The following is a 143,048-nucleotide window of genomic DNA, read 5'->3' on the forward strand; positions in this document are numbered from 1 at the left end:
GATAGAGAGAGAGAGAGACTGGGATAGAGAGAGAGACAGAGACTGGGATAGAGAGAGAGACAGAGGCTGGGATAGAGAGAGATAAACAGAGAGGCACAGACGCGGTGAGGGGGGGTGGTTAGAGAGAGAGAGGGATATAGAGAGAGAGATAGAGAGAGACACACAGATAGAGAGAAAAAGAGAGCGAGAGAGAGATATAGAGTCAGAGAGAGAGAGATTGGAATAGATAGAGACAGAGAGACAGGGATAGAGAGAGAGAAAAACAGAGAGAGAGACTGGGATAGAGAGAGAGACTGGGATAGAGAAAGAGAGAGACTGGTAGGGAGAGATAGAGAGAGACAGAGAGAGGGAGAGACTGGAATAGAGAGAGAGACTGGGACAGAGAGAGGCAGAGAGAGGGGGGATCGAGAGAGAGAGGGATAGAGAGAGACAGAGAGAGAGGGATAGAGAGAGACAGAGAGAGAGAGGGATAGAGAGAGACAGAGAGAGAGGGATAGAGAGAGAGAGAGAGAGAGACTGGGATAGATAGAGAGAGACAGGAATTGAGACAGGGGGATAAAGAGAGAGAGAGAGAGATATAGAGAGAGAGATATAGAGAGAGAGATATAGAGAGAGAGAAAGACAGAGGGATAGATAGAGAGAGACAAATCCAGATAGAGAGACAGATACAATTGCTGTGGAACTCAGCCTCTCCGTACACACTATCTGAGTCGCTGATTCATCTGACCAGCAAATCACTGACCCCCCCCCCCCCCATGCAACAAAGAAACAGGAGGCTATTCACCTCCTCTACCCCGTTCCAACAATTAGATTGTGGCAGACCCACAGTTTAACTCCATCTATCTGGACTAGTTCCAGAAAGTTAAACTCTGGGTAAAGTGATGGGCGGTTTAGTGGAATGGGCTGACAAATAGCAGCTGAAATTTAATCCATTGAAGCGTAAAGTTAACTAGGTCAACCCCGGGTATGGAAGGATTTTCTTATGAGGGGAGGTTGAGTAGATTAGGCCTGTATTCATTGGAGTTTAGAATAATGAGAGGTGACCTGATTGAGACATATCGGATTCTCATGGGGCTTGACAGGGTAGATGCTAAGAGGTTGTTTCCCCTTGTGAGAGAGTCTAGGACCAGAGGGCATAAGATGAAGGTACGGTGGCACAGTGGTTAGCACTGCTGCCTCACAGCGCCAGGGACCCGGGTTCGATTCCCGGCTTGGGTGACTATATGTGTGGAGTTTGCACGTTCTCACCGTGTCTGCGTGGGTTTCCTCCGGGTGCTCCGGATTTATGGTTAATGCATGGGGTTATAGGGATAGGGCCTGGTTGGGATTGTGGTCGGTGCAGACTCGATGGGCCGAAAGGCCTCTTTCTGCACTGTAGGGATTCTATGATCAGAAATAGATCGTAACCTAGGGGCTGAAAAGAGTGAGGAAACTGGGGAAATTAATATCAGCAGCGATAAAATATTGGAGAAACTCAAAATCTAACAAATCCCCCGAGACTAATGGCCTGCACCCTGGAGTTCTGAAAGAGAAAGCTGTGGAGACAGTGGATGTACTGATTTTTCTAAAGTTTCTTCAATTCAGGAACAATCTCACTAAATTGGAATTTGGTAAATGTTACACCACTTTTCAAGAAAGGAGGGAGAGAGAAAACAGGGAACGACAGGCCAGTTAGCCTGAGATCAGTTAGAGTCATAGAGTTGTCAGGAAAATGCTGGAATCTATTATTTAAAAAGTCTTAACAATGCACCGAGAAAAGCATAGTGTGACTAGAACAAGTCAGCATGGTCCTACTAAAGGGAAACCCTGTTTGATAAATTTATTAGAATTTTTTGACAATGTAGCTGGTAGGGTAGATACCAGGTAGGTACCATAGCCAAATTTACAGATGACACTGAAATAATTTACAGGTGACAATGAAATAAGAAATTTACAACTGGATATGGGTAGGTCAAGTGAATGGGGCAAAATCTGACAGATGGAGTTTAACATGAATGAGGGTGAGATTATTCATTTTGTAGGAAAAATACAAAGGCAAATAATTATCTAAATGGAGAGAAACTTCAGAGAGCTTCGATGCAGAGGGATCTGGGTGTCCTTGTGCATGAATCACAGAAAGCTAGTGTGCAGGTACAGCGGGTAATAAGGAAGGCAAATGGAATCTTGGCATTTATTGCTAAAGGAATGGAATATAAAAGCAGTGAAGTGTTTGCGGCTACCATACAAAGCACTAATGAGACCGCACTTAGAATATTGTGGACAGTTTTGGTCTCCTTACTTGAGGAGGGATGGAGTTGCATCGGAGGCGGTTCAGAGGAGGTTCACTAGATTGATTCCAGAGATGAGAGGTTTGTTTTACGAAGAGAGATCGGGCAGTTTAGGCCGATTCTCGCTGGAGTTTAGACGAATGAGCGGAGATCTAATTGAGGTGTACAAAATGATAAGGGGGGTTGACAAAGTAGACGTGGAGAGGATGTTTCCTCTTGTGGGACAATCTAGAACAAGAGGTCATTGTTTTAGGATAAGGGGGGCAGATTTAAAACAGAGATGCGGAGAAATTACTTCTTACAAAATATTAATAGGTAAGATAGGGGCAGTATATTAGCATAGATAGAGGATTGGTTAATGAATAGAAAGCAGAGAGTGGGCATAAATATGGTTTTTCAGGTTGGCAGATAGTGAATCGTGGAGTGCCACAGGGTCAGTGCTGGGGCCTCAGCTATTTACAACCTATATTAATAACTTAGATGAAGAGACAGAGGGTAATGTATGGTACATTTGGAAGTAATGTATCATAGGTTTGTTGATGATGCTAAGCTAGGTGGGAATGTAAGCTGTGGGGAGGACACAGAGAGGCTGCAAAGGTTAGGTCAGTGGGCAACAAGATGACAGATGGAGTATAATGTGGAAAATGTGAAGTTATTCACTTTGATTGCAAGAATAGAAAAGCAGAATATTTTTACAAGGTGAGAAACTTGTAAGTGTTGAAAGAGACTTGGGCTTATACAAGGAATGCAGAAAGTTAGCGTGCAGGTACAGCAAACAATTGGGAAGGTAAATGGCATATTGGCCTTTATTGCGAGGGTAAAGAGTAAAGAATAAAGAAATCTTGTTACAAATGTACGGGGTTTTAGTGAGACCACATCTGGAATATTGTCTGCAGTTTGGTCTCCCCATTTAAGGAAGGATAGACTTGTATTGGAAGCAGTACAGTGAGGGTTCACTGGATTGGTCCCTGGGATTGAGGGGGTTGTCCTATGGTGAGAGGATGAGTAAGTTGTTTCAATATTCTCTGGAAGAATGAGAGGCAATCTCATTGACACATCCAGGATTCTGAAGGGGATTGACAGGGAGGAGGCTGAGAGAGTGTTTCCATTGGTCGAAGAATCTAAAACATGGGGCACAGTGTCAGGATAAGGGGCTGATCATTTAGGACTGAGATGAGGAGAAATGTCTTCACTCAGAGGGAGTGAATCTTTGGAATTCTCTCCCCAGAGGATTATGGATGCTCCATTGTTGAATAGATTTAAGATTTTTGGTCTGTTGGGGAACTATGGGATGTGGGGAATTGGCAGGAAAATGGACATGGAGCCCAAGATCAGCCATGATGGTGTTAAATGGTGCAGCAGGCTCGACGGGCCGAATGGTCTACTCCTGCTCTGATTTCTTAAGTACTCATATGAGGAAGTTTTAGAGGAGATTTGATTAAGATTCAAATCGTGAGGGGTTTGGATATTGTGGATCGGGAGAAACTGTTCCCATTGGTGGAAGGATGGAGAACCAGAGGGCAGAGATTTAAGATAATTCACAAAAGAACCAATGGTGACAAGAGGAAAAACTTTTTCACAAATCAAGTGGTTAGGATTTGGAATGCGCCACCTGAGTGTGATGGAGGCAGATTCAGTCGAGGCATTCCAGAGGGAATTGGATAATTATCTGAAAAGGGAGAATGTTCAGGACTCCAGGGAGAAGGTGGTGAAGAGATTCAGGTTGATGGGTTGAATGGCCTCCTCCGGTATTGTAATCATTCTATGATTCTTACCTAAGATAGTCTATCAATCTCAGTCTGGATGTACTCACCTGACCTACAGGCTCAACAGCAAATGTGATGTGAGTGGTTGGGGTCTGAGATGCGTTGCCCGGCAGTGAGGTGGAGGCAGGTTCAATCGAGGCATTCAAGAGGGCGTTAGTTGATTATTTCAAGAGAAACTATGTGCAGGGGTATATGTGCAAAAGACAGGGGAATAGCACTAAATCATAATGCTTCTTTCAAGAGCCAGTGCAGATACGATGGGCCAAATGGCCTCCCTCTGCTCCGTAGTGATTCTGAGAGAGTTCCAGGTTTCCACTATCCCTTATGTGCTCCCGGACAACACCTGTAAACAGCCTGGCTCAACTGGTAAGAGTTATTTCCCCTTGTTCTGGACTCCCCCACCACAGGATACAGTGATCTACCCGATCAGCATACTTCACCTTAAACTTGCTCCTTGATACAGTTGATGGGATGGCACAGTGGTTAGTACAGCTGCCTCACAGCGCCAGGGACCCGGGTTCAATTCTGGCCTCAGGTGACTGTCTATGCGGACTCTGCACGTTCTCCCCGTGTCTGCGTGGGTTTCCCTCGGGTGCACCGGTTTCCTCCCTCAGTCCAAAAGATGTGCGGGTTAGGTTGATTGGCTATGCTAAATTGCCCCTGGTGTCAGGGGGATTAGCAGGATAAGTACATGAAGTTCCGGGGATAGGGCCTCTGTCGAAGAGTAGACGCGGGCTCGATGGGCCGAATGGCCTCCTTCTGCGTTGTTGGGATTCTATGAGGGTGCGAACTCTCTGCTTCCTTGCGCTCAGCCTCAGAAGCAGTTTAGAAACATTTTCTCATTGTTGTTGCTCACCGTTCTGCAGCTCTCTGCACGGCTGCACCCTCAGTGCCTTCTTGCTGCAGCTCTCTGCACGGCTGCACCCCTGTGTCGCCTTGCTGCAGCTCTCTGCATGCCTGCACCTCCTGTGTCGCCTTGCTGCAGCTCTCTGCACGGCTGCACCCCCGTGATTCCTTGCTGCAGCTCTCTGCATGGCTGCACCCTCAGTGCCTTCTTGCTGCAGCTCTCTGCACGGCTGCACCCCTGTGTCTCCTTGCTGCAGCTCTCTGCACAGCTGCACCCTGTGAATCCTTGCTGCAGCTCTCTGCATGGCTGCACCCTCAGTGCCTCCTTGCTGCAGCTCTCTGCATGAATGCACCCCGTGTCGCCTTGCTGCAGCTCTCTGCACGGCTGCATCCTCAGTGCCTCCTTGCTGCAGCTCTCTGCACAGCTGCACCTTGTGTCTCCTTGCTGCTGCTCTCTGCATGGCTGCACCCTCAGTGCCTCCTTGCTGCAGCTCTCTGCATGAATGCACCCCCTGTGTCGCCTTGCTGCAGCTCTCTGCACAGCTGCACCCCCTGTGTCGCCTTGCTGCAGCTCTCTGCACGGCTGCATCCTCAGTGCCTCCTTGCTGCAGCTCTCTGCACAGCTGCAACCTGTGTCTCCTTGCTGCAGCTCTCTGCATGGCTGCACCCCCTGTGTCACCTTGCTGCAGCTCTCTGTATGGCTGCACCTTCAGTGTCTCCTTGCTGCAGCTCTCTGCATGGCTGCACCCTGTGTCTCCTTGCTGCAGCACATGCATGGATGCACCCCCTGTGTTGCCTTGCTGCAGCTCTCTGCATGGCTGCACCTTCAGTGTCCCCCTTGCTGCAGCTCTCTGCATGGCTGCACCCCCTGTGTTGCCTTGCTGCAGCTCTCTGCATGGCTGCACCCCCTGTGTTGCCTTGCTGCAGCTCTCTGCATGGCTGCACCTTCAGTGTCCCCCTTGCTGCAGCTCTCTGCATGGCTGCACCCCCTGTGTCACCTTGCTGCAGCTCTCTGTATGGCTGCACCTTCAGTGTCTCCTTGCTGCAGCTCTCTGCATGGCTGCACCCTGTGTCTCCTTGCTGCAGCACATGCATGGATGCACCCCCTGTGTTGCCTTGCTGCAGCTCTCTGCATGGCTGCACCTTCAGTGTCCCCCTTGCTGCAGCTCTCTGCATGGCTGCACCCTGTGTCTCCTTGCTGTTCTTTCAAACTGCCCAGTCCACAATGCACAGCTCCTGCCAAGGCTTCACTGAAAAACATTCAGCAAGAACCTTCACTCTCTGACCCACTGTCACTGCTTCAGCCGCTGCAGATTGATCGAGACGGTGCAAATAGTTTAAATGGAATATTTTGTGCCAATTGAGAAATGTTTGTGTGTGAAGTTGCCTCTCCCAACTGCTGGTCCTGAATGGCACTGCAGCAGTTGATAATAACAGTGCATCGAGCTGCAGCTTCTGTAACTATCAGTACAGCTGCCTGGGTGATGCGCGATTAAATCACTCGGGAGGCTGGATCGTACCCGGGAAATAAAATTACTAACAAGAATGGAGCACACTTTATACAATACAATCCCAGACTAAAGGGTCACCAGGCAGTGCAGTGACCTTTATACTTCCCCAGGTAGGCGGAGCCAACCGGAGTGTACCACAGAACAATATCAACAGGTAGAACAGCCCAACCCTAACCCCAGTTCACACCATTCCTCGGATGGGAAAAGGGAGATAGTGGATAGTGGCTGCGGCCTTGTCTGCAGTGTCCATTTTGGACTCTGAAGTCCTAACGACAGGTGATAGAGAGCCGGGGCTGCCGGTCGGGGAGGACGCTTCTGGATTCTCGGCCTGCTGGGCGGTGTCGGCTCCGAGATAAACAGTGATTTCAAGGCCTGCAGCAGGTCCAGATGTCTCTTCTGATGGCTTCATCCACGTGTACTCGGATCCAGGCGCTGTCAGAACAAAGAACAAAGAAAATTACAGCACAGGAACAGGCCCTTCGGCCCTCCAAGCCTGCACCGACCCATGCTGCCCGACTGAACTAAAACCCCCTACCCTTCCGGGGACCATATCCCTCTATTCCCATCTCATTCATGCACTTGTCAAGATGCCCCTTAAAAGTCACTACCGTCTCCGCTTCCACTGCCTCCCCCGACAGCGAGTTCCAGGCACCCACTACTCTCTGTGTAAAAAAATCTGCCTCGTACATCTCCTTTAAACCTTGCCCCTCACATCTTAAACCTGTGCCCCCCGAGTAATTGACTCTTCCACCCTGGGGAAAAGCTTCTGACTATCCACTCTGTCCATGCCTCTCATAATCTTGTAGACTTCTATCAGGTCGTCCCTCAACCTCCGTCGCTCCAGTGAGAACAAACCAAGTTTCTCCAACCTCTCCTCATAGCTAATGCCCTCCATACCAGGCAACATCCTGGTAAATCTTTTTTGTACCCTCTCCAAAGCTTCCACATCCTTCTGGTAGTGTGGTGACCAGAATTGAACACTATATTCCAAGTGTAGCTTAACTAAGGTTCTATGAAGCTGCAACATGACTTGCCAATTTTTAAACTCAATACCCCGGCCAATAAAGGCAAGCATGCCGTATGCCTCCTTGACTACCTTCTCCACCTGCATTGCCACTTTCAGTGACCTGTGTACCTGTACACCCAGATCCCTTTGTCTATCAAACTCTTAAGGGTTCTGCCATTAACTGTATATTTCCTATCTGTATTAGACCTTCCAAAATGCATTCCTTCACATTTGTCTGGATTAAACTCCATCTGCCATCTCTCCGCCCAAGTTTCCAACTGATCTATATCCTGCTGTATCCTCTGATGGTCCTCATCGCTATCCGCAAACCTACTAATCAATCCAGTTACATTTTCCTCCAAATCATTTAAATATATTACAAACAGCAAAAGTCCCAGCACTGATCCCTGAGGAACACCACTTGTCACAGCCCTCCATTCAGAAACACACCCTTCCACTGCTACCCTCTGTCTTCTTTGACCGAGCCAGTTTTGTATCCACCTTGCCAGCTCACCTCTGATCCCATGCGATTTCACCTTCTACACCAGTCTGCCATGAGGGACCTTGTCAAAGGCCTTACTGAAGTCCATGTAGACAACATCCACTACCCTACCCTCATCAATCATCTTCATCACTTCCTCGAAAAACTCGATCAAGTTTAGAAATCATAGAAACCCTACAGTGCAGAAGGAGGCCATTCGGCCCATCGAGTCTGCACCGACCACAATCCCACCCAGGCCCTACCCCCACATATTTACCCACTAATCCCTCGAACCTACGCACCTCAGGACTCTAAGGGGCAATTTTTAACCTGGCCAATCAACCTAACCCGCACATCTTTGGACTGTGGGAGGAAACCGGAGCACCCGGAGGAAACCCACGCAGACACGAGGAGAATGTGCAAACTCCGCACAGACAGTGACCCGAGCTGTGAGACACGACCCCCCCTTCACAAAACCATGTTGCCTCTCGCTAATACGTCCACTTATTTCCAAGTGGGAATAAATCCTGTCTCGAAGAATCCTCTCCAATAATTTTCCTACCACTCAGTATCGGATTTAGACTTGGTGAGGCCCTAAGCTATCTAAAGCTTGGAAACCCCTTGTTAAAAAGTTACACCAAAAGGTCTCACAAAGGTGCGTACCAAAACAGGACCTTGGGTCGCCACAAAAAAATTGAAAACATAATTATGCCTTTTAATTATTTAATAGCAAGGTATTTAAAGTGAAAAATACAAATTATTTTCAAATGAATGCATTTACTGATTACATATTTATCATTTGGCTGGCTTGATCTCCCTCATAGATTTTGGTAATTTTGGTAATTTTTTGAGTTGCTCTTCAAGCTGGTGCTTTCTTTTTCTTTTCTGGTATCCGCTCTAAAATGTTCTCTTCATTGTCAACCTTCTGAAATTTTGTAAGGCCCTAAGCTGCAGCTTGTTTAGCTTATGCCTAAATCCGGCACTGCTACCACTGATGTAAGGCTCACTGGCCTATAATTACCTGGATTAATCTTGTTGTCGTTGGATCAACTGTTCCTGGGAGCCATGCGGGAGCACTCCCTCAGTATTGACCCTCTGACAGTGCGGCACTCCCTCAGTATTGACCCTCTGACAGTGCAGCACTCCCTCAATACTGACCCTCTGACAGTGCGGCACTCCCTCAGTATTGACCCTCTGACAGTGCAGCACTCCCTCAGTACTGACCCTCTGACAGTGCGGCACTCCCTCAGTATTGACCCTCTGACAGTGCAGCACTCCCTCAGTACTGACCCTCTGACAGTGCGGCACTCCCTCAGTACTGACCCTGTGACAGTGCGGCACTCCCTCAGTACTGACCCTCTGACAGTGCGGCACTCCCTCAGTATTGACCCTCTGACAGTGCAGCACTCCCTCAGTACTGACCCTCCGACAGTGCGCCACTCCATCAGTACTGACCCTCTGACAGTGCAGCACTCCCACAGTACTGACCCTCTGACAGTGCGGCACTCCCTCAGTACTGACCCTCTGACAGTGCGGCACTCCCTCAGTACTGACCCTCCGACAGTGCAGCACTCCCTCAATACTGACACTCTGACAGTGCAGCACTCCCTCAGCACTGACCCTCTGACAGTGCAGCACTCCCTCAGCACTGACCCTCCGACAACAAGGCGTGCTCTCAGTACTCCCAGGGCTTTGACAACTGAAGTCATGGCCACCAGTGGTCGCGAGATTGAAAGCATGGTTGCACAAGAGAGCAGAATTAGAGCCACAAAGAGGTTTTTGTTGGGGGGCTAAGATAGATTACTGAAATTGGGAACAGAGGAACAAGCCCAATGGTGGGATTCGGACACAAGAATGAGAAGCTTAAAATCAAAGGGTGCATAACCGGGAGCCAATATAACTCAGCCAGCACAGAGGTGATGAGTGAACAGGTCTTGGTGTGAGTAGGATACAGGCAGCAGCGTTTTGGACGAGCTGTGGTTTATGCAGGGTATAAACAAGAGATTGATCAGGGCAATGTGTCACCGTGAAGTCTGGAGATAGTGAAGTTTCAGCAGTCACAAAACCATGTTGCCTTTCACTAATACGTCAACTTATTTCCAAGTGGGAATAAATCCTGTCTCGAAGAATCCTCTCCAATAATTTCCCTACCACTGATGTAAGGCTCACCGGCCTGTAATTACCTGGATTATTCTTGCTGTCCTTTGATCAACTGTTCCTGGTAGCCATGCGGGAGCACTCCCTCAGTACTGACCCTCTGACAGTGCGGCACTCCCTCAGTACTGACCCTCTGACAGTGCAGCACTCCCTCAGTACTGACCCTCTGACAGTGCGGCACTCCCTCAGTACTGACCCTCTGACAGTGCGGCACTCCCTCAGTACTGACCCTCTGACAGTGCGGCACTCCCTCAGTACTGACCCTCTGACAGTGCGGCACTCCCTCAGTACTGACCCTCCGACAACAAGGCGTGCTGAGGCAGGGTTGGAGTGGGGGATCTAACTGAGGTGGAAGTCAGGGATTTCACTAAGTTAATTTCAGAGTCACAGACAGTCAGCTGGTGGCTGAGTGAACCTCATTCATACTGCAGGAGTGGTGATCGCTGAGGCCAGAATCCTTTCAGTGAGTTTTCCTGAGTATATAGATAGCAAATAAATTTTACACTGTGACATCACACAGCACTAAAACAAATGTCAGTCTTTGATCTGATTTGATTTATTATTGTCACATTGGGATACAGTGAAAAGTATTGTTTCTTGCGCATGATACAGACAAAGCAAACCATACACGGAAAAGGAAAGGAGAGGGTGCAGAATGTAGTGTTACAGTCAATAGCTAGGGTGCAGAGAAAGATCAACTTAATGCAAGGTAGATCCATTCAAAAGTCTGATGGCAGCAGGGAAGTCATTTTTGAGTCGGTTGGGACGCGTTCTTCGACTTTTGTATCTTTTTCCCGACGGAAGAATGTGGAAGAGAGAATGTTTGGAGTGTGTGGGGTCCTTGATGATGCTGGCTGCTTTTCCAAGGCAGCAGGAAGTGTAGACGGAGTCAATGGATGGGAGGCTGGTTTGCGTGATGGACTGGGCTTCATTCACGACCCTTTGTAGTTTCTTGCGGCCTTGGGCAGAGCAGGAGCCATACCAAGCTGTGATACAACCAGAAAGAATGCTTTCTATGGTGCATCTGTAAAAGTTGGTGAGAGTCGTAGTGGACATGCCAAATTTCCTTAGTAAGAAGTGTCACAACACCAGGTTAAAGTCCAACAGGTTTATTTGGCAGCAAAATTTCCTTAGCCCAGACTTGGAATGTTGTCAGCTTTGAGACGACCGGCAGACACAGCTAGAGCATCGAGCTTGCTCACAGTTTGAGGCTCCGATACCTGCTGAGTTGCTGCTAAAACCTGATTCTCAGTGTTTCTGTGTCACGTCGAATACGGAAATGGTTGCAGGGACAGTGAACTCTAGTGGGGCGGTAATTACAGTAAACAGGGCTGCGAGCACACTGCAAATACTGGGAATTTCTGTTCAACTGCCGACTATCAAACCATAGAATAATACAGTATAGAAAGAGGCCATTCAGCCCATTGTGCCTGTGTTCTTTCTTTGGTGGGTTAATCCCACTCTCCCATTCTTTCCTCATAGCCCTGAATATTATCCCTTTCACATATTTATCCAGTTCCTTTTTGAAAGTTATTATTGAATCTGCTTCCACCGCTCCATCAGACAGTGCATTCCAGATCATAATAACTCATTGTGTAAAATCTCTCTCCTCTCCCCACCCCCACTCCGGTTCTTTCACCAATTCCCTTCAACCTGTGTTCCTTTGGTCACCCACCCTCCTGCTGCCGGAAACACTTTCTAATTATTTCTGTTAAAACTCCTGATAATTTTGCACACTCAATCAGATTTCCTCTCAACCTCTCTGCTCCAAAATGAGCCATCCCAGCTTCGACTATAACAGAAGTACTCCAGCCCCAGCAATGTTCTGTAATCTTCCGCACCCTCTCCAACACAAAGAACAAAGAACAAAGAAAATTACAGCACAGGAACAGGCCCTTCGGCCCTCCAAGCCTGCACCGACCATGCTGCCCAACTGAACTACAACCTCCTAACCTTCTGGGGACCATATCCCTCTATTCCCATCCTATTCATGTATTTGTCCAGACACCCCTTAAAAGCCACTATCGTATCTGCTTCCACTACCTCCCCTGGCAACGGGTTCCAGGCACCCACCGCCCTCTGTGTAAAAAATCTGCCTCGTACATCTCCTTTAAACCTTGCCCCTCGCATCTTAAACCTGTGCCCCCTAGTAATTGACTCATCCACCCTGGGAAAAAGCTTCTGACTATCCACTCTGTCCATGCCCCTCATAATCTTGCAGACTTCTTTCAGGTCGTCCCTCAACCTCCGTCGCTCCAGTGAGAACAAACCAAGTTTCTCCAACCTCTCCTCATAGCTAATGCCCTCCATTCCAGGCAACATCCTGGTAGATCTTTTCTGTACCCTCTCCAAAGCCTCCACATCCTTCTGGTAGTGTGGTGACCAGAATTGAACACTATATTCCAAGTGCGACCGAACTAAAGTTCTATGAAGCTGCAACATGACTTGCCAATTTTTAAACTCAATACCCCGGCCAACAAAGGCAAGCATGCCGTATGCCTCCTTGACTACCTTCTCCACCAGCGTTGCCACTTACCCCTTGACATTCTTCCCAAAGTGAAGTTTCCGGAATCAGCCACGACCACCAATCAGCAATCTGATGGTTTTTCAGAGAGGGTGAGGTCAGTGTGTGTTACCTCCCCTCCGTTAGAAGCGACACTCACTGGTATTTGACTCCGCTCCCTCGCTGTTGTGTTTGTGTGTTGGCCTCTCTGTTCAATTTCTCTAATCCAACCAGTCTGAGGGAGACTGGCACAGATCAGCAAAGTCCACCTGTCCACCACAGGTTGCCAACACTCCAGAAATGCAGCTTAAACACCAGGACTACCCAGGAGGAAAAGGTCAGAGGGATATGGAGTCATGATAGCACAAAAGGAGATCATTTGGCCCATCAAGCCTAATGCTGGCTCACTATAGAAGAATCCAGTCAGCCCCAATTCTCATTCTAACCTCAAAAACACTGAAAAGAAACTGTCAACGCATTGATATTAATTATAAACAGGCTGATATCCGGAATTATCCAATCTGGAAGGAAGGAGGTTTGTTCCATTTCCAATTGACCAATGGAAGGTAGGGCATGGGTGTGTAGGGTGACCAATGGTGGATGGGATGAGGGGAGGTGCAGGGCACCATCAGGGCGGATGGGTCTGTGATCAATGGCGGCTGTGCAGGGGTCGGGAAATTGTCTGAAGTCCTGAAACATCTGAAAATACCACCAGCCTGATTTGGCAACTCTCCCAATACCAGGCATGGTGCGGGTTCCCAGGAGGGCTTGCTGCCTTGGCGGGGTAGGGGATGAGGGGGGCGGTGGGGGGAGCGACACCAGTACCTCTGTTTCGAGTCATCCCTCTCCACTAGCTCATAAGGAACTGAGCTTTGAGCAATGGTGGGCTCGTATCCAATTGCTCCATTAGTCGGGGACATGAAGCATAAACCAAGCCTGGTTTCCCTGAATGTTTTACTAAATAACCAAACACGCCAATCGCTGGTCTGGGAAACGATTTCTGTCCTTCATTCATTAAATTGAATTAAATTTTCACAGTGAGGATTACAAAAGAATAGAGTTACACAGAGAGTGATTCTTACCCTGAATAAACAGTGACTCTGCACAGTTATGATGTGGAGATGCCGGCGCTGGACTGGGATAAGCACAGTAAGAAGTCTCACAACACCAGGTTAAAGTCCAACAGGTTTATTTGGTAGCACAAGCCACAAGCTTTCGGAGCGCTGCCCCTTCATCGGGTGAGCGGGAGTTCTGTTCACAAACAGGGCATATAAAGACACAAACTCAATTTACAAAATAATGGTTAGAATGTGAGTCTTTACAGGTAATCAAGTCTTAAAGGTACAGACAATGTGAGTGGAGAGAGGGTTAAGCACAGGTTAAAGAGATGTGTATTGTCTCCAGCCAGGACAGTTAGTGAGATTTTGCAAGCCCAGGCAAGTCATGGGGGTTACAGATAGTGTGACATGAACCAAGATCCCGGTTGAGGCCGTCCTCATGCGTGCGGAACTTGGCTATCAGTCTCTGCTCAGCGACTCTGCATTGTCATGTGTTGTGAAGGCCGCCTTGGAGAACGCTTACCTGAGGATCAGAGGCCGAATGCCCGTGACCGCTGAAGTGTTCCCCAACAGGAAGAGAACACTCTTGCCTGGTGATTGTCGAGCGGTGTTCATTCATCCGTTGTCATAGTGTCTGCATGGTCTCCCCAATGTACCATGCCTCGGGACATCCTTTCCTGCAGCGTATCAGGTAGACAACATTGGCCGAGTTGCAAGTGTATGTATCGTGTACCTGGTGGATGGTGTTCTCACGTGACATGATGGCATCCATGTCGATGAATGAACACCGCTCGACAATCACCAGGCAAGAATGTTCTCTTCCTGTTGGGGAACACTTCAGCGGTCATGGGCATTCGGTCTCTGATCCTCTGGTAAGCGTTCTCCAAGGCTGCCTTCACAACACAGTGAGTGATCCTTACCCTGAATAAAGTGACTCTGTACAGTTACACAGTGAGTGATCCTTACCCTGAATAAAGAATGACTCTGTGCAGATACACAGTGAGTGATCCTTACGCTGCTGAATAAACAGTGACTCTGTGCAGTTACAGTAAGAGTTTTAACAACACCAGGTTAAAGTCCAACAGGTTTATTTGGTAGCAAATACCATTAGCTTTCGGAGCGCTGCTCCTTCGTCAGATGGAGTGGAAATGTGCTCTCAAACAGGGCACAGAGACACAAAATCAAGTTACAGAATACTGATTAGAATGCGAATCCCAAAGCCAGCCAGGTCTTAAAGATACAGACAATTTGGGTGGAGGGAGCGTTAAGCACAGGTTAAAGAGCTGTGTATTGTCTCCAGACAGAACAGCCTGCAAGTCCAGGAGGTAAGCTGTGGGGGTTACTGATAATGTGACATAAATCCAACATCCTGGTTTAGGCCGTCCTCATGTGTGTGGAACTTGGCTATCAGTTTCTGCTCAGCGACTCTGCGCTGTCGTGTGTCGTGAAGGCCGCCTTGGAGAACGCTTACCTGAAGATCAGCCCTGGTGCACAGGTTCGAACAAGACTTCTTCACTGCACAGGACCTTCAACCGATACTATACACTAGATACATCGATGACATTTTCTTCCTTTGGAGTCATGGTGAACAATCACTGAAACAACTATATGATGACATCAACAAGTTCCATCCCACCATCAGACTCACCATGGACTACTCTCCGGAATCGGTTGCATTCTTGGACACACGCATCTCCATTAAGGACGGTCACCTCAGCACCTCACTGTACCGCAAGCCCACGGATAACCTCACGATGCTCCACTTCTCCAGCTTCCACCCTAAACACGTTAAAGAAGCCATGCCCTACAGACAAACCCTCCGTATACACAGGATCTGCTCAGATGAGGAGGATCGCAACAGACACCTCCAGATGCTGAAAGATGCCCTCATAAGAACAGGATATGGCGCTCGACTCATCGATCGACAGTTCCGACGCGCCACAGCGAAAAACCGACCTCCTCAGAAGACAGACACGGGACACAGTGGACAGAGTACCCTTTGTCGTCCAGTACTTCCCCGGAGCGGAGAAGCTACAGTTCTGGTCGCCGTATTATAGGAAAGATGTGGAAGTGTTGGAAAGGGTGCAGAGGAGATTTACCAGGATGTTGCCTAGTATGGTGGGAAAATCGTATGAGGAAAGGCTGAGGGGCTTGAGGTTGTTTTCGTTCGAGAGAAGAAGGTTAAGAGGTGACTTAATAGAGGCATACAAGATGATCAGAGGATTAGAGAGGGTGGATAGTGAGAGCCTTTTTCCTCGGATGATGTTGGCTAGCACGAGGGGACATAGCTTTAAATTGAGGGGTGAGAGATATAGGACAGATGTTAGAGGTAGGTTCTTTACTCAGAGAGTAGTAAGGGCGTGGAATGCCCTGCCTGCAGCAGTGGTGGACTCACCAACGTTGAGAGCGTTCAAGTGGTTATTGGATAAACATATGGATGATATTGGAATAGTGTAGATTAGAGGGGCTTTAGATTGGTACCACTGGTCAGCGCAACATCGAGGGCCGAAGGGCCTGTACTGCGCTGTAATATTCAATGTTCTATGTTCTATGTTCTTCTCTGGAGCCTTCAACATGTCATTGATGAAGACGAACATCTCGCCAAGGCCATTCCCACACCCCCACTTCTTGCTTTCAAACATCCGCACAACCTCAAACAGACTATTGTCTGCAGCAAACTACCCAGCCTTCAGGAGAACAGTGACCATGACACCACACAACTCTGCCACAGCAACCTCTGCAAGACGTGCCGGATCATCGACACGGATGCCATCATCTCACGTGAGAACACCATCTACCAGGTATACGGTACCTACTCTTGCAACTCGGCCAACATTGTCTACCTGATACGCTGCAGGAAAGGATGTCCCGAGGCATGGTATATTGGGGAGACTATGCAGATGCTACGACAACGGATGAATGAACACCGCTCGACAATCACCAGGCAAGACTGTTCTCTTCCTGTGGGGGAGCACTTCAGCAGTCACGGGCATTCAGCCTCTGATCTTCACGTAAGCGTTCTCCAAGGCGGCCTTCACGACACATGACAGCGCAGAGTCGCTGAGCAGAAACTGATAGCCAAGTTCCGCACACATGAGGACGGCCTAAACCGGGATGTTGGATTTATGTCACATTATCAGTAACCCCCACAGCTTGTCTCCTGGACTTGCGGGCCTCCTGTCTGGAGACAATACACATCTCTTTAACCTGTGCTGAATGCTCCCTCCACCCAAATTGTCTGTATCTTTAAGATCTGGTTGGTTGTAGGGATTTGCATTCTAATCAGTATTCTGTAACTTGATTTTGTGTCTCTGTACCCTGTTTGAGAGCACATTTCCACTCCATCTGACGAAGGAGCAGTGCTCCGAAAGCTAATGGTATTTGCTACCAAATAAACCTGTTGGACTTTAACCTGGTGTTGTTAAAACTCTTACTGTGTTCACCCCAGTCAAACGCTGGCATCTCCACATCTGTGCAGTTACACAGTGAGTGATCCTTACCCTGAATAAAGTGACTCTGTACAGTTACACAGTGAGTGATCCTTACCCTGAATAAACAGTGACTCTGTACAGTTACACAGTGAGTGATCCTTACCCTGAATAAAGTGACTCTGTACGGTTAGAAGTCTCACAACACCAGGTTAAAGTCCAACAGGTTTATTTGGTAGCTACCAAATAAACCTGTTGGACTTTAACCTGGTGTTGTGAGACTTCTTACTGTGTTCACCCCAGTCCAACGCCGGCATCTCCACATCTGTACAGTTACACAGTGAGTGATCCTTACCCTGAATAAACAGTGACTCTGTACAGTTACACAGTGAGTGATCCTTACCCTGAATAAACAGTGACTCTGTACAGGTACACAGTGAGTGATCCTTACCCTGAATAAACAGTGACTCTGTGCAGTTACAGTCAGAAGTCTCAACACCAGGTTAAAGTCCAACAGGTTTATTTGGTAGCACAAGCCACAAGCTTTTGGAGAACTGCCCCTTCATCAGGTGACGACACCACTGACGACACCACCGTAGTGGTGATCCTTGAGGTGAGTGATCCTTACCCTACTGAATAAATAGTGACTCTGTACAGTTACACAGTGAGTGATCCTTACCCTGAATAAACAGTGACTCTGTACAGACAAAGCATACTGTACATAGAGATTTGATTTGATTTATTATTGTCACATGTATTAACATAGAGTAAAAAGTATTGTTTCTTGAGCGTTATACAAAGCATACCATTCATAGAGAATGAAATGAGAGAGTGCAGAATGTAATGTTACAGTCATAGCAGTTCAGGTGTAGCAAACGATCAACTTAATGCAAGGTAGGTCCATTCAAAAGTCTGACAGCAGCAGGGAAGAAACCATTCTTGAGTCGGTTGGTACTTTTGTATCGTTTTCCCGATGGAAGAAAGTGGAAGAGAGAATGTCCGGGGTGCGTGGGATCCTTAATTATGCTGGCTGCTGTGCCGAGGCAGTGGGAAGTGTAGACAGAGTCAATGGATGGGAGCTGGTTTGCGTGATGGATTGGGCTACATTCACAACCTTTTGTAGTTCCTTGCGGTCTTGGGCAGAGCAGGAGCCATACCAAGCTGTGATACAACCAGAAAGAATGCTTTCTATGGTGCATCTGTAAAAGTTGGTGAGAGTCGTAGCTGACATGCCAAATTTCCTTTGTCTTCTGAGATAGTAGAGGCGTTGATGGGCTTTCTTAACTGTAGTGTCGGCATGGGGGGACCAAAACAGGTTGTTGGTGATCTGGACACTTAAAAACTTGAAATTCTCGACCCTTTCTACTTGGTCCCCGTTGATGTAGACAGGGGCATGTTCTCCTTTACGCTTCCTGAAGTCGATGACTATCTCCTTTGTTTTGTTGACATTGAGGGAGAGATTATTGTTGCCACACCAGTTCACCAGATTCTCTATCTCATTCCTGTACTCTGTCTCGTCATTGTTTGAGATCCGACCCACTACGGTGGTGTCGTCAGCAATCTTGAAAATCGAGTTGGAGGGGAATTTGGCCACACAGTCAGAGGTGTATAAGGAGTATAGTAGTGGGCTGAGGCCACAGCCTTGTGGGGCACCGTGTTGAGGATGAACGTGGAGAAAGTGTTTTTGCCTCTCCTTACTGATTGTGGTCTGTGAGTTAGGAAGTTCAGGATCCAGTCGCAGAGGGAAGTGCCGAGGCCCAGGCCATGGAGCTTGGAGATGAATTTTGTGGGAGGTCCGCTATTGTCTTTTGACATCTTTGAGGAATCTCCTTAGATCATATCTGGCTTTCTTGTATAGGTCAGTGTCGCCTGACTTGAACACCTCAGACCTGGACTTCAGCAAGCAGTGGATATCCCTGTTCATCCATGGTTTCCAGTTGGGGAACACACGGATTTGCTTATTTGGCACACAGTCTTCTACACACTTACTGATGAAGTCAGTTACTGTTGTGGTGTACTCGTTCAGGCTGGTCACAGAGTTTTTAAATACTGACCAGTCCACTGACTCCAAGCAGCCCCGTAGGAGATCATCCGATTCCTCAGACCAACATTGCACGACTTTCTTTGATGGATTCTCCCGCTTCAGTTTTTGTTTGTGAGCCGGGAGCAGGAGCACAGCCTTGTGGTCTGATTTACCAGAGTGTGGGCGGGCGATAGAGTGATAGGCATGTTTGCTATTTGTGTAGCAGTGGTCTAGGATGTTTGGGATTCTGGTGGAACAGAGAAGGAGAGAGTGCAGAATGTAGTATTAGTCATAGCTAGGATGTAGAGAAAGATCAACTTAATATGAGGTGGGTCCATTCAAAAGTCTGATGACAGCAGAGAAGAAGCTGTTCTTGAGTTGCTTGGTACATGTCCCTCAGACTTCTGTATCTTTTTCCCAACGGAAGGCGGCAGAAGAGAGTATGTCCAGGGGGAGGCGGGGTGGGGGCGTGGAGGGGGGTGATTAGGCTGGCTGCTTTTCCAAGGCAGCGGGAAGTGTAGACAGAGTCAATGGATAGGAGGCTGGTTTGCGTGATGGACTGAGCTTCGTAGATCCCCAGCATCATGGATACCAGACTCCAGCCAATTTGATTCACTCCACATGATATCAACAAACAGTTCATGTTGTAAAGGCGAAGGTCCCTGACAACATCCCATAGTACCGCGAAAATACTGGCATCTACCCGGCAATGTAGGAAATTGCCCAGGTATGTCCTGTACACAAGAAACAGGACAAATCCAACCCGCCTAATTACCATACCATCCATAAAGTGATGGAGGGAGTCATCAACAGCACTATCAAGTGTCACTTACTCAGCAATAACCTGCTCACTGATGCTCAGTTTGGGTTCCGCCAGGTCACTCAGCTCCTGACTTCATTACAGCCTTGGTTCAAACATGGACAAAAGAGCTGAACTCCAGAGGTAGGTGAGAGTAACTGCACAATGCAGCATTTTATCAATTGTGGCATCAAAGGAGCACTGGAAAAATTGAAGTCAATGGGAATTAGGGAAAAGTCTCCACTGGTTGGAGTCATACCTGGCACAAAGGAAGATGGTTGTGGTTGTTAAAAGCCAATCATCAGTCCGAGGCCAACCATCTTCAGCTGCTTCATCAATGACCTTCCTTTCATCATAAGGTCAGAATTGGAAATGTTCACCGATGATTGCACAATGTTCAGCACCATTCGCAACTCCTCAGATACCGAAGCAGCCCATGTCCAAATGTAGCAAGACTTGGACAACATTCAGGCTTGGGCTGATAAGTGGCAAGTAACATGTGTTCCACACAAACACCAGGCAGTGACCATGTTCAACAAGAGAGAATTTAACCATTTCCCTTGATAAATCCCCAATAAATCCTGAGGATCTGAGATCTACATCCCAGAGCACTAAAGGTGGTGGCCGTGGAAAGAAAGGACGCGTTGGTTGTCAAGTCCCAAAATTCTGTAGATTCTGGAACAATCCCGGCAGATTGGAGGATGGAGAATGTAAATTGGGGGTGGTGAATGTAACTCCACTACTCAAAAAAGAAGGGAGGGAGGAAACAGGGAACTACAGACCAGTTAGTCTAACATCAGTCGTATGGAAAATGCTAGAATCTATTATAAAGGGTGTGATAACAGAACACTATCGCAGGAAAATATCAATGGGATTAGACAAAGTCAGCATGGACTTATGAACAACCCTCCAAGATATCAGTGATCCTCGAATTCTAGCCTCTTGAGCATTCTTGATTTTAATCACCCCACCATTGGCAGCTTTACCTTCACCTGTCTGAGCCTAAAGCTCCTGTAATTTCCTCCCTACACCTCTCCACCTTGCTTTCTTCCATTAAGACACAACTTAAAACCCAACGCTTTGACCAAACTTTTGATGATCTGACAAAATAGCTCCAGAGGGCGGGTAACCAGAGGGAAAGCGATTTAATCAGTAAGGGAGAGGTGAAGAGAATTTGTTTTACACAGTGAGTTGTGATCTGGAAGGTGCTGCCTGAGAGGACATTCGAGGCAGATTCAATAATCATTTTCAAAAGAGAACTGGATTAATATTTGAAAAGGAGAAATTTACAGTGCTATGGGAAAAAGAAAAGATATTGAAACTATGGGACAGTTCTTTCAAGGAGTTGGTAAGCCGACCAGAAGAGAGGCTGTACTTGATTTGGTATTAGGGAATGAACCTGGGCAGGTGGCAGATCTCTCAGTGGGAGAGCATTTTGGGGATAGTGTCATAACTCTATCTCCTTTACATTAACATTGGAGAGAGATAGGATCAGTCAAGCTAGGAAAGTGTTTATTTGGAGTAAGGGCAATTATGAGGCTATCAGACAGGAAATTAGAGGCATAAATTGGAAGGAGGTTTTCTCAGGGAAATGTACAGAAGAAATGTGGCAAATTTTCAAGGAAAATTTGTCTGGAGCTCTGCACAGCAACATTCCAATGAGACAGGGGAGTTATGGTAGGTCACAGGAACCATGGTGCATGAAAGCTGTAACGAATTTAGTCAAGAAGAAAAGAAAAGCCTACAAAAGGTTCAGGGAACTAGATAATGTTAGAACTCTAGAAGACTATACGACTAGTAGGAAGGAACTTAAGAGGGAAATTAGAAGAGCAAGAAGGGGTCATGAGAATGCCTTGGCAGACAGGATAAAGGAAAACCCCAAGGCATTCTACAAGTATGTTAAGAGCAAGAGGATAAGATGTGAAGGAGTAGGACCTATCAAATGTGACAGTGGGAAAGCCTGTATAGAACTGGTAGAAATGGCAGAGGTACTCAATGAATACTTTGCTTCAGTATTCACAGTGGAAAAGGATCTTGGTAGTTGCAGTGCAGACTTGCAGTGGACTGAGAAGATTGAGCATGTGGACATTAGGAAAGAGGATGTGTTGGAGCTTTTGAAAAGCATCAAGTTAGATGGGATGTACCCCAGGTCACTGTGGGAGGCGAGGGAAGAGATTGCTGAGCCTCTGGCGATGATCTTTGCGTCATCAATGGAGACGGGAGAGGTTCCGGAGGATTGGAGGATGGTGGATGTGGTTCCGTTATTCAAGAAAGGGAGAAGAGATAGCCCGGGAAATTATAGACCAGTGAGTCTAACCTCAGTGGTTGGTAAGTTGATGGAGAAGATCCTGAGAGGCAGGATTTATGAACATCTGGAGAGGAATAGTACGATCAGAAATAGCCAGCACGGCTTTGTCCAAGGCAGATCATGCCTTACGAGCCTAATTGAATTTTTTGAAGATGTAACTAGACACATAGACGAGGGAAGAGCGGTAGATGTAGTTTATATGGATTTCAGCAAGGCGTTTGATAAGCTGCCCCGTGCAAGGCTCATTGAGAAAGTGAAGGGGCATGGGATACAAGGGGACATTGCTTTGTGGATTCAGAACTGGCTTGCCCACAGAAGGCAAAGAGTGGTTGTAGATGGGTCTTTTTCTGAATGGAGGTCGGTTACCAGTGGAGTGCCCCAGGGATCTGTTCTGGGACCCGTGCTCTTTGTGATTTTTATAAATGACCTGGATGAGGAAGTGGAGGGATGGGTTGGCAAGTTTGCTGATGACACAAAGGTTGGTGGTGTTGTGGATAGTGTAGAGGGATGTCAGCAGTTGCAACGAGACATAGATAAGATGCAAGACTGGGCGGAGAAGTGGCAGATGGACTTCAACCCAGATAAGTGAGTGGTGGTTCATTTTGGCAGGTCAAATAGGATGAAAGAATATAATATTAAGGGTAAGACGCTTGGCAGTGTGGAAGATCAGAAGGATCTTGGGGTCCAGGTTCATAGGACACTCAAAGCAGCGAAGAAGGTAGAGGCTGTGGTTAAGGAGGCGTATGGAATGCTGGCCTTCATCAATAGAGGAATTGAGTTTAGAAATTGGGAGATAATGCTGCAGCTGTATAGGAACCTGGTCAGACCCCACCTGGAGTATTGTGCCCAGTTCTGGTCGCCTCATTACAGAAAGGATGTGGAAGCCATAGAAAGGGTGCAGAGGAGATTTACAAGGATGTTGCCTGGATTAGGTGACATGCCTTATGAGGATAGGTTGAGAGAGCTAGGTCTTTTCTCCTTGGAGAGGCGAAGGATGAGAGGTGACCTGATAGAGGTGCATAACATGTTGAGAGGTATTGATAGAGTGGATTCTCAGAGGGTTTTACCCAGGGCTGAAATGGTTGCCACAAGAGGTCACAGGTTTAGGGTGCTGGGGAGTAGGTACAGAGGAGATGTTAGGGGTAAGTTTTTCACTCAGAGGGTGGTGGGTGCGTGGAATCGGCTGCTGGCAGTGGTGATGGTGGCGGATTCGATAGGGTCTTTTAAGAGATTTTTGGATAAGTTCATGGAAGTTAGTAAGAGAGGGTTATAGGTAAGCCTAGTAGGTAGGGACATGTTCGGCGCAACTTGTGGGCCGAAGGGCCTGTTTGTGCTGTAGCTTTTCTATGTTCTATATGATGGGCTGAATGGCCTGTTTTTTTGCTGAGATTGTATATTTAGAGTCCAGGTCGTGCTGTGTAAATACAGGTTGTTGTTGTTGGGTGGGATTCAGGAGAGGGAGCTTGAGTCCCATAGCACCCACATCTGAGGAAAAGACCCTGGAGCTATGGTAGCCATTGCCAAGCTAGGGAGGAGTATAGGGGCTGGGGGGGCGGTTACAGAAATAGGGAGGAGTGTAGGGGCTGGAGGAGGTTAGAGATAGGGAGGTGTGTAGGGGCTGGAGGAGGTTACAGAGATAGGGAGGTGTGTAGGGGCTGGAGGAGGTTACAGAAATAGGGAGGTGTGTAGGGGCTGGAGGAGGTTACAGAGATAGGGAGGTGTGTAGGGGCTGGAGGAGGTTACAGAGATAGGGAGGTGTGTAGGGGCTGGAGGAGGTTACAGAGATAGGGAGGTGTGTAGGGGCTGGAGGAGGTTACAGAGATAGGGAGGTGTGTAGGGGGCTGGAGGGGGTTACAGAGATAGGGAGGTGTGTAGGGGCTGGAGGAGGTTAGAGATAGGGAGGTGTGTAGGGGCTGGAGGAGGTTAGAGATAGGGAGGGGTGTAGGGTCTGGAGGAGGTTACAGAGATAGGGAGGGGGTGTAGGGGCTGGAGGAGGTTAGAGATAGGGAGGGGTGTAGGGGGCTGGAGGAGGTTACAGAGATAGGGAGGGGGTGTAGGGACTGGAGGAGGTTACAGAGATAGGGAGGGGGTGTAGGGGGCTGGAGGAGGTTAGAGATAGGGAGGGGTGTAGGGTCTGGAGGAGGTTACAGAGATAGGGAGGGGGTGTAGGGACTGGAGGAGGTTACAGAGATAGGGAGGGGGTGTAGGGACTGGAGGAGGTTACAGAGATAGGGAGGGGTGTAGGGGCTGGAGGAGGTTACAGAGATAGGGAGGGGGTGTAGGGGCTGGCGGAGGTTACAGAGATAGGGAGGGGTGTAGGGGCTGGACTAGGTTACAGAGATAGGGAGGGGTATAGGGGCTGGAGGAGGTTACAGGGTTAGGGAGGGGGTGTAGGGGCTGGAGGAGGTTACAGAGATAGGGAGGGGTGTAGGGTCTGGAGGAGGTTACAGAGATAGGGAGGGGGTGTAGGGTCTGGAGGAGGTTACAGAGATAGGGAGTGGGGAGGTTTGCGGGAGGGACGGAGTGAAATTCCAGTCGGATCTCCCGGGCCGGAGCAGCCGCCTCCTGTGGCCTCAGTCAAGCCCCAGGCTTCTCTGCTCCGACTAGGCCGCACTTCACGACACCGCGACACTTCCCACCGGTCACACTTTACGGCGCAACGCGGTGATTGGCTCCGGCTGGGAGCGCGACCGCTGATTGGACAGTGCGGCTGTCAATTAGCGCGGGGGCGGGGCTGCGGGTCCGGCGGGAAAATGGTGAGAAAATGGCGGCGCCGCGAGCCCCCCCTCCCGGCCCACCCCCATCTCCCACCCCCACATTTCCCACCCCGCCCCCCCCCCCATCTTCGCCCCTCGCCCCCCCCCCCTCGCCCCCCCTGCTCCTCGCCCCCCCCTCGCCCCCTCTGCTCCTCGCCCCCCCCTGCTCCTCCCCCCCCTCACTCCCTCCCCACCCCCTTCCCCTCTCTCCCCCCTTCCCCCCCCCTCACCCCCCTTCCCCCCCTCACCCCCCTTCCCCCCCTCCCCCCCCTCACCCCCCTTCCCCCCCTCACCCCCCTTCCCCCCCCTCACCCCCCTTCCCCCCCCTCACCCCCCTTCCCCCCCCTCACCCCCCTTCCCCCCCCTCACCCCCCTTCCCCCCTTCCCTCACCCCCCTTCCCTCACCCTCCTTCCCCCCCCCTCACCCCCCTTCCCCCCCTCACCCCCCTTCCCCCCCCTCACCCCCCTTCCCCCCCTCACCCCCCTTCCCCCCCCTCACCCCCCTTCCCCCCCCTCATCCCCCTTCCCCCCCCTCATCCCCCTTCCCTCCCCTCACCCCCCTTCCCCCCCCTCACCCCCCTTCCCCCCCCTCACCCCCCTTCCCCCCCTCACCCCCCTTCCCCCCCTCACCCCCCTTCCCCCCCCTCACCCCCCTTCCCCCCTTCCCCCCCCTCACCCCCCTTCCCCCCCTCACCCCCCTTCCCCCCCCTCGCCCCCCTTCCCCCCCTCGCCCCCCTTCCCCCCCCTCGCCCCCCTTCCCCCCCTCACCCCCCTTCCCCCCCTCACCCCCCTTCCCCCCCCTCACCCCCCTTCCCCCCCCTCACCCCCCTTCCCCCCCCCTCACCCCCCTTCCTCCCCCCTTCCCCCCCCCCTCACCCCCCTTCCCCCCCCCCTCACCCCCCTTCCTCCCCTCACCCAAAATTCAAACCCCTCACCCCCCACCCCCTCTTCATCCTCCCTACCCTGATCCTGATCCCCTCCCCAGGGTGGGCGTTAATATATCAATGATCTGTATGTTTGCAGTTTACAAATGGTTCTAGTCTGGTTTGGGATGTAAACTATTCTGTGTTTATTCAGGGTGTGTGGATTTTTTGGGGAGATTGGGAGGGGTATCGTGAGGTGAGACTCATCCCTGGGACTAATCTCCTTCCAGATTAACGCCATCTCTACATTGGGAGTAAATTCAAAAGATTGAAAATCTCTCAAATCCTCCTGAACTCTGCCGAGTGGGTCAGGGAGTCAGGAAATGAAGTTTGAGGGAGAAGGATTTGCTTCAATTCTTGTATTTTGAAATTATTACTGCTAAATAATTGTGTTGCACTCACACAGTCCAAAGATGTGTGGGTTAGGTTGATTGGCCATGATAAATTGCCCCTTGGTGTCAGGGGGATTAGCTAGGGTAAATGCATGAGGTTATGGGAATAGGGCCTGGGTGGGATTGTGGTTGGTTCAGACTTGATGGGCTCCTTCTGCACTGAAGGATTCTATGTTGATGAAATCAGACGGATCGCACAACCTGCAGGGTTCAGAGATATGTCAAATTTGTTTTTAAGCTGAGAGAAATACTGGCGTTTCTACTGAGGTGAAAAATACTAAAGCAATGGTAGGGGGTAGAAACTCAACTTTAGGAGCTATTGCTGGAGCTGAGGAGGAAGGAGTGATGGACATGTGTGCAACATCACCCAGGGCTAGGGTCCAGGAACAGTGAGTAATAGTCCTCCATGGTCAGTGCTGTAGTGAGATTGCAGACATTGAAGTTGATCAAAGATCCAAAGATGTGCGGGTTAGGTTGATTGGCCAGGTTAAAAATTGCCCCTTAGAGTCCTGGGATGTGTAGGTTAGAGGGATTAGCGGGTAAATATGTGGGGGTAGGGCCTGGGTAGGATTGTGGTCGGTGTAGACTCGATGGGCCGAATGGCCTCCTTCTGCACTGTAGGGTTTCTATGAAAGAAAAATATCTGTTTGTGCCAAGAAAACGTGGAATTCTCAATCACAGACCATTGAAGCAGAGACCGTAGATGGGCAAAGTTGGAAGAGTAATGAGTGGGAGATTAGACTGGGTGGGTTTGTGCCATCAGGAGAAATCTGTACAGTTTGATGTATTGAATATGTTGTGTGTCGGCCAGAGAGAGATCGTACATCCCCCGCTCCTCAACACCTGAAGCAAAGCCCCTGTGCGTAGTGGAAGATAACATACTGTAATTGTTGAGAAACTAGCAGTAACTGGTCTGCCCGAGTTTCAATTTTAGTCGGCGCAGGAGCCTCAGTCCCTGAACTCTGTCCTTCTACGGCTTTGATTGTTTTGACAAGTGAAACTTTCTTCCCAATTTACTTGTTTCTTTTCCCTTATTTCAGCTTCCCCTCTCATTACTGAAGACAGCGCAGAATCATCCGATGGTGAGTTAGGTTGGAAGAATGTCTGCATGAATGGGTGTTGATCGGTCCGGACAGGGTTCACTCTGGCACCTGTTGTGGTGGGTGTGGCCCGCTCTGGCGCCTGCTGTGGTGGGTACGGCCCGCTCTGGCGCCTGCTGTGGTGGGTACAGCCCGCTCTCGTGCCCGCTGTGGCCAATGGACCACTGCAGCCTATTGGCTATTTAAACCTTCCACACCTTTCACTCCTTTGCCAACAGGCAGATTTTTTCTCCTGCAGTGTTTCACACCCTGCCTGGTACCTTTTGAAGTGTAATGACTGTCGGAATCATGGCAGCTATTTACTGAAATACCCATGGCGACCTGAACTCGAGTGCCGCTCCCCAGAACCCCTGTATTGATCCAGAACCATTCTGAACAAGACGGTTCTGTTCAAAGTAGGTTTGAAGCAGCAGACCATCTCCGTGACCTCATCATCAGCAGCAGCAACAGGCTCTGGGGCTGAGTCCAGTTCAGCGACAGAATTCAGCTGAGTTAAAATCTGTCCCCTCGCAGTTTAAAGGTGGGGTGGTTCCTGTACCTCATTTGGGGTTCTCATGATAGAATCAACAGTACAAGAGCTTTGAGGAACTCTTCTCTTTGTGTTTGGCAGCTTGTGGAGTTGAAGAATGGAGAAACGTACAACGGTCACCTGGTCAGCTGTGACAACTGGATGAATATTAACCTGCGAGAGGTGATTTGTACGTCCAGGGTATGTGGATTATATTTTGGATAACAGTGATTTGAAAAAATAACTTAAGTAAAGAGTTCAACTGTAAAACCACACGAAGTGGAAGGAAGTTGAGTATAAGGCACTTGCTTTTATGGAGATGCTGAGACAGAGTGGGAATCTGGAACTGATTGAAAATTTCATAACTATTGTTGTTGTTGAGAAAATCAAGGTGTGCAAATGGAATTTGGTCGGAGATCAGCCGGGATTTAATAGAATGGTTGAACAAGCTCAAGGGGCTGAATGGCCTCCTCCTGTTCCTAGGTTGCAAAGCGTAGAGAAAACAGATTCTGTGAGAATAGTTCACCTGCATTGAATAAATAATGTTATTTGTAAAGTGCCGTACCCTGTCATTGAAACATCTGGGGTGCGATTAGTTATCTTTGCACTGAAGTGAGTGTTAACGAGGCAGTGAGTCCGTGTCAGCAACGCCTCACAACAACAGTCTCTAATATTGTGATCATCACAATACAACACAAAAGAAGGCCATTCGGCTCATTGAGACTGTGCTGGCTCTCTGTACAGCCGTCAGTCCCAATGCCCCTCAAGGACCCATTTTGTTTTGAAATCATTAATTGTACAAACTTCTACCCTACCCATAGGCAGCACAGTACAGGTCATTACTACTTGTTGCATATCTCAAGTTTCCCTCACATACTCCCTTGTATCTTTTACCCAAAATCTTAAGTCTGTCCACTGTCCTTGTCTTTCTTGGTGGTAGAAATCACGGGATTGGAAGGGGTTGTTGAAGGAGCCTTGGTGAGTTGCTGCAGTGCATCTTGTAAATGGTACACACGGCTGCTACTGTTCATCAGTGATGGAAAGACTGGATGGTGAAAGTAGTGGGTGCAGTGTTAATCAAGCGGGCTGATTTGTCCTGGATGGTGTCGAGCTTCTTGAGTGCTGTCAGAGCTGCACTCACCCAAGCAAGTGGAGAGTATTCCATCATACTCCTGGTTGTAGAGTTTCAAACTGGAGGCCTGTGACCAGCGGTGTGCCTCAGGGGACCAGTGTTGTGCCCACTGTTATTTGTCATTTATATTAATGATTTGGATGAGAATACAGGGGGCATGGTTAGTAAGTTTGCAGATGACACCAAGATTGGTGGCATAGTGGACAGTGAAGAAAGTTGTCTCCAATTGCAACGGGGTCTTGATCAATTGGGCCAGTGGGCTGACGAATGGCAGATGGAGTTTAATTTAGACAAATGCGAGGTGATGCATTTTGGTAGATTGAGCCAGGGCAGGACTTAATCAGTTAATGGTAGGGCGTTGGGGAGAGTTACAGAACAAAGAGATCTAGGGGCACATGTTCATAGCTCCTTGAAAGTGGAGTCACAGGTGGACAGAGTGGTGAAGAAGGCATTCGGCATGTTTGGTTTCATCGGTCAGAACATTGAATACAGGAGTTGGAATGTCTTGTTGAAGTTGAACAAGACATTGGTACGGCCACACTTGGAATACTGTGTGCAATTCTGGTCACCCTATTATAGAAAGGATATTATTAAACTAGAAAGAGTGCAGAAAAGATTTGCTAGGGTGCTACCGGGACTTGATGGATTGAGTTATAAGGAGAGGCTGAATAGACTGGGACTTTTTTTCTCTGGAGCGTAGGAGGCTGAGGGGTGACCTTATAGAGGTCTATAAAATAATGAGGGGTGTAGACAAGGTAGATAGTCAATATCTTTTCCCAAAGGTAGGGGAGTCTAAAACTAGAGGGCATAGGTTTAAGGTGAGAGGGGAGAGATACAAAAGTGTCCAGAGGGGCAATTTTTTCACAGAGGGTGGTGAGTGTCTGGAACAAGCTGCCAGAGGTAGTAGTAAAGGCGGGTACAATTTTATCTTTTAAAAAGCATTTAGATAGTTACATGGGTACGATGGGTATAGCGGGATATGGGCCAAATGCGGGCAATTGGGATGAGCTTAGGGTTTTTAAAAAAAAAAGGGCGGCATGGACAAGTTGAGCTGAAGGGCCTGTTTCCATGCTGTAAACCTCTATGACTCCTGACTTGTGCTTTGTAGGTGGCAAACAGGCTTGGGGGAGTTGGGGGGTGAGTTACTGACCGCACGATTCCCAGCCTCTGACCAGCTGTTGTTGCCACAGTATTTATATGGCTGGGTCCAGTTGAGTTTCTGGTCAATGGTAATCCCCAGGATGTTGATAGTGGGGGAATTCAGTGATGGTAACGCCATCAAATATCATGGAGTAATGGCTTGATCCTCTGATTTTGGAGATGTTCATTGCCTGGCACTTGTGTGGCATCAATGTTACTTGTCACTTGTCAGTCCAAACCTGGATATTGTTCAGGTCTTGCTGTACATGGGCGTGGACTGCCTCAGTATCTGAGGAGTTGTGAATGGTGCTGAACATTGTACAATCATCAGCGAATATCCCTACCCATACCTTTCTGATGGAAGGAAGGTCATTGATGAAGCAGCTGAAGGTGGTTGGGCCTCGGGCACTGATAGCAGAGAGCGATGAGCAGTGGCTGGGGTCCAGCCTTGTGGAACTGGGGTTGGGGAAATGTACATCAGTATACCATTTTGTTAACTCGCACCTGCCGAGTTGAGCCTCGTGGTTATTACATTGGCGACACGGTGTATCGGTGTCTGCCTTTGAATTTTATTTTGTTTTAAAATAAATCTCTGCAACAACAGTAAATAATTTTTTTAAAATGCCACTTTTTGGGGAAATTGATACTTTTGACCCAGGGACTGAACACTGGGTTCAAAGAACAAAGAAAATTACATTATAGGAACAGGCCCTTCGGCCCTCCAAGCCTGCACCGACCATGCTGCCCGACTGAACTAAAACCCCCTACCCTTCCGGGGACCATATCCTTCCATTCCCATCCTATTCATGTATTTGTCAAAGCGCCTCTTAAAAGTCACTACCGTGTCTGCTTCCACTACCTCCCCCAGCAACGAGTTCCAGGCACCCACCATCCTCTGTGTAAAAAAACCTGCCTCGTACATCTCCTTTAGACCTTGCCCCTCGCACCTTAAACCTGTGCCCCCTAGTAATTGACTCTTCCACCCTGGGAAAAAGCTTCTGACTATCCACTCTGTCCGTGCCCCTCATAATTTTGTAGACTTCTATCAGGTCGCCCCTCAACCTCCGTCATTCCAGTGAGAACAAACCAAGTTTCTCCAACCTCTCCTCATAGCTAATGCCCTCCATACCAGGCAACATCCTGGTAAATCTTTTCTGTACCCTCTCCAAAGCCTTCTGGTAGTGTGGCAACCAGAATTGAACACTGTATATTCCAAGTGCGTTCAGTATATTGAAAGACTTTGCTATTACAGGAGAGGATGAGCAAAAAGTCATTCTGCTTACAGTATGTGGACCCCAGACTTCTAATCTCTTTAGAAATTTAACATCTCCAGAAACTCCGGATACTAAGTCTTTAATCAGCTGGTAACATTGGTAAAGGATCATTGTAACCACAGAGAGTCTATCATCATGCAGCGTTATAAGTCTAACTCTGCTGTAAGGGACCCGGGGAGACGATTGTGACATACACAACAAGATGAAGGAAATTGGCACAGCCATGTGAACTTGGATTTTCGCTGAGTCTCATGCTTCGTGATAGATTAGTTTACAGCATTGATAAGATACGTACAGAAAAGGCTGCCAGCAGAGAAAAGCTCAGCATGAAGAAGCAACCTGCAGCATCCATAGAGACAAAACTGGTGTGATCTTTATCCAACAACAAGAATACCCCTCACACACCGACAGGATTCGCCCCAGCGGAATTGTTAATGGGGCGGAGGCTTCAGACAAGATGAAGCTTACTGTTCCCAAACCTGGGTGTACTCCCAACAAAGGTGCCAGAAGATTCTGTAAGGACTTAAAGAATGTTCAAAACTGGCGACCTAGTCCATGTGAGCAACTTTGGGGACAGCCTTCGTTATGTTTTCGGGATTATAACGGAGAAAACGGGACCTGTGTTTTATAAGGCCCAAGTGCAGGGCAAAATTGTCAGGAAACATGTGGATGATCTCGGGAGGACAGAGCCCGTGCCAGTGCAGGCCTCATTACCGGCCATGGAACAACCACTGTCAGTGTCGAGTCTCAAATGGAAGTTAACCCCAGGCCTGCCACTCCGGGGGATGAGGACACAGATTCTGAGATTGAAGTGGAAAAGACCGGCTGAGGCATGACCCCTGGAAGAACCAGAGTCGGTCATTTTACGGCACTCCCTTCGGAAGCGAACCATGGCGATGGTGGGTGGTGGGGGGGGGGGGGGGGGGGGGGGTGGGTGGGGGGGGGGGGGGGGGTGGGGGGGGGTGGGGGGGGGTGGGGGGTGGTGGGGGGTGGGGGGGGGTGGGGGGTGGGGGGGGGGGGGGGGGGGTGGGTGGTGGGGGTGGGGGGGTGGGGGGGGGGGGGGGGGGTGGGGGGGGGGGGGGGTGGAATGTTCTGATGGCCGTGGGGGATTGTCAGTAGATCTCTTCATGGACCTTGTAGAATTCGAGCTCCCCGATGAGGCGACTGGAGGTTCGCCTGATGAGGAAGGATCAGGGAGTGGGGGGGAGGGTTTAAACCAGCTGGCTCCACTCAGGTTGCCACTGAAGTCTCGGGGCATTACGTGCACTCTGTAATCACTGAACGGCATTTAGAACACACTAAGTAAAGGATGATTAGTGACGGCAGACTGGCCTTGGTAAGTTTGTTCCAGCATGGTTAATTATTACAGCTGGTTTATACAACATCTGGCAACATTACATATATTTTTAAAGAAATATCAATGTTGGCATTGGAGTGAATCACAAAAAGAAACCGGGAACATCAAACTTGCTGTACAATCTTCAGGTTTATTAGTCCGTTTTGACCCAAAAAGAGAGGTAATCCCAGTGTGCGATACTTCACCAATTGGCACAAGAGCAGTTTTGTCTCAGAATGGAAGATGGCCGAGACAGTTCATCGCTTTTGTGTCAAGAACCCTGACTGATGCTGAGAGAAAATACTCCCCAATTGAGAGCAGGACCAGCCATCTACAGAGTTAAAAAAATTCCACCAGTATGTTTACCGGCATCACTTTGTGATCGTCACTGATAACACACCACTATTAGGGTTATTTCACAAAGACAAGCTGCTTCCTCCTGGCAGCATACAACTGTGTGTTCCAACATAGACCAGGTGCCAAAATGTCAAACACACATGCTCAGAGTCGCCTTCCACCGCCTCGAACCGAGGTGTTACTGTTGGGGTCTGGAGCAGTGGTTCTTCGCCCAGCAATAGGAACGTTGCTGCAGGAATTACACAATGTTCACCCGACTCAGACTGAAATGAAGGTGTTCGCCAGAAGTTGGCCAGGCATTGATAAAGGTATTGAGAATCTAGTAAAACGTTGTGATCAGTGCCGATCACAGCAATCTGTGGGAGTGGCTGGCCAACCTTGTGCGCCGTTCCGTATGGACTCCGTGGGTCCTTTTATGGGTGCCATGTTCCTAATTATTGTTGATGCCCGTTCCGAGCGGCTCAATATTCATGAAATGAAAAGAACAACTTCATCCTCAACAATCAAAAAAACGACAACAAGCCTTTGCTGTGCATAGCCTGCCAGAAACCTTGGCCTCTGATAATGGCACTGCCTCTACAGGGACAGAGATTCAGTTGGAACAAAGAACAGTACAGCACAGGAAACAGGCCCTTCGGCCCTCCAAGCCTGTGCCGCTCCTTGGTCCAACTAGACCAATCGTTTGTATCCCTCCATTCCCAGGCTGCTCATGTGACTATCCAGGTAAGTCTTAAACGCTGTCAGCGTGCCTGCCTCCACCACCCTACTTGGCAGCGCATTCCAGGCCCCCACCACCCTCTGTGTAAAAAAACATCCCTCTAATATCTGAGTTATACTTTGCCCCTCTCACCTTGAGCCCGTGACCCCTCGTGAACGTCACTTCTGATCTGGGAAAAAGCTTCCCACCGTTCACCCTATCTATCCCCTTCATAATCTTGTACACCTCTATTAGATCTCCCCTCATTCTCCGTCTTTCCAGGGAGAACAACCCCAGTTTACCCAATCTCTCCTCTTAGCTAAGTTGATGAAAAATAGTGGAATAAAATGGCACTCTATCACTCAGCCTCGAATGGCTTAGCAGAAAGAATTGTCCAGCAATGAAGAAACAGCTGGGCAAACTGTTCAGATTGAAGCTTGCTAGATCCCTCCTCACTTCCAGGACAACACCACACATAACCACGGGAGTATTCCCTGCAGAGCTATTAATGGGGAGGCACTCCAGACAAGTCTTTACCTGGTGTTCCCCAATTTAGCTGGGAAGATGGAAATGAAGCAGAGTATACAAAAGGGATATCGTGGTCCTGTTAATGGTGCTTGGTCATTTGAGGTAAATGAATTAGTATTCATTAGGAACTTTAAATTTGGTTCAGCCTGGTCTCCCCGGGAAAATCATAACAAAAGCAGGCCCAGTGTCCCATCTGATTGGTATCATGTGGAGTGAATCGAATTGGCTGAAGACTGACATCTGTGATGTTGAGGCCCTCTGGAGGAGGCCGAGATGGATCATCCACTCGACTCTTCCAGCTGAAGATTGCTGCGAATGTTTCAGCCATATCTTTTGCACTTTGTGCTGGGCTCCTCCATCGTTGAGGATGGGGATATTTGTGGAGCCTCCTCCACCACCGAGTTGTTTAACTGTCCACCACCACCATTCACGGCTGGGTGTGGCAGGGCTGCAGAGATTAGGGCCAGGATTCTCCCAAAAAAACCTAAGTGCCCAACAGGTGGGAAAATGGGAGATTTTCCTGCCCGTTCTTTGGGCATGTTTAATTTTATCAATCTCCAGCACCCTGTTCCATAGAGACCTTAGGGGGATTGTTGGGGTTTTTTTTTTTCAGAGACTTAAGTAATGCCAAAACTTCAGCTAATGCAAAGACAATCAATATCCTGGTTAAAGACGTATCTTTATTTGACCAGTGATCATTGGGAGAGAGAGCATTGGGCAGTCCAACATACCTCGGACGAGAAGTCCCTGAGCATTCTAAAACCCCTCTGAACGTACAATACATCCAACAGGACAATTGTACATTTTCAAGTTCACTTTTCCCATCTTGAAGCACTGTCCTTATCGGTGCAAATTGAACAGCTCTCGGCATGCTATGGCTTTGGGAACACACGTTGCCTGGAACTTACGCTGAAAAGAATACACACATCCTGTAGTTTCATTGTTCCAAAGTTCGTCTCACTAAATCTTCATCCCACCATGCTGTTGGGCAACTCGCTCTCAACTAAAGTGCGCAGACTATTTTAAAAATACATCGGAAATACATTTTAAAATCCAAAATACATGTTTAAATCAGAAATACTTGTTTAAATCTCTTACTGTGATTATAGGTGTCTTTTATGCAGACAATACCTCTGTTAGTCTGTAAGTCTGATCCAGTCATTGTACTCAGCGCTAGTATTATCAGTGTCTTAAATCCCTGATTATTTGAAATTTCTCCAACAGGGATTCACGGTGGTGGGGGAGAGGCTGGCAGCGTAGTGCTGTGCGGGCCACTGAGCATGTGCTAACCTGTCAGTGGGGGGGGTGGGTCTTCTGGCCTACTTTGCTACTCAAGCAGCGCAGCGGGCTGGGAGAATCAGCCCCGAGACCTGATCCGTTAGTTGTAAAATTGCTTAGCCCTGTCACTTGCGTGCTGCTTTTGCTGCTTGGGAAGAAAGTTGTCCTGTATTAAAGAAGTTAAAGTTTATTTATTCGTCACAAGTAAGGCCTACATTAACACTGCAATGAAGTTACTGTGAAATTCCCCCTAGTCGTCACAATCTGGCACCAGTTCGGGTAAATGTACCTAACCAACACGTCTTTCAGAGTGTGGGAGGAAACCGGAGGAAACCCACACAGACACGGGGAGAACGTGCAAACTCCACACAGACAGTGACCCAAGCCGGGAATTGAACCCGGGTCCCTGGTGTTGTGAAGCAGCAGTGCTAACCACTGTGCCACCGTGTTGCCCATTCACGTGGTGTAGCTTCACCAGGTTGACACCTCAATTTTAGGTATGCCTGGTGTTGCTCTTGGCATGCCCTCCTGCACTCTCCATTCAACCAGGGTTGACCTGGCTTGGTAGTAATGGTAAAATGGGGATATGTTCACAAGAATAATCCCTGGAATGAAGAGTTTGTCGTATGAGGAACGGTTGAGGACTCTGGATCTGTACTCGCTGGAGTTTAGAAGGATGATGGGGGAATCTTATTGAAACTTGCAGGATACTGCGAGGCCTGGATAGAGTGGACGTGGAGAGGATGTTTCCACTAGTAGGAAAAACTAGAACCAGAGGGCGCAACCTCAGTCTAAAGGGACGATCCTTTAAAACGGAGATGAGGAGGAATTTCTTCAGCCAGAGAGTGGTGAATCTGTGGAACTCTTGGCCGCAGAAGGCTGTGGAGGCCAGGTCATTGAGTGTCTTTAAGACAGAGATAGATAGGTTCTTGATTAATAAGGGGATCAGGGATTATGGGGAAAAGGCAGGAGAATGGGGATGAGGAAAATATCAGCCATGATTGAATGGCGGAGCAGACTCGATGGGCTGAGTGGCCTAATTCTGCTGCTATGTCTTATGGTCTTATGTCAGGCCATGAGGTCACTGATTGTGGTTGAGTACAATTCTGCTCACGGATGGCCAGTCTTGATTTGCTCGATCTGTTCAAAGTCTATCCCATTTAGCACAGTGACAGTGCCACACAACACGATGGAGGCTGTCCTCAATGTGAAGACAGGACTTTGTCTCCACAAGGACTGTGCAGTGGTCACTCCGACCGATACTGTCATGGACAGATGTATCTGTGACAGGCAGGTTGGTGAGGTTCAGTAGGTTTTTCCCTCTTGGTTCCCTCACCACCTGTCGCAGTCCCAGTCTAGCAGCGATGTCCTTTAGGACCCGGCCAGCTCGGTCTGTGGTGGAACTACTGAGCCGCTCTTGGTGATGGACATTGAAGTCCCCACCCAGAGTACATTCTACACCCACTACCCTCAGTGCTTCCTCCAATCGGAGGAGTACTGACCCATCTCTCTGACCCTCCTTTCCGCAATGCTGGCACAGGGATAGGTGAGCAGGGCTGTTGGTGGCAGCTTGCCAGACCAAAGGCTTAACCCCTGAAAAGCACGCACAGCCACTACCAGTAAAACCGTGTAGCCCAACATCTTCCCGCTGTTTGAACAGCCGATCCCGGAGGATTCTCCTGGTGATTGGGAAACAACTGGACCTGCAGCCCTCCCAACAACTAATCCAGGTGGGAGGCTGTGTGATTTGTATGGATTGTGCAGCAAGGTCGTTTGAGTGACGTGTGTGAGGGCTGTCAATAACGCAAATCCTATCTCACCTGAAACCAGCACCTTCTCCCTGCTCTGAGTCTTGGCTCCTGGTCAGACCAAGATTAACTTGCTGACGTGGAAACATGTTGGCGTTCTGTCACTTGCTGGGTCAAAACCCTGGACTCCCGAGCGGCACTGTGGGTGTGCGTACACCACATAGACTGCAGGGGTTCAGGAAGGTGGCTCACCGGCACTTCCCCAAATGCAATTAGAGATGGAGAATAAACATGTAGGTCGAGCTTGCAATGTCTGTGTTCCTTTAAAGAATCAAAAAGGTCTCCAGCAAATCAGGTTGTAGCCACAGGGTGGCAGCAGAGGCCATGCTTAGTCGGGGGAGAGAGACCTTTAGCTGTTCACTGCATTCACTCCTGGCGACACAGCAATAATATCCTGCAGAGTCACAGCGATCAAACTCTATAACACTGGGGTACAGGACTGGTGGGGATGGGTCTGTCACTCTGTAACACTGGGGTACAATACTGGTGGGACAGATCTGTCACTGTATGACACTGGGGTACAGGACTGGTGGGGACAGGTCTGTCACTGTAACACGGGTACAGGACTGGTGCGGACGGGTCTGTCACTGTAACACTGGGGTACAGGACTGGTGCGGACGGGTCTGTCACTGTGTAACACTGGGGTACAGTACTGGTGGGGACGGGTCTGTCACTGTAACACTGGGATACAGTACTGGTGCGGACGGGTCTGTCACTATAACACTGAGGTACAGTACTGGTGGGGTGGGATCTGTCGCTGTATAACACTGGGGTACAGTACTGGTGGGGACGGGTCTGTCACTGTGTAACACTGGGGTACAGTACTGGTGCAGATGGGTCTGTCACTGTATAACACTGGGGTGCAGTTCTGGTGCGGACGGGTCTGTCACTATAACACGGGTACAGTACTGGTGGGGTGGGATCTGTCGCTGTATAACACTGGGATACAGTACTGGTGGGGACGGGTCTGTCACTGTGTAACACTGGGATACAGTACTGGTGGGGACGGGTCTGTCACTATATAACACGGGTAAAGTACTGGTGGGTTGGGATCTGTCACTATAACACTGGGGAACAGTACTGGTGGGAGCAGGTCTGTCACTGGATAATACTGGTACAGTACTGGCGGAGACGGGTCTGTCGCTGTATAACACTGGGGAACAGTACTGGTGGGGACGGGTCTGTCGCTGTATAACACTGGGGTACAGTACTGATGGGGATGGGTCTGTCACTGTGTAATACTGGGGTACTGTACTGGTGGGAGCCTGGTCTACATAAGAACATAAGAAATAGGAGCAGGCCATCTAGCCCCTCAAGCCTGCTCCGCCATTCAATAAGATCATGGCTGATCTGATAGTGGGTTCAGTTCCACTTACCCGCCCACTCCCCATAACCCTTAATTCCCTTGATCGTTAAAAATCTATCTAGCTGTGACTTAAACACATTTAACGAGGTAGCCTCTACTGCTTCATTGGGCAGAGAATTCCAAAGATTCACTACCCTCTGGGAGAAGAAGTTCCTCCTCAACTCTGTTCTAAATTGACTCCCCCGTATTTTGAAGCTATGCCCCCTAGTTCTTGTTTCCACTGTAAGTGGAAATAACCTCGCTGCTTCTACCCTGTCTAGCCCCTTCATTATCTTGTTTGTCTCTATAAGATCTCCCCTCAACCTTCTAAACTCCAATGAGTACAGGCCCAGTCTACTCAATCTCTCCTCATAAGCTAACCCCCTCATCTCCGGAATCAACCTGGTGAACCTTCTCTGTACCCCCTTCAAAGCTAATATATCCTTTCTTAAATAAGGGGACCAAAATTGCACACAGTACTCTAGGTGCGGCCTCACCAGTACCCTGTACAGTTGCAGCATGACCCCCCCCTGCTTTTATACTCCATCCCTCTCGCAATAAAGGCCAACATTCCATTTGCCTTCTTGATTACCTGCTGCACCTGCAAACTGAGTTTTTGTGATTCATGCACAAGGACCCCCAGATCCCTCTGCACAGTAGCATGTTGTAAGTTTTCACCGTTTAAATAATAGTCCATTTTACTATTATTCCTTCCAAAGTGGATGACCTCACACTTACCAATGTTATACTCCATCTGCCAGATCCTTGCCCACTCACTCAGCCTATCCAAATCTCTCTGCAGACTCTCTGTCCTCCATGCAATTTGCTTTCCCACTCATCTTTGTGTCATCCACAAACCTTGTTACCCTACACTCGGTCCCCTCCTCCAGATCGTCTATGTGTATGATAAATAGTTGAGGCCCCAGCACCAATCCTTGCGGCACGCCACTAGTCACTGATTGCCAACCGGAAAAGCACCCATTTATTCCGACTCTCTGCTTATGAAGGGCATAGATAGGGTGAACAGTGGGAAGCTTTTTCCCAGGTCGGAGGTGACGAACACAAGGGGTCACGAGTTCGAGGTGAGGGGGACAGATGCCAGGGGGACGTATTTTACACAAAGGGTGGTGGGGGCCTGGAATGCACTGTCAAGCAAGGTGATTGAGGCGGACACACTGGGATCGTTTAAGACTTATCTAGATAGCCTCATGAACAGACTGGGAATAGAGGGATACAAACGAATGGTCTAGTTGGGCACATGAGCGGCGCAGGCTTGGAGGGCTGAAGGGCCTGTTCCTGTGCTGTATTGTTCTTTGTTCTTTCTGTTAGATAGCCAATCCTCAATCCACGCAAACACTTTACCCCCAACTCCGTGTACCTTTATCTTATGCAGCAACCTTTTGTGAGGCACCTTATTGAATGACTTCTGGAAATCTAAATACACCACATCCACCGTTTCCCCTCTGTCAACCGCACTCGCTATGTCCTCAAAGAATTCCAGTACATAGAACATAGAACATAGAACAGTACAGCACAGAACAGGCCCTTCGGCCCACGATGTTGTGCCGACCTTCATCTGAAACCAAGATCAAGCTATCCCACTCCCTACCATCCTGGTGTGCTCCATGTGCCTATCCAATAACCGCTTAAATGTTCCTAAAGTGTCTGACTCCACTATCACTGCAGGCAGTCCATTCCACACCCCAACCACTCTCTGCGTGAAGAACCTACCTCTGATATCCTTCCTATATCTCCCACCATGAACCCTATAGTTATGCCCCCTTGTAATAGCTCCATCCACCCGAGGAAATAGTCTTTGAACGTTCACTCTATCTATCCCCTTCATCATTTTATAAACCTCTATTAAGTCTCCCCTCAATCTCCTCCGCTCCAGAGAGAACAGCCCCAGCTCCCTCAACCTTTCCTCATAAGACCGACACTCCAAACCAGGCAGCATTCTGGTAAATCTCCTCTGCACTCTCTCCAGCGCTTCCACATCCTTCTTATAGTGAGGTGACCAGAACTGCACGCAATATTCCAAATGCGGTCTCACCAAGGTCCTGTACAGTTGCAGCATAACCCCACGGCTCTTAAACTCCAACCCCCTGTTAATAAAAGCTAACACACTATATGCCTTCTTCACAGCTCTATCCACTTGAGTGGCAACCTTTAGAGATCTGTGGATATGGACCCCAAGATCTCTCTGTTCCTCCACAGTCTTCAGAACCCTACCTTTGACCCTGTAATCCACATTTAAATTAGTCCGACCAAAATGAATCACCTCACATTTATCAGGGTTAAACTCCATTTGCCATTTTTCAGCCCAGCTTTGCATCCTATCTATGTCTCTTTGCAGCCTACAACACCCCTCCACCTCATCCACTACTCCACCAATCTTGGTGTCATCAGCAAATTTACTGATCCACCCTTCAGCCCCCTCCTCTAAGTCATTAATAAAAATCACAAAGAGCAGAGGACCAAGCACCGATCCCTGCGGCACTCCGCTAGCAACCTGCCTCCAGTCCGAAAATTTTCCATCCACCACCACCCTCTGTCTTCGATCAGATAGCCAGTTACCTATCCAATCGGCCAACTTTCCCTCTATCCCACACCTCCTTACTTTCATCATAAGCCGACCATGGGGGACCTTATCAAACGCCTTACTAAAATCCATGTATATGACATCAACCGCCCTACCTTCATAAACACACCTAGTTACCTCCTCAAAAAATTCTATCAAATTTGTGAGGCACGATTTGCCCTTCACAAATCCGTGCTGACTATCCCGGATTAATCCGCATCTTTCTAAATGGTCGTAAATCCCATCCCTAAGGACCTTTTCCATCAATTTACCAACCACCGAAGTCAGACTAACCGGTCTATAATTACCAGGGTCATTTCTATTCCCTTTCTTAAACAGAGGAACAACATTTGCCACTCTCCAGTCCTCTGGCACCATCCCCGTGGACAACGAGGACCCAAAGATCAAAGCCAAAGGCTCTGCAATCTCATCCCTCGCCTCCCAAAGAATCCTAGGATACATTTCATCAGGCCCAGGGGACTTATCGACCTTCAGTTTATTCAAAACTGCCAATACATCCTCCCTCCGAACATCTATTTCCTCCAGCCTATTAGCCTGTAACACCTTCTCTTCCTGAAAAACATGGCCCCTCTCCTTGGTGAACACTGAAGAAAAGTATTCATTCATCACCTCGCCTATCTCTACTGATTCCATACACAAGTTCCCACTACTGTCCTTGACCGGCCCTAACCTCACCCTGGTCATTCTTTTATTCTAAATTAGTCAAACATGACTTTCCCTTCATGAATCCATGCTGTGTCTGCTTGATTGAACCATTCTTTACCAGGTGTCCTGCTATTTCTTCCTTAATGATAGATTCCAGCATTTTCCCAACTACGAATGTTAAGCTAACCAGCCTGTAGTTACCTGCCTTTTGTCTACCTCCTTTTTTAAACAGTGGCGTTACATTAGCTGTTTTCCAATCAGCTGGCACCTCCCCAGAGTCCAGCGAATTTTGATAAATTACAACTAATGCATCTGCTATTTCTTCTGCAGTTTCTTTTAGTACCCTGGGATGCATTCCATCCGGACCAGGGGACTTGTCTACCTTTAGTCCCATTAGCCTACCCAGCACTACCTCTTTAGTAATAGTGATCGTTTTAAGGTCCTCACCCCCTACAGTCCCATGACCGTCAATTATTGGTAAGCTATTTGTGTCCTCCACTGTGAAGACCGACACAAAAAACTTGTTTAAGGCCTCGGCCATTTCCTCGTTTCCCATTATTAAATCCCCCTTTCTCGTCTTCTAAGGGTCCAACATTTACTTTAGCCACTCTTTTCCGTTTTATATATTTGTAAAAACTTTTACTATCAGTTTTTATATTTTGTGCTCGTTTACTTTCATAATCTATCTTTCCTTTCTTTATTGCTTTCTTAGTAGTTCTTTGTTGTTTTTTAAAGCCTTCCCAATCTTCTAGTTCCTCACTAATTTTGGCCACTCTGTATGCATTGGTTTTTAATTTGATACTCTCCTTTATTTCCTTAGTTATCCATGGCTGGTCTGTCACTGTATAAACTGGGGTACAGTACTGGTGGGGATGGGTCTGTCACTGTATAACACTGGGGTACAGTACTGGTGGGGATGGGTCTGTCACTGTATAATACTGGGGTACAGTACTGGTGGGGACGGGTCTGTCAGTGTATAACACTGGGGTACAGTACTGGTGGGGATGGGTCTGTCACTGTATAACACTGGGGTACAGTACTGGTGGGGACGGGTCTGTCAGTGTATAATACTGGGGTACAGTACTGGTGGGGACGGGTCTGTCAGTGTATAACACTGGGGTACAGTACTGGTGGGGATGGGTCTGTCACTGTATAACACTGGGGTACAGTACTGGTGGGGACGGGTCTGTCACTGTATAACACTGGGGTACAGTACTGGTGGGGATGGGTCTGTCACTGTATAACACTGGGGTACAGTACTGGTGGGGATGGGTCTGTCACTGTATAATACTGGGGTACAGTACTGGTGGGGACGGGTCTGTCAGTGTATAACACTGGGGTACAGTACTGGTGGGGATGGGTCTGTCACTGTATAACACTGGGGTACAGTACTGGTGGGGACGGGTCTGTCAGTGTATAACACTGGGGTACAGTACTGGTGGGGATGGGTCTGTCACTGTATAACACTGGGGTACAGTACTGGTGGGGATGGGTCTGTCACTGTATAACACTGGGGTACAGTACTGGTGGGGATGGGTCTGTCACTGTATAACACTGGGGTACAGTACTGGTGGGGATGGGTCTGTCACTGTATAACACTGGGGTACAGTACTGGTGGGGATGGGTCTGTCACTGTATAATACTGGGGTACAGTACTGGTGGGGATGGGTCTGTCACTATAATACTGGGGTACAGTACTGGTGGGGATGGGTCTGTCACTGTATAATACTGGGGTACAGTACTGATATGTGTGCTGTTTGGAAATAATTTATGGGGATATATTACGAGTTGTGGACAAGTTGTGAATTGTAGTTTGTTAATTATCTCCATGAAGTATTATTATGCCTTAGCAGCAACGCAGAGTGCTGCTGTGTCTTGGCTACTTTGATGTAGGTTCTTGTTGCCGTTGATTATGTTGTGTGCGGGATAGTGAAATGCTGTGCTGCTGTTGGAGGTTGTCTCTCTGACTGCAACTGTTAACTCCCTTTGGTTGGAATATTGTTACCTGAGTTGACTGTGTGTCTTCTGTCTCACTGTTTCACAGGACGGGGATAAATTCTGGAAGATGCCAGAATGTTACATTCGGGGCAGCACCATTAAATATCTCCGTATCCCTGATGAAATCATCGACATGGTGAAAGAGGAGGTGGTGTCAAAGGGCAGAGGTCGCGGCATCCAGCAGCAGAAGCAGCAGCAACAGCAGAAAGGGCGAGGAGCAGGAGGTGGAGCTGGCAGAGGTAAGGTTCCATTCCCGATTGACTGGTCATCTGAGGGCGGCAGCAGGGGGCGCTGTTGGAGTGAGGGCGGCAGCAGGGGGGGGGTGCTGTTGGACTGAGGGCGGCAGCAGGGGGGGGGCGCTGTTGGACTGAGGGCGGCAGCAGGGGGGGGGCGCTGTTGGACTGAGGGCGGCAGCAGGGGGCGCTGTTGGACTGAGGGCGGCAGCAGGGGGCGCTGTCGGACTGCGGGTGACAGCAGGGGGCGCTGTCGGACTGAGGGCGACAGCAGGGGGCGCTGTCGGACTGAGGGCGACAGCAGGGGGCGCTGTCGGACTGAGGGCGACAGCAGGGGGCGCTGTCGGACTGAGGGCGACAGCAGGGGGCGCTGTCGGACTGAGGGCGACAGCAGGGGGCGCTGTCGGACTGAGGGCGACAGCAGGGGGCGCTGTCGGACTGAGGGCGACAGCAGGGGGCGCTGTCGGACTGAGGGCGACAGCAGGGGGCGCTGTCGGACTGAGGGCGACAGCAGGGGGCGCTGTCGGACTGAGGGCGACAGCAGGGGGCGCTGTCGGACTGAGGGCGACAGCAGAGGACGCTCTCGGACTGAGGGCGACAGCAGGGGGCGCTTTGGGACTGAGGGCGGCAGCGGGGGGCGCTCTCGGACTGAGGGCAACAGCAGGGGGCGCTGACGGACTGAGGGCGACAGCAGGGGGCGCTGACGGACTGAGGGCGACAGCAGGGGGCGCTGTCGGACTGAGGGCGACAGCAGGGGCCGCTGTCGGACTGAGGGCGACAGCAGGGGGCGCTGTCGGACTGAGGGCGACAGCAGGGGGCGCTGTCGGGCAGGGTGACAGCAGGGGGCGCTGTCGAACTGAGGGGAACAGCAGGGGGCGCTCTCGGACTGACGGCGACAGCAGAGGACAGACTCGGACTGAGGGGAACAGCAGGGGGCGCTCTCAGAGTGAGGGTGACGGGATGCTGCCAGACTGAGGGTGACAGCAGGGGACACTGTTGGACAGAGGGTGACAGCAGGGGGCGCTCTCGGACTGAGGGTGACAGCGGGGGGCGGCAGCATGGGGCGCTCTCGGACTGAGGGCGACAGCGGGGGGCGGCAGCATGGGGCGCTCTGGGACTGAGGGCGACAGCAGGGGGCGCTCTGGGACTGAGGGCGACAGCGGGGGGCGCTCTGGGACTGAGGGTGACAGCGGGGGGCGGCAGCATGGGGCGCTCTGGGACTGAGGGCGACAGCGGGGGGCGCTCTGGGACTGAGGGCGACAGCGGGGGGCGCTCTGGGACTGAGGGCGACAGCGGGGGGCGCTCTGGGACTGAGGGCGACAGCGGGGGGCGCTCTGGGACTGAGGGCGACAGCGGGGGGCGCTCTGGGACTGAGGGCGGCAGCAGGAGGGCGCTGTCGGACTGACGGCGACAGCAGGGGGCGCTGTCGGACTGAGGGCGGCAGCAGGAGGGCGCTGTCGGACTGACGGCGACAGCAGGGGGCGCTGTCGGACTGAGGGTGGCAGCAGGAGGGCGCTGTCGGACTGACGGCGACAGCAGGGGGCGCTGTCGGACTGAGGGCGGCGGCAGCAGGAGGGCGCTGTCGGACTGACGGCGACAGCAGGAGGGCGCTGTCGGACTGAGGGCGGCAGCAGGAGGGCGCTGTCGGACTGACGGCGACAGCAGGGGGCGCTGTCGGACTGAGGGCGGCAGCAGGAGGGCGCTCTCGGACTGAGGGCGGTCTCTGACTCAGTTTTTTTCTTCCCGCCCAGTTTGCAGACAGTTGTTGAGAGGAATGTTGCTCCATGACTGCTTTGTCCCCTCTCTCCTCCACAAGGATCATGTGTAACTCGGTTAAACGTCAGCCTGTGTCAAGTGGAGCTGATTGACAGGATACACTTCTCGAGCGAGTTTACTGTGTCCCTTCCTGTCCTTGCATCAACTAAAGATGCCTACTTTTATCTGTTGGTGTCAAACCAAGGAATGAATATTGACCAGTGTCCCTCCTGGCTCGTCCCCGAGTCCTGGGCAAGGGAGGGAGGGATGGTCAGCCCGCCTCTCAAATTCCTATCCGGTGTCTGGGGGGGATGCTCAGTCGGGGAGTCGGTACAGACTCAGTGGGTCAGGTGGCCGCCTTCTGCACTGTCGGGATTGTGTGGAAATGCAGCAACTGTATTGCACACAGAAAGATCCCACAAATATCAGTGATAATTGATCAGATCAGCTGCTTTGATGCTGGAGAGAAATTAATATTGGCCGATGAGAACTCCCCTGCTGTTCTTTGAAACTGTGGGTCGTGGGATCTTTCCTAATTCCCTGGGAGACAGCACCGCCCCCCCCCCCCCCCCCTCCCCCTCAGTGCTCCAAACACCATGGCTTTGGGTTTTGAACTGACTAGTTTGAAGGGTCAGTGTAACCCGGCTCTTGTTTCCTATTGGCAGGTGTGTTTGGTGGCCGTGGCCGTGGAGTAGCCGGAGCAAATCGAGGACACGAGAAGAAGTTGGGAAAGTTATCGGGAGTGAAGAAATTGTGACAGCGATCGTGTCCGTGTGTCTGTGCGTGAGATTCCGACAGTCTTTTGTGTAAATGAGTCGCATTCATCTTGGGTTTGGTTCGAGGTTTTGTAAATTATAAACAAATATTGTCGGAAGAGAATTTAACAAAAAAAAATCGTCGTTATAGTAATTGTTGGTGAATGAATAAATTTAGTTGCAAGTTGATGGTCTGAGAGTCATTGTGTGAGCAGCTGCGACAGGAGGACTTGTGTCAACAATTTAAAAGATTGGTTCTGTGGTGAGGGGATTCTCTCCTTCGTGCCCTGGCCAGTGGTGTCCGTGTGCAGTGGGTGAGGCCATGATGTATTGTGGTGCTTGGGTGGGCTACAATAAACCCAATCACTGCTTTGTTATTGCAGCCTCTCCCATGGATCAGGCTGCACCCCTGTCACTGTCTACGTTCTGTTTATTCAGGAGAAGTTTGACGGGTGCAGCTGCCAGACTCTGATTCATCTGGGTGTGTTGTGTTCATCCTCCAGTACGCTGGCTCATGTCTGCACCCAGCTCTCGTGCACTGCTTCAGGCTGGAGTCTGCGCACGCACACACACACACACCAGCTCCGGCAATTCCCACTGAGCCCAGTGTCTTTTCCCTACTTGGTCAGTGCTCCCTTGAGGAGGCTGAACTGCCACGTTCTGGATGTTCAACTGTCATCATTTCCCTGCTTTCTCATTCGCAGTGTTGGGGGTGGTGAGGTTGTGGGGGGGTCTACAGATGGTGGTGGGGGAAGCTTTCCTGATCCGCTGATGGCAGCTCCGAAAGAATTTTGGACCTGGTATGGGAAGATGGGGGACAGTGGGGAGGCTGGGGACAGGGGGAAGGGTGGTCTACTGATTGGACACTTGTGCTGACAGTTTGTCTGCAGCCTGTATCTCGGGCAGTGCAATCACATGATTCCAGGTTGATAATTTTTGTGTCTCTCCCCTGTGAGTTCTGGGCATGTCGGCGATTGTTACAATCCCAGTCCCCAGTATGAATTCTCTGCCGTTACCCCACTGTCTCCCTCACCCTGTAAACACACTTGGTAAATGTCCTGCCTCAAGAGATATTGTAAAGTCACCGTGACCAACACTGGCTCTGTAACAGCTGACTCTTCCTTTCCAATAGCCTGCTCCTCGCCCACATTCTACACAGAGTTCAGCAGAGGAAACTTCCAATGTTAATGTTTAAATATTGTTTCTGCTTTGTGCCATGTAATCTGGGAAAAGTGGGAAAGCCACAATGCTGATCGTTAACCTTCATATCAGCATCAGTCTGTTTTGGATTTGATAGTTTTACGGGTGGATGCCCTCCTCATTGGCACTGGCAGGGGTGGGTGGGTGGATAGCACGGATCCTCACTGGCCCACCTGCCACAGTGTTTGGGTTCTCTCTCCGCCAATAAGTCCTGCGGTGAAGCTTGAATCTGGACCTTTTTGTGCATGGTTCAGAGACAGCAGAGTTACCCACTGAACCACTCCAGCTTTCTATTGCAGTTTAGATATTGTTTTGTAATAGAGAGGTATGCACTCATGGGGCTGTTGCCATCTGAGAGATTTGTAGTCTACTGACTTGTTTTAAATTTGATTCTTTATGTAATTTCAAAACATGATGGCAAATGTTGGAATAAAGCGTAAAACTGTGAGGAACCAGTTCTGCAGATTAGTGTGCGCCCGTACTGTACTGAGCCTGCAGCATACTCTGCAGGTACGGGGCAGATACTGTACAGAGCAGGTATCTGACAGAGTGCAGTGGCTGCAATATACAAGCTGCTGTGATGCTCTGTCACTGTGTGACCAGCTGTTCCCTGTTTCACATTAGTGATTCCAGCCTCTGGATATGAGCAGTTTTCCAGGAATCTTTGTCAGTTAAGTATTTTTTAATCTTGCTTTTCTCATGTTATTTTCTACCAAAACCCATAAACACTCTGCACGTGTCTGTTCTACAAACTTTCCCCATGTATACAAATCCTGTTTTGGTTTTTGTTCTATCTACTCCATCCAATAAAGGAGAAACTGGCACAGGCTGTGTTCCTGGGACCGGTTCACTCAGCACAGCCTCACATCAACAAACCCAACAGGATAGGGTGGGGCAGCCATTAATGAGCATGTGTGTGTTCCATTGTGTGACTGTTTGCACTGGTGTAAGGGAATGTGGGGGAGTTAGCTTCCTGGGGCAGTTTGGACCCTAATGCAGTCTCTCTGATAGATTCCAATTCTCAGGCAGGGAGCTCTGACCTACTGCAGGATAGCCTGAGCTGCCTGATGAACATTTTCCCAGTCCTGGACTCTATCCCATCTCACCCTCAGAACAACACAAAGGGCAGTGCCTCAACTGAAGGGTACAGACCCACAGTAGGAAGTGTACACATTCTGTGATGGTGGGGTGGACAGCTCCTACATGTTAGATGCTAACAGAGGCAGGCTTCCTCGAGCCTGGAACCTGCTGCCCTGCACCCTTCAGTCACCCAGTACTGTATTATACATATATTAGGAACAAGACGGTAGCTAGAGAAAGAGTTGGTCCACTTAAGGACAAAGGAGGGAAATTATGTGCAGAACCAAAGGAAGTGGGTGAGATCCTTAATGAGTACTTTGCATCGGTATTCACAAAGGAGAGGGACATGTTGATTGCTGGTGTCTTGGAGCGGCATGTAAACCCTTTAGAACAAGTCAACATTACGAGGGAGGAAGTGTTACATGAATTAAAAAGCATTAAGGTTGACAAATCCCCAGGGCCAGATGGCATCAATCCCAGATTACTGAGGGAGACGAGATGAAATTGCTGGGCCTCTAACAGAAATCTTTGTTTCCTCATTGGCCACTGGTGAGGTCCCAGAGGATTGGAGGATAGCCAATGTTGTCTCGTTATTTAAGGGTAGCAAGGATAACCCAGGTAATTATAGGCCAGTGAGCTTAACATCAGTGACAGTGAAATTTTTGGAGAAGATTCTTAGAGATGGGATCTATACACATTTGGAAAATGGTCTTGTTAGTGACAAACGGCATGGTTTTGTACGAGGGGCGTCATGTCTCACTAATTTAATTGAGTTTTTTGAGGAGGTGACAAAAATGATTGACGAGGGAAGGGCCGTGGATGTTGTCTGCATGGACTTAGTAAAGCATTTGACAAGGTCCCTCATGGCAGGCTGGTGCAAAAGATTAAATCTCAGGATCAGGGGTGAACTAGCTAGATGGATTCAGAACTGGCTTGGCCATAGAAGATGGAGGGTGTTTTTCTGAATTGAGGTCTGTTCCGCAGGGATCAGTGCTTGGACCCTGGCTGTTTGTAATATATATAAATGACTTGGAAGAAAACATAGCTGGTCTGATTAGTAAGTTTGCGGATGATACAAAGATTGGCAGAGTTGCGGATAGTGATGAAGATTGTCGGAGAATACAGCAGGATAGAGATAGGCTGGAAAATTGGACGGAGAAATGGCAGATGGAATTTAAATTGGACAAATGCGAGGTGATGCATTTTGGTCGATCCAATTCAGGTGGGAGCTATAAAATGAATGGCAGAACCTTCAGGAGCATCGACACACAGAGAGATCTGGGAGTAACAGGTCCACAGATCCTTAAAAGTGGCAGCACAGGTGGAAAAAGATGGTGAAGAAAGCATGTGGCATGCTTTCCTTCATTGGACGGGGCGTCGAGTATAAAAGTTGGTAAATTATGTTAGCTCTATAAAACGTTGGTTAGGCCACATTTGGAATACTGTGTCCAATTCTGGTCACCACACTACCAGAAGGACGTGGAGGCTTTGGAGAGAGTGCAGAAAAGGTTTACCAGGATGTTGCCTGGTATGGAGGGTATGAACCATGAGGAGAGATTGAATAAACTGGGATTGTTCTCCCTGGAAAGACGGAGGCTGGGGGGCGACCTGATAGAAGTTTATAAAATTATGAGGGGTGTGGATAGGGTGAACAGTTGGAAGCTTTTTCCCAGGGGCCGGAATGACAATTACAAGGGGGCACAAGTTCAAGATAAGGGGGGAAAGGTTCAGTGGAGATGTGCGGGGGAAGTTTTTTACACAGAGGGTGGTGGGATGCACTGCCACTGGTTGAGGCAGATACATTAGCCACATTTAAGGCTTATCTTGATAGGCATATGAACAAACGGGGAATAGAGGGATATAAGCAGTTGATCGAGATAGGACAACGTGACCAGCACAGATTTGGAGGGCCGAATGGCCTGTTCTTCTGCTTTATTTGTATTCCAGTGTATAGTGACAGACCTGTCCATATCAGTACTGTACCCCAGTGTCATACAGTGATAGACCCATCCCTACCAGTACTGCACCTCAGTGTTATACAGTGACAGACCCGTCCCCACCAGTACTGTACCCCAGTGTTATACAGTGACAGACCCGTCCCCACCAGTACTGTATCCCAGTGTTATACAGTGGCAGACCTGTCCCCACCAGTACTGTACCCCAGTGTTATACAGTGACAGACCTGTCCCCGCCAGTACTGTACCCCAGTGTTATACAGTGACAGATCCGTCCCCGCCAGTACTGTACCCCAGTGTTATACAGTGACAGATCCGTCCCCACCAGTACTGTACCCCAGTGTTATACAGTGACAGATCCGTCCCCACCAGTACTGTACCCGAGTGTGAAACAGTGACAGATCCATCCCCACCAGTACTGTACCCCAGTGTTATACAGGGACAGACCTGTCCCCACAGTACTGTACCCCAGTGTTATACAATGACAGACCCATCCCCACCAGTACTGTACCCCAGTGTTATACAATGACAAACCCATCCCCACCAGTACTGTACCCCAGTGTCACAGTGACAGACTAGTTCCCACCAGTACTGTACCCCAGTGTTATACAGCGACAGACCCATCCCCATCAGTACTGTACCCGAGTGTGAAACAGTGACAGACCCATCCCCACCAGTACTGTACCCCAGTGTTATACAGTGACAGACCCGTCCCCACCAGTACTGTACTCCAGTGTTATACAGTGACAGACCCGTCCCCACCAGTACTGTACCCCTGTGTTATACAGCGACAGACCTATCCCCACCAGTACTGTACCCCAGTGTTATACAGTGACAGACCTGTCCCCACCAGTATTGTACCCCAGTGTTATACAGTGACAGACCCGTCCCCACCAGTACTGTACCCCAGTGTGAAACAGCAAGTATATACAATGAGTGACACTTTGTAGATTGTAGAGTTCGGCAAGGGCCCATTGTGCCTCTGTCAGATCTTTGAATAGTTTCAAATAATTTCGCTGTGTCAAAATGGTTCTTTTTCAAGCATGATTTCTGTTCCCACTCTTCAAATCCCTGAAATGTATTTGAGTGAAACGAAAAGATTGCAAACAGCCAGTGGTTAATGGAGAGCCGCACCTCAGTCTGCATCTCGCAGGTACTTTATCTTTCTTCATGGACAGGAGAAACCGGTTTGGGGAGGTCTGTCCTTTCACTGAGACGCTGTTAGCCTGTGGTCAGAAATTAAAAGGCACCTTCCCACCAAGTGTGTTGCCACCTGCCTGAACACACATTGCACAGCCAAGAGCCTCCGGTTAAAAACTATTAATGCTGTAAACATTGAACAGCCCTCAGTGGCTGAGTGAAGGTACAGGTTAATATTTCAGCACTGTAGCCAGATTGCCTCTGAGCTTTCAGGGGCTGGTGAACCTGTTTTCTGTCTGTGCCCAGCTTATCTGAACATGTGAGAGAGAATGTCCGTACATGCAGTGGAAAGTTTCATATTTATTTGTTTGAATACAAGTATGTACTTCTTTGAATGAGGGAGTGTGTGTGTTTGTGAAGATATGTGTGGAAAAGGTCCAACTGCCTGAATCATAATCTATCAGATGTGGTTTGCTATTACTCTGAAATTTGGTTTTGACTGAATTGTGTCAAGTTCCCATTTTTTACATCTGTGTTCCAGCTATTTTTCAAAACAGGAAGTGTGAATTTAAAGGTTTATTTTGCAATAAGATTTCATTTAACTCTGATAACTCGGTTCCCCGCAGCAGTTAATTTCCAAAATTCCTTACGTCTCACATTTTGTTTGCCTCCAGTTTATTCCAATCCCTCACTGTCTCAGCTCAGCCACCCACACCCTCCTTCCAAGTTCCACCCGCCAGTATTGTTCCAGTTGCCTCAGCTGTACAGTGAAGGAGGTGTTAACCAGGCTTCCTGTTCCCAGCTCCTACTGTCCAGTAACTCCTGTTGTAATGTTCAGACTCTAGTTTGAGGACAGGATTAGTTTCATCTGAGCTAAATATCCCAGCGTCTAGGCTGTCAAGGGGGCAGCTGCAAACAGCTTGCTTTGTGGAGATGGTAATGTCAACACAGGTTTCTCTGGGGCACGGCTCCTCTTTCTGGTCTCCCAATGTTACTGACTCCATTTGGATGTGATCGCTGCGACTGTAAGACAATGAATTTTGATTCCAATCAAATAAACTGAACAAACTCGGGGACAAAGCAAGAAGGAATCTGCCCAAAACAAAAGACAAAGCATACTTAAAACATCGAACCACATTGTGATTAAAGGGGTCATTTATACACTCGCGTCCCCGTGGAGCTCAACGAGTACGGAAAGCCTGTGGACTCTGCATGCTCCCTCTCCAGGGACACCCGGCCACATCCATAGCTGCAATAAAGGGACGGACAGTCAGATAGACGACCCCTCGGTTGCCCGCTGCCTGGACCTGTTTAATGAATGTCTGTCACCACCCAAAGGACTTCACAGCCAATCACCTTGTTTTGAAGTATGATCACTATTGTATGAAGCATAGCAGCCAATCCTGCAACCTGATAAATCGATAACCATTGCTGCAAACTGCACCCATTTCTTGGGTATAAAAATGAGAAAGCAAACCAACATAACCCATGACCTACTGAATAGGGCAGGTGATAGCCGAGTGGTATTATTGCTTGTCTATTAATCCAGAAACTCGGCTCATGTTCTGGGGATCCGGGTTTGAATCCCGTCACGGCAGATGGTGGAATTTAAATTCAATAAAAAATATCTGGAATTAAGAATCTACTGATGACCATGAAAACATTGTCGATTGTTGCAAAAACCCATCTGGCTCACTAACGTCCTTTAGGGAAGGAAATCTGCCGTCCTTACCTGGTCTGGCCTACATGTGACTCCAGAGCCACAACAATGTGGTTGATTCTTAACTGTCCTCCTGAAATGGCTGAGTGAGATACTCAGTTTCAAGGGCAACTAGGGATGGGCAATAGATGCTGCGCCCAGCCAGCGACACGCATGCCCCACGAATGAATAACAATATCATAGCAACAGGGAGTGGGTGGGGACATGAAAAAAAATCATCTTGTGTAAATTGGAAGTCTAAAAGACGCCAGTTTCTGCAACAACAATTTGTTAAATATCGTGCGAAAGACAGAGAGCTGGAGGACGGAGAGAAGCTGAGCTTTCAGTCTCTGAGCTGGGCTGGGATACTGCTGAATGTCTTCCATTTGCTGTATGTGCGGATTCTGAGCTCTCAGTGCGGGAAAGTGGGATTCTGAGCCCTCCCCCACCCCCAGTGTGTAGGATGCTGTCGTCAGACGATGTCACTGTTGCCATAGTGACAGATTGTGGCCTTTCTGTCTTAAGCTGGTGCTGATGTAAAGAGAAACTCCAAGGTAACATTCCCCAGGGCCCACTTATTTTTAGTCCTACGTCAGTGATATCCGGTGAAACTTGGGTCTGATGAATTTGTGACGTCCAAGACTCATCCATTCCCTGGATGTTTCTGGAGAATGATGCAGAGATCAGATCACACACGCTACCCACCTGAATTCAGCAAATTTCTGCCCTGTTCCTGTAAAGTGTCAGTCCCGTAAATTGAATGAAGTGCAGCTTTCCATGTCTGCTTTTTTGCCTCTTCACAGATTGTGGGGCTGGTTGGAGAGCAGACAGGGATCAGAGGGCGAGGATGGGGTAGTGGTGTGAGGTTGGGGATGAGGATACAATACAGGACAATAAACATGCTAAAGAATGGATACAGCACGCAATGGAGCTTAAATTATATAACAACCAATTGCTCAGGTCCAAGCTCTGCAGTCCTGCCACGTCCAGCCATGAATGGTGGTGGACAATTAAATAACTCACTGGAGGAGGAGGAGGCTCCACAAATATCCCCATCCTCAATGGTGGAGGGGCCCAGCACATCAGCGCAAAAGATAAGACTGAAGCATTCGCACCAAGCTTCAGCCAGAACATCCAAGAGGATGATCCATCTCTCCTCCTGAATTCCCCGCAATCATAGGTGTAAGTCCTCAGCCAATTCGATTCACCACACACAAGAAATTATTGATGTCACAAAGGTTATGACAACATCCCGATTGTATTATTGAACTTTCTGCGCTCCGAGCCAAGTTATTCCAGTACAGTTACAACACTGGCATCTACATGGCAATGTGGAAAGTTGCCCAGGTATGTCCTGTACACAAGAAACAGAACAAATCCAACCCGGCCAATTACCACCTTATCAGTAAAGTGATGGAAGGGGTCATTGCAGTGCTATCAAGCGGCACTTACTCAGCAATAACCTGCTCACTGATGCTCAGTTTGGGTTCCGCCAGGGTCAGTCAACTCCTGACCTCATTACAGCCTTGGTTCAAATATGGACAAAAGAGCTGAACTCCAGCGGTGAGAGTGACAGCCTTTGACATCAAGGAAACATTTGACCAAGTTTGGCATCAAGGAGTCCCAGCAAAATGAGTCAATGGGAAGCCAGGGGAAATCTCTCCACTGGTTGGAGTCAGACAAGGCACAAAGGAAGATGGTTGTACCCCAGTGAGAGTCAGTGTGTGTGGAAGCCGTACCCCAGTGAGAGTCAGTGTGGGACCCGTACCCTAGTGAGAGTCAGTGTGTGTGGAACCCGTACCCCAGTGAGAGTCAGTGTGTGTGGAACCCGTACCCCAGTGAGAGTCAGTGTGGGTGGGACTCGTACCCCAGTGAGAGTCAGTGTGTGTGGAACCCGTACCCCAGTGAGAGTCAGTGTGTGTGGGACCCGTACCCCAGTGAGAGTCAGTGTGTGTGGAACCCGTGCCCCAGTGAGAGTCAGTGTGTGTGGAACCCGTACCCCAGTGAGAGTCAGTGTGTGTGGGACCCGTACCCCAGTGAGAGTCAGTGTGTGTGGGACCCTTACCCCAGTGAGAGTCAGTATGTGTGGAACCCGTACCCCAGTGAGAGTCAGTGTGTGTGGGACCCGTACCTCAGTGAGAGTCAGTGTGTGTGGAACCCGTACCCCAGTGAGAGTCAGTGTGTGTGGGACCCGTACCCCAGTGAGAGTCAGTGTGTGTGGGACCTGTACCCCAGTGAGATTCAGTGTGTGTGGAACCCGTACCCCAGTGAGAGTCAGTGTGTGTGGAACCCGTACCCCAGTGAGAGTCAGTGTGTGTGGAACCCGTGCCCCAGTGAGAGTCAGTGTGTGTGGAACCCGTACCCCAGTGAGAGTCAGTGTGTGTGGGACCCGTACCCCAGTGAGAGTCAGTGTGTGTGGGACCCTTACCCCAGTGAGAGTCAGTATGTGTGGAACCCGTACCCCAGTGAGAGTCAGTGTGTGTGGGACCCGTACCCCAGTGAGAGTCAGTGTGTGTGGAACCCGTACCCCAGTGAGAGTCAGTGTGTGTGGGACCCGTACCCCAGTGAGAGTCAGTGTGTGTGGGACCTGTACCCCAGTGAGATTCAGTGTGTGTGGGACCCGTACCCCAGTGAGAGTCAGTGTGTGTGGAACCCGTACCCCAGTGAGAGTCAGTGTGTGTGGGACCCGTACCCCAGTGAGAGTCAGTGTGTGTGGGACCTGTACCCCAGTGAGAGTCAGTGTGTGTGGGACCCGCACCCCAGTGAGAGTCAGTGTGTGTGGAACCCGTACCCCAGTGAGAGTCAGTGTGTGTGGGACCCGTACCCCAGAGAGAGTCAGTGTGTGTGGGACCCGTACCCCAGTGAGAGTCAGTGTGTGTGGGACCCGTACCCCAGAGAGAGTCAGTGTGTGTGGGACCCGTACCCCAGTGAGAGTCAGTGTGTGTGGGACCCGTACCCCAGTGAGAGTCAGTGTGTGTGGGACCCGTACCCCAGTGAGAGTCAGTGTGTGTGGAACCCGTACCCCAGTGAGAGTCAGTGTGTGTGGAACCCGTACCCCAGTGAGAGTCAGTGTGTGTGGGACCCGTACCCCAGTGAGAGTCAGTGTGTGTGGGACCTGTACCCCAGTGAGAGTCAGTGTGTGTGGGACCCGCACCCCAGTGAGAGTCAGTGTGTGTGGAACCCGTACCCCAGTGAGAGTCAGTGTGTGTGGGACCCGTACCCCAGAGAGAGTCAGTGTGTGTGGGACCCGTACCCCAGTGAGAGTCAGTGTGTGTGGGACCCGTACCCCAGAGAGAGTCAGTGTGTGTGGGACCCGTACCCCAGTGAGAGTCAGTGTGTGTCGGACCCGTACCCCAGTGAGAGTCAGTGTGTGTGGGACCCGTACCCCAGAGAGAGTCAGTGTGTGTGGAACCCGTACCCCAGTGAGAGTCAGTGTGTGTGGGACCCGTACCCCAGTGAGAGTCAGTGTGTGTGGGACCCGTACCCCAGTGAGAGTCAGTGTGTGTGGAACCCGTACCCCAGTGAGAGTCAGTATGTGTGGGACCCGTACCCCAGAGAGAGTCAGTGTGTGTGGGACCCGTACCCCAGTGAGAGTCAGTGTGTGTGGGACCCGTACCCCAGTGAGAGTCAGTGTGTGTGTGACCCGTACCCCAGTGAGAGTCAGTGTGTGTGGGACCCGTACCCCAGTGAGAGTCAGTGTGTGTGGGACCCGTACCCCAGTGAGAGTCAGTGTGTGTGGGACCCGTACCCCAGTGAGAGTCAGTGTGTGTGGGACCTGTACCCCAGTGAGAGTCAGTGTGTGTGGAACCCGTGCCCCAGTGAGAGTCAGTGTGTGTGGGGCCCGTACCCCAGTGAGAGTCAGTGTGTGTGGAACCTGTACCCCAGTGAGAGTCAGTGTGTGTGGGACCCATACCCCAGTGAGAGTCAGTGTGTGTGGAACCCATACCCCAGTGAGAGTCAGTGTGTGTGGGACCCGTACCCCAGTGAGAGTCAGTGTGTGTGGGACCCGTTCCCCAGTGAGAGTCAGTGTGTGTGGAACCCGTACCCCAGTGAGAGTCAGTGTGTGTGGAACCCGTACCCCAGTGAGAGTCAGTGTGTGTGGGACCCATACCCCAGTGAGAGTCAGTGTGTGTGGAACCCGTACCCCAGTGAGAGTCAGTGTGTGTGGAACCCGTACCCCAGTGAGAGTCAGTGTGTGTGGGACCCGTTCCCCAGTGAGAGTCAGTGTGTGTGGAACCCGTACCCCAGTGAGAGTCAGTGTGTGTGGGACCCGTTCCCCAGTGAGAGTCAGTGTGTGTGGAACCCGTACCCCAGTGAGAGTCAGTGTGTGTGGAACCCGTACCCCAGTAAGAGTCAGTGTGTGTGGAACCCTTACCGGAGTGAGAATTGGCTCATTGTTGAGAGAACCAGAAATATTTCTTGCTGATCAGACCTTCTTATTGCTTAAATGATTATTGTTGATAATCAGTTACTGATTAAGCAGTTTTGTGATTAATAACTGAGATTGTGAGTTACCGAAAACAAACAGCACGTGTTCCTAAGAACAGGGGGTGTGTAACTTGTACACTCCCATCACGGAAATGGCTGACTCCCTCAGGGTAACCACACATATCACCAAATGAGAAACTAGTTTCAGTATTAACCCTTTCATGACCACAGCAAGGTTTAAAGATGAAACTAAATCACAGTCCAGACCCATTGATCAAGCAGTTGCACTAGCACAGTGGTTACATCAGTAAATCAGAGAATGCAAGTTTGTATACCAGGGAACTCATACACTGATGAGAGTGAGTGTGTGTGGAACCTGTACTTCAGTGAGAGTCAGTGTGTGTGGAACCTGTACTTCAGTGAGAGTCAGTGTGTGTGGGACCCGTACCCCAATGAGAGTCAGTGTGTGTGGAACCTGTACCCCAGTGAGAGTCAGTGTGTGTGGGACCTGTACCCCAATGAGAGTCAGTGTGTGTGGAACCTGTACCCCAGTGAGAGTCAGTGTGTGTGGGACCTGTACCCAGTGAGAGTCAGTGTGTGTGGGACCCGTACCCCAATGAGAGTCAGTGTGTGTGGGACCCGTACCCCAATGAGAGTCAGTGTGTGTGGGACCCGTACCCCAGTGAGAGTCAGTGTGTGTGGGACCTGTACCCAGTGAGAGTCAGTGTGTGTGGGACCTGTACCCAGTGAGAGTCAGTGTGTGTGGGACCAGTGAGAGTTTTCATTTCCAAGCAAGTTCAGTATTGAATGGGTTAAAAAGTAACAGAATGTGTTGCCCTCACCTCTGAGTGTGATATCTTTCCACCTCCAGTTCGATGATGGAAATATATCAGAATGTTAAACAGCCGTTTGGGAATCCCCGAAGATAATGTCAACTCTGTGTGAAACTGTGCCACTGGGCCAAGGCTTGGACCGTGAGAAACAGGTCCTTCCCATCACTGAATCAGCTTTCTGAACTGCACAGTTGTTAAATCTTCCACCCCCAATTCGAATGAATGTCACATCCAAAAGTCAAGATGTGATTGTTACACAACAGACAATATTGAAAATGAGAGTCTGTGCTTTCAAGGGTTCCTGTCACCCCTTGATGGTGTCTCTCTCTCTGGTGACCATAACAAAGCCGAGAATTTGATGTTCTTGGCATCAAAAAGCCTATCAATAAAGAGAGCGGCTGCTGTCTGTACAGAATCTAAGTGGAAATCTCTCTGCAGGCACTTCCCCGAGGTCAAATGTGACAATGAGTAACACTGAGGAAAGAGAGGATGTTAGCGCCACAGGCCAACAGGTTGGCCAGAAGCAAGTTTTAATCAGTGTTTTAAGGGAAGAAAGAGCGGTGGGATGATTCAGGGAGAAAATCAGGGAGAGCTCAGATGTCGTGATCTCAGGATTACTCCCAGTTCCACACGTTAGCAAGAGCAGGAACAAGAGAACCGACCAAATGAACAGGTGGTTGGAGAGATTGTGTAGTCGGGGGGGCTGGGTTCAGTTCACAGGACCATAGAATCCTTACAGTGCAGAAGGAGGCCATTCGGCCCATCGAGTCTGCACTGAAACTCTGACAGAGTATCTTACCCAGGCCTTTCTCCCCACCTTATCCCCATAGGCCCACACATTTATCATGGCAAATCCACCTAACCTGCAAACCTTTGGACTGTGGGAGGAAACCAGAGCTCACAGAGGAAACTCCACACAGACAGTGACCTGAGGCCGGAATTGAAACCGGGTCCCTGGCGCTGTGTGAGGCAGCAATGAACAAAGAACAATACAGCACAGGAACAGGCCCTTCGGCCCTCCAAGCCCGCACCACTCCCTGGTCCAAACTAGACCATTCTTTTGTATCCCTTCATTCCCACTCCGTTCATGTGACTATCTAGATAAGTCTTAAATGTTCCCAGTGTGTCCGCCTCCACCACCTTGCCCGGCAGCGCATTCCAGGCCCCCACCACCCTCTGTGTAAAATACGTGCTTCTGATATCCATGTCAAACCTCCCCTCCCCCCCCTCACCTTGAACCTATGCCCCTCGTGAACGTCACCACCGACCTGGGAAAAAGCTGCCCACCATTCACCCTATCTATGCCTTTCATAATTTTATACACCTCTATTAGGTCACCCCTCATCCTCTGTCTTTCCAGTAAGAACAACCCCAGTTTACCCAATCTCTCCTCATAACTAAGCCCTTCCATACCAGGCAACATCCTGGTAAACCTCCTCTGCACTCTCTCTAAAGCCTCCACGTCCTTCTGGTAGTGTGGCGACCAGAACTGGGCGCAGTATTCCAAATGCAGCCGAACCAACGTTCTATACAACCGCAACATCAAACCTCAACTTTTATACTCTATGCCCCGTCCTATAAAGGCAAGCATGCCATATGCCTTATTCACTACCTTCTCCACCTGTGACGTCACCTTCAAGGATCTGTGGACTTGCACACCCAGGTCCCTCTGCGTATCTACACCCTTTATGGTTCTGCCATTTATCGTATAGCTCCCCCCTACGTTAGTTCTACCAAAATGCATCACTTCGCATTTATCTGGATTGAATTCCATCTGCCATTTCTTTGCCCAAATTTCCAGCCTATCTCTATCCTTCTGTAGCCTCTGACAATGTTCCTCACTATCTGTAAGTCCAGCCATTTTCGTATCATCCGCAAACTTACTGATCACCCCAGTTACACCTTCTTCCAGATCGTTTATATAAATCACAAACAGCAGAGGTCCCAATACAGAGCCCTGTGGAACACCACTAGTCACAGGCATCCAGCCGGAAAAAGACCCTTCCACTACCACCCTCTGTCTTCTGTGACCAAGCCAGTTCTCCACCCATCTAGCCACCTCCCCCTTTATCCCATGAGATCCAACCTTTTGCACCTACCTACCATGAGGGACTTTGTCAAACGCTTTACTAAAGTCCATATAGACAACATCCACGGCTCTTCCCTCATCAACCATTCTAGTCACTTCTTCAAAAAACTCCACCAGGTTAGTGAGGCATGACCTCCCTCTCACAAAACCATGCTGACTAACGTTAATGAGTTTATTCCTTTCTAAATGCGCATACATCCTATCTCTAAGAATCCTCTCCCACAACTTCCCGACCACGGACGTCAAGCTCACTGGCCTATAATTTCCCGGGTTATCCTTCCTACCCTTCTTAAATAACGGGACCACATTAGCTATCCTCCAATCCTCTGGGACCTCACCTGTGAGAAGTTTAACAACACCAGGTCAAAGTCCAACAGGTTTATTTGGTAGCAAAAGCCACACAAGCTTTCGGAGCTCCAAGCCCCTTCTTCAGGTGAGTGGGAATTCTGTTCACAAACAGGGCATATAAAGACAACATCCTCACCTGTGTCCAGTGACGAGACAAAGATTTGCGTCAGAGGCCCAGCGATTTCATCTCTCGTCTCCCTGAGCAGCCTTGGATAGATTCCATCAGGCCCTGGGGATTTGTCAGTCTTTATATTCCCTAAAAAACCTAACACTTCCTCCCTTGTAATGGAGATTTTCTCTAATGGGTCAACACTCCCCTCCGAGACACTCCCAGTCAACACATCCCTCTCCTTTGTGAATACCAACGCAAAGTATTCATTTTAGGATCTCCCCTACTTCTTTGGGCTCTAAGCATAATTCCCCACTTTTGTCCCTGAGAGGTCCGATATTTTCCCTGACAACTCTTTTGTTCCTAACGTATGAATAAAATGCTTGGGATTCTCTTTAATCCTGTCTGCCAAGGGCATTTCGTGACCCCTTTTTGGCCTTCTAATTCCTCGTTTGAGTTCTTTCCTACTTTCTTTGTATTCCTCCAGAGCTCCCTCTGTTTTTAGCTGCCTGGACCTAACGTACGCATCTCTTTTCTTTTTGACCAATCCCTCAATTTCCCTGGTTATCCACGGTTCTCGAATCCTACCCTTCCTATCCTTTTTTACAGGCACATGCCTATCCTGCAGCCCGAACAACTGTTCCTTAAAAGACTCCCACATGCCAGATGTGGATTTACCCTCATACAGCCTCTCCCGATCAACAGCTGCCAATTTCTGCCTAATCCCACTAAAGTTAGCCTTTCCCCAATCCAACACCTTACCCTTGGGACACCACTCATCCTAACAGAATTGTGGTCACTATTTGCCACATGTTCCCCTACCAAAACTTTGAAGACCTGACCGGGCTCATTCCCCAGTACTAGGTCCAGTATAGCCCCCTCTCTAGTCGGGCTATCTACATATTGTTCCAAAGAACCTTCCTGTACGCATTATACAAATGCCTCCCCATTCAGACTCCCAGCCCTACGCGATTTCCAGTCTATACCAGGGAAATTGAAGTCTCCCACTACAACAACCCTATTTTTCCTGCACCTATCCATTAGCTCCTGACATATCCGTTCTTCCACTTCCCTTGGGCTGTTGGGGGGCCTGTAGTATACCCCCAACATAGTGACTGCGCCCTTCCTGTTTCTGAGCTCCACCCACAGTGACTCGTTACACGACCCCTCTGAATTGTCCTCCCTCTGCACCGCTGTAATATGCTCTCTAACTAATACTGCTACTCCCCCACCTCTTTTGGCCCCTCCTCTGTCTCGCCTAAAACACTTGTACCCTGGAATATTCAGTTGCCAGTCCTGTCCCTCTTTCAACCAAGTCTCTGTCACCGCAACCACATCCAAACTCCTCGTAAGCATTAAGGCCCTAAGTTCGTCTGTCTTACCTGCTACGCTCCTTGCGTTGAAGTATAAGCACACCAGACCTCCAGGCCCAGTGAGGTCATCCTCCCCCAGAGTGCTCTTCTTCTTTGCCAGCCTTGTCCCAGCCCCAAGCTCGTCCCCAGCCTCTACACTTGTAGACCTAATTTTTTGATCCCCACCCCCCTGCCATACTAGTTTAAACCCACTCGAACTGCACTAGCAAAACTCCCAGCCAGGATATTCGTGCCCTTCCAATTTAGTTGTGACCCGTCCTTCTTGTACAGGTGCCCTCCTCTCTTGAAAACTTCCCAGTGATCCAGGAATATGAAGCCCTCCCTCCTGGACCAGTCCTTTAGCCAAGCGTTCAATTGTACTAACTCCCTATTCTTAGCCTCACTGGCACGAGGCATTGGGAGCAGCCCAGAGATTGCCACTCTGGAGGCCCTACTTTTTAGCCTATTTCCCAACTCCCTGAATTGCTCTCGTAGGATCCCCCTGCTCTTCCTATCTACGTCATTTGCACCAATGTGTACAATGACATCCGTTTCTTTATCCTCCCCTTTTAATATGCCTCCTTTCCACTAATGCTAACCACTGTGCCACCGTGCCAGTTCTGGAGAAGGTGGGACCTGTGCAAACAAGACGGGCTTCACCCAGGCAGACCTGGCACCCATGTCCTTGCGGGGGCTTTCACGAGTTCTATTGGGGAGTAGTTAAACGAGTGTGGCAGGAGGGTGGGATCCCAGGAATAGGATCAGATAGGTCAGATACAGATCAGGAAAATGGAGGCAGAACATTAGCTCGTGATGTTGAAGATGTCGTGATAGACTTGGAATTACAGGAGAAGCAAAGTTTAAAATGTTTCCAGCAAGGGACATTGATGGGGTTAAACCGTTCATACTTCAATGCAAGGAGTATTACAGACAAGGTAGATGAGTTAAGGGCACAGGTAGACATTTGGCAGCATAATGTCATTGCTATAACGGAAACCTGGCTAAAGGAGAAGCAAAATTGTCAGCTCAGTATCCCTGGATGTAGAGTCTTCAGACACAATAGAGTGGGAGATAAAAGGAGGGAGTGTAGCACTATGGTTAAAGAATCAACTCCAGTTGAGGGAAGGATGACACACTGAATGGGTCAACAGACGAGACTTTATGGGTTGAGCTTAGAAATCATAAAGGGGCAGTCACACCACTGGGAGTTTATTCCACACCCCCAAATAGTGAAAGGGAGATAGAAGAACAAACATGAAGTCAAATTTCTGCCTGTGAGAACAAGAGGGCAATAATAGTGGGAGACTTTAACTATCCCAATATCAACTGGGATTCAAACAATACAGTAAGATGTCTCACAACACCAGGTTAAAGTCCAACAGGTTTATTTGGTAGCAAAAGCCACTAGCTTTCAGAGCACTGCCCCTTCATCAGGTAAGTGGGAGTTCTGTTCACAAACAGGGCATATAAAGACACAAACTCAATTTACAAAATAATGGTTGGAATGCGAGTCTTTACAGGTAATCAAGTCTTAAAGGTACAGACAATGTGAGTGGAGAGAGGGTTAAGCACAGGTTAAAGAGATGTGTATTGTCTCCAGACAGGACAGTTAGTGAGATTTTGCAAGTCATGGGGGTTACAGATAGTGTGACATGAACCCAAGATCCCGGTTGAGGCCGTCCTCATGTGTGCGGAACTTGGCTATCAGTTTCTGCTCAGCGACTCTGCGCTGTCGTGTGTCATGAAGGCCGCCTTGGAGAACGCTTACCCGAAGATCAGAGGCCGAATGCCCGTGTCTGCTGAAGTGTTCCTCAACAGGAAGAGAATACTCTTGCCTGGTGATTGTCGAGCGGTGTTCATTCATCCGTTGTCGTAGCGTCTGCATGGTTTCCCCAATATACCATGCCTCGGGACATCCTTTCCTGCAGCGTATCAGGTAGACAACATTGGCCGAGTTGCAAGAGTATGTACCGTGTACCTGGTGGATGGTGTTCTCGCGAGAGATGATGGCATCCATGTTGATGATCTGGCACGTCTTGCAGAGGTTGCTGTGGCAGGGTTGTGTGGTGTCGTGGTCACTGTTCTCCTGAAGGCTGGGTAGTTTGCTGCGGACAATGGTCTGTTTGAGGTTGTGCGGTTGTTTGAAGGCAAGAAGTGGGTGCGTGGGGATGGCCATGGCGAGATGTTCATCTTCATCAATGACATGTTGAAGACTCCGGAGAAGATGTCATAGCTTCTCCGCTCCAGGGAAGTACTGGACGACGAAGGGTACTCTGTCCACCGTGTCCCGTGTTTGTCTTCTGAGGAGGTCGGTGCAGTTTTTCGCTGTGGCGCATCGGAACTGTCAATCGATGAGTCGAGCACCATATCCTGTTCTTATGAGGGCATCTTTCAGCGTCTGGTGGTGTCTGTTGCGATCCTCCTCATCCGAGCAGATCCTGTGTATACGGAGGGCTTGTCCGTAGGGGATGGCTTCTTTAACATGTTTAGGGTGGAAGCTGGAGAAGTGGAGCATCGTGAGGTTATCCGTGGGCTTGCGGTACAGTGAGGTGCTGAGGTGACCGTCCTTGATGGAGATGCATGTGTCCAAGAATGCAACCGATTCCGGAGAGTAGTCCATGGTGAGTCTGATGGTGGGATGGAACTTGTTGATGTCATCATATTGTTGTTTCAGTGATTGTTCACCATGAGTCCAAAGGAAGAAAATGTCATCGATGTATCTAGTGTATAGTATCGGTTGAAGGTCCTGTGTGGTGAAGAGGTCTTGTTCGAACCTGTGCATGAAAATGTTGGCATATTGAGGTGCAAATTTGGTCCACATGGCTGTTCCGTGTGTCTGGATGAAGAGCTGGTTGTTGAAGGTGAAGACATTGTGGTCCAGGATGAAGCGGATGAGTTGTAAAATTGCATCTGGAAACTGGCAGTTGTCGGCGTTGAGTACTGAGGCAGTTGCAGCAATGCCATCATCGTGGGGAATGCTGGTGTAGAGTGCCGAGACATCCATTGTGACCAGGAGTGCTCCTGGTTCAACTGCTCCATGTGTGTTGAGTTTCTGTAGGAAGTCCATAGTGTCGCGACAAAAGCTGGGGGTTCTTTGTACAATGGGTTTCAGAATGCCCTCGACATAGCCGGAGAGGTTCTCGCACAGGGTCCCATTGGCCGATATGATGGGATGGCCGGGTGTGTTGGCCTTGTGTATCTTCGGGAGGCAGTAGAGATCGCCAATGTGGGAGTACGTGGGATGAGAGCACGGAGGGTGCTCTGAAGGTCCGGATCAAAGGTCTTGATCAGCCTGTTGAGTTGACAGGTGTGTTCTTTGGTTGGATCTGCGGGTGACTGTCTGTAGTGTTCCTCGTTGTTCAGTTGTCGGTACACTTCTTTACAGTAATCCGTTCTGTTCAGTATGACGATGGCCCCTCCTTTGTCTGCTGGTTTGATGACAATGTTGCGGTTGGTCTTGAGAGCGCGGATGGCGTTGCGTTGTGCTTGGGTGATGTTCGGGGCTGTCTTGTGAGTGCAGCTCATGAATCTGGTGTTGACGCACCTCCTGACGGCTTGGGCATACATGTCAAGTCGAGGGCAGCGGCCTTCCGGAGGAGTCCAATTCGACTCTTTCCTCTTTGGTTGCTGCACTGCGGATCTCTCTGTCGGCTGTTCCGGTTCATTGGCTGTCTCATTGTGTTCGCTGTTGGCCTCTTGGGGTTTGTGGAAGAACTCCCGCAGCCTCATTCGCCTGATGAATTCCTCTGTGTCCGCTGCGAGACTGATGGGGTCTATTTTGGTGGTGGGGCAAAAATGGAGCCCTCGGCTGAGAACTTCGATTTCATCTGGTTGAAGTGTGTAGTCCGACAAGTTGACAATGGACTTCCCTGCAGTGGTACTGTTTCCTACTGTGTTACCGGGGGAGGCTTGGTTGCTGCTGGTGGTGATGCCGAGTTTCTCAGGTTTCTTGTTCTTGGTGTGTATGTAGATGGCGTAGTTCCTTTGTTTTGTCTACTTGGCAGAGTTTCTTAGCTGGTCTCCGTATACACAGTATACTCCGTATATCCCTCTGTATACACAGGATCTGCTCGGATGAGGAGGATCGCAACAGACACCTCCAGATGCTGAAAGATGCCCTCATAAGAACAGGATATGGCGCTCGACTCATCGATCGACAGTTCAGACGCGCCACAGCGAAAAACCGACCCCCTGAGAAGACAAACACGGGACACAGTGGACCGAGTACCCTTCGTCGTCCAGTACTTCCCCGGAGCGGAGAAGCTACGACATCTTCTCCGGAGCCTTCAACATGTCATTGATGAAGACGAACATGTCGCCAAGGCCATCCCCACACCCCCACTTCTTGCCTTCAAACAACCGCACAACCTCAAACAGACCATTGTCCGCAGCAAACTACCCAACCTTCAGGAGAACGGTGACCACGACACCACACAACCCTGCCACAGTAACCTCTGCAAGATGTGCCAGATCATCGACACGGATGCCATCATCTCTCACGAGAACACCATCCACCAGGTACACGGTACATACTCTTGCAACTCGGCCAACGTTGTCTACCTGATACGCTGCAGGAAAGAATGTCCCGAGGCATGGTACATTGGGGAAACCATGCAGACGCTACAACAACGGATGAATGAACACCACTCGACAATCACCAGGCAAGAGTGTTCTCTTCCTGTTCGGGAACACTTCAGCAGTCACGGGCATTCGGCCTCTGATCTTTGGGTAAGCGTTCTCCAAGGCGGCCTTCACGACACACAATGCAGAGTCGCTGAGCAGAGACTGATAGCCAAGTTCCACACACATGAGGATGGCCTCAACCGGGATCTTGGGTTCATGTCACACTATCTGTTACCCCCACGACTTGCCTGGGCTTGCAAAATCTCACGAACTGTCCTGGCTGGAGACAATACACATCTCTTTAACCTGTGCTTAACCCTCTCTCCACTCACATTGTCTGTACCTTTAAGACTTGATTACCTGTAAAGACTCGCATTCCAACCATTATTTTGTCAATTGAGTTTGTGTCTTTAGATGTCCTGTTTGTGAACAGAACTCCCACTCACCTGACGAAGGAGCAGCGCACCGAAAGCTTGTGGCTTTTGCTACCAAATAAACCTGTTGGACTTTAACCTGTGAGACTTCTTGCTGTGTTTACCTCGGTCCAATGCCGGCATCTCCACATCATTCAAACAATACACAGGGCACTGAGGGAGAAAAACCCATGCAGTGTGTCCTGGAAAAATTTCAATCAATTAGTAACAAACTGTGCACAGTGCCAGGGACCCGGGTTCAATTCCCGGCTTGGGTCACTGTCTGTGTGGAGTCTGCACATTCTCCCCATGTCTGCGTGGGTTTCCGTTGGATGCTCCAGTTTCCTCCCACAGTCCAAAGATGTGCTGGTTAGGGTGCATTGGCCATGCTAACTTCTCCCTCAGTGTACCCGAACAGGCACCGCAGTGTGGCGACTAGGGGATTTTCACATTCCTCCTCATCTCGGTTCTAAAGAATCGTCCCTTTCCTCTGAGGCTGTGCCCTCGGGTCCTAGTTTCTCCAACTATTGGAAACATCTTCCCCACGTCCACTCTATCCAAACCTTTCAGTATTCTGTAAGTTTCAACGAGATCCCTCTCTCATCCTTCTAAACTCCATCGAGTACAGGCCAGAGTCCTCAAACACTACTCATACATCAAGCTTTTCATTCCTGGGATCATTCTCGGAAACCTCCTCTGGGCCGTCTCCAAGGCCAGCACATCGTTCCTTAGATACAGGGCCCAAAATTGCTCACAATGTTCCAAATGTGATCTGACCAGAGCTTTATACAGCCTCAGAAGTACATCCCTGCTCTTGTATTCTAGCCCTCTCGACATGAATGCTAACATTGCATTTGCCTTCCTAACTGCATATGGCATATGGTATGCTTGCCTTTATAGGACGGGGTATAGAGTATAAAAGCTGGAGTCTGATGATGCAGCCGTATAGAATGCTGGTTAGGCCACATTCGGAGTACTGCGTCCAGTTCTGGTCGCCGCACTACCAGAAGGACGTGGAGGCGTTAGAGAGAATGCAGAGGAGGTTTACCAGGATGTTGCCTGATATGGAGGGTCTTAGCTCTGAGGAGAGATTGGGTAAACTGGGGTTGTTCTCCCTGGAAAGACGGAGAATGAGGGGAGATCTAATAGAGGTGTACAAGATTATGAAGGTGATAGATAGGGTGAACGGTGGGAAGCTTTTTCCCAGATCAGAAGTGACGTTCACGAGGGGTCATGGGCTCAAGGTGAGAGGGCGAAGTATAACTCAGATATTAGAGGGATGTTTTTTACACAGAGGGTGGTGGGGGCCTGGAATGCGCTGCCAAGTAGGGTGGTGGAGGCAGGCACGCTGACATCGTTTAAGACTTACCTGGATAGTCACATGAGCAGCCTGGGAATGGAGGGATACAAACGATTGGTCTAGTTGGACCAAGGAGCGGCACAGGTTTGGAGGGCCGAAGGGCCTGTTTCCTGTGCTGTACTGTTCTTTGTTCTTTGCTGACTGAACCTGCACTTTAACCTTAAGAGAATCCTGAACTTGGACTCCCAAGCCCCTTTGCGCTTTCGCTTTCTGAATTCTCTCCCCATTTAGAAAATGGTCTGTGCCTCTATTCTTCTACCAAGGTGCAGGACCTCACGTTTTCCCACTGGGCTGAAAGGCCCAGGCGCTAAGGCGAAGCAAATAAAATGGGGAATGCGGAAGAGTGTAGAATTGGAGGAATGCACAGCTCTCCTTACAGTGATGGGGAGGAGTGAGTACCTGGAGGGATTTGAGTCAAAAGAGAATTTAAAATTGGATACTGGGGAATCAGAAGCCAATGAGAGAACAGGGGACTGACTGATGGGTGAAGAGATTGGGATAGGAGCAGCAGGGGACTGGATAAACCGAAGTTTATTCAGAGTTGAAGATCAGGATTGACCAGGATTTCATGAGACTAACATGACCAGTCAGTGGCCCAGGCGGGATGGAGGTTTCAGCAGCAGAAATAGGGATGGACAGTGGTATAAAATACGGATCAACAGCAGGAGGGTCCGCGTCAGTGAAACAGGAAGAAAGCAATGCTCCAGGGATCAGACTTTCCAGTGCATTAGACTGCTAGATTACTGAGTCGTACCACAGAGAAAGACAGTCCTCACACAGAGCATCAGAGTATCTAGTCCAGAGCATCATGTCCTGCCTAGGTATTTGGAATGAAGTGGAGATTGTTCTGATGAAAAGTCAATGAGCTGAAACATTAACTCTGTCTCTCTCCACAAACGCTGCCTGACCTGCTGCGTATTTCCAACATTTCCTGTTTGTATTTGTGGTTTCCAACATTTGCAGTACTTTGCTTTGGTGTTAGTTACACTGTTACTCTGAGCTAGCACACTGTTACTCTGAGCTCGGACAGTGTTACTCTGAGCTAGCACACTGTTACTCTGAGCTGGGACACTGTTACTCTGAGCTAGGACAGTGTTACTCTGAGCTAGAACACTGTTACTCTGGGCTAGCACACTGTTACTCTGAGCTGGGACACTGTTACTCTGGGCTAGCATACTGTTACTCTGAGCTGGGACACTGTTACTCTGAGCTAGGACAGTGTTACCCTGAGCTAGAACACTGTTACTCTGGGCTAGCACACTGTTACTCTGAGCTGGGACACTGTTACTCTGAGCTGGGACACTGTTACTCTGAGCTGGGACACTGTTACTCTGAGCTGGGACACTGTTATTTTGAGCTAGGACACTGTTAGTCTGAGCTAGGATACTGTTACTCCGAGCTGGGACACTGTTACTCCGAGCTGGGACACTGTTATTCCGAGATAGGACATTGTTACTCTGGGCTGGGACACTGTTACTCTGAGCTAGAACACTGTTACTCTAAGTTAGAATACTGTTACTCTGAGCTGGGACACTGTTACACTGAGCTAGCACACTGTTACTCTGAGCTAGAACACTGTTACTCTAAGTTAGAATACTGTTACTCTGAGCTAGGACACTGTTACTCTGAAATAGGACATTGTTACTCTGGGCTGGGACACTGTTACTCTGAGATAGAGCATTGTTACTCTGAGCTAGGACACTGTTACTCTGAGCTGGGACACTGTTACTCTGAGCTAGCACATTGTTACTCTGAGCTGAGACACTGTTACTCTGAGCTACGAGAGTGTTACTCTGAGCTAGGACACTGTTACTCTGAGCTGGGACACTGTTACTCTGAGCTGGGACACTGTTACTCTGAGCTAGCACATTGTTACTCTGAGCGGAGACACTGTTACTCTGAGCAAGCACACTGTTACTCTGAGCTAGCACATTGTTACTCTGAGCTGGGACACTGTTACTCTGAGCAAGCACACTGTTACTCTGAGCTAGCACACTGTTGCTCTGAGCTGGGACACTGTTACTCTGAGCTGGGACACTGTTACTCTGAGCTGGGACACTGTTACTCTGAGCTAGCACACTGTTACTCTGAGCTGGGACACTGTTACTCTGAGCTAGCACACTGTTACTCTGAGCTGGGACACTGTTACTCTGAGCTGGGACACTGTTACTCTGAGCTGGGACATTGTTACTCTGAGCTACCACACTGTTACTCTGAGCTAGCACACTGTTACTCTGAGCTAGGACACTGTTATTCTGAGCTACGAGAGTGTAACTCTGAGCTAGAACACTGTTACTCTGGGCTAGCACACTGTTACTCTGAGCTGGGACACTGTTACTCTGAGCGAGCACACTGTTACTCTGAGCTAGGACACTGTTACTCCGAGCTAGGATACTGTTACTTTGAGCTAGGACACTGTTACTCTGAGCTAGCACACTGTTACTCTGAGCTAGGACACTGTTACTCTGAGCTAGCATACTGTTACTCTGAACTAGCACACTGTTACTCTGAGCTGGAACACTGTTATTCCGAGATAGGACATTGTTACTCTGGGCTGGGACACTGTTACTCTGAGCTAGAACATTGTTACTCTGAGCTAGGACACTGTTACTCTGAGCTAGGACACTGTTACTCTGAGCTGGGACACTGTTACTCTGAGCTGGGACACTGTTATTCTGAGCTAGCACACTATTACTCTGAGCTGGGACACTGTTACTCTGAGCTGGGACACTTACTCTGAGCTAGCACACTGTTGCTCTGAGCTGGGACACTGTTACTCCGAGCTGGGACACTATTATCCCTGGGCTAGGGCACTGTTACTCTGCGCTGGGACACTGTTACTCTGAGGTAGCACATTGTTACTCTGAGCTGGGATACTGTTACTCTGAGCTGGGACACTGTTCTCCATTTATTGCCTGGCTGACCTCATATGGCATTAATGACTAAAGCAAGGTTCCATTCACACGCCTCTGTCTGTGACAGGCTGGTTTCCAGATGTGTCAGAGCCATTGGTGCCCCACACGCAGTCGAGTCACTGATGATATGTGGGTGGGTGGGATCCGTTGGAGATTTACAGATTAAGAAGCAAAATAGCTACGCAATTAAAAGGGAAAAATATTTATAACAACACGAGGCGATGAGATAGTGCGTGTGCTTTAAGCTCAGAATTTCACCCACTCTGTGATAGTCGGAGGGGCTGATCTCAATATTAGCCCCGAGCTAAGCAACACCCAGAGCCCCTTCCACCATCCCGCAAGCCCCTCGGGGTCCAGAGCCCCCATCCTCTCGGTCCCTCAGCAGCCAGCCAGAGGAAATAAAGACCCGAGTGAGACATGGGAAAGGTTCATGCATCCATCGTGAAAGTGATATCGACAAATCAGTGAACCAGTAACCAGAGGACAGAGAACAGCTTCAGACATCAGAGTTAGAAAGGGGCGGGGGGGGGGGGGGGGGGAGGGGGGATTGGGAGGGGATGGGGGAGGGGGATTGGGAGGGGAGGGGGAAATAGGGGATTGGGAGGGAATTGGGGGTGGGAGGATTGGGAGGGGAGGGAGGGGATTGGAAGGTGGGAGTGGGGGTGGGATTGGGGGAGGGGGGGATTGGGAAAGGAGGAGGGGATTGGGGGAGGGGGGGATTGGGAGAGGTTGGGGAGGGGGGGATTGGGAGAGGAGGGGATTGGGAGAGGAGGGGAGGGGGAAGATTGGGAGGGGAGGGAGAGATAGGGGGTTGGGAGGGGGGAATGGGGGAGGAGGGGATTGGGAGGGTAGGGGAGGGGGGAGATAGGGGATTGGGCGGGGATTGGTGAGGAGATGAGGATTGGGAGCGGGGTGGGAGTGGGAGGGGATTGGGGGGAGATTGGACATTGGGGGGGAGGGAATGGGAGGGGAGGGGGGAGATTGAGGATTGGGGGGAGATTGGAGATTGGGGGGGTGGGTGGGCAGGTGGGGGTTGGTGCGAATGTTAATGAGAATATGGAACCCATTCATGTGAGGGACAGGCTTAATCTCAACTCACTGAGATCTCAGCATTCCTCCCATTCCAGCCTCGAGCTCAGGAATTCCTCCCCAAACCCCCTCCATCTTTTCTCCTCTTGTTTCTTAAAAGCGACCATTCTGCCCATCTATCCCTGTGATACTGGGGCAGGATTCGGAGCTGCAATGGGGCCTGGTTTGCCACTAGCTTGGAGTTTGATCCACACAATCACAGGCTCACATGTTGAGGAATTCATAACTTACACCAATTAGTGAAACAGAAAGTCACTGAGTAAATCCTCAAATACTGGAGGCTGCAGAGCTGTCTGGGATCTGCTGATCTTACACAAGCAATGAGTGACCGGTAAACCCAGGACAGTGCCAGGCATTCTATAAAATATACAAACCACACATGAGTCATCCTTTATCGTCTCTTTTCTCACTTTCAGTTATTTTCTGATTATTTAGATTATTTTCTCCAGTTAAAGACAGGCTCCCTGCTCTAATCACCAGCTCCTGTGGGACAACCCCTCATCTGGTGAACCCCAATATCCAGAAGACTTTTGATAAGCTTCTACATGAAAGGCTGGTGATTAAATTCAGCAATGTAGAGATTAGTGGAGAACCCTAGGAATTAATACACAACTGGTTGAAGGTTGCAGAGTTACAGTGGGTTTACAGAGACACAGTGGGGGTTACAGAGTTACGGTGAGGGTTACAGAGACACAGTGGAGCTTACAAAGACTCAGTGGAGTTTACAGAGACACAGTGGGAGTTACAGAGACACAGTGGGGGTTACAGAGACACAGTGGGAGTTGCAGAGACACAGTGGGGGTTACAGAGACACAGTGGGGGTTACAGAGACACAGTGGGGGTTACAGAGACACAGTGGGGGTTACAGAGACACAGTGGGGGTTACAGAGACACAGTGGGGATTGCAGAGACACAGCGAGGATTGCAGAGACACAGCGAGGGTTAGAGATTAAGTGGGGATTACAGAGCAAGGTGGTGGGTAGAGACTGAGTGGGGAAGACCTTTGGGAACAGCGACAGTTAGTGTGAATGTCGGGGTCAGTGTGAGGGTCTGTGTGAGGGTCTGTGAGGGTCAGTGTGAGGGTGTATGTGAGGGTTATTGTGAGGGTCACTGTGAGGGTCAGGGTGATGGAATGTGTGAGGGTCAGTGTGAGGGCATGTGCGAGGGTCAGTGTGAGGGTTAGTGTGAGGGTGTGTGTGAGGGTCAGTGTGAGGGTGTGTTTGAGGGTGTGTGTAAGGGTCAGTCTGAGGGTGTGTTTGAGGGTGTGTGTGAGGGTTAATGTGAAGGTGCGTGTGAGGGTCAGTGTGACAGTCTGTGAGGGTGTGTGTGAGGGTCAGTGTGAGGGTGTGTGTGAGGGTCAGTGAGATTGTCGGTGTGAGGATCAGTGTGAGGGTGTGTGTGAGGGTGTGTGTGAGGGTGCGTATGAGGGTGTGTGTGATGGTCTGTGATGGATGAATATTGATTGAATTAATTCTGATTTTTGTGTTTTTTTCTGTCCCTGTCAAATGACATTTAAAATCTTTACAAACAGCCTGGTTTTACAATTTCTGAGCTAAATATAGGGTGTGGAATTCCTTGGCTCACAGTCCTTGCAGACTATATATAGGCCTGAGCTGATTAAAGGACACATTTAGAATTGTGCAACAACCCATTGCCATACTCAGAGCAATTTGCAATATATCTCCTTCACTGGAACTCAGTGTTAATCTAACAAACTGACTGATAAATATGAAATCAGACTTTTTGCCCTCCTGATCATTCTGTCTCAGCCTGTGGGTGAGATTCTATTCCCACTTCTACAATGTTAGACTCTCGCCGGCTGACGTCTTTCAGCCCCTGTGGAGGCGTCTCCCTCCCCTGGGCCCATGTCCAGGCTGGAAGGGGCAGGACTGATTCCTCCACCACCCCTGGGCGCTCACACAGAAAATCAAAAAGAAACTTCTGACCTTTAGCGAGCTGGCAGGAAACAGGATCTCTTTGTGAGAGACCAGGGATTAGCCAATGAGAGAGGTATAACTCTCCAAGCACTTTGTGTAACAAATGAACCCAACAACCTGTGACAGATCACACAATCGCTGCAGCTTTCATTGTGTGGACAAGAATTTCCATCACTGAGTGAACTGGAAGCTTCATGGCTGCCAGTTTTTCTGATGGGCAGACTGGCCATGGATGGAACACGCGTCAGTGAGGCCACTCGGCCAGTCATTCTTAGAATCTTAGAAACCCTACAGCACAGAGAAAGGCCATTCGGCCCATCGAGTCTGCACCGACCACAATCCCACCCAGGCCCTACCCCCATATCCCTACATATTTACCCACTAATCCCTCTAACCTACGCATCCCAGGACACTAAGGGGCAATTTTTAACCTGGCCAATCAACCTCACCCGCACATCTTTGGACTGTGGGAGGAAACCAGAGCACCCGGAGGAAACCCACGCAGACACGAGGAGAATGTGCAAACTCCACACAGACAGTGACCCCCAAGCCGGGAATCGAACCCAGGTCCCTGGAGCTGTGAAGCAGCAGTGCTAACCACTGTGCTACCGTGCCGCCCCGGTCATGTCTGTTGTTGGCCCACTGAAGGAGCAATTCTTCTTCCCCTCCCCTCGCCCCCAACTCCCCCCAAGTTCTTCTCAAGGAGGAATTAGAGGTGGGTCCAGAAATGCCAGCCTGGCCAGGGTTGCCTGCATCCCATGAACGATTAAATTTTTAAAACTTTTTCCTTTTCAGATAATTTTGATTTTTGATTTTGATTGGATTTATTATTGTCCCATGTATCAACATACAGTGAAAAGTATTGTTTCTTGCGCGCTATACAGACAAAGCATACCGTTCATAGAGAAGGAGAGGAGAGAGTGCAGAATGTAGTGTTACAGTCATAGCTACGGTGTAGAGAAAGATCAACTTAATGCAAGGTAGGTCCATTCAAAAGTCTGACGGCAGCAGGGAAGAAGCTGTTCTTGAGTCGGTTGGTACGTGTCCTCAGACTTTTGTATCTGTTTGTATCTGGAATGCCTGGATTGAATCTGCACTCTCAGATGGCGCATTCCAATCTCGAGCCACTCTGTGCAAAAAACCTTTTCCTCAAGTTGCCTCACCCCCCTCTGGTTCTCAGCTTTTGTGCCGATGGGAACATTTTCCCCCTGGCTGAAGCATTCTCGCAAATCTTTCCCGTGTCTGCACATCATGTGGTGTCCAGAATTTGTTACTCCATTCCAGCTGAAGCAGCACCAGTGTTTTATAAATGTTCATCAGAAACTCCTTGCTCTGTCTCTGTTCATAAAGTGGAGATGCCGGCGTTGGACTGGGGTAAACACAGTAAGAAGTTTAACAACACCAGGTTAAAGTCCAACAGGTTTATTTGGTAGCAAAAGCCACACAAGCTTTCGGAGCTCCAAGCCCCTTCTTCAGGTGAGTGGGAATTCTGTTCACAAACAGAGCATATAAAGACACAAACTCAATTTACATGAATAATGGTTGGAATGCGAATACTTACAACTAATCAAGTCTATTGGGTTCATGTCACACTATTTGTAACCCCCACAGTTGCCTGGACCTGCAGAGTTTCACTGGCTGTCTTGTCTGGAGACAATGCACATCTTTTTAGCCTGTCTTGATGCTCTCTCCACTCACGTTGTTTTGTTTCTTAAAGACTTGATTAGTTGTAAGTATTCGCATTCCAACCATTATTCATGTAAATTGAGTTTGTGTCTTTATATGCCCTGTTTGTGAACAGAATTCCCACTCACCTGAAGAAGGGGCTTGGAGCTCCGAAAGCTTGTGTGGCTTTTGCTACCAAATAAACCTGTTGGACTTTAACCTGATGTTGTTAAACTTCTTACTCTGCTCATAAAGGCAGGATCTTTTATGCCTTATTGATCTTATTAACCACTTTCTCAGTCTTCCCTGCCAATATCAACCATTTTTGCAGATAGAGCCACAGCTCGTTCTGCTCCTGGGCTGCTGTTGAATCCCATACTGTCTCTCTACATTCTTTCCACCAAAGTGAATCACTTCTCACTTCTCTGCATTAAGTTTCATCTCTCACTTGTCCATCCAGTTCCCCAGGCTGTGTGTCCTCTTGTGATAGCCTATCACCATCAACAACAACAACTTACATTTTGACTTGAGGAAAAACCCTTGCACCCATGGGGTGGTGGGTGTCGGGAATTCACTGCGTAAGTTGGTGGTTAAACGCTTAACTCATTCCCTGGATCAGTGTTGGAAATGCCGGAACCCGCGAGGCTACCGATTAAGTGCTGGAAAAGTGGGATTAAAATCAGCGGCAAATTTCATTTTTCTCTTTTTTTGGCCCAGCACAAACACAATCTGTGCTGTCGTCTTTCTATGGTTCTATTCGAAAACCAGAATGAGAATATTAACATCAGAATGTTGCTAAACCAAGACCTAGTTTAGGTCAGTGAGAGGTTGAGGATTTCAGCAGCAGTTGTGATGATTCAGGCAGTTGAGATACAGAGATACAAAACCTTCATTCTTAGTGACGGCAAGAGGGTCAGACTCATCTCAGCATCAAATGTAACAGCAAAGTTGTGAACAGTTCCAATACCCTCACAGGGATTGGAACTGTGAGGGGATTGGAATTGTGAGGGGGATTGGAACGTGAGGGGGATTGGAACGTGAGGGGGATTGGAACGTGAGGGGGATTGGAACTGTGAGGGGGATTGGAACATGAGGGGGATTGGAACTGTGAGGGGGATTGGAACTGTGAGGGGGATTGGAACATGAGGGGGATTGGAAGGGGTATCAAGCAGCACCTGCTCAGTGACGCTCAGTTTGGGTTCCGCCAGGGTCACTCAGCTCCTGAGCTCATTACAGCCTTGGTTCAAACATGGACAAAAGAGCTGAACTCCAGGATGAGGTGAGAGTGACTGCCCTTGACAAAGTGCTGTATAACCCCAGATTGGTATTTTGTATGTTCAGGTATTTCTCTGTGACTGTGTGTGTATGCGTGTCCAATCCCCCTCACAGTTCCAATCCTATATTTCTAAAGTTTTATGTCATCTGTTAATTTTGTAATTTTGCCCCTTACACACAAGTCAAAAATCAAAAATGAACACTACTTCCACCTGGACAGGCCATGGCCTGTTACTGCGGGAACTCATATTCAAGCAGCCCCACAGGGAAACCAATTAGAGGTTCCCAATGGAACTCACGGGGGTTATCACATCTCCCTGTGTCACCAGCGTCTCAGATGTCAGTCTCCAGCCAATTCGATTCACCCCGCATGATATCAAGAAACAGTTGGAGGCACTGGATGCTGCAAAGGCAATGGGCCCTGATAACATTCCGGCAAGAGTACGGAAGACTTGCCGCACCGCCACCGCCCCCCCCCCCACCCCCCCCCCCCACCCCCCCACCCCCCCCCCCCCCCCACCCCAGCCAAGCTGTTCCAGTACAGCTACAACACTGGCATCTACCCAACAATGTGGAAAATTGCCCAGGTATGTCCTGTACACAAGAAACAGGACAAATCCAACCCGGCCAATTACCACCCAATCAGTCTACTCTGGCCATCAGTAAAGTGATGGAAGGGGTCATCGACAGCGCTTTCAAGCAGCACCTGCTCAGCAATAACCTGTTCAGTGACGCCCAGTTTGGGTTTTGCCAGGGTCACTCAGCTCCTGACCTCATTACAGCCTTGGTTCAAACTTGGAGGAAAGAGCTGAACTCCAGAGTGGGGTGCAAGTGACAGCCCTTGACAAAGTGCTATATAACCCCAGATTGGTACTTTGTACGTTCAGGTATTTCTGTGTGACTCTATATGTGTGTGTGTGTGTGTCTGTCTGTATGTGTGTATATGTGTGAGTGTGTGTGGCTGTTGGGGTTTGTGTGTTGTGAGTCTGTGTTTGTGTGGAGGTGTGTGTGAGTGTGTGTGTGTCTGCGTGTGACTGGTGTTGGTGTGTGTGGGGGATGTGTGTGTGGGGTGTGTGTGTGTGGGGTGTATGTGACTATGTGCCTGTGTGTGTGGGGGGGTGTATGTGAGGGTGTGTGTGTATGTGTGAGTGTATTTGGAGGTGTGGGTGTGTGTGTGTGTGTGTGTGTATTTGGAGGTGTGTGTGGGTGTGTGTGTGTGTGTGTGTGTATGTGTGTGTCTATCCCTTTGTGGGGAGCTACCGGAGGCAACAAACTTAGGGAAATGGGAAAGAAGCTGGAAAAGGTGGCGGAAATGTACTTTCCCCAACGGAACCTGATCAGATTCAGGAAAAGAGCAGGAGATCCAGGCTCGGTCACATGGCCAGAAACCCCATCATAGCTCAGTACAGGTCTGTGCAGTTCAGCCTGGCGGGTACAGTATAGCACAGAACATCAATGCACACAACACAGTCCAACAAGCCAAAACTCTCCAATAGTGAGCAGCACATCGTGAATGCCTCATATTCAGAATTAACCAGTATTGTGGATCGCTGAGTCAGTGAGCGGATTCCAGGGAATTTCACAGTAACTTCATTGCAGTGTTAATGTAAGCCTTATTTGTGACTAATAAATAAATAAACTTTAACTTTAGGTGTATTTGCTGCACTGTTGTTGCTTACAGCATTTATCACGGGTTCAAAGGGTGAAATGTAATCTAGCAGCAGGGCAGTTATCAGTGTTTTATTCTTGTGTTTATAGACATACTGGAAACTGATAAACATAAGAGGTATTGTTTATGTGAAGGTTTTTGGGCATCTCAGCACTCAAAATTCTTTCCTTGTCACGAGTTGCCACACCTTCCCACTGTTCTGGGAACACCCAGCACGGCCTGTGACTAGCTGGGAGCTACACCTGAGCAGAGTTCACAGAGTCCAACCCACAGCCCACACACTGACCAGCTTTCTCAGGACAGGTACAGCACGGGGTTAGATACAGAGTAAAGCTCCCTCTACCCTGTCCCCATCAAACACTCCCAGGACAGGTACAGCACGGGGTTAGATACAGAGTAAAGCTCCCTCTACACTGTCCCCATCAAACACTCCCAGGACAGGTACAGCACGGGGTTAGATACAGAGTAAAGCTCCCTCTACCCTGTCCCCATCAAACACTCCCAGGACAGGTACAGCACGGGGTTAGATAGAGAGTAAAGCTCCCTCTACACTGTCCCCCATCAAACACTCCCAGGACAGGTACAGCATGGGGTTAGATACAGAGTAAAGCTCCCTCTACACTGTCCCCCATCAAACACTCCCAGGACAGGTACAGCACGGGGTTAGATACAGAGTAAAGCTCCCTCTACACTGTCCCGGATGGTGTGACATGAACCCGGGATCCCGGTTGGGGCTGTCCTCATGTGTGCAGAGCTTGGCTGTCGGTCTCTGCTTGGCGACTCTGCGCTGTCGTGTGTCATGGAGGCCGCCTTGGAGAACACTGATGAAGGGGCAGCACTCCGAAAGCTAGTGGCTTTTGCTACCAAATAAACCTGTTGGACTTTAACCTGGTGTTGTGAGACTTCTTACTGTGTTCACCCCAGTCCAACGCCGGCATCTCTACATCATGACTGTTATATTGCAACAGTGTGACCTTTCCCCTACTCACTCTCCCTGTTTGGTATCAGTGAGACTGCCCAGTTGGGACAGGTTTGTTTGGCTCTGAGGGGATGGGCAGAGATAAGGTGAGTGGAGTGAGAGGGAATGATCGTGGGGCCCATTCAATGCGGGGAGAGGCAGGGTGAGAGTTAACTTGTTGAACCTGTGTTGAGTTGTGTGTGTGATGATGATGAAGGCTCAGATGTTTGTGTGGTCACTGTGTGGAACAGTCTGTCCGACCCACACTTTGACCCTTTCTGCTCCGCACTGTCTCAAGCTGCAAAGAACCAATCAAACATTTCCTATTTGATGGAAGTTTACAGCCAGTGGAATGAGATTGTACAGCAATAATGATACAGTTCACATCGTTCTGCTCTCCTCTGCAGAATAGGGTTTAAAAGGAGTTTGTCCTCTCTCTCACAACTAATAATCTCTGCACTCCTAACCTACAAGATAATGACTTCAAATTTAACCATACAATGATCATTCATAAAGCCCATCTTTTCATACTTAAAACCTTGAATTCAGGATTTGAATTGAGAGTTTTGGAATTTGGGATTTGATTTGAGTGTTGTTGGAATTCTCACTGAGTCATTCCGAGGCCGTGGCTCCAGCCTCTGGCACCGACCTCTCTCTGCTCCATCCATAAATAACACTGACGTGATTAGTGATGTGATTCCTCTGTCTCTCTTTAAGGAGGTTCTGCGTCCTATTAAAGGTGCTGAATGTACTGACTAGTGGGAGCTGACACTAGACTAGCAAACAGCTAAGGCAGTGTTTGTCTTGACTCAATGTTCCACCGTGTTGGAGAGAGGGGGCAGTTAGTGGGAGGTGAGTTAGAGATTGAATAACTCGGAGGAATTGAGAATGCTGACTCCTCAGAGAGAGTTAATAAGTGAAAGCTTTTTAAGTTTGTTAGTGAAATGAGATTCTGTACTTTCGACAATCCCGAGTCCTGCTCTCACCCACAAGGAGAAATATTCTGTCCACATCTAACCTGTCAAAACCTTTCACAAGCTTCTAAAGACCCCAATCAGGTCACAACTCATTCTCTTTACTACCTGTTCAATCTTATCCCAATAGGTCTAACCTCACACTCAGTAATCTTTGGTGTAAATCTTTTTGCGCCTTTTCCCATGCCTCAATATCCATCTTATCTGATTGCTGCTTGTGGGATCTTACTGTGCATTTCCTTCAGTGACTGCCCATGAAAAGTGGCAAGCATTTTCCAGCCTTTAGTGTTGAAGGGAGGTCCTTGGCCCAGACTCGCTTCAGTTTGGGATCTGTCCGTCCATGGACCAAGGTCCTTGGGTCCAGTTCCACTCAATCCATCCACAGACCATTCACTGTCTCAGCTCAGAGCTCCTGGGCTCGAACCCTCAGCTCCCCAGAGCTCACTCTCCTCACCCCCTCACTATCACCTCTGATGTCCCTCAGACTTTCATCCTCGACCACTTGTTCCATTTCCTCATCTCAATGTTGTCTCAGAGTTTCCTGCCACTCAACCCTCTGCAGTGACCCCAGAACCATCTCCCTGAGACCGGACACTGGATTCCCTGAAACCTCCTCCACAACTCCACCCCCCACTCCCACTCTCACCCCCACCCTCACCCTCACCCCCACCCCCACTCTCACCCCCACTCTCACCCCCACTCTCACCCCCACCCCCACTCTCACCCTCACCCCCACCCCCACTCTCACCCCCACCCCCACCCTCACCTCCACTCTCATCCTCACCCACACCCTCACCCCCACCCTCAGCCACATTCATGGGAAGGAGGGGGAAGTAACACTCCTCAGCTGTTTCTAAACAGTTTATCAGAGTGTGGCTCAGAGGGATTGCCTGGTGAGGGTGGCACGAAGGGAGTTCTCTGGCCTTTTTCTGTTGCAACAAAGGCCTCCTTCCAACCCAATCAGCTACTGACGATGACCAGACAGCTGTGTATTTCCAGCTGTTTTTATTTCTCATCTCTCTGGTTGTGAAGGAAATGAAGCCATGACAACACTGACTTACAGGGCGATCAAGTGTCACCGACTCAGGCTGAGTGTCAAGCCCTTGTGGTTTGGAGGCTGTATCCTGTGTCACTGCACAATAAACACAGCCTGTTCAACATAAATCTCTGTCACAAACTTTGACGCTTGTTAACTCCCTCAAATGTTTTTAGCAGAGTGGAAAGGTGTTTATATTTGACATTTACTTTCACCTGAGTCAGAAAATTTAGTCAGGAGTCAGGAGTTTAATCTGCACATCATGGATTGAGCAGATCTGACACTCCTGTGCAGTACACAGGGAGTGCTGCACTGTCTGCCCAGTGAGCTGACATATCAGGAAGATGTTTAGGTGAATGTTAAAGATCACAGGGCCACTGCTTAAGTGACAGTCAGGGGAGTTCTGTCATATCCCCTCGGCCAACACTCACCCCTTGTTAACATTATCATTTATCTGGTAATTTATTACTCTTGTTATGTCTGGGATCTTACTGTGCACTAAGCGTCTGCTGCATTTGTCTTTCAAAACTAATTTATTGTCTGTAAGGAGTGTTGGGAAGTCCTGAGGATGTGTAAAGGGCTATCAAAATGCATGTTTCTTGTAAAGTACACATCTGAGTATAACTGATTTGATTTATTATTGTCACATGTATTGGGTGGGATACAGTGAAAAGTATTGTTTCTTGCGCGCTATATAAACAAAACATATGGTTCACAGGGTAAATAGGGGAGAAGGAAAGGAGAGGGTGCAGAATGTAGTGTTACAGTCATAGCTAGGGTGTAGTGAAAGGTCAACTCAATATGAGGCCGGTTCATCTGAAGAGTCTGATGAGTTATTTTTCCTCAATTGGTGATGCCCTGTCCTGGTCACTGAAGCTGGAACTCTTTGCCCCAGAGAAGAGGTTGGGAGGAGATTTGAGAGCGTTATTCAAAATCATGAGAGATCTGGGCAGTTCATAGGGAGAAAATGCCATTGGCCGAAGGGCTGAGAACCAGAGGAGCGCTGATATTAAGCTGATTGGCTAAATAACCAGAGGCAACATGAGGAGAAACCTTTTTTGGCAGCCAGTGGTTAGGGTCTGGAATGTGCTGCCTGAGAGAGGCAGATTCATGATGTGGAGATGCCGGCGTTGGACTGGGGTAAACACAGTAAGAGTTTTAACAACACCAGGTTAAAGTCCAACAGGTTTATTTGGTAACAAATACCATTAGCTTTCGGAGCGCTGCTCCTTCGTCAAGACAGTAAGAAGTTTAACAACACCAAGTTAAAGTCCAACAGGTTTATTTGGTAAACCTGTTGGACTTTAACCTGGTCTTGTTAAACTTCTTACTGTGTTTACCCCAGTCCAACGCCAGCATCTCCACATCATGACGACCTTCGTCAAGAGGCAGATTCAACCAGAGCTTTCAAAGGGAAAGAGAACAGGCCAAGCACTGGAAAATGGGATGAGAATACAGGTGCTGGATGACTGGTGCAGACAGGATGGACTGAAAGGCCTCTTTGTCTACCGTAAACCCCTATCACTGCCCACAGAGAAAACCAGCACAGACAGGATGGGCTGAATGGACTCTTGGATATGCATTGAGCTAGAGACCCTCGCCTGGGGGAGGACTCGAACCCGGCTCTCCTGGCTCAGGGGCAGAGACACTAACCCTGCGCCACCCACTCAGGGACCAGTCGGCCCTGCGGCTCCTCCTTAAATCCTCACGTCACATGCTTCGGATCGCTCCGCCCCGAAACTATTACGTCACCCCACAATGCATCGCGCTATTTGGCGTACACAATCCGTCTCCGTGGCAACGGGCGGCCAATCGGAGAGCTGCATGCAAAACAGGCGGTGTGGAAGACGTCACCGGCAGCCAATGGGGGAGCTCCGTGGTGACATCATGGGCCCGGCGCACGCGTGGCCGAGGGTATATAAAGGAGCGGCCGGGCGGCGAGCGGCAGAGAGCGCGGCAGCAGCGGCCGGAGGGAGAGATACTGAGGCCGGAGCTGAGGCCGCGACAAGCCCGGGGCTCCCGTGTGAGCGCCGGCCCGGGATGGAAACGCCTTTCTACCATGACGACAGCCTGAGCTCGGCCCGCAGCATGAAGAAGACCCTGAGCCTGCCCGTGTCCGGCAGCGGCCTCAAGTCCCAGCGGGAGGCCGAGGCGGCGCTCAGCTCCCCGGACCTCAGCTTCCTCAAGCTGGCCTCGCCCGACCTGGAGCGCCTCATCATCCAGTCGAGCGGCCTGGTGACCACCAGCCCCGGCCCGGCGCCCGGCCTCTACTCGCGGCCCGTGACGGACGAGCAGAACTCGTTCGCGGAGGGATTTGTCAAAGCGCTGGAGGACCTCCACAAACAGAACCAGCTGAGCGGCCCGAGCCCGAGCGGGGGCCCGGGGCCGGCACCAACTCCAGGCCCAGGCCCCGCCGCCAGCCCCGGGCCCGCCGCCCTGCACCACTCCGAGCCGCCCATCTACACCAACCTCAGCACCTACAGCGGCCCGGGGGCCGAGGCGCCCGGGCCCCCGCTCAGCTACAGCCCCGAGGCCGGGCCGGCCTCCTACCCGCCGCTCGGGCAGCCGCTCTGCCCCCAGGCCCGGCTCCAGGCCCCCAAGGACGAGCCGCAGACCGTGCCCGACGTGTCGGGCCTGGGGGACAGCCCGCCGCTCTCCCCCATCGACATGGACACTCAGGAGCGGATCAAAGCCGAGAGGAAGCGGCTCCGGAACCGCATCGCCGCCTCCAAGTGCCGCAAGCGGAAGCTGGAGCGCATCTCCCGGCTGGAGGACAAGGTCAAGAGCCTCAAGTGTCAGAACTCGGAGCTGGCGTCCACCGCCAGCCTGCTGAGGGAGCAGGTCGCCCAGCTCAAGCAGAAGGTGCTGAGCCATGTCAACAGTGGCTGCCAACTGCTGCTCTCCCCCCAGGTACCGGCCTATTAGACCCTGTTGCATGGGCCCCAGTGCAGCACTGCACCATCCCCCCCCCCCCCCATCTCCCTGGGGCCCCAGTGCATCGCTGCATCACCCCAGGGACCCCAGTGCATCGCTGCATCACCCCAGGGACCCCAGTGCATCACTGCATCACCCCTGTGGCCCCAGTGCAGCGCTGCATCACCCCCAATCTGCGTGGGGCCCCAGTGCAGCACTGCATCACCACTGGGGCCCCAGTGCAGCACTGCATCACCACTGGGGCCCCAGTGCAGCGCTGCATCACCCCCAATCTGCGTGGGGCCCCAGTGCAGCACTGCATCACCCCTGGGGCCCCAGTGCAGGGCTGCATCACCCCCCCCATGTCCCTGGGGCCCCAGAGCAGCACTGCATCACCCCCGGGGCCCCAGTGCATCGCTGCATCACCCCCGGGGCCCCAGTGCATCGCTGCATCACCCCAGGGACCCCAGTGCATCGCTGCATCACCCCAGGGACCCCAGTGCATCGCTGCATCACCCCAGGGACCCCAGTGCATCGCTGCATCACCCCAGGGACCCCAGTGCATCACTGCATCACCCCTGTGGCCCCAGTGCAGCGCTGCATCACCCCCATCTCCCTGGGGCCCCAGTGCAGCGCAGCATCACCCCCAATCTGCGTGGGGCCCCAGTGCAGCACTGCATCACCCCTGGGGCCCCAGTGCAGCGCTGCATCACCCCCAATCTGCGTGGGGCCCCAGTGCAGCACTGCATCACCCCTGGGGCCCCAGTGCAGGGCTGCATCACCCCCCCCCCATATGTCCCTGGGGCCCCAGAACAGCACTGCATCACCCCCGGGCCCCAGTGCAGCGCTGCGTCACCCCCGGGGCCCCAGTGCAGCGCTGCGTCACCCCCTGGGGCCCCAGTGCAGCGTTGCGTCACCCCCCTGGGGCCCCAGTGCGGCGCTGCGTCACCCCCCTGGGGCCCCAGTGCGGCGCTGCGTCACCCCCCTGGGGCCCCAGTGCGGCGCTGTGTCACCCCCCTGGGGCCCCAGTGCGGCGCTGCGTCACCCCCCTGGGGCCCCAGTGCGGCGCTGCGTCACCCCCCTGGGGCCCCAGTGCGGCGCTGCGTCACCCCCCTGGGGCCCCAGTGCGGCGCTGCGTCACCCCCCTGGGGCCCCAGTGCGGCGCTGCGTCACCCCCCTGGGGCCCCAGTGCGGCGCTGCGTCACCCCCCCTGGGGCCCCAGTGCGGCGCTGCGTCACCCCCCCTGGGGCCCCAGTGCGGCGCTGCGTCACCCCCCCTGGGGCCCCAGTGCGGCGCTGCGTCCCCCCCCTGGGGCCCCAGTGCGGCGCTGCGTCACCCCCCCTGGGGCCCCAGTGCGGCGCTGCGTCACCCCCCCTGGGGCCCCAGTGCGGCGCTGCGTCACCCCCCCTGGGGCCCCAGTGCGGCGCTGCGTCACCCCCCCTGGGGCCCCAGTGCGGCGCTGCGTCACCCCCCCTGGGGCCCCAGTGCGGCGCTGCGTCACCCCCCCTGGGGCCCCAGTGCGGCGCTGCGTCACCCCCCCTGGGGCCCCAGTGCGGCGCTGCGTCACCCCCCCTGGGGCCCCAGTGCGGCGCTGCGTCACCCCCCCTGGGGCCCCAGTGCGGCGCTGCGTCACCCCCCCTGGGGCCCCAGTGCGGCGCTGCGTCACCCCCCTGGGGCCCCAGTGCGGCGCTGCGTCACCTTCCCCCAATCTCCCTGGAGCTCCAGTGCAACAATTCACCAACCCTGGGGCTCCAGTGGAGGACATCACTCTCGCCCCAATCTCCCTGGAGCTCCAATGCCCCACATCACGTTTCCCCAATCTCCTTGATGCAAACACATCACCCCCCACACCTCTTTCTCCCCCCCCCCCCCCCCTCCCCACTTCTTGGGACTCCAGTACGGGACATCACCCCTTCTGGGACATTACTCGATGGATGTTCGTGGACCTTTTGTTTCTGATCACCTCTCAGTCAGTGAGATTGCTCACAAACTTTGCTCCCTGAGGGGCCCAGGGAAGCTTGGATGTGACTACTTTTCTTTGACAGTAATTTGACTGCTTTCAGTTGACCAAAAACCAAATGGCTGCCAGTGTTGGGCGAACATTTGCTGCATGTTTGAGTCTGTGTCGACGTACGATAGGTGTTCCTGCTGTTTGTGGAAAAGCTGCATGGACTGAGACGTGGCCTTAAACCATCTACAAACTCCAAACAGTCGACTGCTCATTTTGTGCAGTGTTTGTGTTTCAATTCTGGTGCAAACTTTTTAAATAATTGTAAATAAGTGTCAATCTGTTACAACAATAGTGTTGGAATGTGTTTTTACTATTTGAAAGAAGCTCTATTTATATACAGTAATGGGAACATTCTGACTGGACTCTGGTTGCTATACATTCCAATATGTATTGCCACAATGTGAGATTTGAATAAAAGTATTTTATGTCTAATACAATTTACTTTGCATTTGTTATTGGCGAGGCCCACAGCTTCAATCAAGGTTTGGTGGGAGCAGAGGCTGGGTCTCGGCTGTGTATCGGTATATCCTGGTGGGGGGGGCTGCTGATAGTGGCTGTCCATGTGGAATAGCCTGTGTACCTTTTGCTCTGATCATTGCTATGATGAAACGTAACACTGCACAAATATCCACACGTGCCATCTGTGAAGAGTTTTGCCAGAAGAATGTTGTAGTTACTGTGCTGAATGACACAGGAGCTCATTCCCTTCAATGTCACTGTGTCAGTGCATCGCACTCTTACCTCCCAGGATGTTGTGCGTTTGAATCCAGATTAATGAAACGGTGCAACATTGGGCATGGTCATCTGCCTGTGTTGGGCTTTGAAAGAGCACAGAGATAGCACTAACTATTGGAGGCACTTGGGGAGTATTGATTATTGAGGGGCATTGACTTCTGGGGGCAAAGAACAGGACAACACAGGAACAGGCCCTTTGACCCACCAGGTCTGTGCCGACACATAACTCTTTAATATTATCTTGCCTCCACGTGGTCCATATCCCTCTATTCCCTGCCTATTCATGTATCTATCCAGATGCCTCTTGAACGTTGTTACAGAATCTGCTTCCATCACCTCCGGCAGCGCGTTCCAGGCATTCACCACCCTGTGTGTGAAAAACTTGCCCCTTACACCTCTCAAACTTTCCCCCCCTCACTTTCAACCTATTCCCTCGAGTAATTGACCCTTTGACCCTGGGAAAAAGACTCTGACTATCCACTCTATCCAAGCCTGTCTTGTAAACCTCTATCAGGTCCCCCCTCATCCTCCGACACTCCAATGAAAACAATCCAAGTTTGTTCAACGTTTCTTCATAGTCCATATCCTCCAAATCGGGCAAAATCCTGATAAATCCCTTCTGCAGCCTTTCCAATGCATCAACATCCTTCCGGTAGTGTGGCGACCAGAATTGTGCACAATACTCCAAATGCGGCCTCACCAAAGTCTTATACAACTGCAACATGATTTTCCAATTCCTATACTCAACACCCCGACCGATGAAGGCCAGCATGCTGTATGCCTTCTTGACCACCTTGTCCACCTGTGGATAGATCTGCATACCTAGATTCCTCTATGCTAATATTTTTAAGGGCTCTACCATTTATTGTAAACTTTCCTTCTGCAGTAGACCTTCCAAATCGCATCACCTCACATTTGTCCAAGTTAAATTCCATCTGCCATCTTTCAGCACAGGTCTCCAGCTGATTTATACCCTGCTGTATCCTCTGATAATCCTCCTCACTATCTGCTACTCCCCCAATTCTTGTACCATCGGCAAATTTACTAATCAGACCACCCACATTTTTCTCCAGATCATTTATACATATATATTACAAACAACAGAGGCCCAGCACTGATCCTTGTGGAACACCGCTTGTCATGATGTGGAGATGCCGGCGTTGGACTGGGGTAAACACAGTAAGAAGTTTAACAACACCAGGTTAAAGTCCAACAGGTTGATTTGGTAGCAAAAGCCACACAAGCTTTCGGAGCCCCAAGCCCCTTCTTCACCCCAGTCCAACGCCGGCATGTCCACATCATGACTACCATCGATACTGCAAACTGCCGGCTCCAAGTGGAGAGGATCTCCAAGAAGATCGCGCATATCGACACACCGCTTGTCACAGACCTTCAGTTAGAAAAGTACCCTTCCACTGCTGCTACTCTGCTTTCTTTGCTCAAGATGTGGAGATGCCGGCGTTGGACTGGGGTAAACACAGTAAGAAGTTTAACAACACCAGGTTAAAGTCCAACAGGTTTATTTGGTAGCAAATGCCACTAGCTTTTGGAGCGCTGCTCCTTCGTCAGATTTCCACTCCATCTGACGAAAGAGCAGCGCTCCGAAAGCTAGTGGCGTTTGCTACTAAATAAACCGTTCTTTGCTCAAGCCAGTTTTGTATCCATCTTACCAGCTCACCTTGGATCCCCTATGACTTCACCTTCTGTATCAGCCTGCCGTGAGGAACCTTATCAAAGGCTTTACTAAAGTCCGTGTATACAACATCCACTGCCCTGCCCTGGTCAATTTTTTTGTATGACGTCCCCTTCACAAAACCATGTTGCCTATCGCTAATAAGCCTATTCTCTTCCAGATGTGAGTACATCCTATCCCCAAGAATCTTCTCCAATAATTTCCCCACCACTGATGTAAGGCTCACAGGCCTGTCATTTCCTGGATTGTCTCTTCTGTCCTTCTTAAACAGAGGAACAATGTTAGCTCCTCTCCAATCCTCTGGTACCTTGCAGGTGGCTAAAGAGGATACAAAGATTTTGTCCAAGGCTTCAGCAATTTCTTCCCTCACAGTATTCTGGGAGACCCTATCTGACCCTGGGGACTTGTCCACCTCAATGGTTTTCAAAGCCTCCAATACCTCCTCTCTTTTTATCTCAACGTGTCCTAGAATGTCAACATCCTCCTTTCTGCACACACCATCCAACACATCCTTCTCCTTTGTGAATGTTGATGCAAAGTACTCGTTAAGGATCTCGCCCACCTCATCTGGCTCCACACACACATTTCCTCCACTGTCCTTGAGTGGACCTACCCTCTCCTTAGCTCCCCTCTTCCTCCTCATATACGCATAAAAAGCCTTGGGATTCTTAACCCTGTCGGCCAAGGACATTTCATGGCCTTTTAGCCTTCCCACGTCGCTATTTAAGCTTGATTTCTGGGGGCACGGAGGGAGTGTTGATCACTGGGGGTATTGAGGGAGTGTTGATTATCACAGGCACTGAGGGCACTCTTTGAAACATTACACCGAGGCCCAGGTGAACGTAAAAGGTTAATATTTATCTTGCGACACAACATCAGTAAAACAGGTAAGTTCACTTATCACATTGGCTATGGCACATTTTGGAAGGTTAAGGGGAATCTTTGAGGAGGTCTGCATCATCATTCAGTTATTTAAACGGCTATTGATGGTGCTATGGGGCAGGAGACACTTATTAAAGAGTGGTGTGGATGGGCAGATGATCTCAGCTGTGTAGTGGGTGATTCCCACTGGATCTGAGAACAGTGGCCACAATTCAGTAAGCTTTAAGGTACTGATGGATAAAGATAAGTGTAGTCCTCAAGTTAAGGTGCTAAATTGGGGGAAGGCTAATTACAACAATATTAGGCAGGAACTGAAGAATGTAGATTGGGGGCAGATGTTTGAGGGCAAATCAACGTCTGGCATGTGGGAGGCTTTCAAGTGTAAGTTGAAAGGGATTCAGGACCGGCACATTCCTGTCAGGATGAAGGATAAGTATGGCAAGTTTTGGGAACCTTGGATAACGAGAGATATTGTGAGCCTAGTCAAAGAGAAAAAGGAAGCATTTGTCAAGGCTAGGAGGCTGGGAACACACGAAGCGAGTGTGGAATACAAGGAAAGTAGAAAGAAATTTAAGCAAGGAGTAAGGGGGGCTAAAAGGGGTCATGAAAAAGCATTGGCCAGCAGGATTAAGGAAAATCCCAAGGCTTTTTACACATATATAAAGAGCAAGAGGGTAGCCAGGGAGAGGGTTGGCTCACTCAAGGACAGGGGAGGGAATCTATGCGTGGAGCCAGAGGAAATGGGCGAGGTATTAAATGGATACTTTGCATCAGTATCCACCAAAGAGAAGGACCTGGTGGATGATGAGTCTGGGAAAGGATGTGTAGATAGTTTGAGTCATGTTGAGATCAAAAAGGAGGAGGTTTTGGGGTTCTTGAGAAACATTAAGTTGACAAGTCCCCAGGGCCTGATGGGATATACCCCAGAATACTGAGAGAGGCAAGAGAGGAAATTGCTGGGACCTTGAGAGAAATCTTTGTATCCTCACTGGCTACAGGGGAGGTCATGATGTGGAGATGCCAGCATTGGACTGGGGTAAACACAGTAAGAGTTTTAACAACAGGTTAAAGTCCAACAGGTTTATTTGGTAGCAAATGGTAGCTTTCGGAGCGCTGCTCCTTCGTCAGATGGAGTGGAAATCTGCTCTCAAACGGCATACAGAGACACAAAATCAAGTTACAGAATACTGATTAGAATGCAAATCTCTACAGCCAACCAGGTCTTAAAGATACAGACAATGTGAGTGGAGGGAGCATTAAGCACAGGTTAAAGAGATCTGTATTGTCTCCAGACAGGACAGCCAGTGAGATTCTGCAAGTCCAGGAGGCAAGCTGTGGGGTTACTGATAATGTGACATGAACCCAACATCCCGGTTTAGGCCGTCCTCGTGTGCGGAACTTGGCTATCAGTTTCTGCTCAGTGACTCTGCGCTGTCGTGTGTCGTGAAGGCCGCCTTGGAGAACGCTTACCTGAAGATCAGAGGCTGAATGCCTGTGACCGCTGAAGTGCTCCCCAACAGGAAGAGAACAGGCTTGCCTGGTGATTGTCGAGCGGTGTTCATTCATCCGTTGTCGTAGCGTCTGCATGGTTTCCCCAACGTACCATGCCTCGGGACATCCTTTCCTGCAGCGTATCAGGTAGACAACGTTGGCCGAGTTGCAAGAGTAGGTACCGTGTACCTGGTAGACGGTGCTCTCACGCGAGATGATGGCATCCGTGTCGATGATCCGGCACGTCTTGCAGAGATTGCTGTGGCAGGGTTGTGTGGTATCGTGGTCACTGTTCTCCTGAAGGCTGGGTTGCTGCGGACAATGGTCTGTTTGAGGTTGTGCGGTTGTTTGAAGGCAAGAAGTGGGGGTGTGGGGATGGCCTTGGTGAGATGTTTGTCTTCATCGATGACATGTTGAAGGCTCCGGAGAAGATGTCGTAGCTTCTCCACTCCGGGGAAGTACTGGATGACGAAGGGTACTCTGTCCGCCGTGTCCCGTGTTTGTCTTCGGAGGAGGTCGGTGCGGTTTTTCACTTGAATGGACTTACCTTACATCAAGTTGATCTTTCTCTGCACCCTAGCTATGACTGTAACACTACATTCTGCACTCTCTCCTTTCCTTCTCTATGAACGGTATGTTTTGTATGTATAGCGCGCAAAAAACAATACTTTTCACTGCATACTGATACATGTGGCCATAATAAATCAAATTAAAATATTGCTGAGTCCAGTTAGATAGTGAGGATCTGCGAGTAGGTTCTGGGAATGACAGACTGTGCAAGGAGGGCTGGATGGACCATCCCTGAAAACCGAGTTGCAGCATGTCCCAAACCTGAATTCCATTGCTGAGCTTGTCTGTAAAGTTGCTGAGTTGTGTTTGACTTGTATGTGGGCTCCTGCTTTAGACGTTGGAGTTCATGCAGTGTCTGATTGTTGAGATTTGCAGCCTGGTTAACAGACAGACAGGCCATTAACCGGACATTGCTTCCTCAGACAAGACCAACCCCCTCCCAGCCGATGGGGATTAGTGCCCAATGGGAGGAGGTTATCACAGACTCTCACAACACATGGTAGCACCCACTCCCACTCGGGGGTCTCGCCCACTCGGGGGTCTCGCCCACTGGGTGTCAGCTCCAGTTCCCACTCGCTGGGAATGTCCGGAGCGGGGGGTCAACCCTGAACCTTCTTAGAAGTGGAAATACAATCACAAGGTCCCAGCTTGGCCGCAGTGCCTGAGTGAAGCTGTTTTTATGCCAGTGTTTGGCAGTTTGTGGAGTTGAATGTGTGGATGACACTGATTGGTTCACATTCTCTTTCTGGAATCTCATCTTTCTGATAGTTTCCAAAAATCCTTTCAATCACCTGCGTGATAAATGCAGTAATTAACTGCGTGAAAACAACCAGAATCATAAATAACTTGCATTTATATAGCCGCCTTAACATCAAAAACATCCCAAGGTCCTTTACAGGAATGTGAGCAAATGGAATTTGATTGTTATATTATACACAAATGGCGATGAACTGATTTTTATCTGAGGACCATCAGAGGATACAGCAGGATGTAGATCAGTTGGAGACTTGGGCGGAGAGAAGGCAGATGGAGTTTAATCTGGGGGGTGGGCAAAATCACTGTCACACTGCAGTCACACCCTAAGTAACAACGTGTCAGTTATTGCGAATATCTAATTCATGTTTATATCTGTGAGGTAACTTTTAGTTCTCAGAAGATTAAAGTTTTAACTGTAGAAAATGAGATAAATGCAACTAAAGCAGCTTGAAGTTTATTACAGTGAAAAGGTTGGGGCAGTGTTGACAGGAAGGTGTAACAACCTAAACAACAGGTGGGCTTACCCACAGGAGAGGCAGAGAAATTAGAGCTATACTGCTTGCTAAGCAATGCGGCCGAGAGATGTTTTGTTGTGGGAATAGAGCCAAAGGGATTGAAAAGCATTCAGTGAACCCTGAAAGGCTAGGTTGTCATGGGGACGGGGGGTTAAGAAGGTTCTCTGAGTGTTTTATAACAGGAGAAGAGGCTCCAGACCAGGCTGTTCCGGGCTCAGAGAAGCCCTGGGAGCTATTTATTGCGGTTGGGGCTCAGGAGACATTGTGTGGGTGCTGAGAGGGCAGCAGAAAGTGGCTGGTTCCATCCTGGAGTTAGGGCTCAGAAGAAGACCTGGGAACAATTGGTGCAGCTGGGAAACCGGAATTCAAAGAAACCCAGGGCAGTGCCAGCTCAGTTAAGCTAGTAACCTGCAAAAGAATTGGACCTGTGCTGGTAATTGGAGGCAGGGGAGCAGCTTTTGAATGCCATTCAGCACAGCCTCGAGACATTTGAACCATTGGAGGGTGAGCAGGACTTGAGGCAGTCCGATTGCAGATACTTCTGAGAGAAATCGGGGGTTAGATCTTTGAAAGTGAAGAATTGAAAACAGTGATAGGAGACATTCTAACCAGAAATAGTGACTCACACTGGTCACTGACACCTGGGTAGGATTCAGAGAAATCCATGGCTTCTGCCTTGGTCACAGTTGCTGTGTTGGGCCACAATTTGCCAATTAATTCAAATTTACTTCATGTTAAGAACAGAGAGATTGAGGGGTACATGTTCATAGCTCCTTGTCCACAGGTGGACAGAGTGGTGAAGAAGGCATTCGGCATGCTTGGTTTCATCGGTCAGAACATTGAATACAGGAGTTGGGACGTCTTGTTAAAGTTGTGCAAGGCCACACTTGGAATACTGTGTGCAATTCTGGTCACCCTATTATAGAAAGGATATTATTAAACGAGAAAGAGTGCAGAAAAGATTTACTAGGATGCTACCGGGACTTGATGGATTGAGTTATAAGGAGAGGCTGAATAGACTGGGACTTTTTTCTCTGGAGCGTAGGAGGCTGAGGGGTGACCTTATAGAGGTCTATAAAATAATGAGGGGCATAGACAAGGTAGATAGTCAATATCTTTTCCCAAAGGTAGGGGAGTCTAAAACTAGAGGGCATAGGTTTAAGGTGAGAGGGGAGAGATACAAAAGTGTGCAGAGGGGCAATTTTTTCACACAGTGGGTGGTGAGTGTCTGGAACAAGCTGCCAGAGGTAGTAGTAGAGGCGGGTACAATTTTGTCTTTGAAAAACCATCCAGACAGTTACATAGGTAAGATGGAGATAGAGGGATATGGGCCAAATGCAGGCATTGGGATTAGCTTAGGGGTTTCTAAAAAAAAAAGGGCGGGATGGACAAGATGGGTCGAAGGGCCTGTTTCCATGCTGTAAACCTCTATGAGTCTATAATTCTGAATGTTAGACTTTAAGACACATTTTGTAAATTGTTTACTTTGCTGATGTACTTAAAATGCTTGTTTTGTTCAATCAAAACTGGAATCTTGTGGTTTTATTGTCCTGGTAAACATTCAGAATTTCAACCATTGTCAACAAAGGGTTGTCTACAGGCCCCACACACACTGACCCTCGCTGGGGTACGGGTCCCACACACACTGACTCTCACTGGGGTACGGGCCCCACACACACTGACCCTCACTGGGGTACGGGTCCCACACACACTGACTCTCACTGGGGTACGGGTCCCACATACACTGACTCTCACTGGGGTACAGGTTCCACACACTGACTCTCACTGGGGTACGGGTCCCACACACACTGACTCTCACTGGGGCACGGGTTCCACACACACTGACTCTCACTGGGGTACGGGTTCCACACACACTGACTCTCACTGGGGTACAGGTTCCACACACACTGACTCTCACTGGGGTACAGGTTCCACACACACTGACTCTCACTGGGGTACAGGTTCCACACACACTGACTCTCACTGGGGTACAGGTTCCACACACACTGACTCTAACTGGGGTATGGCTCCCACACACACTGACTCTCACTGGGGTACGGATTCCACACACACTGACTCTCTCTGGGGTATGGGTTCCACACACTCTGACTCTCACTGGGGTACGGGTTCCACACACACTGACTCTCACTGGGGTAGGGATTCCACACACTTACTCTCACTGGGGTACGGGTTCCACACATACTGACTCTCACTGAGGTACGGGTTCCACACACACTGACTCTCACTGGGGTACGGGTTCCACACAAACTGACTCTCACTGGGGTACGGGTTCCACGCACACTGACTCTCACTGGGGTATGGGTCCCACACACACTGACTCTCACTGGGGTCTGGATTCCATACACTGACTCTCACTGGGGTATGGGTTCCACACACACTGACTCTCACTGGGGTACAGGTTCCACACACACTGACTCTCACTGGGGTATGGGTTCCACACACACTGACTCACTGGGTTACGGGTCCCACACATACTGACTCTCACTGGGGTCTGGGTTCCATACACTGACTCTCACTGGGGTACGGGTTCCACACACACTGACTCTCACTGGGGTATGGGTTCCACACACACTGACTCTCACTGGGGTACGGGTTCCACACACACTGACTCTCACTGGGATATTCTCGACCTGTTCCTGGCCTTATGTGTTTCTGAATGGAAGGCTGTGACTAGCGGTGTTCCACAGGATTCAGTTCTGGGACCTTTGTTGTTCATAGTATATATAAATGATTTGGAGGAAAATGTAGCTGGTCTGATTAGAAAGTTTGCAGACGACACAATAATTGGTGGAGTTGCGGATAGTGAAGAGGATTGTCAGAGGATACAGCAAGATATAGACCAGTTGGAGACTTGGGCAGAGAAATGGCAGATGGAGTTTAACCTGGACAAATGTGAGGAAATGCATTTTGGAAGGTCAATGCATGTAGGAATTACACAGTAAATGGTAGAATCCTTGGGAGTATTGACAGGCAGAGAGATCTAGGCGTACATGTCCACCGATCACTGAAAGTAGCAACGCAGGTGGATAAGGTAGTCAAGAAGGCATACGGCATGCTTGCCTTAATCAGTCGGGGCATTTGGTTTCAGATAAAGCTCGGCACAACATCATGGGCCGAAGGGCCTGTTCTGTGCTCAACTGTTCTATTGAGTATAAAAATTGGCAGGTCATGCTGCAGCTTAGTTAGGCCGCTCTTGGAATATTGTGTTCAATTCTGGTCGCCACACTACCAGAGGATGTGGAGGCTTTGGAGAGGGTACAGAAAAGATTTACCAGGATGTTGCCTGGTATGGAGGGCATTAGCTATGAGGAGAGGTTGGAGAAACTTGGGTTGTTCTCACTGGAACGACGGAGGTTGAGGGGAGATCTGATAGAAGTCTACAAGATTATGAGAGGCATGGACAGAGTGGATAGTCAGAAGCTTTTTCCCAGGGTGGAAGAGTCAATTACTAGGGGGCACAGGTTTAAGGTGCGAGGGGCAAGGTTTAAAGGAGATGTACGAGGCAAGTATTTTACACAGAGGGTGGTGAATGTCTGGAACACGCTGCCCGGGGAGGTGGTGGGAGCGGGTACGATAGCGGCATTTAAGGGCAGATTGACATGAATAGGATGGGAATGGAAGGATACAGACTCTAAGTGCAAACGGTTTTAGTTTAGGCAGGCATTGTGATCGAGGCAGGCTTGGTGGGCCGAAGGGCCTGTTCCTGTGCTGGACTGTTCTTTATTCAGCTTTCTTGGCTCCTCCTTTGCGGAATTCCATTCTGTCCTAAATCTTTAACACTTTTTCTCAGTTTGTTTCTCCTCTATTCAATCCCTTCCTCCTTTTATTGCTTTTTCCGTACATCCTGTAAAGTCTTGTGTGCATGGCTGTGCTGATTGCTGGCTCACACTGCCTCCCAGTGGCCAATGTTATTTTTGCCGATTGTTCGCCTTTCTGGATTATTTGTTTGTTGTTTTCTTTCCCTCCTCTTTCCTTCCTCTGTTCCTACCTGTCGATCTCTTCCTCTCTTCATCCCTCCTCTCTCTCGCCACATCCTCTTCATGGATTTGATTTACTCTTTTCTTTTCCGCTTTCTTGGGACAGGAAACTGCAACTGAAGGAAACATCTGCGTTCCGTGTCTCACGTTCTCCAGATGTGGGCAGCAGCATCCGCGCTGTTCTTTCCTCTAGAGCTTTTCACGTTGGTTGCTGGTTCGAAATCCTGTTCAGTTCTCAGGTTCAGATGTTTTCTTTGAATTTCTGCCCCCCCCCCCAGAGTGAGAACATTCCCTTTGCATTTACCCTGGTCTTCCAGAAGTTTTTGATGAACTCCTCGATGAAGGGGCTGGATAAATATCCCGATCGGAACGGCAGGGAAAGTTCATGCTTGATGAGGTCATTGACTCCCTCTGACATCACTGAGGGAACATTATTGATGACATCATGTGAGCTATTTATGATGTCAGCACAATTAGCAATCCAAGCAGCCAATCAGGACAGCAGCTGACTGCGAGTGTAGAATGGCCTTCAGTTGCTTTTGAAATCAGTGGCAGACTGGCCTCTGACAGGAGCCTGTGGGTGAGTGACTCTCCACACCTCACACAGGAGGAAGGGCAGACTGGAATTCACAAAGAGCAACTCGAGACAAAATTAATCAACCAACTCCAGACACCACACTTTGAGAGGATGTCGAGGCCTTGGAGAGGGTGCAGAGAAGATTTATTAGAACGGAACCAGGGGGCAAGGGGCTCCATGTTCTGAAGAGAGTGGAGAAACTGGGGATTGTTCTCCTTAGGACAGAGAAGGTTAAAGGGCAGATTCAACAGAGGTGATCAAATTCATGAGGGATTTTGAGAGGGTAAATGAAGGGAAGTTGTTTGTCGTGGAGCGAGGGTCGGTGAGCAGAGGGACACAGATTTAAAGCGATTGACAAAAGGGAGGGAGGTGGTAATTTTTTTAACACAGTGAGTTGCTGTGATCTGGAAGGCGCTGCCTCAAAGGGCAGTGGAAGCAGATTCAACAGAAACTTTCAAAAGGGAATTGGATAAATACTTGAAAAGGAGTAATTTGCAGGAGTATGTGGGAAAGAACCGGGGGAGTGGGAATAATTGGACAGATCTTTCAAAGAACTGGCACAGGTACAATGGGCTGAATGGCCTCCTTCTCTCCTGCATCATCCTGTGGTTTTATAACCTAGTAAGAAGTCTCACAACACCAGGTTAAAGTCCAACAGGTTTATTTGGTAGCAAATACCATAAGCTTTCGGAGCGCTGCTCCTTCGTCAGATGGAGTGGAAATCTGCTCTCAAACAGGGCATACAGAGACACAAAATCAAGTTACAGAATACTGATTAGAATGCGAATCCCTACAGCCAACCGGGTCTTAAAGGTACAGACAATGTGGGTGGAGGGAGCATTTTAAACACAGGTTTATAACCTGACAGTGAGGGAACATTTTTCTAAAAATAACCATCATATCAATCAGGTTTGACATCAAGTTCAACAAGGAAAAGAATCCCACAAAATAAGACTTAAAATATAAGAAAGGGAGATTTTGAAGGAATGAGAATCATAGAATCGTAGAATCCCTACAGTGCAGAAGGAGGCCATTTGGCCCATCGAGCCTGCACCGACAATGACCCCCCCCCCCCCCCCGCCCCCGCCCCCCAACCCTGCCGAGGCCCTATCCCTGTAACCCCATATATTGACCCTGCTAATCCCCCTGATGGACAATTTAGCATGGCCAATCCACCTAACACGCACATCTTTGGAGAAGTTAAGCTAGGCTGAGCAGAGTGAACCCACGGGCAGGTATTCAAAGAGGCATCTGGTAGAATGAAGATCAATATACATCCTATTGAATCGAAGTTCCACAAAGCACTGGCCAAGGGTGTGGGGTCAGGCTCAATGTAAAGCTAAAGAAGACACTTCCAGAAATGCCCAAAATATTAATCCAAGGGACTGGGAAAAACATAAAACCCAACAGATGAAAACCAAGAAAATATTAAACCTTCAGAAAAGGAAATACAAGCTAAAACGTGTGAGGGATATAGTCGTGAATGTAAAAGTTTTTATTCATTTTTGACAGGAGAGAAAGACATACCGAGAGCAGATACTGAAATCGACAAGATAATGTTAGATTTATTAGCAAGAACTTTATATTTGTTTTCACAGTAGAGGAAAGGGATAAGATAGCAGTGATAGGAGGAAAACTAAAAATAAATCAAGCAAACGACCTATTGGCCGGAACTCTGCCACCTCACCCCCCACGGAATCAGCGCGGGCGAGGGTCCGGCAACGGAAATCTCCGTTGACCTCGGGTGGGAATTTCTGGTCTCGCCCGAGCGAGACTGTAAAACCCCACCCATTGTATTTAATATTATTAGCAAAATGGTACTGGGGAAAATAACGGGACTTATGACAGATAAATCTCCAGGACCTAACGATTCAATCCAGCTCCACCCTGTGTATTAAAAAACGATAAAATTGTGGGTTTTAATTTTAATGTCAAAGCTTATGATTTGGAAATTGTGCCATTAGATTGGAAACTTGCTAATGTCAGTTGGTTATTGGCTGAGAGTGGGGTAGCCTTCGGCATGTCTGATAAGGGGAAGCTATTAAAACCTGACATTAGGGACAGAATGACTGAGAGAACCTTCATGGTTTTGTTGAAGCTAAGTCTTGTCTGTCGAATCCAGTTAAATTCTTTGAGGACGTTATTCATCGAGTGGGTAATGATGTGTATGAAGACATCCAGAAGAATTTGAAAAGGTTCAATAGAATATTGGTAAATTTGAGAGTGTACAGAATTTGCGGTAATCTTTATATTTGGGTTGGGAATTGGTTGAAAGGTTGGAAACAGGGAGTGAGGTCATGGAGTCGAGACAAGTCAGTGGATCTGAGATCAGCCATGGTCGCACTGAGTGCTGGAGGAGGCAGTAGGGCTGAATGACCTCCTGTTGGACTGTCAATGGGCTGTTGGAATATTATGGGCTGTTACTGACATTAGGCTTACTGGATTCATAGAATCATAGAAACCCTACAGTGCAGAAAGAGGCCATTTGGCCCATCGAGTCTGCACCGACCACAATCCCACCCAGGCCCTACCCCCATATCCCTACATATTTACCCCCTAATCCCTCTAACCTACGCATCTCAGGATACTAAGGGGCAATTTAGCATGGCCAATCAACCTAACCCGCACATCTTTGGACTGTGGGAGGAAACCGGAGCACCCGGAGGAAACCCACGCAGACACGGGGAGAATGTGCAAACTCCACACAGACAGTGACCCAAGCCGGGAATCGAACCCAGGTCTCTGACGCTGTGAAGCAGCAGTGCTAACCACTGTGCTACCGGGCCGCCCTGGACTGTAATTACTGTGTTTTTATTTTGAGTACGGTCAACATCTTAAATACATCCTCTTTATCTACTGAAGTGGCACGGTAGCACAGTGGTTAGCACTGCTGCTTCACAGCTCCAGGGTCCCGGGTTCGATTCCTGGCTTGGGTCATTGTCTGTGTGGAGTTTGCACATTCTCTTCGTGTCTGCGTGGGTTTCCTCCGGGTGCTCCGGTTTCCTCCCACAGTCCAAAGATGTGCGGGTTAGGTTGATTGGCCATGCTAAAAATTGCCCCTTAGTCTCCTGAGATGCGTAGGTTAGAGGGATTAGTGGGTAAAATATGTAGGGATATGGGGGTGGGATTGTGGTCGGTGCAGACTCGATGGGCCGAATGGCCTCTTTCTGTACTGTAGGATTTCTATGACTTCTACTTATATCCCATTGCATTGTTCTACTGCCTCCTCCTTTACCTTGGCACCATCCTCATCGTTAGTCTTCGTTTAGAACCTCACCCATGTACTGTACCTCCACAAGGACACCTTCTTCCCACACTCCGCACCCTTCTCCCCCACATCTGTTCCACTCTTCCTTTGGCATCTCTTTTACTATTGGTGTTATTTGTAAAAGACCATTTTTTGTTCATCATCCATCTATTCTCGCTCTCTCGCTCTTTGTGTTCTTATTCTTTTGCAGTTTCTGTTTGTTTTGTAACTTTAATTCGTTCCTGAATGACAAACCCGGCATTTATCAGAAGCCAAAAGTGAAATTCCGCAAATATTGGAAATTTGAAATAAAAATAGAAAATGCTGGAAATACTCAGCAGATCAGGGAGCGGCTGCAGAGAGAGAAGCTGAGTTAACCTTTCAGATCAATGACCTTTCGGCAAAAATGGGAAAAGCCAGGACCTGAAACAAGGGAGGAGGAATTCTCCCCTCAAAAAAATTCCGGGGATTTGCATTGAGTCGGAGTTAAAGTGTTAAAAATCTGAATCCTGATTCCAGCGGTTCCGTTTTTGACAAATTAAATATTATAATGAGATAGTACTCTGATTACTAAACCATTATTTAATATTTAAATATTGTAACTCGGTGATATGCTGAATATTTATCCACTATTTAATATTTAAATATTATAATGAAGCAGTATGCTGAATATTTATCTGTTTTCAATATTTAAATATTATAATGAGACGATATAAGACCATTAGACTTAGGAGCAGAAATAGGCCATTCGGCCCATTGAGTCTGCTCTGCCATTCAATGAGATCATGACTGATCTGATGTGATAATCCTCAGTTCCACTTTCCCACCTTATCCCCATAACTCTCGATTCCCTTACTGATTAAAAATCTGTCTGTCTCAGCTTTGAACATACTTAGCACCCAACCTCTACAGCCCTCAGTGGGAAAGAATTCCACAGATTTTCCTCTCTGAGAGAAGAAATTTCTCCTCATCTCTGTTTTAAATGGACCTTGTCTCACTCTGAGATGATGCCCTCTGGTCCTCGACTCTCCAACAAGGGGAAACAATCTCTCAGCATCGACCCTGTCAATCCCCCTGAGAATCCGATATGTCTCAATAAGGTCGCCTCTCATTCTGCTAAACTCCAATGAGTACAGGCCCAACCTCCTCAACCTCTCCTCGTAAGAAAATCCCTACATACCCAGGATCAACCCAGTGAACCTCCTCTGGGCTGCCTCAAATGCCAGTATATCTTTCCTTAGATAAGGAGACCAAAACTGCTCACAGTATTCCAGGTGTGGTCTAACTGGTGCCTTGTATAATTTTAGCAAGACTTCCCTATTTTATACTCCATTCCCTTTGAAATAAAGGCCAACATTCCATTTGCCTCCCTATTACCTGATGAACTTCCATGCTGGCTTTTTGTGATTTATGCACGAGGCCCCCAGCTCCCCCCGTGCTGCAGCTTTCTGCAGTCTTTCCCCATTTAAATAACATTCAGCTCCTTTATTCTTCCCATCAGACTGCTTATTTTCCTACGTTATATTCCATCTGCCAAGTTTTTGCCCACTCATCTAACCTGTCTATATCCTCTGTAGACTCTCTGGGTGGAATTTTCCCGCCCTGCCCATCATGGGAATCGTAATGTGCCTACCATGAAAAGAGGATTGGAGAATAGCCAATGTTGTTCCTTTGTTTAAGAAGGGTAGCAAGAATAATCCAGGTAATTACAGGCCGGTGAGCCTTACATCAGTGATAGGGAAATTATTGGAGAGGATTCTTCAAGACAGGATTTATTCCCACTTGGAAATAAGTGGACATATTAGTGAGAGGCAACATGGTTTTGTGAAGGGGAGGTCGTGTCTCTCAAACTTGATCGAGTTTTTCGAGGAAGTGACGCAGATGATTGATGAGGGTAGGGCACTGGATGTTGTCTACATGGACTTCAGTAAGGCCTTTGACAAGGTCTCTCATGGCAGACTGGTGCAGAAGGTGAAGTTGCATGGGATCAGAGGTGAGCTGGCACGGTGGATACAAAACTGGCTCGGTCAAAGAAGACAGAGGGTAGCAGTGGAAGGGTGTGATTGTGAATGGAGGGCTGTGACGAGTGGCATTCCTCAGGGATCAGTGCTGGGACCTTTGCTGGTTGTAATATATATAAATGATTTGGAGGAAAATGTAACTGGATTGATTAGTAAGTTTGCGGACGACACAAAAGTTGGTGGATTTGCAGATAGCGATGAGGACCATCAGAGGATACAGCAGGATATTGATCAGTTGGAGACTTGGACGGAGAGATGGCAGATGGAGTTTAATCCAGACAAATGTGAGGTAATGCATTTTGGAAGGTCTAATACAGATAGGAAATATATAGTAAATGGCAGAATCCTTAAGAGTATTGATAGGCAAAGAGATCTGGGTGTACAGGTACACAGGTCACTGAAAGTGGCAATGCAGGTAGAGAAGGTAGTCAAGAAGGCATACGACATGCTTGCCTTCATCGGCCAGGGTACTGAGTTTAAAAATTGGCAAGTCATGTTGCAGCTTTATAGAACCTTAGTTAGGCTGCACTTGGAACATAGTGTTCAATTCTGGTTGCCACACTACCAGAAGGATGTGGGGGTTTTGGAGAGGATACAGAAAAGATTTACCAGGATGTTGCCTGGTATGGAGGGCATTAGCTATGAGGAGAGGTTGGAGAAACTTGGTTTGTTCTCACTGGAGCGACAGAGGTTGAGGGGAGACCTGATAGAAGTCTACAAGATTATGAGAGGCATGGACAGAGTGGATAGTCAGAAGCTTTTTCCTAGGGTGGAAGAGTCAATTACTAGGGGGCACAGGTTTAAGGTGCGAGAGGCAAGGTTTAAAGGAGATGTACGAGGCAGATTTTTTACACGGAGGGTGGTGGGTGCCTGGAACACATTGCCGGGGGAGGTAGTGGAAGCGGATACAGTCATGACTTTTAAGGGGCATCTTGACAAGGACATGAATGAGATGGGAATATAGGGATATGGTCCCCGGAAGGGTAGGGGGTTTTAGTTCAGTCGGGCAGCGTGGTCGGTGCAGGCTTGGAGGGCCGAAGGGCCTGTTCCTGTGCTGTAATTTTCTTTGTTCTTTTCTTTGTATCCGCTTCCACTACCTCCCCCGGCAACCAGTTCCAGGCACCCACCACCCTCTGTGTAAAAAACTTGCCTCGTACATCTCCTTTAAACCTTGCCCCTCGCACCTTAAACCTACGGTCATTGAACTTATCGATTCCATGGAGCTACCCAGTCAGTCCCACTCCCTCACTCTCTCCCTGGAGCTGTGCAAGTTTATCTCACTCACATACCCATTCAACTTTCTTTTAAAATCATTCATTACCTCAGTTTCCACGATCATTGTGGACAGTGAGTTCAGGTCGTTACCACTCACTGTGTGAAAAACATTCTTCCTCACACCCCCAATATCTCCTGTGTGAGAGAGAGTGTGTGTGAGTGTGTGTATGAGTGTGTGTGTGTGTGTGCGCGAGAGGTAGGGAGTGTGAGAAAGTGTGTTGGAGAGTTGTGACAGAGTGTATGAGTGTGAGAATGCGTGTGTTAGAAAATGTGAGAGAGTGTGAGAGAGAGTGAGAGTGTGAGAGAGTGTGAGAGAGTGTGAGAGAGTGTGAGAGAGTGTGAGAGAGTGTGTGAGAGTGTGTGAGAGTGTGAGAGAGTGTGAGAGAGTGTGAGAGAGAGAGAGTGTGAGTGAGAGTGTGAGAGAGTGTGTGTGAGCGAGAATGTAGGGGGAATTTTCCTGTCCCATCCGCACCGGGAATTGTAGTGGGTGGGGGGCAGACCGGGGAGAAGTGTGTGAGAGTGAGAGTGTGTGTGTGTGAGAGATTGTGAGAGTGTGTGTGAGAATGAAATTGTGGGCGGAATTTAACCGACATGTCCGCCTGAGGCCAACGGAGAATGCTGTTCTCCGAGCCTCGCCCAGCCCCGGTATCGGGGCGGGTGTGCCGGTAAAATTCCAGCCTGTGAGTGTGACAGAGGTAGTGAGTGTGTGAGGGAGTGTCTGAATGTGTGTGAGAGTGTGTCTGAGTGTTTGTATATGAGCGCGTGCGTGTGTGTGTGCGTGTGTGTGTGTGCATGTGTGTGTGAATGTGAGAGGTAGTGTGGGCAATCTTACCAATAAAATTCTTACCAATAAAACGGGTGAAATTTTGCATTTTTTGGGTGACTTAAAAATCGAATCTTACCTGACATATTCAAAAAAATGAGGCAAAACTTGGTTTCCGCCAGCAGGGGGAGTGGGCAGGACCTAGCTCACCCAAAAGTCAGCTGATAGCAGAAGAGGATGCCATTGCGCATGTGTAGAGTTCTGTGCCCTATGAGCACAGAGATCAGTTGCTGCCACCCCCCAGCGATAGCCAGCCTTCGCGGCCTTCACCGATCACACCCCCCATGGCCAATCGCTGCCCACTCCCATCCCATCCCACCCCCCCGACCCCACCCACCCAGCCGGGGCTATTTACCATAGAATTTAAACATTACAATCAGCCTCCCTTGCTTTTCGGGTGCGAGGCTGATCGTGCCGGATATCCCGTGTCAGTAAGATTGTGAGAGTTGAGAAATCGGGAGCAAACTTGATTACTTGGCTCTCTCGCAATCTAACCGGCTCACCCTGCCCGTCAGCCAGCAGGACGAGAAGGTAACACTGCCCCCCAGTGAGTGTGTATGCGAGTGAGAATGTGAGAAAGTGTGTGTGAGAGTGAGTGTGTGAGAGTGAGTGAGTGAGAGTGAGTGTGTGAGAGTGAGTGTGTGAGAGTGAGAATGTGAGAAAGTGAGTGTGTGTGTGTGTGTAAAGAAGTGTGAGAGTGTGTGTGAGAGTGTGTGAGAGTGTGTGTGAGAGTGTGTGTGAGAGTGTGTGAGAGAGTGTGTGAGAGAGTGTGTGTGTGAGAGTGAGTGTGTGTGAGTGTGTAAAAAAGTGTGAGTGTATGTAAAAGTTTGAAGTTTATTTATCAGTGTCACAAGTAGGCTTATATTCACACTGCAATGAAGTTACTGTGAAAATCCCCTCGTCGCCACACTCCAGCGCCTGTTCAGGTACACTGAGGGTCAATTTATCATGGCCAATTCACCTAATCTGCACATCTTTGGAGTGTGGGAGGAAACCCTCGCAGACATGGGGAGAACGTGCAGACTCCGCACAGACAGTCACCCAAGGCTGGAATCGAACCTGAGTCCCTGGTGCTGTGAGACAGCAGAGCTTGCCACTGTGCCGCCCATAAGTGTGTGAGAGAGTGTGAGAGTGAGCGTGTGAGTGTGTAAACTTTGTGATCTCTGGAGCTGAGGGGTAAAATTGGAATGAACAGAATCTATTCATTCAGACTCCGGCCTCCACTCACTCTTGCTCCAGCAGTGAGGGTGGAATTAGTCTGTGAGGAGAGGCATCCATTGGTGAATTGCTCACAACAGAATTTTGTGCTTTTAAATCTTATTGGCTGGCCTCCCGTGCTCTATCCTCCATAAGCCTGAGGTCATCAAAAGCTTCGGCGCCCAAATCCTATCGAGCACCGTCCCATTCCCTTATTACCCCCTGTGCTCTCTGATCCACACTGGTCTCCAGTTCGCCAATCCCTTGATTATAAAATTCCCACCCAGGTTTAAACCCCCCCCCCCCACAAGCTCTCACTCTTTCCTGTCTCTATTCTCCTCCTCCCCACAGCCCCCTGAGATCTCTGAGCTCCTCCAGTTCGAGTCCCTTGGGAATTCCCTGATTTCCTCCATTTCACCTCCAGCAGCCATGCCGTCAGCTACTGAGGGCCGAAGATCTGGGACTACCCCCCCCCCCCCCCCCCCCCAAACCTCTAGCCTGCTTTAAGACATCCCTCTACACTGATCTCTCTGACCAAGCTTTGGGTCACTTGTTCCAATACCTCCTGTTGCCAGGTGTTATTTGCCATTTCTGTAATTCCCCTTGGGATGTTTTCTACTTTAAAGGTGTTATATAAATGCAAGATGTTGTTGCTGTTGATATTTATAAATATATATCTTTCTTTTACAGATTTTAATTTCTGTGCAGACCATCAGATCTTTTCCCATAAATGCAATCTGCAAAGCCAGGTCAGCTCCCTGTAAATCTGGGTCAGAGGATGGGTGAGAATGAGGCGCCAACATTAAGCTCGAAGCAAAGTCTCTCCTCAGTATCGCCTGAGCAGTGCAGTGAGATGCAGGAGGAGATTATGGCAGAGGAGTTGCTGAAAGTTATGAACTTTGCAGCCTCAAAGATCCAGGCCTTGTGGCGAGGATACTGCACCAGGAAACAACTCCACATAGAGCAGGGTGCAGCCACGTTGCTGCAAGCTTTCTGGAGGGGCTACCAAGTCAGGAAGCTCCTCCGAGAGCCGGTTAGCAGACCTCTGCAAATCCACGTCCAGCCCCCGATTAGTTGGATGCAATCGCAGGAGGAGAAGCGGCTATCGCAGGCTGGCCAGGTCCACATCCAGAGCCGACAACGGTCCCAGCTTCAACCGGTACAACTCCCCATACAGAAAGGCCCCAGGTGGACGAGCAGTCTACAGCGCAGAATCCTCGCTGCCACCATTATCCAGGCGTACTGGAGAGGTTACCTAGTGAGGAGAGACCTGGCCATTAAAACCGGAGCTGCCATCTTCATCCAATCCTTCTTCAGGGGCTACCTGGCCCGACGCAATCTCAAAGCTAACGCCAAACCCAGCCCAATACCTCAGGATGAGGAGGCCAAGATGGTGGCTTATAACATGTCCTTCAGTCCAAGTTACTTTGAAACACAAACTCCCATTTCAGGAAGCCCTCCTCAGACCTCGAGCTCCTTCCAGTCTGGTTTAGGAGCAGGGAGAGGGTCCAGGGGCAGGGTGGCAGAGAATGCTTCGTTGTTCTTCTACACAGGCAACAATGACTATATCTCAGGGAAAGGGGACACTGTGCAAAGCACCAAACCCAGGCGGCTCCTGAGCTGGTGCCCTGACTCCGGAGAGGAAAATTGCCCTTCAGGGAGCATGTCCACCATGCAGATGGCCCGCAAGGGCAATGCGTTTGTCCCGGGGTATTTTACAGAAGGTGCTGGTGATACCACCTCAATGAGCAGCCAGTGCAGCGCCTTCCAAACGCGACCCGAGTGTGTCAGTCCTGTGAAGGAAGTGAAGGACAAGGGCTTGGACCAGGTGAATTCGGGGAGATGGGAAAAACACCAGAACGTGAAGAACAGGGATAGGGTATCTCAGCAAAACATCCTGGGCGTGACAGCAACAAGGCCGAGATACAGTTACAAGAGTCCGGAGAAGGTAGGGGGGCAAGGGGGGAGGAAGAAGTCTGACTCTCAGTTTCTGCTGAAATGCACTCCCTATTCCTCTGACAAAGTTCGGAAACTTATCCGCTACAAAGAGGAGCCTGGCTCGCATTCCTCTCTGAGTAACCAACCCTTTCACCAGGCTCCTGTCTCCAAGCTGGACTTTGATCTTTCTGTGCTGGAAGTGCCCAGGCGGACTCCCTCCTGTCCCTCCAAATCCTCAGGCCGGAAGACCCTCAAACAGGTGAGGGAGGAAAGCGCTGCCGCCGGTACCATTCAGGCAGTTTGGAAAGGGCACCGTACCCGCAGGTTCCTCAGGCAACAAGCTGCCGCAGCCACCAAAATCCAGGCCATTTACAGGAGTTACCGGACCAGGAAAGAGTTTGAAAGCGAAGGGATTCTCCCCCTGGTTTACGCAAAGGAGAAATGCAAGTATCTGAGCAAAGGCTGGGAGACGGGGAGTGCCAGCAGAGGCAGTGGCCTCTGTGAGGTAGGGCTGGAGAAACCTGGCGATGGGACAACACGGTTCACCACAGCTTCCACACCAGCTGAGTCTCCCTGGATGGGAACTGATTCCAGACACATCAGCGGAGAGTCAGAAACACCCGTCCAGCCTTCCCAAAGACTGGAGGCAGAAGGGAAGGAGCAGCCAGCCATCAGCTTTGCCCCTCCTGCCAGTGTCCCCAAAGCAGAGGGAACTCGCAGCTCCTCACCACCTGCTGATACCCCTGGCAATGAGAGCAAGAGATGCACTCACACCCAGCACTGGCTGCAGAGGATTGTCCAAACCAGGAAGCAGCACCAGAGAAAGTTCAAGGCAGCCAGCACCCTCCAGGCAGCCTGGAGAGGACACCATACCCGGTGCTGCATCAGGGAGCAGAGGGAGGCAGCGCTGAGGATCCAGGCTCAATTCCGGGGATTCCGCATCAGGAAGTTACGGAGCAGCATTGGGAGGGAGGAGGATTCGGGCGACAGCAGAGACTGTGCCAGCTGTCAAACCCCTGAGACCCAGAGTGCAGATACTCCAGACTATTTATATCGAACGACAGAGGCTGTGAGTGGTCCCATTGCCAAGGAGTCACCAAGCAAGAGAGAGGCCAGGAAGCCGGGGGAATTCTGCTGCCAACACAGCCCTACCTGGAGAGCTCAGGCCAAACCAGACAGACCGGCAATTTTTGTGAAGCGTAACCCTTGCTATAACCCCCGAAAGGTCGCCATACATGTGAAGGCAGCGGGTGGAGACATGAGCTGAACTCAGTACCCCTCCCCACCACTGTACAATTACAAAGTCAACAGTGAAAGTGTATCAACAGCCAGAGATAAAAACAGGGAGATTGGCATCTGCCCCTTTAATAAAATAAAAGCCTTAAAAATGCACTGGCTCCAGCTGCAGTTTATTATTGAGAAGATTAACCGTCCAGCCACTCTGGCCATTAGCCCAGTCCCTCTCCTCCCAGGTCTCCATCGGCTCCAGCCCATTGACCATTCTATCCCCAGGGTATTGTGGGTGGACTCACCCACCCCATGTATCAGGTACAATCACACAGAATTAAACACTATTTACCGCACATGAACATGGTTTTTATGTTCCATATGAACCTCCAACCACCCCTTTACATCTCATTCTTATCAACACCTCCTTATTCCTTTCTCCGTCATGTGTTTATCCAGCTTCCCCTTAAATATATCTCTGCTATTTACCTCAACCATTCCCTGTGGGATCAAGTCCCACATTCTCCCCACTCCCTGTGGGAGGGAGTTCCACATTCTCGCCATCCCTGTGGGAGCAAGTCCCACATTCTCGCCATCCCTGTGGGAGCGAGTTCCACATTCTCCCCATCCCTGTGGGAGAAAGTCCCACATTCTCACTACTCCCCGTGGGAGTGAGGTCCACATTCACCCCACTCCCTATGGGAATGAATCCTACATTCTCCCCACTCCCTGTGGTAATGAATCCCACATTCTCCCCACTCCCTGTGGTAATGAATCCCACATTCTCCCCACTCCCTGTGGGAGGGAGTTCCAAATTCCTCCCACTCCCTGTGGGAGGGAGTTCCAAATTCCTCCCACTCCCTGTGGGAGCGAAAATCTCATCTGTTTCACTAATGCCCTTTCGGAGAAAGGAAACTGCCATCCATGTGAGTCCAGAGCCACAGCAATGTGGTTGACTCTGAAATGGCCTCGCAAGCCAACCGCTGCAAAGAAAACAAAAAGGAATGAAACCAGATGGACCACCCGGCATCGACCCAGGCACCGGAAACAACAATGGCAAAACCCAGCCCTGTCGACCCTGCAAAGTCTTCCTTACTAATATCAGACTTTTAATTCCAGTTCATTAAGATCAACACACTTCACTTTTCCCAGCCAGGACACATTGTCAATAGATTGGAAAATTCTGTTTCTCCTTGATTTGATTGTCCTGGAGATTAGTCTTTAATTCCAATTCTGGAGATAAATAAATCCATTCGGGAATTTAGAAGAAACTTCTTTACTGGGAGAAGTGAAATTGGGAGAGCCGTCTCACAAACTAGTCAAGCAACAGCCTGATACAATCACACTCACGGAATCATACCTTACAGATAATGTCCCAGACACTTCCACCAGCATTCCTGGGCATGTCCTGTCCCACCGGCAGGACAGACCCAGCAGAGTGAGGGTGGCACAGTTGTATACAGGCGGGAGGGAGTTGCCCGAGGAGTCCTCAGTATCCACTCTGGACCCCCATGAAGTCTCATGGCACCGGATCAAACATGGACAAGGAAACCTCCTGCTGATTACTACACCCCGTTCCCTCAGCTGGTGAATCAGCTTCTCCATGTTGACACCACTTTGGAGGAAGCACTGAGGGTGGCGGGTGCAGAATGGACTCTGGGTGGGGACTTCAATGTCCATCACCAAGAGCGGCTCAGTAGTTCCACCACAGACCGAGCTGGCCGGGTCCTAAAGGACATCGCTGCTAGACTGGGACTGCGACAGGTGGTGAGGGAACCAACAAGAGGGAAAAACCTACTTCACCTCATCCTCACCAACCTGCCTGTTGTAGGAGCATCTGTCCATGACAGTATCGGTAGGAGTGACCACTGTACAATCCCTGTGGAGACAAAGTCTGTCTTCACGTTGAGGATACCCTCCATCGTGTTGTGTGACACTGTCACCGTGCTATATGGGATAGATTTTGAACAGATCCAGCAACACAAGACTGGGCATCCATGAGGCACTGTGGGCCGTCAGCAGCAGCAGAATTGTCCTCAACCACAATCTGTAACCTCATGGCCCGGCACATCCCCCACTCTACCATTACCACCAAGCCAGGGGATCAACCCTGGTTCAATGGAGAGTGCAGGAGGGCATGCTGGGAGCAACACCGGGCATACCTAAAAATGAGATGTTAATCTGGTGAAGCTACACAGGACCACTTGCATGCCAAACAGCATAAACAGCAAGTAATAAGATAGAACTAAGCAATTCCACCCTCGCTTCTCGGCCTTTTGGCTAAGATCAAGTGTAGTATGGTCGGCAGCCCATGGTCGGCCGCACTTGGTCGAGGTCATTAGGTTACACTGAAGCTTCATATATTTCATATGAAGCAATTTTTTTAAGCGGCATCTCGGCCTTTTGGCTAAGATGCAAATGAGCTCAAGTCTTGGAGGAGGAACCTCCCCCTCCTCCAATCAGCTTGGCTCATGTAGATCAGGCCCAGGACAGGGTGGTTTGGTCGCTCGCCCTGTCTTGTCAGCCTGGATCGGAAATGTCTCAACTTGTTGAGACTCTGAATTGGATTTGATTTTGATTGAATTGGAAAAGTATGAAAAGAAATTTTAAAAATTCCACCCTCGGCCTTTTGGCTAAGATCAAGTGTAGTATGGATAGGATGCTGCACTTGGTTGAGGTCATTATGTTACATTGAAGCTTCATATGTTTCATATGAAGCAATTTTTAAAAGCGGCATCTCGGCCTTTTGGCTAAGATGCAAATGAGCTCAAGCCTTGGAGGAGGTATTGCTTTCCCTCCTCCAATTAGCTTGGCTCATGTAGATCGGGCCCAGGACAGGGTGGTTTTGGTCGCTTGCCCTGTCTTGTCAGCCTGGATCGGAAATGTCTCAACTTGTTGAGACTCTGAATTGGATTTGATTTGATTGAATTGGAAAAGTACAAAGAAAAATTCCACCCTAAGATCAAGTGTAGTATGGACGGTATGGGTTGCCCGTCCGTGCTGTTCTTGGTTGGGGTCATTAGGTTGTATTATAAGCTTCATTTAAAAATGAAGCCATTTTTTAAAACCGGCATCTCGGCCTTTTTTGGCTGAGATGCAAATGAGATCAGCCTTGGAGGAGGTGGGCTTGCGCCTGCTCCAATCAGCTTGTCTCATGTAGATCAAGCCCGAGACAGAGGCTGCAGAACCTGGTCTGGCCACAGGGGATGCAGACTCTGTCTTGTCAGCTTGGATCAGGAATGTCTCAACTTGTTGAGACTTTGAATTGGATTTGATTTGATTGAATTGGAAAAGTACAAAAATTAAAAAACAAATTCCACCAATGGATCAGATCCAAGCTCTGCAGTCCTGCCACATCCAGCTGTGAATGGTGGTGGACAATTAAACAACTCACTGGAGGAGGAGACTCCACAAATTTCCCCATCCTCAAAACCCTGGAGCTGCCTTCCTAACAGCACTGTGGATGTACCTACGCCTCATGGACTGTAGCAGTTCAAGGCAGCTCACCCTCACCTTCTCAAAGGCAATTCAGAATGTGCAATAAATGCTGGCTCAGCCAGTGATGCTCATATTCCATAAATAAAAATAAATATAAAATGAAAGGGACTGTACTAAAGTGGGTGATGGAGCAAAGGAACTTGGGTATATATGCACATAAATCATTGAAGGTAGCAAGACAGATTGAGAAACAGTTAATAAAACAGAAAGTGTCCAGTTCTGGGCACGACACTTTAAAAAAAAGTGAGGAAATTACCGAGAGTGCGACAGCACAGTGGTTAGCGCTGCTGCCTCACAGCGCCAGGGACCCAGGTTCGATTACCGGCTTGGGTCACTGTCTGTGCGAAGTCTCCCCGTGTCTGTGTGGGTTTCCTCCGGGTGCTCTGCTTTCCTCCCACAGTCCGAAAGACATGCTGGTTAACTGCATCGGCCATGCTAAATTCTCCCTCAGTGTATCCAAACAGGCGACTAGAGGATTTTCACAGTAACTTCATTGCAGTGTTAATGTAAGCCTACTTGTGACACTAATAAATAAACTTTAAAACTTAAAACTAAAGAGATTAGCTCCAGGACTGAGGAACTTCAGCTAGGTAGAAAGATTGGAGAAGTTGGGACTGGAGGAGAAGACTGAGAGGAGATCTGAGGTGTTCAAGATCAAGAGGGGTCGGGACAGAGTAGATGGGGAGCAAACTGTTCCCATTGGTGGAAGGATCGAGAACTAGAGGACACATAGAACATAGAACATAGAACATAGAACATTACAGCGCAGAACAGGCCCTTCGGCCCACGATGTTGCACCGACCAGTTAAAAAAAAAACTGTGACCCTCCAACCTAAACCAATTTCTTTTCGTCCATGAACCTATCTACGGATCTCTTAAACGCCCCCAAACTAGGCGCATTTACAACTGATGCTGGCAGGGCATTCCAATCCCTCACCACCCTCTGGGTAAAGAACCTACCCCTGACATCGGTTCTATAACTACCCCCCCTCAATTTAAATCCATGCCCCCTCGTGCTGGATTTCTCCATCAGAGGAAAAAGGCTATCACTATCCACCCTATCTAAACCTCTAATCATCTTATATGTTTCAATAAGATCCCCTCTTAGCCGCCGCCTTTCCAGCGAAAACAATCCCAAATCCCTCAGCCTCTCCTCATAGGATCTCCCCTCCATACCAGGCAACATCCTGGTAAACCTCCTCTGCACCCTCTCCAAAGCCTCCACATCCTTCCTGTAATGTGGGGACCAGAACTGCACACAGTACTCCAAGTGCGGCCGCACCAGAGTTGTGTACAGTTGCAACATAACGCTACGACTCCTAAATTCAATCCCCCTACCAATAAACGCCAAGACACCATATGCCTTCTTAACAACCTTATCTACTTGATTCCCAACTTTCAGGGATCTATGCACACATACACCTAGATCCCTCTGCTCCTCCACACTATTCAAAGTCCTCCCGTTAGCCCTATACTCAACACATCTGTTATTCCTACCAAAGTGAATTACCTCACACTTCTCCGCATTAAACTCCATCCGCCACCTCTCGGCCCAACTTTGCAACCTGTCTAAGTCTTCCTGCAAACTACGACACCCTTCCTCACTGTCTACCACACCACCGACTTTGGTGTCATCAGCAAATTTGCTAATCCACCCAACTATACCCTCATCCAGATCATTAATAAATATTACAAACAGCAGTGGCCCCAAAACAGATCCCTGAGGTACACCACTTGTAACCGCACTCCATGATGAATATTTACTATCAACCACCACCCTCTGTTTCCTATCCGCTAGCCAATTCCTGATCCAATTTCCTAGATCACCCCCAATCCCATACATCTGCATTTTCTGCAGAAGCCTACCATGGTGAACCTTATCAAACGCCTTACTAAAATCCATATATACCACGTCCACTGCCTTGCCCCCATCCACCTCCTTGGTCACTTTCTCAAAAAACTCAATAAGGTTAGTAAGGCACGACCTACCTGCCACAAAACCATGCTGACTATCACCTATCAATTCATTACTCTCCAAATAACTATAAATCCTATCCCTTATAATTTTTTCCAACATCTTGCCGACAACAGAAGTGAGACTCACCGGTCTATAATTCCCGGGGAAGTCTCTGTTCCCCTTCTTAAACAATGGGACAACATTCGCTAACCTCCAATCTTCTGGTACTATACCAGAGGCCAACGACGACCTGAAGATCAGAGCCAGAGGCTCTGCAATCACTTCTCTTGCCTCCCAGAGAATCCTTGGATAAATCCCATCCGGACCAGGGGATTTATCTATTTTCAGACCCTCCAGAATATCCTGCACATCCTCCTTATCAACTGTAATACTGTCTATTCTACTCCCCTGCAACCCAGTGTCCTCCTCAGCTATATTCATGTCCCCTTGCGTGAACACCGAAGAGAAATATTGGTTCAATGCTTCACCAATCACAGATTTAAGCTGATTCTCAAAAGAAAGAATGATGACAGGAGAAAAAGCTTCTTCACCCAGCAAGTGAGGATCTGGAATACTGTCTAAGAGTGTGGTGGAGACTGAGTCAATTGTAGTTTTCCAAATTACAGGGCTATATGGAGAAGGGGCAAGGGAGCGGCACTCGGTGAATTGCTTCGTCAGTGGGCCAACACAAACAAGACTGGCCGAATAGCCTCCCAGTGCTGTAACCATTCTATTATCTTTACCCCAAGAATTTCAGGTGGGAGGAGAGCTCTGAAAACGATGCCCCACTTGGTTCAACAGTGTCAGCATAAAAAGGTAAGAATTCTGAGGTTTCAGCCCTAATAATTGGTGGGGACGCTGTGATATACGCAACAAATCAACCTCAATATTAACTTAATATTAACTTCATAGCTTAAAAAGTTAAATTATGATGACAGGTTGAATAGACCATGGGTGGAATTTTCCCTACATTTGGCAGAGGCCGTTGGAGGGCGGAAAAAGTGGCGTTTAACCTGATTGAGAGAGAGAGGGCCCTGTTTTACCATTGCGTCGCACCCGTTTTCGGGTGCGAAAACATGGTAAAGTTGGGTGTGAGGCCATTAACGTGATCCACGCCCACTTCCGCGCAGATGGCCACTTTGCCGAAACCCGGGAATGGCCGCGATCCGCTCGCGGCCAAAATGGGCACAACGGCGATTTAAATGTATTTGCATGTATTTAAATTGAATTAATGAACTGCCCGCCCAACTTTATCAGCATTTCCCCCTTTACCGCCGCGTTCGCCGATCTGGAATCGCGCTGAAATGAACCTGCTGAATAAAAGTCTGAATTGGGCGCTCCAGCTGCTGAAGAGGAGAGTTCAGAGCCTCCAACGGCTCCCTGACTCAGATCAGAGGTGGAGGGGGGAGGGAGGGAGGTGGGTCAGATCATTCTCTGGTTGACGGGGGGTGGGGGGGAGGAGGGGGCGGGTCAGATGGATCTCTGGTGGGGGAGGAGGGGGGGCAGGGGGGCCGCTGCCACTCTGTGGGTGATCGGTGGAGGAGGGGAAGGGGGCAGGGGTCGCAATCGGTCTGGGTAGTGGGGATTGGGTGGATTAAGGGGGGCAGTGATGTCTGTGGGGCCATCGCTCCCGCTTTTCGCTCCCGGGCCGCTTTCTCCGCTTTCTGCGGCCGGGGAGCGATCTGACACGGGTGCGCTTTTTCAAATGTATTTTTAACTGCGCATGTGCAGTTCAGAGCTCCGATCGTTTCGGGCGCGCTAAGCCCCGCCCACAGCACGATTCAGATCCGCGATTTTTTTTTCAGGCTGAGTGTGTCTGGGGGGCGCCTGAAAACAGATTCCCAAGTCGGATCTGAATTACACCCAGATTCAGCACTTACAATGAAAATGGTAAAATCAGGCCCAGAGACTTTGGTTAGGCTGCATTTGGAATATTGTGTACAATTCTAGTTGATGCATTGGAAAGGGTGCAGTAGAGATTTACCAGGACGCTGCCTGGTTTGGAGGATTATGGACTATGAAGAAAGGTTGAACAAACTTGGATTGTTTTCATTGGAGTGATGAAAGATGAAGGGGGACCTGATAGAGGTTTACAAGATTATGGCAGGTTTGGATAGAGTGGTCAGAGTCTTTTTCCCAGGGTCGAAGGGTCAATTACTCGAGGGCATAGGTTGAGAGTGAGAGGGGGAAAGTTTAAAAGAGATGCAAGGGGCAGGTTTTTCACACACAGGATGGTGAATGCCTGGAATGCGTTGCTGGAGGAGGTGGTGGAAGCAGATTCTATAACAACATTCAAGAGGCATCTGGATAGATACATGAATAGGCAGGGAATAGAGGGATATGGACCATGTAAAAGCAAAAAAATATTAGAGAGGCATCTGTGGCGGCACAGACTTGGTGGGCTGAAGGGCCTGTTCCTGTGCTGCACTGTGCTTTGTTTTAACTTGCCGGCAGTGATGGTGGGCTTTTGTGTCGTTTTTGAGACCCACTTAGGAAAACAATTCTCCATGGAATTCACACGGGGCTGGGTGGTGGGCAGCCCTTGATTCGCCGGTCCTGTCATCACCTCAGCTCGTTACTCATGGAGGTGTTGCATTTAGAGGCTGTCCCAGCGCTCACCAGTCCTAACTACTCATGGCTGTAAAGAGGTCTGCCCTCGGGTTCTCAGAACAGATTGCTGGATGGTGTGGACATGCAACATGATGCCCTCTATAATTGCACAGAGAGGAGACCAGCTAGCAGGGATGCAAACCCAGCATGTGAGGCAGTGCCAATGGTGATCAGCGCCAACTCCCTGAACAGGAGGACAAGCATCCAGTGCAGGAAGAGGATGAATGATCTCTTCTATTCTGTCAAGATAAGTCACTCGCTCATCACTATCCACTCACAAACTCACACATCCATCACACAGGGAGGAGGCCAGGGGCCCTCAGGCCCCCATATGGAGGAGAAGCATAGGTCCATCCACACTTCAGGCCACCCACCCAGGTGACTCCGGGAGCATTCCCATCTGAATCCCCTCTTCCTGTGACTGCTTCAGCTCCAGTTCCACAGGTCGAAGAAGGTGGCACTGCCACACAGCAGGATCTTGAAAGCAGGCCGGGGCCCTCCAGCTCTTGGCCCTCCAGAGGTCGTCCGCCAAGGTTATCACAGACAACAGGGCATAGCAGACAGTAGGCTGCCTCCACCTCCATTGTGGATGTTGGGGATACATCAAGACATAATGGCAGGATTTGAAAGGTTAAGAAAGTATCACAACGTGGGTGTGGCTGTTGGGTATTTGAAGTTAATGTCCACCTCTGTAAATAAACTTTTACTTATCTCTCTGGCTCCGTGTTCTGATGAGATGTCTCCCTGTAGCGCTGGCCAGAAAACTGGCTTCTTGTACCACGAAAAGATTGAATGCTGAGTCCAGAGCTTCCTCCATGTGCTGACTACATTACCAGCACATTGGTGGCAGCCCTCACAGTGACTGAACACATCAGTGAAGCCTGTTTCTCGTAGGGAATGAAGATACCTGCCACAATGCACAGGGCTACCATCACTCATCCCAGTCATTGTCAATGTCTGCTCTCTGCACGTTACCCTGCTTCTTGCCCCCATTTTACATGAGTCTCGGGCTCCAGTGACACTGAACCTCAAGAGCACCCATCACTAAGGAGGACCTTAGTTCAGGAGAGGTGAAACACATCGCTCTGATATGAAGCAGTCAGGCGGGTGAGCAATGGAAGGAACGTTGGGATGATGGGGTGTATCCAGTGATTCACCTCATCACCATCAATGAATCGGCAGCAATAAGCACATCCCGAGTTCATCAATCCCCATTTGGCCATTGCCACTGCCCCACAGCTACCGTCCAGGACCTCCCCTCCATTGTCCACTTCGCCATCCTCCTCAGCAGGAAAACATGCTGTTCCTCCATCTCCCCCTCTGGCTCTTCCCCCATTGAAGAGCCAGGTTATGAAGGATGCAGCAGACAACTACAATGTGTGACATCCTCTGTAGACTATATTGCAGGGCTCGGCCAGACCAGTCCAGGTGCTGCAACCTCACTTTCAGCATCCCTATGGTTTTCCCTACCAAAGTGCGAGTACGGCATGAGCCTTGTTGTATTTGGTACCAGCTGCACTCTGTGTCATCAGCCGCATCCTCACTGGGTATTTCCTGTCCCCAAGGAACCAACCCTGTAGCCACTGTGGCCTCTCAAACATGGCGGGAATCTGAGAGTGGCTCAGGATATATGAGTCACCCACACTCCCCGGGAACCTAGCATACACCTGGAAGATGTGCTTTGTGTGGTTTGGGACCAGCTGGAGATTCAGGGAGTGGAAGGCCTTGTGGTTGATGAACTGCTCTCCTTGATGCCATGGGAATCAGACAGCCACGTGAGTGCAGTCGATGGCACCCATCAACTGTGGAAAGCAAGATGTCTGGGTGAAACCCATGGCTCTTACATCGTGGCTAGCCTGATGCTGGTCGGAATGGATGTAGTTGTGTGTCTTAGTGACAAGTGAGGGCATCCATCACCTCCTGAGTGTATTCATGTCCAGAGGCTTATGAAATGTCACAAAGGTCACCTGTGGAGCCTGGCAATGGGCCAATCATTTAAAAGTCAAGGGTGGTGTGACTTTCAAAGCCACAGGCAAGGGTGCCCCCAAATCCCTGTGGTGCCAACTCCTGCAGAAGGGTGGACAAGTGAGCCACCAGTTCCCTGGACAAGCAAAGTCTTCTCCAGCACGAGTTCTTGCTTTTCTGCAAGAGGGTCAGAAACCATCTGCACACCCTAGATTGTGGAAGATGTCTCCAAGCGACCACTCTCTGGAGTACCTCATGCACCAGTCGAGGAAACTCTGCTGCCCCTTCCTTCTCGGGATTCTCTTCAGGCCTCTGGTGAGCCGGGCACTTCACCCCCAACAAAGAGTAGACCCATTCGTGGTGACTAGTCACCTACCTAACTCATTAACCCAGGCTTCCTTTTCCAATGTCAGGCCCAATTACAGAAGAATATGGTCTCAGGAACGGTGATTTTAACACTTGGTTGTCTTCCCATTCTTATGCTGAGTCCTCCCTCTTTCTGGCCCCAATTCTTCCCCCTCTTTGGGCTCCAAGGCCTTTGCTCCATTTCCCATTCAGCCCCAGTGCTTTGGCCCCTTCAGCCCCGGTGCCTAACCCCCTTCAGCCCCAGTGCATTGGTCCCTCCTGGCACCAGTGCCTCTTCCAGCATCCCCGAGGCCTTTGACAGTAACCCCCTCATCTCTGACGGTATCCACAAAGCCTTTGCTGGTGCCCTCTCTCCCATCTGAAGACGCAGTGCCAAGTAGTGAGCTGTGCACTCACCTCCGAACTCCCCTCGGAGGTCACCTCATCGGGTTCATGCCTTTTAAAAGCAATCGCATTCACGCTGTCCACACACTTTTGAATGTGGGGGGAAGATTTCTGCCTGGTGATGAGACACAAATGAATGGAAGTGAGATTCCCAATGTGGCATGACAGGAATCCCATTACATCCCTGATGGGAGGGAGGGAGGGGACAATCGTGGCAAGATTTCCCGCTGGCACGTAACATGATTTGGGCTTCTCACAAAAACTTCTACTCCCATCACCAAACCTGCCCAGAAAATCCCAGCCTATGTTTATATTCCCCTGAGTTTAGAATATTGAGGAGCGATTTAAATGAATGAGTTGCATTTATGTAACACCTTTTACAATCTCAAGAAATGATCTAATTGAGGTGTTTGAGATGATTAATGGAATTGATAGTTTCTTGTTATCGACCGTATTTCCTCCGGTGGAGAGAATCCAGATGAGGAGGCAGAACCTTAACATTAGAGTCAGACCATTCAAGGGTGATGTGAGGATTCATTTTCTCACAGAAAGCAGGATGGAAATCTGGAACTCTCTCCTAAAAAGCTGCTGAGGTTAGGAGTCAATTAAAAATATCAGGACTGAGATTGGTTGGTGTTTGATGGGTAAGGGGAATTAATGGATATTGAACAAAGATGAATAAATGGATTTGATGTGTGGCTCAGCTGCTAACGGGTAGACAGGTATCACAGATTCAAGGGGCTTCCTCCTGTTTCATATTCCCGGTTATACAGTCAGGAACCAACGAACAGAAACACAAATGGAAATGTGATAAAACTGGAGCCAATACACAGGGCAACACGTATATTCACACTGCAATTAAAAATAAATTAAAACAAACCTTTTCAACATTAACAATAAAAGCAGGGTTAAAGGGAATGAGAAATGTTTTAAAATCTAAAAAATATTTAATAAAATGGTAAAGGAAGAAATAGCAAGACATCTGGATATAAATTGTTCCATTGCTAAGACGCAACATGGGTTCATGAAGGGCAGGTCATGTTTGACTAATTTGGTGGAATTTTTTGAGAACATTACATGTGCAGTGGACAATGGGGAACCTGTGGATGTGGTGTATCTGGATTTCCAGAAAGCATCTGACAAGGTGCCGCACCAAAGGCTGCTGCATAAGATAAAGGTGCACTGTGTTACGGGTAATTTATTAACATGGATAGAGGATTGGTTAACTAACAGAAAGCAAAGAGTGGGGGTAAACGGGTGTTTTTCTGGTTGGCGATCAGAGACTAGTGGTGTGTCTCAGGGATCAGTGTTGGGACCGCAATTGTTTACGATTTACATAGATGATTTGGAATTGGGGACCAAGTGTAGTGTGTCAAAATTCGCAGATGACACTGAGATGAGTGGCAGAGAAAAGTGTGCAGAGGACGCTGAAAGTCTGCAAAGGGATATAGATAGTCTAAGTGAGTGGGCGAGGGTCTGGCAGATGGAGTACAATGTTGGTAAATGTGAGGTCATCCATGTTGATAGGAATAATAGCAAAATGGACTATTATTTAAATGGTAAAAAATTGCAGCGTGCTGCTGTGCAGAGGGACCTGGGTGTCCTTGTGCATAAATCGCAAGGAGTTGGTTTGCAGGTGCAGCAGGTAATTAAGAAGGCAAATGGAATGTTGTCCTTCATTGCTAGAGGGATGGAGTTTAAAAACAGTGAGATTATGTTGCAGCTGTATAAGGTGCTGGTGAGGCCACACCTGGAGTACTGTGTACAGTTTTGGTCTCCTTACTTGAGAAAGGATATACTGGCACTGGAGGGGGTTCAGAGGGCATTCATTAGGTTGATTCCGGAGTTGAGAGGGTTGGCTTATGAGGAGAGACTGAGTAGACTGGGGCTATACTCATTGGAATTCAGAAGAATGAGGGGAGATCTTATAGAAACATATAAGATTATGAAGGGAATAGATAAGGTAGAAGCAGGGAAGTTGTTTTCACTGGCGGGTGAAACTAGAACTAGGGGGCATGGCCTCAAAATAAGGGAAGCAGATTTAGTTCTGAGTCGAGGAGGAACTTCTTCACACAAAGTGTTGTGAATCTGTGGAATTCCCTGCCCAGTGAAGCAGTTGAGGCTACCTCATTGAATGTTTTTAACGCAAGGATAGATACATTTTTGAACAGTAAAGGAATTAAGGGTTATGGTGAGCGGGCGGGTAAGTGGAGCTGAATCCATGAAAAGATCAGCCATGATCTTATTGAATGGCAGAGCAGGCTCGAGGAGCCAGATGGCCCACTCCTGCTCCTAGTTCTTATGTTCTTTAAAAGCAGGTCCCCCAGTACATGAATAAATTACAGAACATTAAGGACCTGGGTTCTGATGATTGGACAGGCCAGGAAAACACAGAATCTGCCTGGCAGGTTCACTGGTACCAGTTGCACGATGGCTAATGGAGCTACAATTAGGCCGGGTGGCACTGTGCCAGGTGGGGGAGGGGAAGGAGAGCCTGAGTCCTACTCTAGGCCATTCTCAGATCTTTGGGGTATTCTTGTGGGAGCGGGAGCAGTTAATTTATTCGTCGCAAGTAAGGCTTACATTAACATGGCACGGTAGCACAGTGTTTAGCACTGCTACTTCACAGTGCCAGGGACCCGAGTTCGATTCCCGGCTTGGGTCACTGTCTGTGTGGAGTTTGCACGTTCTCCCCATGTCTGCGTGGGTTTCCTCCGGGTGCTCCGGTTTCCTCCCACAGTCTGAAAGATGTGCTGGTTAGGTGCATTGACCCGAACAGACGATGGCGACTAGGGGAATTTCACAGTAACTTCATTGCAGTGTTAATGTAAGCCTTATTTGTGACTAATAAATAAACTTTAAAGTTTCCGTGAGGCTACTTCAATCATGATTAGATAGTGGATGAGGTACTGTAGGGTACCTCTGACATCACCATCACGCCACTGTGTGTGCCAACACTGCAATAATGACCCCGTTGAGGTAATGGACCTGTAGCTACACTGACCTTTGAGAGCCATGGCATCATGCCAAAATGACACACTTCCCGGTCTTCTTTGTGACCTCAGAGATTGTAACAACTTGTCACCTTGTGACGTCACCCTGACATTTGGGGATAACAGACTCAGCAGGCAGGCTCAGTATGTCGAGAGGGAGCTGGGTGGACAAGGTTTAAACGTCTTGTTCTGACAAAACTTTCTCAAGCAGCTAGTGATCCCACAAGACTCCCCATTCCAGAGCTCGGCCTGTTTTCCTCAAAGAGAACAAAAGGCGGAAATGCCTTGAAACAAAAGGCAGCCATTCAGACCTGAACCCTATGCAGCTCCAGGCTCAGGCCCCTGTTTGAGGCTGTAATTCTCACTTGAAGCAGCAGGTTTAGGAAGAGCTGCTCTTACCGCACTATTGGTGCAGAAACTCTAACTGAGAACATTGAGATCTGAAAGGCAGGAACTCCAGGTATGTGGGAATTAGCAGGATGCGGGGTTTATGCTCTCTTTGTGTATCTGGGGTGTAACTGAACACATCAACCAGACCAGCACTTGGTCTCAAAATACCAAATTATAGTTCATCCCCACCCCTCCCCAGTAATTAACACCTACTGCAGCGTCATAAAATGCTGCCTGAGAAATTGATCTTTTTCCAGACCTCGGCTTTGTTCTTTGCTGAAAGGACTAAGGAAGATGGGGTTAGAAAGGGCACCTGGGTGTCCTCAGGCTGGCACAGACATGATGGGCCGAATAGCCTCCCCTTGTGCTGTAACTTTTCTATGATTTCTCCCATTTATTTTAAGGTTATTGTACCTCCAGATTTTCCTGCCAGTGTCTTGGCCTCTATATTCCAGCAGCAGTGCTTCCCAGCGAGAGAATTCTTGGCTTTTCCACATTTCTTTGTTGCCTGCTGCAATCCTGGGCACAAATCATCTTTTTCCTGGGCTGAATTCCATCTCTCCACAGGTCTCTGACTTCAGACGTTTCCACGTCCAGGCTCTGTAACATTTAGGGCACTTTTGGCTGCCATTTTGAATCTGAGAGTCTTGCTATCATTGTCCCTTACTTTCTTTTCAACTCCTCTCTCATGTTTCTCTTCTGCCATCCTCATAGAATCATAGAATCCGACAGTGCAGAAGGAGGCCATTCGGCCCATCGAGTCTGCACCGACCATAATCCCGCTCAGTCCCTATCCCTATAACTCCATGCATTTACCCTAGCTAGTCCCTCTGACACTAAGAGGCAATGTAGCATGGCCAATCCACCCAACCTGCACATCTTCGCTTGTGATCTTTCAGTTACCCTCTCCTAATCGTTCTGTTTTTGGTTTAGAGTCTGTGTTTGCTTTACACCTCTGTGAACCACTTCAAGATGTTTTCCGTTTTAAACAAAGTTCAAATCCCTCCAAGGTCTTGCCCCTTGATGCCCTCCTCCCCCACCCAGCCTCCCCCTTCCTCCCTATCTCTATAAACTCCTCCAACCCATAAACCCTCTGAAATCTCTGGGCTCCTCTAATTCAGGTCTCTTGATCATTTCTGATTTTAACATGCCGCCCATTGGTGCTGTACCTACAGCTGCCAGGGACCTAAGGTCGTGAATGCAGCCCAATCCATCACGCAAACCAGCCTCCCATCCATTGACTCTGTCTACACTTCCCACTGCCTCGGCAAAGCACCAGCATAATTAAGGACCCCACGCATCCCGGACATTCTCTCTTCCACCTTCTTCCATCGGGAAAAAGATACAAAAGTCTGAGATCATGTACCAACCGACTCGAGAACAGTTTCTTCCCTGCTGCTGTCAGACTTTTGAATGGACTTACCTTGCATTAAGTTGATCTTTCTCTACACCCTAGCTATGACTGTAACACTACATTCTGCACTCTCTCCTTTCCTTCTCTATGAATGGTATGTTTTGTCTGTATAGCGCACAAGAAACAATACTTTTCACTATGTGTTAATACATGTGACAATAATAAATGAAATCGAATCAAAAGCTTTGGAATTCCCATCCTAAACTTCTCTGCCTTTGACTCCTCCTTAAAACTGACCTTTCTGATCTTCTCATGTAGTTAGTTTTCATTCTTTGCTCATGAAGCATCTTGGGATATTTTATTATGCTCAAGGCGCTACATAAATTCAAATGTACATAATCTTCACCAGAACAACCAGGGGTCCTGCACAGGCTGTCCATCCCTGGGCTCCTTTGTTACTCCCCTGGCTTTCTTGCAGAGTTCAGTGGAGACCAAACCCTCAGTCTGTGAACCAACTGCCTGTAAAACGGTCATGTTAACACTAAACGTTTACACAAGTAATAATTTTCTGTACTTCTTTTCACTGTGGATGTGAAAGCTTCATAAAGGAAGATGGAAAAAGATCAACGCGTAGAAATAGGTCACGAGAAAATAGATGAGAAAGGGAATGAAAATAAGGAACATGTGAAAGAAAGAGAAAGAATGAAGGATCATGTTAAAGAGAGAGACAGGGAAAGGCGGAGAAGTAAACATAAAGAGCGCAAGAAGACAGAAAGGAGAGAGAGCAGGGAGAAAGAAGAGAATATTCAGAGACGAGCAACAGGAGGTGAGGCCCAAATAGACAAGAAGGACGATGAAGCAAGAAGGAAAGACTATGAAGGTATTAAAAATAATGTCTAGAAATGTGGATTATTCTCCCTTTTAACTGTTACTATGCTGCAATAGTCTAGAATCTAAAAATTTAACCAAGGGGTTCGAGGTAGTTTATATATAGAATAATAGACACCCGGGAGTGAGTTACAGACTGGAATCTAATCGAGGAGTTCAGGGTGTTTACATATAGAAAAACAGATACCCGGGAGTGAATTACAGACTGGAAACTAATCAAGGTGTTCGGGGTGGTTCATATATAGAATAACAGATACGCAGGAGTGAGTTACACCCTAGAATCTAATCAAGGGGTTCAAGGTGGTTTATATATAGAATAACAGATATCCGGGAGTGAGTTACAGCCTAGAATCTATTCGGGGTGGTTTATATATAGAATAACAGATACCCGGGAGTGAGTTACAGATTGGAATCTAATTGAGGGGTCCGGGGTGGTTTCCATATAAAATAACAGATACCCGGGAGTGAGTTACAGCCTGGAATCTAATCGAGGAGTTCAGGGTGGTTTATATATAGAATAACAGATACCCAGGAGTGAGTTACAGCCTGGAATCTAATCGAGGAGTTCAGGGTGGTTTATATATAGAATAACAGATACCCGGGAGTGAGTTACAGCCTGGAATCTAATCGAGGAGTTCAGGGTGGTTTATATATAGAATAACAGACACCCGGGAGTGAGTTACAGACTGGAAACTAATCGAGGGGCTCAGGGTGGTTCACATATAGAATAATAGATACCCGGGAGTGAGTTACAGACTGGAATCTAATCGAGGCGTTCGGGTGGTTTACATTTAAAATAACAGATACCCGGGAGTGAGTTACAGACTAGAATCTAATCGAGGGGCTTGGGTGGTTTATATATAGAATAACAGACACCCGGGAGTAAGTTATAGTCTGGAATCTGATTTTGGGGGTTTGGGGTGGTTTATATATAGAATAACAGATACCCGGGAGTGAGTTACAGACTGGAATCTAATCAAGGGGTTCGGGGTGGTTTATATAGAGAATAACAGATACCCGGGAGTGAGTTACAGACTGGAATCCAATCGAGGGGTTCGGATGGTTTATATATAGAATAACACATACCCGGGAGTGAGGTACAGACTGGAATCTAATCGAGGAGTTTGGGTGATTTATATATAGAATAACAGATACCCGGGAGTGAGTTACAGACTGGAATCTAATCGAGGGTTTCAGGGTGGTTTATATATAGAATAACAGACACCCGGGAGTGAGTTACAGACTGGAATCTAATCGAGGGGCTTAGGGTGGTTCATATATAGAATAATAGGTACCCGGGAGTGAGTTACAGACTGGAATCTAATCGAGGGGTTCGGGTGGTTTATATTTAGAACAACAGACACCTGGGAGTGAGGTACAGACTGGAATCTAATCGAGGAGTTTGGGTGATTTATATATAGAATAACAGATACCCGGGAGTGAGTTACAGACTGGAATCTAAGCGAGGGGTTCGGGGTGATTTATATATAGAATAACAGATACCCAGGAGTGAGTTACAGACTGGAATCTAAGCGAGGGGTTCGGGGTGATTTATATATAGAATAACAGATACCCAGGAGTGAGTTACAGACTGGAATCTAATCGAAGGGTTCGGGGTGGTTTATATATAGAATAGCAGATACCCAGGAGTGAGTTACAGACTGGAATCTAATCGAGGGGTTCTGGGTGGTTTATATATAGAATAACAGGTATCCGGGAGTGAGTTACAGACTGAAATCTAATCGAGGGGTTCTGGGTGGTTTATATATAGAATAACAGATACCCGGGAGTGAGTTACAGACTGAAATCTAATCGAGGGGTTCTGGGTGGTTTATATATAGAATAACAGGTATCCGGGAGTGAGTTACAGACTGGAATCTAATCGAGGGGTTCTGGGTGGTTTATATATAGAATAACAGATACCCGGGAGTGAGTTACAGACTGAAATCTAATCGAGGGGTTCAGGGTGGTTTATATATAGAATAACAGGTATCCGGGAGTGAGCCAGAGGGCACAACCTCAGGCTAAAGGGATGATGCTTTAAAACAGAGATGAGGAGGAATTTCTTCAGCCAGAGAGTGGTGGATCTGTGAAACTCTTTGCTGCAGAAGGCTGTGGAGGCCAGGTCATTGAGTGTCTTTAAGACAGAGATAGATAGGTTCTTGATTAATAAGGGGGTCAGGGGTTATGGGGAAAAGGAAGGAGAATGGGGATGAGAAAAATATTAGCCATGATTGAATGGCAGAGCAGACTCAATGGGCCGAGTGGCCTCATTCTGCTCCTATGTCTTGTGGTCTTATGAGTTATAGGTTGGAATCTAACCAAGGGGTTTGGGTTTTATATACAGAATAACATACCTGGGACTGAGTTATAGGCTGGAATCTAACCGAGAGGTTTGGGATTTATATAACAGATACCTAAGAGTTACAGGTTGGAAACTAATTATTATATTGCTAAGTCATGATAGTGTGTGTCTTGGAGGAGAACTTGCAAATTGTGATGTTTATGTGCCCTTGTTCTTTGAGATGGTCGCGATCACGGGTTTGGAAGGTGTTGTCGAAGGATCCTTGGCAAGTTGCTGCAGTGCATCTTGTAGATGAAGGGACTGTTAACCATTACATCAAACTATAACTGTTTTCCTAGACATACAAATAAAAAATCTTGTCGATGGTACACACTACTGCCATCGAGTGCTGATGGTGGAGGGAGTGAATGTTTAACGTGGTGGTTGGGATGCTTTATCCTGAATGCTGATAAACTTCTTGAGTGTTGTCGAACTATATTTATCCAGGCAAGTGGAGAGTATTCCATCATACTCCAGATTTGTGCCTTGTAGATGGTGGACAGGCTTTGGGGAGTCAGGAGAGAAGTTACCCTCCACAGAATTCCCAGCTTCTCGTAACCAGAGTATTTATATGGCTTGTCCAGTTCAGATTCTGGTCAATAGTAACCCCCATGATGTTAATGCTGGGGGATTTTCAGTGCTGATATTACTGTTCAATGTTAAGGGAATTCTCCATTGGAGATACTTACTTCCTGGCACTTATGTGAAGTCATCCATTGATTTGTTAGCAGCACTTAAATAAAGTTACAAGTAGTACAGCTACAGCTTGTGGAAAGTGGGGACTTTTTGTCTGGTTCTCCTCGGGCTGTTGGCATTTCACAGAATTATAAACAGGAGGAAACTTGGTTACAAAACAATTGAAAATACAGCAAAACTGAGGGAACGTGCAAATCCCAGCTGAAGTATCACTATATTCCTGGCCGGATTACAAGAGGAACCGTCTCACAGACAATGAACAGGACACAGCACAGGGCAGGCCTGAGAACCTGAGAACAATTTAAGAAAGAAAGTCATACCGAGATGATCTGACTGTGGTTTTGAAAATGAATGAAGAGGGTTAATAAAGTTCAGTCCGGCAAATTGTTCACACTGATGTACAGAGAAATACTTGCATTTATATAGCGCCTTTCATGACATTGGGATTACTTTTCACAACCGATTAAATTTTTTAGAAGTGTAGTCGCTCTCATAATGTAGGCAACAAGGCAGATTATTTGTGCACAGCTAGATCCCAAAACAGCAATGTGATAATGATCACAAGCTGGTCGAGGGATAAATATTGATCTGAGGTAACTAGGGAGGACTCCCCTACCCTTCTTCAGAATATGCCGTGGCATTATCCATGCATGCCTGCCTGAGATGGCAGATGGGACTTTGATTTAATGCCTTTTCCAAAAGATGGCACCTCTGACAGTGCAGCACTTCCTCAGTACTGCATCGGAAGTGATAGCCTGGACCTCGTGCCTGAGTTTTATTCAGAGGTGAAGGTGCCATGACTGACATCGGGCAGGATTTAAAAGAAGAAAGCGAACTGGATAGATGGACATGTCAATGACTTCAATTGATAATCAGATGGACAGACAACAGACTCAGGGCTACAGAGGTAGATAGGAAACAGACTCTCTGAATCTGTGTTCCTATAATGAAACATTCCAGATAGAAGCTAGCAGGTTGATCCATCCTGTCCACGTTGGTATGTTTCTCCATGAGCACCCCTCCCCCATGTCTAATCCCTTTAATATCCCAATCAGTCTAATCCCACTCTCACCTTTGCTCCCATACTCTTTAATACCACATCCAGAGTAACTAATCCCCCTCACCCCCACACCCTTTATTTACTATCCCTACCCCCCCGCTCACTTTTGTACTCCATCTGCCTCACCACTCAAAATATTATCCTCGCTGTCAGATTGTTCATTAACCTGCTCAGTTCTAAACAGATCTTTCTCATCACTGATAACATCATAACTTTAGCTTTCAGTTACAAATTTTGCGGCATATTGTAATAATTTGCCATGAAGCAGCAGGAAATGAAACAATTTTTATCTTTTAAATTCAGGCCTTGTAATCTTTGAACATCAATCTGTGGAAGGAGTTTGACTCTGCCGTTCTATAAATCCTGGGAAAACTTCAATAACATTGACTAACAAAATGTTTTCTGTTGTCTTCTCAGGTCACATGATGGATCATGGAAATGGTGTTGTCATTGTTCAGACACCACTGAACTGTCATGAGGAAAACCTGATCATGAAGGAAGACAAACCAGGGAAAACGTTTCAATCTGCCTCTGTGCACAATACAAGAGGAGCAACAGCTGACATCGGGTCAAAGATGAGGTCACGAGATGACAAACATGCCAGTTGTCAGCCCCATCACAGAGGTGAAAGAGACAGCAGGGGAGGCGGGGAGAAGATTCTAGAAAGTTGGGAGAAGGTTTCTCTCCCTGGTACATACCCAGAATCAAGACACGGAATTTCCGAAAACCATAGATCCATGTCAGTGGAGAGGGAGAGCTGGAGGGACCCCTCATCATGGGGCCCAAAGTACAGTTACAGGGCTAGTGTGGACAGAGGGGAAGAGGAGGGCCACAGATATTACCGTGAGAAGTACTGCAGTCCCTCGCCAGAGTCCTTCACAGAGCCCAGCTGTAGAATTGCCCACATCATGTATTCAAATATCAACAGCCCTGACCCAAAGGTAAATCAGGTTAAGCATCACAGTGCAGATAAACCACCAAGGCCTGAATCCAAAGACTCAAACAGAAGACGGGGAGAAAGTAGACAGAGCCCCAATGTCCATCTTTATATGTCTGAGTTAGTGCCTCATCCCTTCGAAACCAGAAACCAGACATTAATTGACAGTCGACCTCCAACTGAACACAGCAAAAGGAAGTCCAGAAGGAGCTCAAAAGAGGAAACTGTGAATGGCATGAACACCCAGGGGTTCCGGACAACTGATGAGGAGGTTTTGAATGTCCAGGATGACAAAATGGGCAAAGCTGTGACGGCCAGGTCTGAGTCTCCTAGAGATGTCCCAGCGGACATGGGGTCAAGGGGAAGGTCACGAGATGACAAATATTTCAGTGGTCATATCCAGCCAAGGGCGGAAAGAGACAGCAAGGGAGGAGGAGAGAAGATTCTGGAATGGTCAGAGAGGGTTCCTCTCTTCAATTCACACCCAGAATCAAGACATGGAGTCTCTGAAAACCACGCGCCTCTCTCGGTGGAAGATGAAAGCTGGGGAGAACCCTACATCAGCCCCTCATCCCAGCGTCCGAAATACAGTTACAGACCCGGCATGGACAAAGGGGAAGAGATCATATATAATCCCGATAAATACCCCTACAGGACACCAGCAGAACCCAATTTGCAAGTTTCACAAAAGATGGAATACACAGTGATGTCCAACATCAAAACCCCTGAGATCAAGAGAAAACACATAAAACACAAGAGCCTGGTCAGGGACCACATGGCAATTGAGCCAGATGTGAAAGAACTGAATATTCAACCAGGTGTGATCATGCAGAGCCCAGATGTTGAACTCAGTATGTCCAAGTCGCACTCTAAATCTGATTCTGCTGCCCAGCAGGCCCCTGGTGGGTTTGCAGACATTTTCTTGTCACCTGATTATCCTGGAAGAAAAACACAAAATGTCTTAAGAGAAAAAAACTCTACAGCCATCAATGGTTTTGAGACTTGGAAAAATTCGGAATCCCTGAGCATCGTGACAAACGAAACAGATGAATATAGTCAAGGTGGTTCCTCAGTGGGAGCAATAAAGTGTTTGGAAGGATGGGGAAAAGGGCTCGTTTACGAACCCCAGTTTGAGGCAAAACAGGGAGACAGGTATTCTGATGGATCTCTCGACAGAAAGGACGTTTATATGGTTCAGCAGCCATCTAATTCAAGGAGGCTCAGGTATAGCTATGGTACAAATAAAGACACAGAAGATGAAAGTGCGAATCTACTGAAAAACAGCATCACTCCTTTTCCTCAGGTATCTGATCAACCAGTGCTTAGAATTAACAACAGGTCAGAATATATGGTGGCCTCCACTTCATCCAGCCCTGAGATGAACAGAAAACTGATCAAATATACCAGTTCACTGGAGGAACAACCATCTGCTCTTTCCAACTTCATTAACAAAGCCAAGCAACTTGAGGTTGCAACAACAATGAAGCCAATCTCAGCCTATGAGTCACCAACAGTGGCATGTTCATTGAATTCAGGCAGCTCAAATAAAGACAGTCAACAGGCCAATGACTTGGACCATAGTAGCACCTTCACGCATAAGACTTCTGTTCCCGGAAGTCAGGTAGAATTAAGTTCCACTAACTCCCCGGATAGAACAAGAGAATGGCAGAGAGGTGTATACAGCAAGCCTCACCTCCATGATCTACCAGATGGAGACACTCATCGAGAACGCAAGGAGATTGTTTCAGGAGATGTCAAACCAATGGCTTCACAATCATCTACATCGCTTCGCCAGAGAGTCTCTTCACTGGGAATGACATTAACTGATGGGACTTTGTCTGTTGATATTCCCAGGCCAATAGTGTCTGCATCGCGGAAGAATCTGCTTGGAACAACTTACAACACTGAGATAGCCTCAAACAAGATACGCTCCAAACCTGTTCACTTCAAACACCAATACCAGGAATGTCAAAAGAGATCACTGCAGACCCGAAAACGGTACCAGGAGGAAGTGAATGCAGCGCTGATGATCCAAGCAGCCTGGAAAGGCTACCAGACCAGAGCACAGATTCGTAAACAGGCAGAGGCTGCGGTTATAATCCAAGCAGCCTATCGAGGTTACCAGATCAGAAAGTTTCTAACAGAGGGTATTAATGAGAATGAAATGGATGAACTAAACGACTTACGGAACGAGGACTGGCAGAACTCTGAATATCCAGATGTCTTTCTAGAAGAAATTTCACAGAGTGACTACAGTGAGAGTAATGCAGATTCCACAGAGGACTGGCCGGAGTCTCCAGTCAGCATGGTAATGGGCAGTCCAGGGAGTCATGGAAATGACAGCTTGGTCCATGAAGGCAGCCCTATCGATGTCAATTGCCCAAACCCTCTGCTACAGTATGAAAGTGTTTACCAGTCACAGACTTGCAACTGGGGAGGGATTTAGAGTAAAGGGGACCTTCTCTCGGTGCTTTATTCCTTTCTAAAGATAACAATGCAAGTTTAACCTTAAAACAGCATTTGGAATAAACAAACAAATAAAGGTGTTGTTAGTTTGCTTTTCATTGGGTACCCTGGTAAAGGTGTAGCACTCACAGCACTGAACACTACCAAGGGTGGGTACATGAGGAGAGAAGGTGGGGGAATCAGGACAGTTAGGCAATGCTAAGGTTTGGGTTTAAAAACAAAGGTGCAAAAATAGAATCTGATGGACCCTGGGGTGAAAAACAGGAAATGCAGAAAACATTTAGAACTGGCTGCTTCTATGGAGAAAGGAAAAGGTCACAAAAACGTATCAAAGACCTTATAGATTAACCCAACCCTTCCCTATCTCTGTAGCCCCTCCTGTTGCAACTCTCTCAGGTCTCGACACTCCAATTCTGACCCCTTCAGCATCCCTGATTTCTCTGGCTCCTCTGTGGGCAGCTGTGACTACAGCAATTGGTGCTGAAACTCTGCGATTCCCTCCTGAAACATCTCAGCTCCACCCTCTCCCTTAAGGTGCTTCTGAAAATCTACCCCTCTGACCAATCTATTGGTCACCTCTCCAAGAGTCCATGCAAATTGTAAAATTTTGTTCAATAATTGCTCCCGTTTGGCTAAAATCAAGTGTAGTATGGAGAGGATGCTGCGCTTGGTTGAGGTCATTAGGTTACATTGAAGCTTCATATGTTTCATATGAAGCAATTTTTAAAAGCGGCATCTCGGCCTTTTGGCTAAGATGCAAATGAGCCCAAGTCTTGGAGGAGGAACCTCCCCCTTCTCCAATCAGCTTGGCTCATGTAGATCAGGCCCAGGACAGGGTGGTTTGGTCGCTCGCCCTGTCTTGTCAGCCTGGATCGGAAATGTCTCAACTTGTTGAGACTCTGAATTGGATTTGATTTGATTGAATTGGAAAAGTATATAAAAAAAAATAATTGCTCCCGTGAAAGACCTTGGGATGTTTTAGGCCTTCAGCCATTGGTCAATTGGTAGGACTTTCCTCTCACTTCTGAGTCACAAGGTTCAAGGCCTCCTCGGGAGTTTCAGCACAAAATGCGAGGCTGACTTTCCAGTGCAATACCGAGGGAGTGCTGCATTGTCAGAGGTGTCGGGGGCGATGCTCCCAAAAAGGTTCTAAGTGTCAAATTCACGTGGAAACTGGACTACATCAGGCTGGTTTTCTCAGCGGGAGTGTAAAAATGAATCTCCCACACACTGCAGTGCAGAGTGCACTAGCGTGAATCACGCTAAAAACCTGGGGGCAGGGACTAACCCTGCCTGAGAAGGCAGCAGCATAGTGCTGAGTGGGCCATTCTGTCATAGCGGAGATCGGAGCATGTGCAGTGGTCCCGCAGTGCTGGCCTCCCGATTGCTGGCCAGCTCGATCGCTGGCCTCCGTCCCCCAACTGATCCCAACTGCAGAGTGGCAGCGGGACTCCCACCCCCACCGATCATGACCCATCAGGCCCTGCCCGCATTCAGCCCTGCCCCCCCTTGGCACTACCCCATGCCTGATGGGCAGTGCCAAGGTGCCCCCTGGGGCATTGGCATTTTGCCCCCTGGACAGTGCCGGGGGCCCAGGCTGGCACTGCTAAGGTGCCAATGGCACACTCCATCTGACGAAGGAGCAGTGCTCCGAAAGCTTATGGTATTTGCTACCAAATAAACCTGTTGGACTTTAACCTGGTGTTGTGAGACTTCTTACTGTGTTCACCCCAGTCCAACGCCGGCATCTCCACAAGGTGCCAATGCCCAGGGAGCACCCCCCTCCAGCGCCTGACCCTCTGGGGGGTCCCAATTAGCACCCCTTCATTCCAGCGGGGTCGGGTCACCAGCTCCCCACAAGTGGGGAGCTACTGTAAACCCTGTTGGAGAGAACCACTCCTGGCCGGGGGGTGGGGGGTGAGAGGCTGGGGGGCGATTTCAGTCCCGGGCCTGCTAATGGCATTTAAATTAGATTACATTCGCCCCCTGCATATCCAATGCATCTCTGTTCCGATTCTTGGCGCAGAGCTGACAGCGTTGGAAATAATGTCGCTGGGAGACGCGCTCAGGGCCGGACACGCAGCGCGAGTTGGCTGGTGCTTGAATCTCCCGGCCCCCTGAACTGAAGAATCAGTGCAATGGGATTGGAGAATTGCCCCCGTGTTCTTTCAGATGTGATGTTAAACGTCTTCCTTCATGGGTGAATCTTAAAGATCACATGGTCACTCTCGAAGAGGGGCAGAGCATTACCCTGATATCGTCGCCAATATTTATCCCTCAGCCAACATCACAAAGCAAAATGATCCTCATTATCAGGTTATCAAGTTAGATTTGTGCTCACAAATACCAGGCAATGATCATCACCAACAAGAGGGAATCTGATCCAACTCCCCTTCACATTCAATAGCTTTACTGAATCCCTGGGGGTTAGCATTGGACCAGAAACTGAACGGGACTAACCACCTAAATACTGTGGCTGCCAGAGCAGATCAGGGGTTAGAAATCCTGTGGTAAGTAACTGATTTCTTGATTCCCCAAAGCCTGTCCACCACCTACAAGGCAGAAGTCCGGAGTGTGATGGAATTCTCTCCACTTGTCTGGATGGGTGCAGCTCCAACAACACTCAAGAAGTGAGACACCATCCAGATCAAAGCAGCCTGCTAGATTGCTAACCCTTCTGCAAACATTCAATCCCTCCAGCAAACAGTGCCAGCTGTGTGTGTTTACCATTTACAAGATGCCACTGCAGGAACTCACCAAGGTTCCTTAGACAGCACCTTCCAAGCCCAGAATCGCGACCGTCTACAAGGGCAGCAGATGCCAGGGAACACCACAACCCGGACATTCCCCTCTGAGTCACTTACCATCCTGACTTGGACGTATATCGCCGTTCCTTCACTGTCCCTGGGTTAAAATCCTGGGACTCCCTCCCTAACAGCACGGTGGGTGTACCTACACCACAGGGACTGTGGCGGGTTCGGGAAGGCGGCTCACCCCCACCTTCTCAAGGGGCAGTTAGGGATGGGTAATCATTGCCAGCCCAGTGACACCCACAGCCTGTGGATGGGTGAAGCTTGTTGTTGGCCTCTCGCTGTTTGCTGCAGCCTTTCCGGCAATGAAGCTCACACTGACACTGACATGGTGTGAGGCGGCGTGGGGAAGGCACTAGAGCAATGCAGCTGCAGCGCTGTGGGGAAGGCGCTAGAGCAATGCAGCTGCGTCGCTGTGGGGAAGGCGCTAGAGCAATGCAGCTGGTGCGGTGCGGGGAAGGCGCGAGAGCAATGCAGCTGGTGCGGTGAGGGGAAGGCGCTAGAGCAATGCAGCTGGTGCGCCGTTGGGAAGGTGCTAGAGCAATGCAGCTGGCGCGGTGAGGGGAAGGCGCTAGAGCAATGCAGCTGGTGCACTGTGGGGAAGGCGCTGGAGCAATGCAGCTGGTGCGGTGAGGGGAAGGCGCTAGAGCAATGCAGCTGGTGCACTGTGGGGAAGGCGCTAGAGCAATGCAGCTGGGGTGGTGAGGGGAAGGCGCCAGAGCAATGCAGCCGGTGCGGTGCGGGGAAGGCGCGAGAGCAATGCAGCCGGTGCGGTGCGGGGAAGGCGCTAGAGCAATGCAGCTGGTGCGGTGAGGGGAAGGCGCTAGAGCAATGCAGCTAGTGCATTGTGGGGAAGACGCTGGAGCAATGGAGCTGGTGCGGTGAGGGGAAGGCGCTAGAGCAATGCAGCTGGGGTGGTGAGGGGAAGGCGCCAGAGCAATGCAGCCGGTGCGGTGCGGGGAAGGCGCGAGAGCAATGCAGCCGGTGCGGTGCGGGGAAGGCGCTAGAGCAATGCAGCTGGTGCGGTGAGGGGAAGGCGCTAGAGCAATGCAGCTGGTGCATTGTGGGGAAGACGCTGGAGCAATGGAGCTGGTGCGGTGAGGGGAAGGCGCTAGAGCAATGCAGCTGGGGTGGTGAGGGGAAGGCGCTAGAGCAATGCAGCTGGCGCACTGTGGGGAAGGCGCTAGAGCAATGCAGCTGGGGTGGTGAGGGGAAGGCGCGAGAGCAATGCAGCCGGTGCGGGGCAGGCGCTAGAGCAATGCAGCTGGTACGGTGAGGGGAAGGCGCTAGAGCAATGCAGCTGGGGTGGTGAGGGGAAGGCGCTACAGAAATGCAGCTGGTGCGGTGCGGGGAAGGCGCTAGAGCAATGCAGCTGATGCGGTGAAGGCGCTAGAGCAATGCAGCCGGTGCGGTGAAGGCGCTAGAGCAATGCAGCTGGGGTGGTGAGGGGAAGGCGCAAGAGCAATGCAGCTGGTGCGGTGCGGGGCAGGCGCTAGAGCAATGCAGCTGGTGCGGTGCGGGGAAGGCGCTAGAGCACTGCAGGCGGTGCGGGGAAGGCGCTAGAGCAATGCAGCTGGTGCGGTCGGGGAAGGCGCGAGAGCAATGCAGCTGGGGCGGTGAGGGGAAGGCGCTAGAGCAATGCAGCTGGGGTGGTGAGGGGAAGGCGCTAGAGCAATGCAGCTGGTGCGGTGAGGGGAAGGTGCTAGAGCAATGCAGCTGGTGCGGTGCGGCGAAGGCGCTAGAGCAATGCAGCCGGTGCGGTGCGGGGAAAGCGCGAGAGCAATGCAGCTGGGGTGGTGAGGGGAAGGCGCTAGAGCAATGCAGCTGGTGCGGTGAGGGGAAGGTGCTAGAGCAATGCAGCTGGGGCGGTGAGGGGAAGGTGCTAGAGCAATGCAGCTGGGGCGGTGAGGGGAAGGCGCTAGAGCAATGCAGCTGGTGCGGTGCGGGGAAGGCGCTAGAGCACTGCAGGCGGTGCGGGGAAGGCGCTAGAGCAATGCAGCTGGTGCGGTCGGGGAAGGCGCGAGAGCAATGCAGCTGGGGCGGTGAGGGGAAGGCGCTAGAGTAATGCAGCTGGGGTGGTGAGGGGAAGGCGCTAGAGCAATGCAGCTGGTGCGGTGAGGGGAAGGTGCTAGAGCAATGCAGCTGGTGCGGTGCGGCGAAGGCGCTAGAGCAATGCAGCCGGTGCGGTGCGGGGAAAGCGCGAGAGCAATGCAGCTGGGGTGGTGAGGGGAAGGTGCTAGAGCAATGCAGCTGGGGTGGTGAGGGGAAGGCGCTAGAGCAATGCAGCTGGTGCGGTGAGGGGAAGGTGCTAGAGCAATGCAGCTGGGGCGGTGAGGGGAAGGTGCTAGAGCAATGCAGCTGGGGCGGTGAGGGGAAGGCGCTAGAGCAATGCAGCTGGTGCGGTGCGGGGAAGGCGCGAGAGCAATGCAGCTGGTGCGGTGAGTGGAAGTCGTAGAGCAATGCAGCTGGTGCGGTGAGGGGAAGGCGCTAGAGCAATGCAGCTGCGTCGCTGTGGGGAAGGCGCTAGAGCAATGCAGCTGGTGCGGTGCGGGGAAGGCGCGAGAGCAATGCAGCTGGTGCGGTGAGGGGAAGGCGCTAGAGCAATGCAGCTGGTGCGCCGTTGGGAAGGTGCTAGAGCAATGCAGCTGGCGCGGTGAGGGGAAGGCGCTAGAGCAATGCAGCTGGTGCACTGTGGGGAAGGCGCTGGAGCAATGCAGCTGGTGCGGTGAGGGGAAGGCGCTAGAGCAATGCAGCTGGTGCACTGTGGGGAAGGCGCTAGAGCAATGCAGCTGGGGTGGTGAGGGGAAGGCGCCAGAGCAATGCAGCCGGTGCGGTGCGGGGAAGGCGCGAGAGCAATGCAGCCGGTGCGGTGCGGGGAAGGCGCTAGAGCAATGCAGCTGGTGCGGTGAGGGGAAGGCGCTAGAGCAATGCAGCTGGTGCATTGTGGGGAAGACGCTGGAGCAATGGAGCTGGTGCGGTGAGGGGAAGGCGCTAGAGCAATGCAGCTGGGGTGGTGAGGGGAAGGCGCCAGAGCAATGCAGCCGGTGCGGTGCGGGGAAGGCGCGAGAGCAATGCAGCCGGTGCGGTGCGGGGAAGGCGCTAGAGCAATGCAGCTGGTGCGGTGAGGGGAAGGCGCTAGAGCAATGCAGCTGGTGCATTGTGGGGAAGACGCTGGAGCAATGGAGCTGGTGCGGTGAGGGGAAGGCGCTAGAGCAATGCAGCTGGGGTGGTGAGGGGAAGGCGCTAGAGCAATGCAGCTGGCGCACTGTGGGGAAGGCGCTAGAGCAATGCAGCTGGGGTGGTGAGGGGAAGGCGCGAGAGCAATGCAGCCGGTGCGGGGCAGGCGCTAGAGCAATGCAGCTGGTACGGTGAGGGGAAGGCGCTAGAGCAATGCAGCTGGGGTGGTGAGGGGAAGGCGCTACAGAAATGCAGCTGGTGCGGTGCGGGGAAGGCGCTAGAGCAATGCAGCTGATGCGGTGAAGGCGCTAGAGCAATGCAGCCGGTGCGGTGAAGGCGCTAGAGCAATGCAGCTGGGGTGGTGAGGGGAAGGCGCAAGAGCAATGCAGCTGGTGCGGTGCGGGGCAGGCGCTAGAGCAATGCAGCTGGTGCGGTGCGGGGAAGGCGCTAGAGCACTGCAGGCGGTGCGGGGAAGGCGCTAGAGCAATGCAGCTGGTGCGGTCGGGGAAGGCGCGAGAGCAATGCAGCTGGGGCGGTGAGGGGAAGGCGCTAGAGCAATGCAGCTGGGGTGGTGAGGGGAAGGCGCTAGAGCAATGCAGCTGGTGCGGTGAGGGGAAGGTGCTAGAGCAATGCAGCTGGTGCGGTGCGGCGAAGGCGCTAGAGCAATGCAGCCGGTGCGGTGCGGGGAAAGCGCGAGAGCAATGCAGCTGGGGTGGTGAGGGGAAGGTGCTAGAGCAATGCAGCTGGGGCGGTGAGGGGAAGGTGCTAGAGCAATGCAGCTGGTGCGGTGAGGGGAAGGCGCTAGAGCAATGCAGCTGGTGCGGTGAGGGGAAGGTGCTAGAGCAATGCAGCTGGGGCGGTGAGGGGAAGGCGCTAGAGCAATGCAGCTGGTGCGGTGAGGGGAAGGTGCTAGAGCAATGCAGCTGGGGCGGTGAGGGGAAGGTGCTAGAGCAATGCAGCTGGTGCGGTGAGTGGAAGTCGTAGAGCAATGCAGCTGGTGCGGTGAGGGGAAGGCGCTAGAGCAATGCAGCTGGGGCGGTGAGGGGAAGGCGCGAGAGCAATGCAGCTGGTGCGGTGAGGGGAAGGCGCTAGAGCAATGCAGCTGGTGGGGTGCGGTGAGGGGAAGGCGCTAGAGCAATGCAGCCGGTGCGGTGAGGGGAAGGCGCTAGAGCAATGCAGCTGGTGCGGTGCGGGGCAGGCGCTAGAGCAATGCAGCTGGTGCGGTGAGGGGAAGGCGCTAGATCAATGCAGCTGGGGTGGTGAGGGGAAGGCGCGAGAGCAATGCAGCCGGTGCGGGGCAGGCGCTAGAGCAATGCAGCTGGTGCGGTGAGGGGAAGGCGCTAGAGCAATGCAGCTGGTGCACTGTGGGGAAGGCGCTAGAGCAATGCAGCTGGGGTGGTGAGGGGAAGGCGCTACAGAAATGCAGCTGGTGCGGTGCGGGGAAGGCGCTAGAGCAATGCAGCTGATGCGGTGAAGGCGCTAGAGCAATGCAGCCGGTGCAGTGAAGGCGCTAGAGCAATGCAGCTGGGGTGGTGAGGGGAAGGCGCAAGAGCAATGCAGCTGGTGCGGTGCGGGGCAGGCGCTAGAGCAATGCAGCTGGTGCGGTGAGGGGAAGGCGCTAGAGCAATGCAGGCGGTGCGGGAAGGCGCTAGAGCAATGCAGCTGGTGCGGTGTGGGGAAGGTGCTAGAGCAATGCAGCTGGGGCGGTGAGGGGAAGGCGCTAGAGCAATGCAGCTGGTGCGGTGCGGGGAAGGCGCTAGAGCAATGCAGCTGGTGCGGTGAGTGGAAGTCGCTAGAGCAATGCAGCTGGTGCGGTGAGGGGAAGGCGCTAGAGCAATGCAGCTGGTGCGGTGAGGGGAAGGCGCGAGAGCAATGCAGCTGGTGCGGTGAGGGGAAGGCGCTAGAGCAATGCAGCTGGTGCGGTGCGGTGAGGGGAAGGCGCTAGAGCAATGCAGCCGGTGCGGTGAGGGGAAGGCGCTAGAGCAATGCAGCTGGTGCGGTGCGGGGCAGGCGCTAGAGCAATGCAGCTGGTGCGGTGAGGGGAAGGCGCTAGAGCAATGCAGCTGGGGTGGTGAGGGGAAGGCGCGAGAGCAATGCAGCCGGTGCGGGGCAGGCGCTAGAGCAATGCAGCTGGTGCGGTGAGGGGAAGGCGCGAGTGCAATGCAGCTGATGCGGTGAGGGGAAAGCGCGAGAGCAATGCAGGCGGTGCGGGGCAGGCGCTAGAGCAATGCAGCTGGTGCGGTGAGGGGAGGCGCGAGAGCAATGCAGCTGGTGCACTGTGGGGAAGGCGCTAGAGCAATGCAGCTGGGGTGGTGAGGGGAAGGCGCGACAGAAATGCAGCGGGTGCGGTGCGGGGAAGGCAGCTAGAGCAATGCAGCTGATGCGGTGAATGCGCTAGAGCAATGCAGCCGGTGCGGTGAAG

The 143,048-nt window shown here is 49.6% G+C and overlaps 5 protein-coding genes and 1 pseudogene across 10 annotated transcripts in view; all 6 read left to right on the forward strand.

Annotated features, from left to right (window-relative positions):
- Positions 1-24,323: 24,323 nt before the first annotated feature.
- Positions 24,324-46,904, forward strand: lsm4 (LSM4 homolog, U6 small nuclear RNA and mRNA degradation associated). 2 transcript variants are annotated; one of them, XM_078198514.1, is made up of 5 exons: positions 24,324-24,909; positions 27,265-27,306; positions 27,935-28,033; positions 44,019-44,211; positions 46,626-46,904. In XM_078198514.1, exons 1-5 carry the CDS (start codon positions 24,907-24,909, stop codon positions 46,715-46,717), a joined length of 429 nt encoding a protein of 142 aa, XP_078054640.1. In that variant the 5' UTR covers positions 24,324-24,906; the 3' UTR covers positions 46,718-46,904. The 2 variants fall into 2 exon arrangements, with proteins under 2 accessions (XP_078054640.1, XP_078054641.1); XM_078198515.1 differs by lacking the exon at positions 24,324-24,909 and adding an exon at positions 25,910-26,086.
- A 1,454-nt stretch (positions 46,905-48,358) lies between these two features.
- On the forward strand, positions 48,359-110,887 carry LOC144479602 (uncharacterized). 5 transcript variants are annotated; one of them, XM_078198510.1, is made up of 2 exons: positions 48,359-48,590; positions 108,257-110,887. In XM_078198510.1, exon 2 carries the CDS (start codon positions 108,297-108,299, stop codon positions 110,769-110,771), a length of 2,475 nt encoding a protein of 824 aa, XP_078054636.1. In that variant the 5' UTR covers positions 48,359-48,590; positions 108,257-108,296; the 3' UTR covers positions 110,772-110,887. The 5 variants fall into 5 exon arrangements, with proteins under 5 accessions (XP_078054636.1, XP_078054634.1, XP_078054635.1 ...); XM_078198508.1 differs by lacking the exon at positions 48,359-48,590 and adding an exon at positions 53,157-53,457 and having other exon boundaries at positions 108,257-110,881; XM_078198509.1 differs by lacking the exon at positions 48,359-48,590 and adding an exon at positions 55,032-55,136 and having other exon boundaries at positions 108,257-110,881.
- On the forward strand, positions 84,822-85,995 carry LOC144479599 (transcription factor JunD-like). The gene is made up of 2 exons (XM_078198499.1): positions 84,822-85,802; positions 85,911-85,995. The coding sequence occupies exon 1, from the start codon at positions 84,903-84,905 to the stop codon at positions 85,785-85,787; it is 885 nt and encodes a 294-aa protein (XP_078054625.1). The 5' UTR covers positions 84,822-84,902; the 3' UTR covers positions 85,788-85,802; positions 85,911-85,995.
- Positions 84,927-87,951, forward strand: LOC144479705 (uncharacterized). The gene is made up of 3 exons (XM_078198735.1): positions 84,927-86,410; positions 86,450-87,584; positions 87,839-87,951. The coding sequence occupies exons 1-3, from the start codon at positions 86,138-86,140 to the stop codon at positions 87,949-87,951; spliced, it is 1,521 nt and encodes a 506-aa protein (XP_078054861.1). The 5' UTR covers positions 84,927-86,137.
- A 2,104-nt stretch (positions 110,888-112,991) lies between the features above and the next one.
- Positions 112,992-113,196, forward strand: LOC144479805 (U2 spliceosomal RNA; annotated as a pseudogene).
- Positions 113,197-141,697: 28,501 nt separating this feature from the next.
- sac3d1 (SAC3 domain containing 1) overlaps positions 141,698-143,048 on the forward strand; it is a 14,114-nt gene continuing 12,763 nt past the window's right edge. Inside the window, exon 1 of the mRNA XM_078198500.1 lies at positions 141,698-141,813. The gene's annotated coding sequence lies outside the window, so the exon portion shown is untranslated. The remainder of the gene's footprint in view (positions 141,814-143,048) is intronic.

Source organism: Mustelus asterias, chromosome 26, assembly GCF_964213995.1.
Source record: "Mustelus asterias chromosome 26, sMusAst1.hap1.1, whole genome shotgun sequence".
In the NCBI taxonomy this organism is placed as follows: domain Eukaryota; kingdom Metazoa; phylum Chordata; class Chondrichthyes; order Carcharhiniformes; family Triakidae; genus Mustelus; species Mustelus asterias.

Coding starts and splice junctions, on each gene's coding strand:
- lsm4 (XM_078198514.1), top strand. Junction 27,307..27,934: donor CAGCGCAGAATCATCCGATG/GTGAGTTAGGTT, acceptor TGTGTTTGGCAG/CTTGTGGAGTTGAAGAATGG. Junction 28,034..44,018: donor AGGTGATTTGTACGTCCAGG/GTATGTGGATTA, acceptor ACTGTTTCACAG/GACGGGGATAAATTCTGGAA.
- LOC144479599 (XM_078198499.1), top strand. CDS start 84,903: ATGGAAACGCCTTTCTACCATGACGACAGCCTGAGCTCGGCCCGCAGC.
- LOC144479705 (XM_078198735.1), top strand. CDS start 86,138: ATGTCCCTGGGGCCCCAGAGCAGCACTGCATCACCCCCGGGGCCCCAG. Junction 86,411..86,449: donor CCTGGGGCCCCAGTGCAGCG/CAGCATCACCCC, acceptor CCCAGTGCAGCA/CTGCATCACCCCTGGGGCCC. Junction 87,585..87,838: donor GCTCCAATGCCCCACATCAC/GTTTCCCCAATC, acceptor GACTGCTTTCAG/TTGACCAAAAACCAAATGGC.
- LOC144479602 (XM_078198510.1), top strand. CDS start 108,297: ATGCAATCTGCAAAGCCAGGTCAGCTCCCTGTAAATCTGGGTCAGAGG.